Raw genomic sequence first — 144,179 nt, forward strand, 5'->3', positions numbered from 1 at the left:
ACAAGCATGGTGCAAAAGGTAGCTACTACGATCCTGGCAGAGGGCAGAATTCAGAACTAGATGGCTTTATTGGACACTCCTCAGCTCCCGGAGTCCCTGTTCTGTACCTTTTCCTGAGAAATGAATTCCTTCCACTGTGTGCTGTTTCTCTTGGACGGATGCATTCCCCAGAGCTGGGACTGAGAAGTCACCTGCAGGATAGAGTCTCACTCTCTTTCCATCTTCATTGCAAGGAAAAAAAAAAAAAAAAAAAGAAAGAAAATTTTGGTGGTAAAATTTCATGCACCTTTTAACTCCCCAGCCACCATTTGGTCTCTGCTGTTTCTGTTTTGTGGATGCCTTTCTTTTATGAGTTATTTCCCCTTAAATTTTAAGGACATGTATCTTCGTGAAAAGAACAAAAGAAGAAAAACAACTTGTAAATTATCACAAGAAAAACCCCTGCTAAAAACAATAAGTTTGCTGACAGATGGCAGAATCAGTTGAAAAGCGAGTACCATATTTACTAAGTCTAACCCATTTAGTAAGCCAAAAAAGTGTTATCTAATTCTATCCCCTGTGTCTGTGTGTGTTTTGGAATAAACAGATGCCTAATGAGGAATGCGTCTAGTGCAGTTTTGAAGGAACCTGGATAAACCCAGGTTCTGATTCAGGGTTTGATTTTGACAAATATAAAAGTGTACAAAGTCAAATCTATTGTAAATAAAGTCGTCAGAGCAAAAACAGCATTAAAATGCTGTCAAAGCAACATTATTTTTCAAAAACAACACACCCCAGAATTATTGTGCCACATAAATTTGCTTTTAGAAATCCCTCTATTCTTTATACAGTTTTATAACAACGCGAAAGTACTTAAAAGGAGGACACAAGCCCTGTCATCATTAGGAAACCTGGACGTGTGCCTGGCCAGTGTAACAAGTTTGAATATGATGAAGCTTTTTATAAAAAACTATTTTACAGAAAATAGAAATAATCCATCGAGGCTTACATTTGTTTATATTGTATAGGGCATGGCTGAGACTCGGAGGGCGTGCCTTCCCACCCTCACTTTCTTCCCCCAAAAGCCTAGTTTTCTAAAAGCGAGAAATGCTAATCTTATGACTATTTTATTTTGAATTATGAGTTTTGAGACTGTGTATTCAGATGAAGATGTTTCAGGATGCAGTCTAAACCATGAAGAATAAATAAAGTCTGGGATACTGTATACATAAAAAGAACTTAGAACAGACTCAAATTCTAAGTGAGCACATGTACCGTGGTTTCTAGAAAGTGGACTGATGGGTTCTTATTTAATGCCTCTGTGAGTTTCTTCAGGTGAAATGTTGAGATCGGTGGTTTGTACAAGGTCAGCATGGTATAGATAATCCTCTGTAGGTAGCCAACACACATGGAGAAAAAGCCAAAGAATTTCTTTTCTTTTTGGCCTTTCTCTCTTTTAGTAAAATTGTGGAAACATGATTAAATGATGAACCAATTAATATCACACAAAGTAAACTTTCTTTATGCTGGAGATAAAGAAAAATATGTCACAATGATCAAAAGGTCTATTCACTGAGAACATACAGGCCTGAATGTGTGTGTCTCACAACTTCAAGGTACAGGAAGCCAAAATGACAGAGACAACAAGCCAAATAGAAAAAGCATCCAATCATAACTGATGGTGTTAATGATCTTCTCTTGGTAATTGATAGAACAAGGAAAAAGCAAAGCAGAAAAGATAGATACGAACAATTATCGACTGGATCTATAGAAAATCAGATCTATAGATCTGATTTATAGAACCTTACACCTATTGATTGCAGAATATGCATTGGTTTCGCTTGTATATGGAACATGTGACCTCACTGGGCTTTAATTTTCATTTTTGTGAGTAATGAACATAAACATACTTTATGATTACTGGCTATTTGACTCTTGGTATAGGTGCTATTGATGTCCTGAATAGACTTTCTTCACTAGGACAGGGCAACTATGTTTCAGCTGCTAATAACAGCTTACGGTTGCCTCTTAGAGGATTGCCATTGGCTTATGGGAGCCACCCCACCCAGTAGAAGCCACCTTGCTTGGCATTTCTAGAAGGATATGCCGCCCTACCAGCGGTAGCCCATAGCTGGTGACCAGCTGATGTAGGAGTCAGCTACCTTGTGTTTGAGCAGGACAAGCGGTGCGGTACAATTCATGTTCCAGAGCTCTTTATAAAATCAGGCTGAGGTTAGATTAAAAAAAAAGCACAGTGTTTGGCTTTTCCTCTTTCCCATGCCTGCCAGGGATGGGGGGATGGGAGCTGTGTGCGTGGAGGGAGGCAGTGAGGCTGTGGCCATTGCCAATACTGCCAGTTCAGTTCACCCAAGAGAAGTACGGAAACAGACTCAAGTCTTCTTTGTTTCTTTAAGACAGAAATTGCCGATAGTAAAAGGAGAGAATCTGTTGGCTGCTTCTTATCAAATTGATGACACACGGAATTATAAGAACAGGATAGCTTTTATTTCCTTGATTTGAGTCCTAAAAGCTTTTTAAGTACAACATTACCAACAGGGGGGTTGAGTAACCTTCAAGTAGGTAGAGCTAATCCTGTAAAGCTAGTCAATAACACACATTTTCTAGGTGGTAGCTGGTGTTTTTCCCTTTCCTTCTAAAATACAAAGGGTTCTAGTTCATGGAAAGGTCCCAGAGAAAATTCTTGACCCTTTTCTGGGTGGGTTCAACAAAGATTCAAGCACTGAGTTCCCTCTTTTTCTTTCCAGTAATTTGCTGAGCTGTGCTGTGCTGCTTGGCAAGCTACTTAACCTTTCTGAACCTGAATTTAGAAAACTCCAAAATACCTGACACATTTCTCCAGAGGCGCCAGTGGAATTGGCGAATGAGTCAGCAAATGTGTTTTATGATTCCTGGAAAAGGAAGCTCATATCTTTTTATAAGTACTGCGTAATGTAAACTAAGTCTTATCACACACTTTGCCCATCTATCCTAATGTATTAATTTAAACGAATATTCTAGTTTTTCCTTATTTATGTTTATTTTATTTATGCATTCCCTCTTTTTAGAAAGTCAACCTGTATCCTTCATTTGGAAGCAAAGTCGGGAAAAGCTAGTCATTGAGCATACCATACTAATTAGTTCTTTCTGATTTTTATTCTTCTGACTGAAAAACTAAAATATATTGGATTAAAAAAAAACTTCAAATATACAAATGTATGACTTAGGTCAGTGGCCAGATTTGGCTTCACTGTGGTTGCCAACCTGTGATTTAGCTAGTGGAAGAATTCCATATTCACTCCACCCCAAATACAAACTCTCTCTCATCCATTATGTATTTGTGGTTTGGTTTATATGCTTCAGTAGATTTTTTCCTATACTTATTAATTAATAACCAGAATAACCTCATAGAGAAATTAGCTATATATAACATTCAGCTGTAGGATGATAATAATAGTATAAGAGGCAATTTTCTCCATCTGACCCCTCTAACTCACTATTGCCTCCAACCCCAAAACAATGGAGTCTTCCTATCTTTATTTCCAAAATTTAGAATTTTAGCTTTAGTTTTTGTCTTACATTTACCATCTCTTTAAAACTATTTTTTCAAAATTTTTATTTTCAACAATTTTCAATGTTTATTTATTTTTGAGAGAAAGAGAGCACAGCAGGGGAGGGGCAGAGAGAGGAGGGCAGACACAAATCCAAAGCAGACTCCAGGCTCTGAGCTGTCAGCCCAGAACCCAGGTGGGGCTTGAACCCACCAACCATGAGATCATGACCTGAGCAAAAGTAGGACGCTTAACTGACTGAGCCACCCAGGCACCTCTTCAAAAATTTTAAGCCCGAAGAAAAGTACAATGCATACCCATATAACACTCACCTGAATTCACCAATTGTTAACTTTTTGCCACATTTGCTTTATCTTTTTCAAACACAATTACTTTGCTGAAATATTTGAAAGTAAGTTGCAGACCGGCAGACATTATGGCTCTTAACCTCTTTATACCTCAACATAAATCCCCCGAAGCAAGGACATTCTTTTACATAAACACAAAACCACCGTCACACTTCCAAACTAGCAGTGATAGACTAATATTATTTAGTACACAACTATCTGCAAACATCTTTCCGCTGACCCTTCTCCACTCCCCAGCCTGAAATCAGAATCCAATTAAGGATCACATGTGGCATTTGTTTGTCATGTGTTTTTACTCTTTTTAATATAACACGGCCCCCTTGCCTTTTGTCTTTTATGACATACTATTTTTGAGGAATTAATTGATATGTCGAATGTCTTCAAATCTGGATGAGCAAAATAGCTTCCTCATTCCTAGATTCAAGTTAGATATTTGGGCAAGAATATTATAGAGGTGCTTTCTTGGACTTTACATTCTATCACATCAGAGGTGTAAAGTCTGTCTGTCTCGTTGTTGATAATGTTAACTGGGATTATTAGGTTAAAGGCATATCTCCCAGCTCTCTCTTTGCAACCAAGAAGTACTCGGTAGTATACGACTTTGAAATTATGTGAATAGCCTGTCTCTCAATAATGTCCCAATCTTGGAGTGTGAGCAAAAGCACTATTTTCTAATTTTTAAATTCCTTCTAAGTTTATTACTTGTCATTCTTATATAAATAAAAGCTTTACCTTCTCTCTCACCCTTTTTCTTTGAGTATTATTATGGTCTCATGGATTTTTTTTTCCTCAGTGTATTACAGCCTAACACATCATTATTCTTTTTTTTTTAAATTTTTTTTAACGTTTATTTATTTTTGAGACAGAAAGAGACAGAGCATGAATGGGGGAGGGTCAGAGAGAGGGAGACACACAGAATCTGAAACAGGCTCTAGGCTCTGAGCTGTCAGCACAGAGCCCGATGCGGGGACTCGAACTCACGGACCGTGAGATCATGACCTGAGCTGAAGTCGGCCGCTTAACCAACTGAGCCACCCAGGCGCCCCATCATTATTCTTTTTTGATGCTCAAATTGTATGTAGTTTGGCCAGCCAAGCCCATCAAGCTGGCTTTTGTCTTTTAGACATGTCTCCATTATTGTTTGGACAGTTCAGGGCAGAATTTTCCAGGCTTACCTTGTATTTTCTCTTCCTATACTTAGCATCAATCTTCTCTCCAAGGAATTTTGTTTTCTTCTAGAGATAGTATTTAGAAATCAAGATTTTGGTACTAGATGTCCTCAATGCTACTGGGATGCCATTTCTTCTAGATTGTTTGAAGGACAGCTGGCATATATATCTTTAAAAACATCATGTGGTTCATATGGGTGCCTCCAATTTAAATTTATCACCACAGAGTTCTTTATCTTCTCCCCACTCCATATTTACATCTTTTTTCCCTTAGTAAGAACCTTGATTCCAAAATACATCGTTCTATTTACGCATGTGTTCTTTAGTAATGAAAAAAGGTTAGGTTATTACTTTAACAATAATACCAGCAGCAAACCCACTATGTAAAGTTTAAATTTCTTTGCAGTTATTTAGTTTTTAGACTACATCTGCTAAAATTTTACAGTGAAGGTGCTATGTTTACAAGTGATTTGATTACTTTTTCCGTGTGGTTAAACTACCGATGTGATTAAATTTTGGTTTTACTTCCACTTGTATTCAATTTTAGGATTAGAATTTTACAGCCTTTTTGATTTAATCATTTTAATTTAAACATGTATGGCTCAAGTCTTATAACTATATTTAAAAATATAACAGAAACATCTTATTCCTATTTCATACCATCTAGCATCTTCTTAACTACTTCTATTGTAATAATTATCATTGTTGTATGGTTTAAACTGTCTAGTTTTAGGGGGTGTTTCCTTGGTAAAAATTAGCAGCATCTACCCATTCGCAATACATATTTCTATTTCTTCATGTTTCTATGTGTGCTCATATTCATCTTTCTTTCTTCACTTGATAGTATGTCCTTGAAATCACTTCCTATCACTTCACAAGATCAGCTTTTAGTTTTGTATAGCTTATTCCATTGTGCGAGTTTTTCCAGTTTATTTAATCCATTTTCCATTAAGAATTTAGGGTATTTGCAATATTTTGCCGTTATACATATTTCTGCAGTGAATAATCATGTGTATGTCTGAGTGTATGTGTTGCCTTGTATTTAAGAGGGATATTCTTATCTTCAAGACCTAGATTTCATTGTTTCCTAGGAGATAATAAAGCTCTTTTACGGGGGTGAAGGGAGAGGAAGGGCTCAGTGGGATTGGGTAAGAAGTGAATGGTAAGGCCCTAAAAAGAAGGGTTGATCCCACAAAACTGAAGAAGGGAAAAGGTGCTAGATTAAGTAGTTGCTAGAGTCCTGTACCCAGTTCCACACAGTGCTTCAGAGATGGCAGAAATCATGTAGGATAGACTTGTGGAGGTAATGGAAAGGAGCTGGAAGGGCCCAGGTGTTGAGGGCCTATTGGATTTCCTGATGGCTGAGTAGACTTGGAAGAAGTGGATTCTATGCACAACAAAGCCACCCTCACTTTCCAAAATGCCATCCAGGTTTGGGCAAGGTTCATTTCATTCGTGGTCATGATAGAAGCAAAGACAGGTTATTCCTAAAATTTCATGACTTTTAAGCATCCAGGACTCTAGTATAATCTTAGGAAAGAAGAGAAACACTCAAAAGCATTTTTGAGATTAAACTTTCTACCAGGCAGGAGAGATGGAAAAATAAAGATACAGGATGTTTCTTTCTGCCTCTGTTGTTGTGAAATAAATCCATTCCTATTCCCTAAATGATTTAGCATGTGTGTGTGTGTGTGTGTGTTTACAGAAATGGTATTGTGAATATTTACTGAATGGTATAACATTTTCTTCTATGACTCACTCATTTTTCTTATTTAACAAAGTAGAGTGGACATCCTCATTTTTTCAACACCTGCTTGATACTTCACTTTATGGATGTATGCTCTTTTTTCTTGATAAGGTGCTATTGGGATAAATGAGTACTAAGATATTCAGAGAGTGTTAGATAGATATTTGAGAAGCAGAGTTTGCAGCTGATTATCCTGCTCTAAAAAAGTTTTAGCTCTGAGAAAGTTTGCATTCATGTTTTTCATAAGGAAAATAATTATACAGTGTTCTTTGTATTTTTTCAACATTGACAGATGGTAAGTGAACAGCCTGGGAGGAGGAGAAATGACCCAACTTGCTTCTGCAGCATTAGAAAAGATATCAAAGCAAGAGGCAGACACTCCCAGTGCCAAAGACTTTGTTTTCTTTCTCACTCATCTTATTCGAACTGATCACAAATTGCTTTATTGCATTCCACTGTGTCAAAGTAATTCCTTTTTACTTTTACATTGAAAAAAAATGTCTTAGCCTACAATAAAATGATTTCCTCAGATCACTTGAGGTTCAGAGTAATCGGTAATGAAAATTGTTCAGAAATCTGTCACAGTCATAACAACACTATATGGAAACACATGATGTATCAATGTACTGTTCAATATGAAAAGGCAAAAGAAAATTTCCCAATGAGCATTGTCCTGCGGACTGCAGAAAACACATCAGCATAAGTCAGGACAATTTTTGATGTGATTCCCCCTGACCCGCCCAAATGTGTACCAGGATTGTGATGCTTTACATAATGCCAGATTTAAGTTGCCCGTTGATTAAACAATAATATTGAGAACGTTCTGCATTGCCGATGGAAATTGTTTTGTCCATTTTTTCTTCTTGTTTAGCACGTTTGTGGAACCAGTTAACCTAACAGCCTCGAAGGTAGAAACTCTCCGGCACCCAATTTGCATATGTTCTTGACAAAAATAGGTTTTCTAAAGTGTAGAAAATGGCTTATAAATCATGCAGGGGTGGGCGCAGTGGAGATATACAAAGACGGCATATGGATGATAAATAAACTCATATACTTCACTTCTGTTTTCAAATATCTCAGATATCAAAACGAGAAAGTAAACGTGGGCAATGACAATGATTAAAATGTGTTGTGTAATAGAGGGCACAAACTAAAGTCAGACATTTGAGCTTCGGTTCTCATTTTGGCATTAACTATGAGACTATGGGCAAGTCACTTTCAGCAATGTTATTTGACAAAAAGTATAGGTGCGTGGGAGTATTAGACTAGATGACTAAGTCCTAATGATTATTTTTGCTTCTTCTGGAAACAAGCTTAGCACAAAAGTAACGTGTGTTTAAAATAACGTAGCATGATTTAGCATTCCAAAATTTCTGCAATATTATGGAGTTGTTTTTTATTTGTTGATGGCATGTTCTGGGTAACAGAATATATTTAATTCCATAGTAGAGGTGATTAAACCAATAATATTCATAAACTTTAATTTTTCCTCAAAGAACAGTATGTATACTATACATAGATAACTATAATCCAGACCCTCTGAATATTTATTTTACTCACAAATATTTACTTAGTGCATACTAGAAATGGACTAATATGTAGTGAGTATTTACTATGATAGGAAGTTTGAAAGCAAGGATTCTGGAATCAGAAATGTCTGAGTTTTAATCCTGACTGCAATTTCTTAGCTGTGACTTTGGACAACTTTTACGACATTTGGGTGGCAGAGAGAAGTTTGTGAGGAAAGCCTCAATTTTCTGAAGGTGAAACATATCTACTTAAACACTTTCAGTGATCCCATTTCTGGATCCACTGTGCTATAAAATATTTATGAATCTGGAGTATAATGAAAATTATTAAGTAAAATGTCATTTATAATAGTAAGAATGTATATTAAGCTTATCTTATAAATTATATACGACGATGGCAGAAAAGGGCATTAGCCAGTGTGATGAGTATACACTGTGGACTAAGATGGTCCTTAGAAAGAAAAGATGTTTGAAATACTAAGTAAAAACCACTTCTCAAGGTAGGAAATCTTAAGCACTGAGTGAGGGATTTGGAGGCTCTGTTAATAGTTGACGGACAGACAGCCCATTCAACCCAAGATTCTATTGATACAAGAGTCCAACATATATTACACTCATTTTAGCAAATGGAAACCCTGAACAGCCACCTAAAGAGATAGCAGCTTCTAAGAGGCTCCGCTCCTGGAGATGTTACAGGAAGCATTCTGACTTCACAGTTCTGCCTAGGAATCCTGGATAGCTGCTCAGATTGTTTTCATTGAATGTGTGATCTATGAGGGTCCCTGTCCTTCAAGCCAAAGATCAGCAGAAAAGCCAGGCACCCCTTCCCTCCAGTTCTCTTTTTGTTTTCTCTGGATAAATAAAAATGGGACAAATAATCTTTTAAAACTAAACCTGTGATTTTTTTTTTAAGTTCCTGGATAGTTTTGAGGTAAAAAAAAAAAAAAATCTCTTGAGTATAGCAAATTAAAATCCAACAAATGATTTAATTTTATGTTGATGTGTGAAATGGATCTCCTGCATGGGGTTGTTGCATGAATTAAATGAAATAATAGATGAGCAACTAAGATATAACTTAGTTACCTTGAGACCAGTCTCTATTTTGTCATATGTTCAAGAGGAAAATAAATATGAATCCACACAAAATCTCTGAAAAATCATGAATATATTCTCTGAGAATCTCTTGAAAGCACTTTGGAGGAGTTTAGACAGAAAAAAAAAATCATCTTTCTTTTTCTTCCCAATGTCAAAAACCCCATAGGGCAGCTGCCCTAATCTTTCATAATTCTCCTTAAACACCCTTCTTTAAACTAACTCTTTCTTTCCTTCACCTTGGTTCTTTTCTCTTTTTCCCCACACCTGCTGTGGTCCACTTATTATCATATAAAGCAATCTGATCTTGGTTCCCTCCAACTGAGCTCCAATTGAATTGTCTTTTTCAAGTGAACTCCTCCAATAATGTAATAATAACATATATAATCTTATATAACATATATATGCTAATGACCACCAAATGACCATATTCAACAAGCATCTACAGCATGTGGTAATCACTACAGACTCATATCCAACTACCAACTTAGGTGGTCTCTCCAAATAACATGCCAAAAATGTAACCCTTGATTCCTGTCATCCCAAATGTTTTTTCTCTTCCATTTTCCCCTGTATCAACAAATTGCATCATCATCCATCCACTTTCTTGAAGGGAAAAGTTGACTTTTCCTTTCTCTTAACCTATACATTGAGTCTCTCAGGAAAGTCTTTCATTTTTAACTTAAAACATGTCACAAATGTACTCACTTCCAACATCCTAATCCAGACATAATCACCTCTCAGATGGTCTACTGTAACAAACCACAAACTGAACTCATGATTATTGGCACTCGACCGTGGCCTTTTAAAACAGAGGTCAGAGATTTTTTTTTTTTATTTACATCATGAAGTTCTTCTGCCTGAAACTCTCTAATGGTTTCCATTGCAATTTGGAGCAAACCCCAAATTCCTGCAGCCCATAAAGCCTTACAACACCTGGTTCCTACCTCCTACCCTTCCAACCTCATTGCATAGCAATCCTCCACCTGTCACTACCCCTCAGACATTTTAGCTTTCCTTTTGTTCTGGACTCTTCTTACTAGTTCCAAATGACTGTCTTCTTCTTTCATCCAGGGTTAAGCTCAAATAGCACTTCCAATAAGAGCTCTCTCTTACCACATTATCTGCAGTACCTTCCTTCAAGTCAGATTACCCTGATTTATTAATGTTAGTCATAATTCTCAGGAATTCAAATATATTCAAATATATATATATATGTATACATATATATATATACATATACATATATATGTATATGTATATATATATATATTTGTTCACTTTCTCTCTTTGTTTGGTCTTGCATATGTCTTGTTTGAGGGTAAATGCTAGGAGGACAGGGACCATATTTTTCATATCTATAGCTATAATTCCACAGCCGAGAACACTTTGTGGCAAAATAGACATTTAATAGTTGACAGTTGAGTGACTGACTGGATGAAGGACTTTAGTTTTTCTTTCTTTCTTTTTTTTTTTTTGTTTTAAGTACACTTCACGCCCAGTGTGAAGCCCAAAACAGGGCTTGAACTCGTGACCCTGAGTCAAGACCTGAGCTGAGATCAAAATGCAGATGCTTAACCAACTGAGCCACCCAGGTACCCCTGATTTTTTTTTATTATTGTCACTCACTTCCACGGTGAATTGTTACAGGGCCTCTAAGGATACCCAGGGTTTCCTCTAGAAAACCTTTCTTCCCTATCTCCTGCTGCAATGAGAGAGATATTTGGATACGCTTAAGCACAATGTGGTCTCAACTGCATTGTGTTTATCAAAGTTTCTTCTACAGCGTCTTGAAGCCAAGGAATTATAAAATGTTTTGGGGAGCAAATCCAGAAGCTTCAGTCTTAATATTCCCAGCATTCTTCATGGTCTATGTCTACAATGAGAGAAGGAAAATGGGTGCCCCCTGAATTATTTCCCTTATGTGTGCACCGTTTGCCAGAAGTGAACTAATCATTGAGCGTCACCAACCCCCAAGCACCCGAACATTCTGAATTTGTTAGTGAATTGCATAATGCATCCTGGGACCTCTAAAGCACCAAATAATCAATGCCTGTATTTGTACGGGAATTCCATTTGGGACCAAATCTGGGACAATGAAAGCAAAAAAAGGTATCAGGTCATTCTCTTTCGCATTACCTTCTTCATATTACTGCCATCCTTTCCCCAACTCCTGCAACAGCCTCTTAACCTGGACTCCCTGTATCCCTTCTTGCCCACATCAACTTCTTGTACACCTTATGCAATGATCTTTTCAGGCCTGAAATGTAATCACGTCTCTTACTTGCTTAAACATTTTAAATATTTCCCCAGTGTTAGGAGTTAAGATAAAGACCAAAATCCCTAATAAGGCCTTTGAGCAGGATGATCGTGTCCCTTCCTTGGCACACTGGACTGCATTTAGGATGGAAAGGGTATGTTATTATTAATTACACTGGGCAGCAGGCATCAGCGGGACTGTCTTAGACTCACGGGAGCATATGTCATTCTACTCTAAGCCTCTGCATTTGTTTGTGCCCGCCTCTCCCTCCAGCTTCATGTCTCACCTTACTTGCTCTTGCTTTTTACCCTTAGCCACCCTCACCTTGTCCAAATTTAAAATACTGTGCCATTTCAGCTGCAAAAACACTTTTCTCTCTGCTTGGATTATTCTTGCATCTTCAGCCGTGCCCTTCTCTTTGCATAGTTAATTACTTCTCTCAAGTGAAACCCTACTCTAATATCATGTGTCAGCTAATGATCGTTTCCTCAGCAAACCTCACCCTGCCTGCCTCATTTATCTCCTTCCTCCATTCCGCACTCACGGTGCCAGACACCTCACTGAAAATGTACTTACGCTCCTCTAAAGTTTACACTTACTGATGTGGTTGTTTTATCAAGTTTGCCCCCCTACCCCCACCCCACCAGACTATGGGAGCAACAGAAGGCATGGCGTTATTGTATTGCTGCCTCTCGAAAAGTGCCTGAATCTCTGTATGCAGAAAGTGCCTGACACATCATGATGCCTGCTTAATTATGAGTTGAGTAAATGAATTAATACTGTCCTTACATTCACAGAATTTACACAGGGGCTTGAAGGTATATCTCTATAGTTCGTCAATAGGAATGATCATTACATGTTGTGATTTTTTAGAGTATATTTTTCTTTCCCTTCTAAAAAATGCTGAAGAAATCTCAGGTGCTTACCTGTATCTCTGATGAAACCACTTACATTTCTCCTTCTCTTAGAAGCAAAAATGGAGGAAAATGAATGTCTTCGTCGTATAAGATGAGGTGACCAGCATGGGAATTAAAGACTCATGGTTCACTGCCTGTATTCCACGTTCACAAAATGAATAGTCTATAGTGTATCCAATATTTTAATTTCAGACACATTCACAATCAATTCTGATCATCACAGTCTAGTCAATTGTTCAGTGATCCGTGTCGATCGCGATGACAGCTGAAATTCATTGATTGGGTATGTCCAACACCAGCAGAGTTGCCGCTGGGAAAAGTATTCTCTGGGAAGCAAGGCCGGGCCTCCACCAACCTGTAAGGTAACCGACTGTTGTCACACAAGCACCGGCTGTTCTTGTACCCTCAGACAATTCCTCCAGTTCAAGTGCCAAATTCTCTAGATGCCCCCCAACACTTACCAAAACTTACTCTCTGAAAATTATTGGTTATATGTATTTGTAGGGAGAATTTTAACTTCAGTTACAGAAACTTCAGAATTTTAAGCATCATCTCTTAATATGTTAAAGGAATATTATGGGATTTGACATGGGACTTAGGGGCCATCCTAAGCACCTTAAAAATAAAACCTATTGAGGGCTGTGATAAAGAATTAGTCTCACTCTCCAGGAAAGGTTACTCTACGTTAGTAATTTCACAGTCAAATTTAGAATACCGCTTCCATTCCTTCTTAAGATTTCAAGAATCTCTTAGTTTAAAGTTTTGTTTTCTCTGTAAGGAAGAATGGGTAAGTGTAATGTGAAACTTAGCATCAAATAGTGGCCAACTAATATTGTTTTCAGCGCAAGATCTTACAAAAGAGAATTTCAAGAAAATCTTCAATTGACACAGAAATAGTTCGTTAATAGTTTAATGATTATCATGCCTAAATTGTTCCCTCTTGGAATTGGTTACACTCAAACTCTGTGGAGTCAATCTTAGTATAAGAGTATAAGAGAGAGAGGGAAGGAGGGAGAGAAAGAGAGAGAGAGAGAGAGAGAGAGAGAGAGAGAGAATGAGAGACCAGATAAACATTTTATCACCCCCTTCCTTCATCTTACAGTGTGCATATGCACACACACACTAACACACACTGCCGGGTCTATCACATTAACTTTAAGTCTTGTCCTCCCTTGTAACTCAGAGGAAAAGATAATTAGCTAGGTAGAGATTGATAGGAAAGAAAACATGAAGGTTCTATCATACTTTATCATAGCAAATAGCAGCTATCAAAAATGCCTGCAAACAGGGAAGTTTTATTGAGAAAACATAATTTGTATTTTTTAGACTTTTGAGATCCCTATCAAAGCCCTACAGAGAGTCTTTAATTTTATGGTCAGTACGTTTTCTCATGTTAAGTGTGGAAAGAACATAATATATATAGCATGAAGACCCTGCAATATTAGGATATTCGTTATGAAGAAAAGGAAAAGGAAGATAATATGCTTCATCCTATGAAATACAATGAGAGTTCAAAGACAAAATCAGTAAAACATTGCAATGAAATGAGAAGGACATGGAAGAGGCAAGAAAGCAAATTGAAAGCCAATTTATGAAATGAAAGAGAAAAGCAAAGACATGAAAGAAAGAGAGAAAGAGAAAGAAATAAAGAAAGGAAAAAGAAAGAAAGAAAGAAAGAAAGAAAGAAAGAAAGACAAATTGATTCATTTTACAAAAAACTTCAATTTACTAGCTAACTTTTAGGATCATGACAGTGACTACAAAGGAAAAAGGCAAAGGGAACAAAGCAATAACAGTAGATTTGAAAGATATGATGAGAAAAGAGACTTCAATATAATCTATCATTGATAACCTCGGAATTAATAGCCCAGCAGAACATAAAAATTATACAAAGTTAGAATGAAAGACAATTCCCTGAGATGAAGAGATGCATTGAATCTACACAGTGAGAACTCCTCTGCATCTCAGGAACTCTGAAAAATCACACAGAACTACATCCTGGTTAATTAAAATGAATGACAAATATAGGGAAATAATGTTGTAAGTATCCATAAAAAATCATGAACTAAGTTGGGGGGGTGGGTGGGGAGATCAGACTGATTTTGAATTTCCCCACAACAGTCAGTGTTAGACTGTGAGGGAGCAATGTTTAAACAGTTTGAGGAAAAATAAAGTATGACCAAAGAATACTAGCCAAGACATAATTTAAGTATAAAGGCAATAGGTAGAGATTCTGTAATGAACATGGCCTCAGCAAAAGAGAAACAGTGATCTCCTCTTGAAAAAAAAATAGGAAGAAACCTACATATATTTAAATCACACAAAAGAAAACAATTTTAAAAAGAATCCATAAATGTCAAAACTGGCTAAAGAACTGTAACTTTAGGGGAACCTGGGTGGCTCATTCGGTTAAGCATCTGACTTAGGCTCAGGTCATGGTCCCACAGTTTGTGGGTTCAAGCCCTGCGTCGGGCTCTGTGCTGACAACTCAGAGCCTGGAGCCTGCTTGAGATTCTGTGTCTCCCTCTCTCTCTGCCTCTCTCCTGCTCATGCTCTGTCTCTCTCTCCCAAAAAGTAAACATTAAAAAGAAAAGAGCTGTAACTTCATAATTATTAGAGACTAAAGTATAAATTATTAAAATAATTCCTAATAATTACCTATAACAATATATAATATATAATTATTAAAGTTATTAAAAGTGTAAAATTATTAGTATCAAAATAATACTCCAACTATCCCAAATCAGGAAGTGGTGAAGGGGGGAGAAAGTCTAAGACTGTTAGCTTCACATATGTCATAGGAAGCAGCTAAAATGTGATGTGCAAGTAAAAAGAATTATCCTCATAGCTTGATGATTTTCATAATCTTCTTTTTTGAAAGCATATAAGGACTTCTGAAAAGTAGTTTTCCTTGTGATTAACATTTTTATTTAAATTTAAGCATTACTTTAATAGTCACTTTAGCTTCACTTTTTCAATTTAATCATGTAAAATTAATTTTAATAATTTTTTTTAATTTGAGAGACAGAGAGAGCACATATGCAAGTAGGGGAGGGACAGAGTGACAGAGAGAGAATCTTAAGCAGGCTCCATGCTCAGTGTGGACAACGTGGGGGTCCATCTCGTGACCCTGGAATCACGACCTGAGCTGAAATCAAGAGTCGGATGCTCAACAGACTGAGCCACCCAGACTCCCCTAATTTTAATAATTAACAAAAAAAATTTTAATGTTTATTTTTGAGAGAGAGAGAGAGAAAGAGGGAGAAAGAAAGAGAGAGAGAAAGAGAGAGAGCATGAATAGTGGAGGGGCAGAGAGAGGGAGACCCAGAATCTGAGGCAGGCTCCAGGCTCTGAGCTGTCTGCACAGAGCCCGACGCAGGGCTGGAACTCACAAACTGTGAGATCATGACCTGAGCTGAAGTGAGACACTTAACTGACTGAGCCACCCAGGTGCCCCAGGCATCCCTAATTTTAATAATTTTTTTTTTAATTTTTTTTTTCAACGTTTATTTATTTTTGGGACAGAGAGAGACAGAGCATGAACGGGGGAGGGGCAGAGAGAGAGGGAGACACAGAATCGGAAACAGGCTCCAGGCTCTGAGCCATCAGCCCAGAGCCCGACGCGGGGCTCGAACTCACGGACCGCGAGATCGTGACCTGGCTGAAGTCGGACGCTCAACCGACTGCGCCACCCAGGCGCGCCAATAATTTTTTAATTTAAAAGTAGCATATATAATTTCATCGCATGTAACAAAAATATTTTTTTCTAATTTTCCATTCTTCCTTTGGTCCATATGATCATCCAATGTTAACAATCATTATTTCAGGGTAGTGATATTGTTTTGTGTAATTGTCTACAATTCGTGGTTAACAAATTTGTGATTTAGAGTACTGATTTGAATTATTAATAGTAAACATGTATTTGTTTTTAAATTGCAATCAAGTTATTAATCTAGAATAATAAAAAATCAAGTAAAATGTCTCAGTAATTTATTAGTTGGCCTACTTTCATTTTTAGGAGATCAGAGTACATTTTTCTACTTCTCTTATTTCTTCATTTTTTTTTTTTTTTACTTCTGGCATAATGTTCATGGATAGAGAAGTCTGTTGAAATTTTTCTCTGCCAAAGATTAGTGTAATAATTGGTAATTCTTACATTCACACTGTTTCTCATATTTATATGGATTTCATTCTCTCATAATTCTTATTTCCATTTCTTTTTTGTTGCTCTATGGGTACAAAATTGGGCCATCCATGGGCTGAGAACCAGGAGCAACAGTATCCACATGGACAGGAGTCAACTGCCCACCTTGGACAGCTCTAAGACTTCTCTCTAGTCTGCACCCAACATTGTAAATAACACACATATTCATCAACAGTGTATTGAATAAAACAATTATGGTCTACTTGTACAATGGGTCTTATACATCACGTAGAATAAGCTATTATTAGTTGCTATAGCACAAATAAATCTTTCAAACAAAATATTGAAATAAAGAAGCCAGTCACTATATGTATACATGTATGTGTGTGTGTGTGTGTATACAAAATGTGATTCCGGGGCACCTGGGTGGCTCAGTCGGTTAAGTGGCCGACTTCGGCTCAGGTCATGATCTCGCGGTCAGTGAGTTCAAGACCCGCGTTAGGCTCTGTGCTGACGGCTCAGAGCCTGGAGCCTGTTTCAGATTCTGTGTCTCCCTCTCTCTGACCCTCCCCCGTTCATGCTCTGTCTCTCTCTGTCTCAAAAATAAATAAACGTTAAAAAAAAAAACCCAAAAAACAAAATGTGATTCCATTTTTATGAAGTTCAAAAATGGGCAAAACTAATTTATAGTTTTGGGAGTTAGGTTAGTGGTCACACTTTAAGAGAATTAGTGACTGGAGATGAGGGGGGCTACTAGAGGCCAGTAAGACTTTGTTTCTCTGTGACAAAGGTTATATGTTACGTAGGTGTGGTTACACAGGTGTGTATTCACTTTGTGAAAAACTCATTGAACTAAATACCCATGATTTGGTTGCTTTTCTGTGTGTATGTTATACTGGAGTAAAAAGTTTGCTAAAAAATGTTTTTGTTCCAAAATTATTTATTGCATAGCCCATCATTTCCCCATTACTATGTATTGCCAACTCAAGAGAGAGAGGGAGAGTCAACCAGCATGGCTGGCTGCAAATAACAACTGAGGAACGGCTAGCTTGGGAGCCACCCTCTGAGCAGAACCAGGCTCATCCTGACTAGTGGCTCCTGCCACCCTATCACGCCAGTAGCATCAGGAGCACAGGTTCATGTCTGATCTTTTCATGAATTGCAGGTGCTCTTTTTCTCCTTCTGCTTCCTGACACGTGATGACTACATCTGCAAGCGTTGGAGTCGGACATCCTGAGCCTGAGCCCAGACTTTGCCACTTGCCAGTGTGTTGGAGCTAGATTAACCTTCTTTAACCCTCAGCTCTCTCATCGGTAATTTGAGAAATAGTAGTTTCTTAATGAAATAATTATTGTGAGAATGAATTAGATAATGTGCATCAAGCACTTAGCACTGTGCCTATGCACAGCAAACTCTGATAAAGATTAGAGATGATGATGATGATGATGATGGTGATGAATCTTCCACTTCCCTTGATGTCTTCTTACATTCTCTTTCTCCCTGGACTGGAACATCATCTATCTAGATTCTCATCTATCCACTTTCCTTGTTTTCACACTCCTTCCACCATGCTATAGACCAAAGTAGATGGTGGCAGAGTGCCTAGATACTTTTATGATCTCCAAGAGTGTTCTCAAAAGCTATCATGCACATTGAATACAGGCAATAGCTTGATCCAAAATGAGACAGTCTTGTGTTCTCACACAATTGAGCTAAGCCTTAAAACCTCCATAGTACCTAGCACAGCATTCTGTAATTAGACCAGGTGTTTAATAAAATGTTTTTGACAAAGATGGAGAGAAGAGTCCACCCACTTCACATGTGTGCCTGGGGGGGGGGGCTGGGATACAATGTGTTTACAAATGCCCCCCCACAGGTGCTCATAGAGATGGCTCTATGAGACTGGTGGTATGGTGTGTGCTATTTATCACCTGTGTTGTTTACTCTTTAGTCTTTAGTTTGCGAACCTCCTTTAGTTATGAAGCTTCATGACTAAATAGACCTTTTTTCGTGTGTGCGTGGTGGGGATACCCATTAAAAAGCTGCTTTCTCTTTGTAAGTGATGTTTATCTGTTGATTGAATATAACCTATTTATTGAGTTATTTTACATAGAATCTCACCTATCAATGCATAGACTAACATGTCATTAAGTCATTCAAAGATTCAAAAAATTATATAAATTTCCTGGTACGAAGTAGTTGCTCAGAAATGGTGGATTTCTGGGGCGCCTGGGTGGCGCAGTCGGTTAAGCGTCCGACTTCAGCCAGGTCACGATCTCGCGGTCCGTGAGTTCGAGCCCCGCGTCAGGCTCTGGGCTGATGGCTCAGAGCCTGGAGCCTGTTTCCGATTCTGTGTCTCCCTCTCTCTCTGCCCCTCCCCCGTTCATGCTCTGTCTCTCTCTGTCCCAAAAATAAATAAACGTTGAAAAAAAAAATTTAAAATAAAAAAAAAAGAAATGGTGGATTTCTGTCAGGGCAGATTAGAGTGTTTACCTGTAGGTGCGTACTGTGTGCTGAGAAAAGAAAGGAAGGAACGCTGAACATATTCTATCTTCTTTCTCTTTCAGAGCTAGAGAATGGCCTCAGGTTGGAGGTGGAAAAGAGTGGAACGTGGTTTTATGCCAGGCTGTGAGGTATACAAGCCACTTCACCAAGAAACCATTTCCAAGCCACATACCGCTAGTAATTAATGCTGTAGTCGTGACACTTCCGTAAGTGGGTTACAGATTGTTGCTGTGGTGTGTACAAAGCTTATTGGATAAATGTCTTTAGGAAAGGGGAAGGCATTAGTCTCTTGGTGATCAATAGGATAATAAATTGTGTTTTGTTTCTGTACCTGGATTTAATGTTTACCTTTCAAATAAACGCTAGCTTTCTCATTGCTTCTCTGGTTTTCAAGGCGCATAGTCTCTTGAAACACTTACAGTCACTGTCTCCACAGTCAGCAAATCCCTCGCTTCTCTTCTGGGTAGACAGTCACACAAGTGAACAGGACAGAAGATTAAAGCAACTAAAAGTGAAACAGATGATGTAGGGGGTAAGTACGGAGCAGAGCTTTGATAATCTACTCATCAGGCAGCACGTGAATCCCAAATAGAACCAGATTTTCTAATAGGAGCGCCTTCTTCCCCCCATCAAAAACACACTGCGTGCTTCCCTCTAATGTGCGAAGGCCTTTGTGACATTCTTTTGGAGACATTTTCCCTTTATCACACTGTCAATAATTTATGAAATGTTTCTGACTAACCAGTACTTACGAGTGAATACAAATAATGTTTCGAGTTAATAGCAACTTAACTACTTTCTATTCTATTCAGCTTTCCCCAATTCAAATATGATCAGGACTTAAGATTCTGCAAGAGCCATAGCAACAGGATGAAAGGAAAGGGGGAGAGCGTTGCTGGTGTAGTTTCTCTTCCTGTTTCCTTCTTTTATCTGAGTTGCTCTTATTGAGGTAGTTTCCTAATGTCCAAAAAGATCAAGATTCAGCCACAAAAGAATGGGAATAGAAAGAATGTGAAACAAAGAGCCATCATTTCTTTCCTTCAATTCCTTCCCAGATAACTCATTCTGCAAAAGTAATGTGTTATATTTCTTATCCCAGTTCAGTATGGGCAGCTGGCAATGACAGAGGACATGATCTCCTCTCCCCCTAGCAAATAACTTCTGTCCAGTATTGGTTGCATACATAGCTAATCAATGACAGATTCTCTGTAATCATCATTGAAATTAAGCACCCAAGTGTAACCAGTAGTCCTGCCAGACGAATCTGTACCATGGAAACTCAGAAATTATTCAACAAAGGTTAATGGTCTTCCTACTATGCGTGCTGGGCATTGCGCTAGCATCTTGAATCAGAATGTAGCTATTGAGAAGGGATGAACAAGTTAAAACCAGGGAGGAAGCCAAACTGTAGAATGGTTTTATTTTTCTCACCAATGCTATAAAGAATAAGTCATTTTTAGTAACCTCCCATACCGTTGGGCGTGCTGATGCATGAGTGTAGATAAAACGTGCGTGGTTTGCAATGGGTCGCATTTATATGCCTTGTTATTCCTACATAAATATGCCCAGCCCAGCTTTTGTTAATTGCTATTTAGAGTGATGGTGATTAAAGTAAATACAGGAGTACAAATAGGAATGCTTTAAAATGATGGTGTAATCATTACTAATTCATTTTACATTTATTGTGGTATTAATTCTAATGAACCTTCTTGATATTAATGTGGGTGTTATAAGTACTCAGATTGAATTTTTCACTCTGAGTCAGTATTAATTAAATGAATGGTTATTATTACCTGTGTAATGGGCCTGGAAGGGGTATTATTTTGGTGTTTATAAAAATCAATAGTAATGCTTTAATAGTAAAAGCTTGTTTTTATTCTTTCATGTTGATTATGGGTGCTGCCTGATTAATGCACGCTTATTGTACAATAATACAGTTAAGTAGATTCCAAGCCCATGACCCTAAGTTCCTGTAACATCTTCCTTACCCATCAAAGAAAGAGGAAATCCTATGAAATGTTTTGTTTTTTTCTAACTCCTTGAAATTGGGAGTCCGTGTATGGATTGTATGGAATGTTCCCAATTAATCAGATTGTTAGAATAATCAACATAATTTTCTAACAGTAAGTTAAATGAGGTGATATGAAAGGGCTTGAGAACCATAAATTATTATTTTCACAACCCTGCACTGGTGGAACATTTTTACAGTATTCAAAGAACTTTCATGACCTTTTCCCTACTCTATTATTATCATCCACAACACATTTAATAAGAAAATGTATTTAGTTGACCGCAGTGAATAGTTAAGAAAATAATTTAGCAGAACAGAGAAAATCTTGCTTCCGGGCTTAAATCCCATCTCTAGTGCTCACTAACCATATGCCCTTCTAAGGCTTAATGTTATTTATAAAAGAGGAGTAACAAATGCACCTACCTCCTAGATTTAGGAAGCACTGCCCTCAGTCATTGGCACAGCACAAGCTCCCCATTTGTGCTAACTGCTACAATAATAATAGACAATTGTGCAGGGGATGAATGAAGCTAGAGCAGGTTTGGAGCCATTGAAATAAGAGGCATTTAGGTAACATTTTGTTAGCACCAGGGAAGGGACAAGAAGACAGAAATATGGTGCAGGGGGAAAGGGGCAGGGAGCAGAGAACTGAGTAAGAGGGGGTGATAAGGCTGAGTGCTGAAACAGCTTGTCCATGGGCAGGAAGGAACCAGCTGCAGAAGGACCGACCCTGTCATTTTCACAAGACTTCACTTGGAATGAGAACAGCAGGAAAGGAGCACGCCATAGAATGGGTCGAAGGAGTCAGAAACAAGGCTGGAACATGAAGAAACTTGACCACGCAGTGTACACATTGTGAGGAGGAAGTATCAAAAATGAACCAAACTTTCCAAAGTGTAGGTCACCCTTGGGAATTTACTGCCGAAATTTACTGGGTTGATTTACTTCATGAGTTGGTATGAAATACCAGAAGCAAAAAAGTAGTAATTCTTTCCATTGTGCCTCTCAAATTGTGTCTTGCATGAGAAAGGATTAAGATAGTTGTCAAAATGTATAAGATACATTATTTCAATGATGTGTTAGGAATAAAAATTACAATATACATGTGGTATATGTATGTTTACATTTTTACCAAAAGAAGGACTATCGTAAAATATTAGAGATTAGTTTTCACTTAATGTGAAATGACATTTCTGTTATACAGAGGATTTCAATGTAGAAAATATTTCTATTAAAAAGCAAACCACAAATTTTAATAATTATTTAATAGCACACAAACACATTTATAATCTCATTAGTTGTGTCATGATTGCTTTTGTATTAAAACATAAATTCAAAATTTACCATATTTTGAAAAATAACCTTAATGCATACAATATTGTTAAATCTCAATACTTGTGTTAAATAATGACAGTTAATTTATGTTCCCAGAGGTTTTGGTACATAGTGGCTTATAGTATAATTTGAATCTTGGTATAAACTGAACTACTCTTAATAACTAAGCACAGAATCAAAAGAAAATGTGGAAAATTTCAAATGGAGAGAAAATTGGTGAGAATATATAGGTTAGGCCACCATCAGTCACAAAACAGTAACTAGAAAGCTAAACACCCCAAATATGCCAAAATCTAGCATGTATTTTTATTATTTTATTTTAAACAGCATATATATTTTTAAATACCTCTGTATGATGTGAATGATACTCTGCTGAGTTCAAATATTTCTCTCTCTCTCTCTCTCTCTCTCTCTCACTTCTCCACCTGCTTACCCTCCTCTCTCCTTGGGGAAAAATAATTCAGGGGGAAAAAGTCATTAGGTTCCTTCTCTCACCAGAAAGCTTCTTTCATAAATAATGTCAGTATTTTAAATATAGATAAATTATGTGTAATGGTCTGCTCATTACAGGGAAGGGTGAATGGCGGGAAAATAAAAGGAAGGGGGAAAAGGCAAAAAGGAGAAGAATGGAAATATATAAAATAAATTGAGACAGAAAGAAAGTGTGAGGAACAATGTGTATTCCAGGGGAAAGAAGGAAAGGAAAGGAGAAATGTAGAGAAAGAGTGGTTCAATAAATGATATGGGGGGGGGGATGATGTGGGGAGTTCATGGGGGGCAAAACCTGTTTCAGAGTGCTGTCATAAAAATTAGCTGTGTGATCTAATCTGTATAGTTTTCTCAACCATTCATCATGCCCTACTGATTGGAATAGTGCAAGAAAGGCACTAGGATTGCTGATCACAGAACACTGTGGAACTGAAAAAACTGGGAGAGAGCGAAGTTTTCTGACTAGTACAAGACCCCGCAGTGTTTAAGTACACTTCAGGTATGGATACCATTTGCAAATTTTAATAGCATTTTCTCATGGCAAAGGAAAAAAGAAAAATGAAAGAATAACACAAAAACACCAGGGTCTCCCTTCAATTATGAAAAACAGCAGTGGCATCTTTACATATCTTTCAGGTAAGACTAAGATCCTAACGTGATTCTGGTTTCACTTTATATCCTGAATTGTTAAAAATCTCTCTTCTACTGTCACGAAACCAGTACTGCATTTTTCTTTTGATCCTGCCATCTTTCTTTTGAGACCAAACATGTCAAAGAGGGAACCTAAATGTCCGTGTAATCAAAACAGCTATGGCTGTTTAAAAATAATTGCTTCCCAGGGATATATGATTCAGTCATTATCTGCATTAAGTTTTGGATTAGATATTTGCTTCTTGGATATAGTGGATATTTGATATTTAAGAAGCATGGATATTGCTATTGATAAACAAAATGAGGTCTGATAGGATTACTTAAGGGAACATGGTCCTGACTCTGCAGCTATGGACTGGAGCAGTGCTATTCACTCTGGGCAACAATGACCATGGTGCCTTGGGATGTTCCTTTTGTTTTACCTGTCCATCTTCAGGGTTGAATGATATACAGTCAATACCAAAAATATCAATAAACTAAAAACTAGAAATAAATCTGTGTATACTCTCCAGGTTCCAGATCGCTGAGTTTCTAAGTTAAATCTATCCTAATCATACTCTAAGCCATGCTTGTTCTGGGTTTCTTTTGTTTTCTTCTAATTCTCATATTTCATTTTCCACTTGTCAGACATACAATACCTCTTCCCATCATTCTTGCTATTTACCATGCTATTTATGGCAAATTAATGATGCAGTCGGAGGTTTTAAGTCTTTCCCTTACAATATAGGTAAAATGATTCTGCCCTCAATTTTTTTGATGACTGCAAAATGAGCATTTATGTGTATTCTTTTGGCCGGTGCCTGACACGTGGTGGGCGTTCATAGTCCGTAAGTGTTATTATGCCTCCACAGTTTGCATTACAAGTGTACTTTTGTGTAACTTAAAAACAAAAAAGATACCTCCGGCTCTGTTTCTTTCTTCCACCTCGAGAGAATTAAAAGAGCCCAGTTTCCTTCATTAATCAGGTGGAACAGTTGTGTACAATAATACCAGATTATAGAGAGAGACTTATGGTTTGCAAGGTGATTCCACATTGCTCCTCATCCAGATCTGACATTTGAATCCAGTGTCTCCAGCCTCATTCACCATTGCTGCATATCCTGAGTCCCTCTATTATTGTCAAACGGCAAGATTCTGTATTCCACAAAGCATATCACAGACATTGGGTCTTTGGTACCTCCTGTTAAGCAGTTGCATAGACTTGAAATTTGACTTCACACCATCTACCTTTGGAGGAGTTGTCTCTGTTTTAATAAATGGACCTGCTTGCGTGGAATCCTTCACAAAAAATTGGTCATTGCTTTCACCTGCAGAAAGTTTATAGAGTCTGCTTTTTATTCTTTGCACAGTAATTTCACTTGTAACCATTAAGAGATAAACTGAGTCGCACTGAAATTTTCAAGAGTTTATTTGACCAAAGATGGGTTGGAATTGGCCAGTGCCAAACTAAGAAAGGTTAAGGGAAAGGCTATATGCAGAGGAGGAGGAAGTGAAGCAAGGAAATTATGTGATTGGCTACAGTTTAATCAGTTGCCTTATTTGGAAAAGCCTAATTGGCCTTTTGAGGCTGGTTGTTCTTAAATTTGTTCTTTTTTGGATATCAGTACATTTACAGAAATTAACCCTGGCTTAGGTTTTGCTTATGTGGGCTGCCAAGGCATTAGAGCCACTTCAGTGTAATGGCCTCCTTGTTTACTTACTTTAACATATTATTTTGTTTTGTAAATAATCCATTCTTTCTCTCTTCTCACCAAGTAAGTGGCAAACTGGAGAGAGCATGTCATGTACAAGGCGCGTCAAGCAATTTATCCACAGGTGGAATTCAGTGGCTATTGTTTTACTAATTCTCTTAAATATAGAGTAATGGAGATACAGAATTTTAGGGTAAGAGGGGCATTGAAAGCCTAAATCTACTCTGTTGATCCAATGATTAACTCTCCTTCTATCAACCCATGCCAAATAGTAGTCTGGCCAGCATTATACTATTCCAGAAGAAAGCAACACTTGACTCCCCTCCAACACCCCCCCACTCCAGTTGAACACAAAGAGTTGACTAATTCTCGAATATATCTCATATGATCATCAGAGATAAATTAATATCAGGCAATTTCATTCATCCCCTAAAAAAGTCTCCCATAGCTCTCAATTTAAAAATTCATGATGGCTCAAAAAAGATGAAACCTCATAACACTAGAAGCTGAAGTCAGCAATTTATTAGACTCTGAGAGGAATTTTCTTTAGTTACAGAATTAATTAGTTCTTTCACTTTTTTAAAAAGCTGGTTGGAGCTGATTTGCTGAATAAAATCCATGTCCCATGGACATTTTACTCTCTAAAAATAAAACCATGTAGCTGAATAGGCACCATGAAAGGAAAATTTCTCCTCACTCTTTGATCCTCTCTTGGACACATAATTTACACAAATTGCAAAACACTGTGCTTGCCTAGGGGTGTTCAGACATAGACTGGAACTTCCATTTCTACAACCACTCAAAGATCACAACTCTTACAGAATATACACTATGGGTACTGAAGGCAAGAGAGGCTTCAAAATAGTAAGGAGGAAAACGAAGACGGACGCTGTTCTTAGTTGTTCTCCATGTGCTGTTCCCTTTGCATGAAGTGTTAGGTAGCAAACATGGTAGAAAGTTAATATGGAGCTGCTCTTTGTCTTTCTGTGAATTCTGGAGACCTTTGGAGAATTAATCAACACAGAGGATAGCAGAGTCAGATAATGGAGAGGTGGATTATCTGCCAGAAGCCTGATCTGGCCTGGACTTCTCAATGCCTTGAATCAATCACCGCCCTTTTATTGAGGTCTGTTCGCTAGAAACCTGATGACAAATAAAATAGTCTGATTGATACATCATCTCTCTCAGCTCAGCTTAAGCACTACTTCCTCAGGTAAGCCTTCTGTGACACAGCTGCAGCCATAACCACTTCCTTCCTCTGCCTGTTGCCTGGCTGGTCTAGTTGCTTTGTTGTCGTTGTTGTTGTTGTTTGTTTATTTGTTTTTTAATGCTGTCATATATGCTATTTATTTATTTATAATTTACATCCAAGTTAGTTAACATATAGTGCAATAATGATTTAAGAAATAGAATTTTGTGACTCATCACTTACATATAACACCCAGTGCTCATCCCAACAAGTGTCCTCCTTAATGCCCCTCACCCATTTCGCCCATTCCACCACCCAAACCCCCTCCAGCAACCCTCAGTTTGTTCTCTGTATTTAAGATTATCTTATGGTTTGTCTCTCTCTCTCTCTCTCTCTGTTCTTATATTATTTTTGCTTCCCTTCCCTTATGTTCATCTGTTATGTATCTTTTTTTAAAATATTGAATCACAATGAATTTATTTACATTTGGAGTAAAGTTTTAAATCATTCTCAAAATTCATTTAGCATAATTAATTTCAATCCATGGTCAAAGAAAATAACTATTATAATCACAAATTTAACAGTTTTAGTGCTTACTATACATTTTATTTCATGTACTTTACTTCAAATAGATACCTCAATTATAAAGCTGACTGCACCGTAGAAATACACTAGTAATACCTATTATGTTCATAAACACACATATATATAAATCTGTTCAATATATTTTGTTTTATTTATTTATTTATTTATTTATTTATTTTTATTTTTTATTTTTTTTAAATTTACATCCAAGTTAGCATATAGTGCAATAATGATTTCGGGAGTAGAATCCATTGATTCATCCCCTATAACACCCAGTGCTCATTCCAACAAGTGTCCTTTTTAATGCCCCTCACCCATTTGTCCCATCCCTCAATCCAAAACCCCCTCAGCAACCCTCATTTTGTTGTCTGTATTTAAGTCTCTTATGTTTTGTCCCCTTCCCTGCTTTTATATTATTTTTGCTTCCCTTCCCTTATATTCATGTTTTGTATCTTAAATTCCACATATGGGTGAAGTCATGTGATATTTGTCTTTGACTGACTAATTTTGCTTAGCATAATACCCTCTAGTTCCATTCACATTGTTGCAAATGGCAAGATTTCATTCTTTTTGTTGCTGAGTATGTATATATACACATAATATATATATACATATACACATAAAGACACACACACACACACACACACACACACACACACACCATATCTTCTTTATCCATTCATCAGCCAATGGAAATATGGGCTCTTTCTATACTTTGGCTATTGTTGATAGAGCTGCTATAAACATTGGGGTGCATGTGCCCCTTCAAATCTGCACGCCTGTATCCTTTGGATAAATACCTAGTAGTGCAATTTCTGGGTTATAGGGTAGTTCTATTTTTAACTTTTTGAGGAACCTCCATACTATGTTCCAGAATGGTTGCACCAGTTTGCATTCCCACCAGCAGTGCAAAAGAGATCCTCTTTCTCTGTATCCTCGCCAACATCTGCTATTGCCCGAGCTGTTAATTTTAGCCATTCTTACAGGTGTGAGGTGATATCTTGTTGTGGTTTTGATTTTTATTTCCCTGATGATGAGTGATGTTGAGCATTTTTTCATGTGTCTGATGGCCATCTGGAGGCCTTCTTTGGAAAAGTGTCTATTCATGTCTTTTGCCCATTTCTTCACTGAATTATTTGTTTTTTGGGTGTTGAGTTTGGTAAGATTTTTATAGATTTTGGATACTAACCCATTATCTGATATGTCATTTGCAAAAAATCTTCTCCCATTCCATCGGTTGCCTTTTAGTTTTGCTGATTGTTTCCTTCGCTGTTCAGAAGTTTTTTATCTTGATGAAGTCCCAATAGTTCATTTTTGCTTTTGTTTCCCTTGCCTCTGGAGACATGTCAGGTAAGAAGTTGCTGCCACCAAGGTCGAAGAGGCTGTTGCCTGTTTTCTCCTGTAGGGTTTTGATGGCTCCGTCTTACATTTAGGTTCTTTCATCCATTTTGAGTTTACTTTTTTGTATGGTGTAAGAAAGTGGTTCAGGTTCATTCTTCTGCATGTTGCTGTCCAGTTTTTCCAACACCATTTGCTGAAGAGACTGTATTTTTTCCACTAGATATTCTTTCTTGCTTTGTCAAAGATTAGTTGGCCATACATTTGTGGGTCCATTTCTGGGTTCTCTATTCTGCTCCATGGATCTATGTGTCTGTTTTTGTGCCAGTACCATACTGTCTTGATGATTACAGCTTTGTAATACATCTTGAAGTCTGGGATTGTGATGCCTCTAGCTTTGGATTTCTTTTCAGGATTGTTTTGGCTTTTTGGAGTCTTTTCTGGTTCCATACAGATTTTAGGATTGTTTGTTCTAGTTCTGTGAAGAATACTGGTGTTATTTTGATTGGGATTGCATTGAATATGTAGATTGTTTTGGGTACTATTGACATTTTAACAATATTTGTTCTTCCAATCCATGAACATGGAATGTTTTCCATTTCTTTGTGTCTTCTTCAATTTCCTTCATAAGTTGTTTTTTTTTTTTTTTTTTTTTTGTTTTCAGTGTATAGATTGTTTACCTCTTTGGTTAGGTTTATTCCTAGGTATTTTATGGTTGTTGGTGCAACTGTAAATGGGATCGATTCCTTGATTTCTCTTTCTGCTGCCTCATTATTGATATATAGAAATGGAACCCATTTCTGTACATTGACTTTATATCCTGTGACTTTGCTAAATTCATGTATCAGTTCTAGAAGTTTTTTGGCAGAGTCTTTTGGGTTTTCCACGTACATGTATCATGTCATCTGTAAAGAGTGTAAGTTTAACTTCTTCCTTACTGACTTGGATGCCTTTTATTTCTTTGTGTTGTCTGATTGTTGAGGCTAAGATGTCCAATACTATGTTGAATAACAGTGGTGAGAGTGGACATCCTTATTGTATTCCTGACCTTAGGGGGAAAACTCAGTTTTTCCCCATTGAGGATGATATTAGTGGTGGATCTTTCACATATGGCCTTTGATTTTGAAGTACGATCCTTCTATCCCTACTTTCTTGAGAGTTTTTATCAAGAAAACATGCTGTATTTTGCCAAATGCTTTCTCTGCCTCTATTGAGAGGATCATGTGGTTCTTATCCTTTCTTTTTTTGATGTGATGTGTCACATTGATTTGCAGACATTGAATCAGCCCTGCATCTCAGGAATAAATCCCACTTGATCGTGGGGAATAATTCTTTAATGTATTGTTGGATCTGGTTTGCTAGTATCTTGTTGTGAATTTTTGCATCCATGTTCATCAGGGAAATTGGTCTGTTGTTCTCCTTTTTAGTGAAGTCTTTGTCAGGTTTAGAATCAAGATAATGCTGGCCTCGTAGAATGAGTTTGGAAGTTTTCCTTCCATTTCTATTTTTTGAAACAGCTTCAAAAGAATAGATGTTAACCTTTATTTAAATGTTTGGTAAATTCCTCTGGGAAGCCATCTGGCCTTGGATTCTTGCTTGTTGGGAGGTTTTTGATTATTGATTCAATTTCTTTGCTGGTTATGGATTCTAGTTCCTTTGTTCTATGCTCTCATGAAATGGTTTATCTCAGTGTTGGATTTTACATTTGTAAAATGTGATGATGATTAACATGAGTCTTTCCTCTAATAGTGATGATGGTGATGATGGTGGTGGTGATATTATATATAATGAGATCTAACTGTGTGTCACACTTTGCTATAATTGTGCTGAACATAAATTCTCACATTTGAAAACTGTGGGGCAGTTTTCCTCAGACCAATAGATAAATGCTATTGGATAGTGGAAATTGGATTGGGGGATGGGGAAATCAATCATTAATTCATCAATCATTAATTCACCAATTCATCCATAACATGAAATCTGAGAACAAGACTAGGAGTCTGCAAGCACTGAAGTGGACATTAGGAGCAGGGGCAAAGGAAAATAAGAGGTATATGTGAGTTTTATATATTTAGTTCATTCTTATGCAAGAGTAAATTAAAAAAATATACAATTGAATAGATGGGGCCTTTGGGGGAAAAAGTCCTTGGCATAAGAAAAATAGAGTATTGTATGAAAGACTCCAAGGAAATTACACCACTATAAATGCTTATTACAGGAAATTAAAAAAAATAAACTTATTGTTTTCAGTAAGAGAGGCAAAATGATGGTCGGCATAGAAAAATAACAACAAAAAATCATAAAGAGAGGGCAGAATAAGGTTGTAAAAGTTAGGTTGACATACAGAAGGAAATAAAAAAAGCAGATGCTTAAAATGCCAAAAAAGTGATAGTAATAAAATGAGAATTAAAAATCATGGAAACCAAAAACAAAAATCACAGAATTAAAATCTGCATTGGAAACATAAAGTAATAGAATTAGTTCTGGAAAAATGGCTTAACTACATAAAGGACCAATTTGAATGCCTCTGCCGTGACAAAGAGAGAGAGCATGAAGACACTTGAAGCAGGTACTCCTGGGGGCTAGCCAACCCCATCCACACCCCTTTCCCAGCCACTTACCAGCAAGGGAAGCATGTGACCAGGTCTAGCCAATAGGCAAAGAGTTAGTCCTGGACTATCTCCATCCAAATAAAAAGACAGAATGTCACTGGGAGAAAGCCTTCTTTGCCTTTTTGTTCTTGCCTCCATTTCCTTTTTGGAACACAGTTATGATGACTGCCATTGCAGCAACCATTTTAAAACTAAGAGGCAATAAGCCCACATGCTAAGGCTGGAGGAACACAGAGACAGAATGAGCCTAATATACTGATATTGTTTTAATCATTGTTTAAACCATTGCACTAGCCATGTCCTGCCTAACTCTGACCCTCTTGTGATATAAAACAAACCATCCTGCTTGTTTAATCCACAGTTTGCTGTTTTGTTGTTTGCATCTGAACATACTGCTAACCAATGAAGACTAAAAATTACAACATGGAAAGGTGAATATGGAAAACAGAAAAAGGGTCAACTTAAAAACACCAGAAGTTTCCTGATTAAAAACCAGAGAAAATGAAATAAGAGTGACAAACAAAAGACATTTTCCTGACAAAAGAAATCCAAGCCAGCTGGTCTAAACGTGTCATCATGTTTCAGTCCAAAATCAATAAAGGTTGACTCACTTTAAGACATAGATGAGGAATTTCTTTTTAATTAAAAGGATATTTTTAAAAAGCTCTACATGAATCAAATAAGAAAAGCACATCATCTAAGAGATAATAAACATTAGGACCAATCTCCAGCTTTTCATCCCTCCAGATCCAAATTCCACCAAAAAAAAAAAAAAAAAAAAAAAAAAAAAAAAAAACCAAAGGAAAGAAAAAAAGAGGAGACATATTAAGAGTTCTAATTCAAATTCAAAACCGAAGCAAAATTTTGTGTGTGAAGCCTACAGAAAGATAGTCAAATACATAAGGGCCTATGAAAAAAGAAGCCATCCTTTATCATTATTGAAAGGGAAAAATTATTGCAAGACATATGTTATATAAGAGATGAAGAAAACTAAAATGAAAAGAAAACAATATTGGGAAACTGGGATAACTTCAAATAAATAAATATGTAAAGGCTGGAAAGTTGTGAGAACACCTCTGATTTAAAAAACAAACAAACAGGGGCGCCTGGGTGGCTCAGTCAGTTAAGCTTCTGACTTTGGCTCAGGTCATGATCTCACGGTCCATGAGTTGGAGCCCCACATTGAGCTCTGTGCTGACAGCTCAGAGCCTGGAGCCTGCTTCGGATTCTGTGTCTCCCTCTCTCTCTGCCCCTCCCCCGCTCATGCTCTGTCTCTCTCTGTCTGTCCAAAATAAACAAATGTTAAAAAAAAAAATTAAAACAAACAAAAAACAGCCTCAGTGATTTTGAAAATTACTGTTCAAAATGCAGCTTATAGAGCAGATTTCCCCATAGCCCTTAAGAGTGGTTGGCCACATATCTCACTCCAGTTGTTTTTCCTCCATCTGGGGAGAAGGACAAAAGTTTATGCCCCTGGTACTGCCGCAGTTCTTTCTGATTAACACGGGCTCACCATCAAGCTTCCCAACAGGGTGGCATAATAGTAGCTTCTTCTTGAAGCTCAGACACGGGCATCTGCGGTGGTGCTCTATCTTTTATTTTCTGTTATCTGGAGACTTTGACACTTGGGCCTTTGTTGATCCTGGAGAGATCAGCCAGTTTCTTGAAACAGAAAACGACTTACTCAGAAGCACACCTTTAAGTACAAACTAACCAGTCTAGAGCCCACAATCCTGCCCCCTCTTTTATTGCTCCAGGACCAGGTACCAATCAACTAAGGACAACTCCTATGCCCCACAAACTGCTGAAATTATTCAAACTAGTCAATCATAAAGCTGCTCACCCTGCTTGACACGTTCTTTCCCAGGGTAACCACAATAAAGGCTCTTGCTCACATTTGCCCCTCACTCACTCTGCCTTCTGACCGACCCTGGTGCTAACCTATGTGTCTCCCTACAGGGCATGCGTCCTGTTTCCAGGGATCTGTGAGTCTAATAAACATCTTTCTTCATAACAGTCCTGTCTGTGTCTGTGTGCCTTACCATACCTATTTAAAACAGATCCTGATACCCTTAAAACACACAGGGACCTCCTCATATAATTCCCTGATGTGAATGGCACACACTCTGGCTGACCTTTGGAGTCCCCCACTTCTCAGCCTCTTACTGCTGGCATCTGCTAATCTCTACTGGCCTCCCTTTTGGGCAGGGTCCAATCATGAGGGCTTGAGCCAATGTGACAGACACACTCCATCAAGCCAACTGGCACAAGCACAGGATTCTCCCCAGAGCAGCCCTTGCTTCCATGCGTAGTTCAGGCAATCTCAGGCCTTGTGTGTGAGCTCACCAGGTAGAACGCAAACACCAGTCTCTGTCCTCTAGGGACACGTGTCACTCACAATACTTATTTCCTGGCTCATGGTGGCAACTACAGGGTCTAGCCAGGCGAGGTTCCCCGCGTTGCCTCATGTAGCTCTTCCTGAGGCAGTTCTCCTTAACCCTTTCTCCTCTGGCCAAGATAAAAGGGAAATGCCTCGGCTGTGAGGTCCATAATGCTCAAACACAGGGGCTCTTTTCATTCTTTTTTTAAAAATGGAGGTGGGTAATGGGAATGATGGGCACTGATTATTTAACGTGAGTTAGTAAACATATGATGGGGCTCCCTGCTACTTCTATTTAGAATACAGAAGCACTTCTGCCTGATTTCCTCAGTTTTGGGGGCCTACGCTACAATGCCAACGCATCGGAAAAAACCTCACTGTGTATCTTGCATTCTGGAGCTGTAAGAAGGCTCTCCATTGTGGGGAATTTAATGTAGTGAACTTTAGAGCTACTGAAATCTTAAGCAAGTAGTTTCTGCTTTAATCAGTTCCCCAGTACCAGTGAAATTTGAGGGAATTTTCATTTAAAGGTCCCAGGGCATTTTATTCTAAAGTGGGAGAACATAGCAATACCAAATAATTTACTTCTCTATGATCACATTAAAATGCACTGCACAATTCTTTAATTACCATCTCAATCTAATTCTCTAAGAAGTTTGCCTTAATTGCATTGTTGCTATGCATGGATGCAAATAAGATGTTGGCTGTTTCCCTTGTAGCAAACGACTGTTTCCAATACCTACCGGTCTATTCTCTTGTTAGAAAGGCTGGCGTGGTTCCGCTGAACTCCTAAGAATTGTTGCCCTATCACAAATGGCGATAGCTAAACCCAGCAACCAAAGAGCACATTGCTCCCCACCCAGCTTACCCCTCTCCCCACCACATACACCCACACACAGCAAAAAAAATGTCCCCGAATAAAGCAACGAAAAGCAGAAAATTCCCTGTAGACTGGCAAGATGGAAGTGCGAATTGGACATTTGTGGAGTGGCACTAGCCAGAAGGTATGTGAAACAAACAACCCCCAGCTGCTCTGCTTTGCTTTTGCAAAAGATTTTAAGGTTGGTTCACAAACACAGGTGTGAGAAGGAAAAGAAAGAGAAGAGGGAGAGGATGATATATGGGCAACTGGCAACCACAAATAGCATCGTTGTTCTTTTAGGGATGGAAAATAGATGCCTTGGTATCACGTGGGGTATCCATCCGCCTCGCTCCTCTTAGCCATTCCCGTTCATTCCTGGAAGGCACACGGAAGTTTGAATAGATGTAAGTGGATGCTGAGGGAGGGTCCAGGGGTGGCTCAGGTGACGGGTCTGAAGCCTGGTTAAAAATGCCTTTTTTTTTTTTTTTGAATTAGCGAAATGGAAGATTTATAATTTGTAAAATTACCTCCCCTTAAAATCACATTTATATTCCTATAGGAAATAAGTAAGAATAAATATTTCTCTATATGAATTTTTTACATATGCGCACATATGGGCACTTATTTTAGTTTATTTCACTTGGCATATTTTGTCCCTCTGCAAAGAGCCTTTGTTATGGAACACCTTATGCAAGTGTGCTATAGTCGTAAAACTCGGAAACCTGTATTTTTCCAGTCATGATGTGGACTTGGAATTTAATTTTGTAGAGTGTATTATGTAAATGGCCTCAATGAAATTTTAAGGTTTGTAGATCAGGGATGAGATCTGGATTCAAGAGATCATAATGATCAAATTCTCCTCCGACTTCTGCTTGAGGGAGCTTTGGGTGGTGACATTTACATTTACTCATGATTCTTTGTATGTCACTGATTTCTTTAGTTAAATGGGTATGTGGGGACTGATGCACTTAATTTCACTGAAACTTCCTCAGACATTCAGGTTTATGAAAACAAAGTCCTTTATTTTCGCGTTCGTGAAAGAAGCAAGTGACTTTGTAGGTGAATGAATTTCTTTGGCTTATTTTGGAATGAGTCATGGTCTCTCCAAATGCTTTAATTAGGATTGCAAATTTGGCATATTTTCAGCCTGACATTAGTTTATCCCTTGACTGTAATGAAGAGGTTTCTTAATACTTTGGGTGGTAGTTTCAGAAGGACAAAGAGATATACTGGCCTCTTCTCTAGCCTACTCTTCACAGATATTTCAATTTTCCCTATTGAGCACCAATTCCCCTTTCTGTAATAGCATTCTAATTTTCCTTTATAGAAGTACCCACTTTAGGATTGCCAGTTACAATACAGGACTTCCAGTGAAATCTGAGAATCAACAAATTTCTAAGAAACAACAAATAACATGTTAAAGTAAATATGTACAAAATATTGCATAGGATATACTTACACCAACACAATATTCATCATTTGTCTGAAATTCAAATTTAACCTGGCATCTTGTATTTTCATTTGTTAAATCTGGCAACTGTACCCTGCTTCTACTCTCGGTGAGTTTGGTTCACATGTGGTTGACTCCACCACTCAGCTTCAGAGGCAAGCATGTGACCCAGACCTGCCAATCAGAGACTCTGTCATCATGCCAGGCTAATAAGAATACTTCTTGGCCCTTATACTGGAACTTTTGGAGGAGAGAAGCCTTCTTTTCCATTGAGATTATTTAGGAAGCAAACGTAGAATTGCCAGAGAACAATATGTACGAAGAGCCTGAGTAAGAATGAAGTTAATAAAGAGAACAAAGGACACAGAGTCAAGAGACGTAGAAAGAGACTGAATCTTGACATGATTTGAGCTCCTTGATGAGGCTGTGCCTGAAGCCCAAAACCTTACTTGAACCAATAATTTCCTTTTTTATTTAAGCCCATTTGAATTTTGTAGCCTTTTTGAAGTCTTCGTTCTTATACTCTGCTTTTAATTTGTGCATTCTTGTTCCCATTCCATGAGTTGAAAATGAGACAAATTACTTTATGACAATTTGGGCACTGTTAATGACATTTCTTTATTTACGAAATTAGTTCTGGATCAAAACCTCTTCTCAAATTCTTGGGAAATATCACACCTTTGAGACTTTTCTTATCCTTCCTTGAACAGCAAGAGATCTAGGAAGGATTAGGAATAACATTTCATTATATGGGTATACCACATTTTGTTGACCCATTTATCAGGTGATGGACATTTGGTCTGTTTCTACTTTTTGGCTATCTTCTACAAATATTCATGTTCAAGTTTTTGTGTGGACATGTGTTTTCATTTATCTGACATTGTTTTTTGCTGTCGCTTGGTGCCACTATTAGACATGGTCTTCCCCTAGGCCTGGAGCTCTAACCTGTGATAAGGAAAGTCTTTCCTGCCCATTTTTTTCCCCTCATTTCTTCCATCTCAAATCCATCAGGAAGACCTCTGTAATTATTATGTCAATCAGTGGTTCAAACCTTCTTATTGCCTGCCATTGTTCTCAAGATAGAGCCCTAAACTTTAAGATTTTCATTACTAGGGGATTTCAACTCCAAAAAATATTTACCTGTTTCCCCTGGACATGGCAAAATCTCTGGATGACCCTCCTAGATTGTCAGGATCTTCCTGAGTCCAGTAGCCAGCCATGTTCATTTCTCTTATTGGCCTTAGTTTTATATTCACTTTCATCTGGCCATCATCACTTAGAGGCTTTTTCCCTCTTGTGCATTTTTCTGTAGTCCTCTCTGTAATGTAAATCTATCACAGAGTACTTTACCTTTTCTTGGTTTCCAAAGCACTTAATGTCTATACCACTCAAGTTTGTATTTAATAAGTAATTGTCTTATATTGTTCTGTAACTGCTTAAGAGGCATGTGCCATATCTCTTTGGTCATATGAAAGGTCCAGAATGGCAGGCATTATGTCTAAAAGGAGACAGATGTAAAAAGATGAAAAGTCCAAGGATGGCTGATTTCTGATTCTAGTAAGAGATGGCTGGGTAATTCAGAGCAACCTCTCCAATAAGGATTACTTGAAATGCTGGGCAAAAATATTTTAGAAGTCTGATTTAGTTACTGAACTAAGACACCTGAGTTTTTGTTTGTTTGTTTGTTTGTTTGTTTGTTTTTGAAAAGTAGCACTGCAGTATTTTAATATGTCCTGAGACATTTGGGAATTTGTTGGAATCCATACCTCACATGATAGGCAACAAAATAAAATTTCTAGATGGATTTTAGATCTAACTGTGAAAGACTAAAAAGTAATACTTCTAAGAGATAATTAACATAATATCTAAGTGGCCTCTATCTAAGGATAGAGAAGTATTTCTTAAATAGTATATAGAACACACTTAGCACAACGGAAAAGATTAATAAAACTAAGAATTTCTGTTTGTCACCATTAGAAGAGTAAAAAGGGAATTATGGAATAAGATACTTATCATACATAACCAAGAGCTTATAACCGAAACATTTTTTTAAAAACTCTTATAAATCAATAAGAAAAAGACAACCAAATAGAAAAATGGACAAGCACTTCACAGAAGAGGTATACATATGGATTGGCATTTTCCACCAAATCAAGATGTGCCATTTCTAGGTATATATTTGGTAGAAATGTGACACACATTCAAGTATGTTCATAGCAGCATTATTGGAAATAGATGAAAACTAGAAACAATCCAAGTATCCATCAGTAATGAAATGCTTACATAAATTGTGATATCTTCATATACTATACCCACCACCATGTAGCATACAACAAGGAAAATGTACAAAGTTTAGCTGCACCTAAACATAGATAAAGCATAGTTTGAGTGAAAAATGTCAGACTCTCACTATATATATATGTATGTGTTTATATACATGGTGTATACGTGTGTTTATACACACATGTATGCAGATTCTATTTATATAAAGTACAAACATTCATAGTTTTCAGAGATGAATGCTTGGGTGATAAAATGGAAAGTAAAGGAGGCACTGTCATAGCTGTAAAAATAGTAGTTACTTTTTGGGGAGAGTGAAGGGATAACAATTGAGAGGTGACACCAAAGGGCTCTGGGACTCTGGTAATGTTGTATTTCTCGACTTGAGTGGTGGTTATACTGTATCCTTCTTAAACTTTACCCTAAAAATATTTTAAAAGAAGAAGGATGAAAAGGAGGAGACGGAGAAGAAAGTGAGTGATCCCCCCATTCACTCTTTTGGTGGCCTTAGGTAAATTGCAATATCCCTTTGAACCTTATTTTGTTCATCCGTAAAATGGGAACCATGTTACCTTCCTCACAGAACTTTCATGATGATTATGAGATACTGCATATAACAACAATTGATAAAGATATAAAGCGCTTTATACATTTTGAGGAAAATAATAGTGTTATATTAATATCTAATGCCATTCTGGAATTGTAATAGTCATAGCAATAGTCAGGTTTAAATAGGTCTTCAAGGATAATTTGGTATAGCCATCTGAAACCTCAGAATAAGATTGAGTTAGGAGGAAACACTAAAATGAAATTATTTGTAAAAAGTTGATTGCTTCCAACTTATAAATATCTTATTTATTCTGTACCCTGAGAAACGGTGGTGCTTCCAGAAAGAAACTGAGAGAATTCCTGAACTGAACAGGGCACAACACTGCCTGCTCTCCTCAGATCCTTGAATTGTTGCAAGTCTTTGACTAATCTCCAGAGTTGTTAAAAAATTGACTCTGGCAATTTTTATCCATGTTCCCACTGCTTTTATGGAGAAGTGGATTTTCAGAGGCCCTTAGTCTGCCATTCCTATGATGCCCTTCTGATATGCCCAATCCTGACATGGCTGCCTTTTCCCTTACCCCCATCCTGATAACTTGCCACTTACAGACCTCCCACACAAAATCCGACACAAGTTCTGCCAGAGAGGCCCCATTAAAATAAATAGCTGGTAGCCACTTTCTGTCAGCACCACGCACTGCTTTGGAGACAACAGTTCTCACCTACGTTTTTTTTCTGCTTCCCTGCTCATATCCTTTGTGTCTTTGACATCAGACTCCAAATGATCAGACTGTTGTGGTAAGATTGCATTTCTTGGTTGCTCCTATTAACCCTATTTTGTTTAAATTTCTACCCACCCAATGACAGTGCTTCTTACCATTTCATTCCGGAATATCTAATGTCAACATCTGTATGCTCCAGGTCTTGGTTTAGATAACTATGTTTCTTTAGGCTGTGGCCCCGGTGCCTTTCACCTCAATGCTACATTCCTCAAAGAGTTCTTTCCTTCCCCCGTGTCAGCTGCCACAGCCATGCTAATGATTTGTAAATCTCTCCAAGCCTTCCCTGATCTAAACTCAAGTCATATATCTCTCAATGTCTTTAGGACATTTCCACTTTGATATAGCTCCATTAACCCCAACACAACAGCCTAAATGGAACTCCTACAAACTGCCACATCTACTGTCACATTCAAAAATAATTTTGACATCTAAAAGAATTTTAAAGGTAAAATAGCAGTCACTCTAAAAAAAAAAAAAAAAAAAAAAAGAGAGTTTCCTTAATAACAAACAGAAAAAAAATTAATCCCTTCTTCAACATTATCTTCTGAATCTTTTGAAATCATATCATGGCAGCTAGCCAGATAACTTTCCCTCTTATTCCTGAAACTCCCCTAAACTCTCCCTCAAGCATAGCATATGCTGGATATTGCTTGTCTTGTTACCATTCCCCCCACCTTCTGGCCCACGGTCTTATCTATAAATAACTCCCTGTCCTTTCCAGTATGAATCAATCAGATCAGGTTTCTTTATTCTCCCTCTCATGCATTACCCCAATTCTACACAGTAAAGCCTTAGAAATTAACCTGGCAAAGATGGAATTCTTCTTAGAGTTTAAGAGAGGAAAAAGATAATGTGAATAATCACATATTAATATTATTTTTCTATTATATCATGATATTCCAAACTAAATAAGCCTTTCTATTTCCTTCGTCAAATGACACTCAGGCACTGGTCTCCTTGGTGATTATCATGATGTAATCTTCAGGTTTTAAGTGGCTCCTTAAAACTTCATGCATAAACTTAGAAGCAATTTTGAAGAAAAAGTCCTTTTATGACTTGTACTAATGCTTTGATTTAAAAAAAAAAAAAGTTGTATTATTATAATGAGACAGAGTATCCAAAATAACCAGCCATAGAGAAAAATATTTTCATTAGTATGACCAAACCGGAGAAAAATGATGCCTACTTGTATTCAGATTATTCAATAAATTACTGAAATATTTACCATGCATTTAATATTTGCAAAGATGATTCTTTGAATAGGCAGTTAAGGGAAACTCAGAAAAAGCTTTTGAAGAGAAAATGGGCTTTGAAAAATAAAGGGGGGAGGGGCGCCTGGATGGCGCAGGTCATGATCTCACGGTTTGTGAGTTCAAGCCCCGCGTCGGACTCTGTGTTGACAGCTCAGAGACTGGAGCCTGCTTCGGATTCTGTGTCTCCCTCTCTCTCTGCTCCTCCCCTGCTCACGCTCTCTCTCTCTCAAAAATAAATAAACACCAAAAAATTTTTTTAAAAAATGGGCTTTGAAATGGTCTAGGAACTTACAGAAAGCTACTAGAGTAACTAACATCTACATATGCCCAGGATCAGGTATGTGCATTGAACACAGTGAATACTATTTGCTATCGGCTTGGACACCTGAGGAGGACAATGTCTAGTACACATTTATTCATCAGGAAGTGTTTCAAAAATTTAATGGGATAAAAAAAAGAATTAATGGGCTACTATAAAATACATACGGAATAAGAAATTAAGGCTTCCAGCTGACCATTCTGGGAAGCTTAAACATTTTTGGGAAGCTATAGATAGTAAATATTTTTTAAAGAAAATGTCTCCATTTTATATGACGTGAACATTTTCATAAGTGAAAATCTAAAGAATAGTGGGATATGGTGAGGACAAGCACTCTTACTGTGTATGGTTTTTTATAATTACTTATGTCTTCAGCTTCTTTTTAGGCAAAATATTAATCACGTTAAGACGGATTCACATACAAAAGAATAAGTGAGGGGAAAATGCCTATTTATCATTTCAAAGAATTAAAAATGAATTAGTGTGAACAAAATAAAATGTGAACAAAATGATTACTGCTCTTAGTTAATACTAACTCAATATGGCTCCTATCTTTCTCACCTTTATGTTTCTTTCTCCCCTTTCATTGATAAATCCTGAACATCTTTCTTTTGAAATAGCTTTTGTAGAATTTCTATGATGTGCATGGCTACAGAATTCAGCATCTTCTCCGTTAAATATCTAGAAATCAAGCAGGGACCATAACTGGAAGTCAACAACAACAACAAAACCAAATATCACAAGCAAAGGAACCCGTATCAATAATCTGGAACTAGAGCTAATCTAGGCACCAATATGCATGTCTAGCCTGCCAAAAACAGCTAGGATGGAATGGGACCCATGTGAGTGTGGGCAGCAAAGAAATGTGGAAGGTGGAGAACAGACTCAGTGCATCTGATCTCAGTATACATCTTTAAAAACATACTTCCAGAGTCACTACTCTAAAATGAAAAATTATATTTATTTTCAAGAATGAGTCCAGAATGGGGGGAAGCTTCTCTTTTACTTCTCTTTTACTCTAGCTAATTTCCTTTTTTTTTTTTTTTCCTATCTGAATTGTATCTATCTTTCCAAAATTTACTCTTATGCAATCTCTTCCAGGAAGACTTACCTGAATTCTTTACTCAAATCTTCTCCTTGTTGTAGTTAATACTCTATCAGTTACATGCATAGAAGTATCATCTGCTCCAAAATGTAGGCTTCCAGGGAAAAACATACATTCTTTCTCTGTTGCCTATGCTTCTTGGTCAAATATTAAACATATTTGTGTTGGGAAATCAAGAAATAACTAATAGATTGACTTTATCATATTTATGTGCATTGTATTATATACATAATCTGCATATATAGATTATGAATCTCATTAATCTACATGACATGTAGATTAATACATTTAATTAATTTCTGCATCAAACCAAACCAGCTATCTTCCTGACTGACACTTTTGCAGTTTTATCGGTCTTGGAATTGTTTATTAAATTATAAAACACCACTTTCCAAAAGCAACAATATAACATACTGTTATAATTGTTGGCATTGAGTGCCTTTTGGAGAAAAGATCTTTCAGGCATCTGAACAGATTAATGTTATTTTTCCAATATCAGTTTCCATTGTGCTCTCTGAGTTGGAGATTATCATTTAGGAAATTTATCAGGAATGCTTTTGGGACCAATCAGCACCCTTTAAAGGAATAGGATGAAGCAGGATTGGCCCAGGGAGGAGTCAGTCACTAGTATGGGAGGTGGAGACTTCTGAGGCCTTTCAAGCAAATCTTCAGTTGGCTGTAGGCGCCAGACTTGATTTCTGGTATAAAGTCATCAGTCACTGAATGCAGACTGCTTCCAGAAGCAGGCATGCCCTTAGGTGAGGCTGGTTTATTTAAAAAAAGGTCTCACTCCTACTAACTGGAAAAAGGTGCCTTTCATTCTTTGAGGTGGAATCTGGGTGGCTCACCCCACCATCCATTACAGTTACCATTTATCATTGTTATTTCTTGTTATTTATTTGTTCACAAAGATTCCTCCTCCCTCGTTAGGTTACTGTGGGTTCAAACCAGGTCTTCTATATTTCTCTCTAAAACCTCCCACAGTGCCTATTCATTAGAGGTATTTAGTAACTGTTTGTGGCTGATAGTCATATAGTAAAAGCAAATTTTATCTTAAATTCTGGTATTTGTATAAAACCATTGTATTTGACCTTAAAATGAATACAGGCTTTTAAATCAGCTGCCTGACAAAACTTCATTCAGAGAAGTGTTTGGGTCTGAATTAGACAGAAAGAGGAAGGATGGTGTAGGTGTGGAGCTACTCAGTGTGGATTTGATATGAGGCAATTATAGGCCATGATGGCAGCTGTCAGGTTTCCAGGAAGAACTTCAGGAGGGTCCTGAACACTGCTGTGTGATCACTCACAGAAGAGTGGTTTCATGGGTGGCTTTTTCAGATTCAATGAGTTCCAAGTCAAGTGCTTCCAGCAACACTGAGAAAGGTCAAAGCTGCAAACCACCTGCTTATTACATTAGCTGAAGCATTTCTCATTCATTTGGACCCATAGTTTATTCATCCAGTATAATAACCTGGCAACTGGAACTGTATTTTTTTAAAGTAAGCTCTACACCCAATGTGGAGCTTGAACTTATGGTCCCTGAGATCAAGAGTCACATGATGTACTGACTGTACCAGCCAGGAGCCTAGAATTGTATTTTTTGGTGACCAAAATACGAAGCAAAATTAGCAGAAGAAAAGGATCTGAATGTAATTCCTCATGGATATGTAGCTTCAAGGTGGTTAAGAAGAAGGCATGGTGTAGCTGTGGAGTCACAAAGATCTGGATTACACAGGGCAGGGCATCAAGGTTATCCTTTATTATTATTTTTTAAATGTTTACTTATTTGAGAAAGAGAGAGAGAGAGAGAGAGAGAAAGAGAGAGACAGAGCACAAGTGAGGGAAGGGCAGAGGGAGGGAGACACAGAATCCAAAGCAGGCTCCAGGCTCTGAGCTGTCAGCACAGAGCCTGACGAAGTGCTCAAACTCATAAGCTGTGAGATCATGACCTGAGCCGAAGTTGGACACTCGACCCTCTGAGCCACCCAGGTGCCCCCACAAGGTTATCCTTTAATTGTGATGCTGGGTTCCTGTGTGACCTGCCTTTGGAACCTGGCTTCTACCTCTCTATTTATCTGGCACCTGTTCTGGTAGGAGTCATTTTGGCTCTCAGCTCTGATGCCTGATCTGAACAACCAGCTGGACCTCTCAGATGCTAAAATTTTGATCCACTTTAAAGTATTAGCTGCTCTAAATACAAACTTTTCTTTCCATATCCAAGCCCAAAATGAAATAAGATTATAGAAACTCTAAAGAGTGTAATGTGGCTATTACACCATCAACCACATGGTATGATGTGTTAAGGTTTAGGTCAACCACCTCCACCTCCCAAAACGCCATAAATGCATATAAAACACACCTTAAATTAAACAAGCATCTTCCTAAGACTCAAATCTTAAAGAAAGCCTCCCACTAGAAATCGTTTGTTTAATTTCACTTTAGGAGGGAAAAAAAAAGATCCCAGGGCAGTTAAATTCAGGGGTAATATAAAATGCAGAAGGAAGAATTTGTATATTCCACCTCTGATGTTAAAGATGGGAGAAGGCATCACAAAAAAACATGAACCACGTTCTGACCTTGATTTGAGAATAAAGAACTTCGAAACATGTTACAGTGAAACACCAAACTAAAGATTGTGAGGGCGGGCAAAGATCACCCATCCATCTGTGAGCCAGAACAGGGCTGTGTCCCAAAATCATCTCTGGTGGCAAGATCTTGAAAGTCCAATGTAGGGGTAGGATGGGTGCCTGGATCCAGCGGACTGTCTTCTGTAATCCCAGGGGGATTCTGGGTCATTTAAGCACTTGGTACAGAAACCCCTTCCCACACTCAGCACACTGGTTGTAGAACATCACAGGATCCTCCCTGGTCAGCAGTTGTGAAAGCTCCAAACTCAAAGGGAGAATTCTCTTCCTCTTACAGGGAATGCACCTACTTGATAGCAAGAGGGAGGAATAGGCAATCCTCTTTTGTACTGCCCTCTTGGGTTCTCCCCTCAGGCTTTCCCAAGTGTCTCAACACCCTTCCTAACAGTGGGCATCGAGCACATCTGACTGCATTCGTCACTAGCTATATAATGTGTGAAACAGATCTTACACTTTCAGTGCCTTTTATTTAAAAAAAAAATAAGAATGGGATTTACATATGATAGAAAATCCACTAGCAAGGGGAGCATAGAGAAACAAGCAGGTGTTAATAAATTTCCAAGAAACATTAATCTGTTTCTGCAAATATATCCTGCTGTTCATTTAAATGAAATGATACTCTATAAATTTACCATTTCAGTCACTCTCTGAGCTATCAAACTGTAATATATAACACCTTCGGTGATCAAAGTGAAAGTAAGTTTAGAAATCCAATTTGTTTTTTTCACCATTTACGCTCTTTATTTAACTTGTGTATTCCAGCCCTCATTTTAATCAAGCTTCAATTCTGTTTACTCACACTTTAGGTATACTTGGAAGGTTGTCATGAAGTGTCGCAGTTGCCAAAAATAAAATTCCATTCTAAACCAAATATACCTATAAGTGAGAAAAAAATCTGGTTCCTATCACACTTAAAGATTTAAAATAACTTAACCTTTGAGTTAGCCATAATCGGTAGTCATTGAGGGAACCAGAGGTCACTACTGGAGGAATTGTGAACAGGTTTGTATCTTTCCATGAAAGATACCAATGGTTCCCCTTTGCCTGTGGGGGAAAGTCTAAGCCTGTCCGAATGGCATAGCAAGCCTGTCACGATATGATTCTTCTCACGTCCAATTTCATCTCTGAGCACTTCTCCCCCTGCACTTACATCCTGACATTCACAACTGCTGGCAGTTCACAGTTAGCATCATAGGGATTAATGGACACAAAAAGAGATGAATTTGATGTGAGGATTGTATTGCTAAGGTCAAGTCAGGGGGAAGAAATGGTGGAGCAAAGACAGGTGTTATAATCATCCTCGTGATATGAGATGTAGCCCCATGGACAGATCAGAGATCCATGTATTTGTTCCACGGGCACTCAGTTGGGAATTGTGTGTGTGCAGAGGTCACAGGTATTTTCACTGCTGGTCAGAGAAAGTCCTTGAGAAAGAAATAGGATCTTTAGTCCAAAATTATCTGGTTCGGAGAATTCCAACATATCTGAAAATTTCTAAAACATGTTTTGGTTGCATTGCTTTTGTGAGCAGGCCCATGAGCCAGATGCACAGCCCTGAGATCATGGCAAGCTGTGACAAAATAAATTCAGACATTCTTCTAGGGACAATTGTAGGGTTAAGATAAAAGAAAAAATAGATTTGAGCTTTTTATAGGGGTTCTTATTTCTCACAAAGGCATTACAAATAATCTCTCCTGTTATCTTGGGAGAGGATTTGGGTTCGGTGGGATGATCAGTGGAGAATCAATTCACAAATGATTGCTTTCACGTGGGTGGCAGATATACCTAAAGGGCCAGAACTTGACTCATGCAAGTCTTTGAAAACAGAAGAATATGGATAACTAATCATAGATCCTGCAATCTTCATCCACAATTCTGAGAACCAATCTGTAGACATGTGACCTTTCCTAAGAGGAAAAATCAAGATGTGATCTCCCTGGTTTACACTGGGTATTATGGCCCTCCCACATATGCCCATTTGGTAACACAATCTTCTGCAAATTGTCCATCCTGGCCATAATAGAGTATACCTATTTCCTCACCAACTGGATTAATTACATTTGGAGATAAACTTCAAGGATTGAAACCCTACTTCTATAGGATACAATGATAGTGCTGGTCTTAGGGGTTGGTCCTCTAGTTCAGTCTGAGAAACTGTCCAACGCAATGCTGGATGTCAGTTTGTCCCCGATGGGGACATCCAAGTCCTCCTGACATAGATGTCAGAGCATGAGGTCTTAGATGAGAAGGAAGGAATTTATAGATTAGTAATATGTGTTTCACCTTGGAATGATAGGTGAATACTATGAAAGGCCAGCAACTTCTTATTTTAAATTAACAAATGCCTACTGGAATGCCTGAAGAATGTTCAAATTCACCCAAAAGTAGAGTCTACCTGCTGCAACTACCCAGCCTTTCACTGGTCTTATCACGTGTCTGGGTATGAGTACAACCGCCATATAGGATCATTTCAGTAATGAACCGCATGACTTCAGTAGACACCAATTATGCTGTAGCACAAGGACCTGCTGCCTTTTGAAGCTGTACATTAAGCAGCCTGCAGGGCTACATGTAGTGACCTTATAAACTTTCTTTGACTCCTTTCTGTGGACTTCTGAACCCCCTGGGCCTTCACGAAGGCCGTTAACAGAAAATGGAAACAAAGGTTTTTCACCAAACTGTTTCAGGTGCACCTAGGGGGCAGAATTACATTCTCCCTAATACTCACTATCCTTCTGTCCAAAAGGAGAAGCTGTCTGTTTGCTATGAGAAGAGATGACTTGTTTAGATAATGGAAGCAAAAGGCCAAGTCCATTTAAAGGGTTCTGGGAAGAAACTAAAATTAGAGTCATGTTAAATTAGAAATGAGAATACAAAAGCAGTTAATAAACTCAACTGAGAGGTGTATCAGGGCACCTTGGGTGAGGGTCAGTTCCAAGGGCTAAAAAGAATGAAGGGAGGGTTCAAGTTGGAAACAGCAAAATCAGCAGATATCCCGGAAGGCGAAAATCAGGACTCAAATACCGGATGAAGTTTCAGGAGAATGGGACTTCTGATGGGCCAGTAAGTCACTAAGATAAATCATTTATTTCTCTAGGTTTCTTTTTTGTCTTCTATTTCAAAAGCATTCTCAGGTAGCTGACATTCCCATTTTCTGCCTTTTCCTACCCCGTTTGAATATGCTGCCTAGTTTGCGATCCATGTGACTGTCCACTCTGCTCTGTGTGTAAGGACCTGACACGAAGGCATTTGTGCATTCCTGTCCCCAGGCATTTTCATTTTCGTGACTCAATTTGCAAATGGAGCCATTGTTCATACGGGACAGAAGAGAAGGGCAGTCTTGGGATGGTCAAAGGTCTCAGTGGCTCCTAATCCAGTTCTAATGCTTGGTGTTTGATGCAGTTTCCAAGGAGAGCTGTGACACAGGGCATTAATCTGCCTCGTGACAGCATGGGGTTTTAATGCATTTTTTGTATCTGAAGAAAGAGCCTCCTATGGAGGCGGTGAAAGGAGTTATGGCGAAATCAATATCTTCATTTCACTGGGGCACTGACAATTTGTAGCAATGATACGAGGGATCACTGCACAGGGAGAGCTTGTTGGACAGAATCTAATGTACAATACATATACTTTGAAAATGGGCACAAAGACTTGCTTCATGCGTTAAAGTAAGAAAGGTGAGTGAGCTTCACAGACATTATCTTTCTAGAAATATGTAGATAACTTGTAACACCAACGACATGATTTTGGCACGATGAGGTTTTCATTATAGTCCTTTTTTGCAGAAGGCATGCTATCTCAGAAGATCAATTCCATAAAGCGTGTTTAGGAGACAGTGGAAAATATCCTTACTATACGCTGAAATGTCCAAATAAAAAATATTATGGCCAGGGCACCTGGGTGGCTCAGTCGGTTGGGCGTACGACTTGGGCTCAGGTCATGATCCCCCAGTTCGTGGGTTTGAGCCCCAACTCGGGCTGTTGGGCTGACAGCTCGGAGCCTGGAACCTGCTTCCGATTCTGTCTCCCTTTTTCTCTGCCCCTACCCCGCTCGCGCTCTGTGTCTCTCTCTCAAAAATAAATAAACATTAAAAAATTTTTTTTTAATATTATGGCTGATAGTTTACTAAAGGTACAGACCAACCTAGAAACCATACAGTAAAATGCCAAGAATAAGGCCATTTGGTGTTGTCACTGATTTTGAAGGAGGAGGAATATTAGGCCACCTTCAAAGCTATTCTGGGATGAGAGATGAGTCAGAGTACTAACTAGACCAGACTCTTTAATCCTTCTCAACCACAGATATTCGATTTGATCTCAATACCAGTGCTACTAGAAAATGAAATTTAATGACCAACCATTAATGTACTTTGGTTCTTTTATCTTTCTCTGGGTACCGTTGTTCAACTTACCCTGATTTCTATGATATTCCAGTGTTATATGTATACTGCTATAATTATTACTGATACTTAAGTATACATCCCTATATATCTATGTGATATCTTCCAAATCAACAGATAAGGAGGATGGATGGATGCATAGTTTTAAACATAATTATTCATTGTTTTGGTATTTTCATGGCTTCTACAAGATTTAAATATATACAGGGAAAAGCTTCTTTATACCTTACATGGGTGTATAATCTTATTATCCATAGGAATCATTTGTCTTATTCTATATGCACATAAAGACAAAATAGAAGTGGTTAATTTTTGTATACTTCCCACAAGATTTATTATTTCTTCTTTTTAATTTTTTCTGACAACCAATGTTAAGGAGTAAGGAGGTCCTTATATTAGGATGTTTTTAAGATTCTTTTTATCCTGAGTCATAATTTTTATTTTACTATGTCTTTCAGATATGGTGGCTATTTCTAAAGTAGGGTAAAGACAGAATACTTTAAGATGCAGATATTCAAGAAAATACAGTCTGCTGCAAAATTTCCCAAACTTGTATTCTGTGGAAAACTAGTCTCAAAAGAGTTCCATCATCAAATAAGTTTGGAAGATGCTGCATCGTATCTCCCTTCTTGGAGATTTATAACAGACTTGAGAATATTTAAAGCTTTGGTGAATTCTGCAGAAAAGAAACTGGTTTAACAAAGCCCAGCATTTCTAAAACTTACTTGATAATGAAACTCATCTTTAAAAATGCATGAAATATCCATTAACATCTTGTTTAATTGTGAGGAAATTGCAGAGTTATCTGTTACCCATGGGCAGGAGATCCTGTACATAGGCTCTTGAACTTTAACATACATGGTCATTACTGTGTAATGTCCTTGGCAGACAAAGGTAAAAGCAACAATGTGAATCCTTCCATCCTCCACCTTCTTTAATGACTTCATCCCTTTTCATTACCCTCTCCATTATTTCATAAAATTGCTGTGAAAAATAACCAACTAAATGGTCATTTGGCTTGTCAAATTAAATGCTATATGAATGTTATAATAATGGCGACCATTAATTGAGCACCCACTGCATGTCGGGCAACGAAGCACTAATTCAGGCACCTACTATAAACCTTCTCTGTTCCACGCAACCACTGGCAGAGGAGACATTGCATACTCACGTAGAGTGTGAGGAAACCATCTTGGAGAGGTCATACATCTTGCCCAAATTCACTTGCTGCTACAGGATGATGCCAGCATTATGTAACGATCTCTTTTGTCTCCTACATCCCTGCACTTTCACTATATTATACTGTCTCTCTGGATAACATGAATTCAGCCAGTCCCAACGAGATAATAAAATATGAAGTGATAAGAATAATGATGCCAATAATGGTAATTAATAACAATCAGAAAGGTATTAAAACTCTACATGTTGTCATTGTGTAAAATTTATGGCGGTGCAATGTTTTAATAGTATAGAGCCTACTCTCCTTTTTCCCACCCCCACATCCAATTAATCACCAACTCTGCTTGATTCTTTTATCTCTACCATCCGTCCACCGCCACCAACTGCTGCTTAAGTCACTGTCTTATGTGCTCTGGATTTTTACTACAGCCAACGCCTCCTGGTATCCTTGCCTTCCTCCAGTTCACTCTGTGCATTGCAATCACAATGCTCTTTCTAAAATGCAGATCCGATTTTCTGACTATTCACTATTCAGTTTGCAACCTCTGAGACTTCTTACTGATAATAGGTTAAAGGCTGAATTTGCAGGTTTCCGGGATCCATCATCTTCTGGCTCCTGTTCACCCTCCAGCTTCAAACTTCACACTCTTCTGCCTCATTCCAGGCCTTCTCAATATCAAAATAACAATTTCACTGGTTCCAAAATGCATTTATTTCATTTTATAACTTTACACCTCTGAAATAAAGATGTGTCTCACAGGGGTGCCTGGGTGGCTCAGTAGGTTAAGCGTCCAGCTTTGGCTCAGGTCATGATCTTTTCATGATCTTTTCATGAGTTTGAGTCCCGTGTTGGACTCTGTGTTGACAGCTCAGAGCCTGGAGCCTGCTTCGGACTCTGTGTCTCCCTCTCTCTGCTCCTTCCCTGCTTACTCTCTCTCTCCCCCCAAATTAAATAAAACATTAAAAAAATGTGTCTTTCAATCAGTGGTTCATCCTATTTAAGCGGCAGCATTCTCCCTTTCTTGGTGGCATATAGAATGTAGGGCCACTTGCTAACTTCATAGATTCAGTGAGATGCTACACTTCTGTTTCCCTAATGCTCCACACCTTCTTATTTGAAGGGTCAGTTCCTTGGTTCTTCCTTCTGCCTGGAATACTATTTGAACTCCTCTTCACCATCCACTCCCTGTCTCAACGTTCCTGCTGAAAGACGTTTAGGATTCTCCAAGCTTGGTTTAAGGATGCCATATGTTGCTGCCACAGCATTACTTTACCACATGGATGGGTGGGGTTTGAAAAGATGTCCATAATTCTTTAAGGCTCCTTTTTTTTCTATGGGAAGCTTAATTGCCTCCGCCTTGAGGGTGGGCTCTATTTAGGGACTGGCTTCTACAGAAGGTACTGGGTGTCATTTCCCAGATTAGGCCATAAAAAGACATTGTGTTTTCCTCCTTGGTCTCTCTTGGATTGCTCTCTTTGGGGAGGCTAGCCGCCATGTCATGAAGAAACTCCAGCATTTCTATGGAGAGGCCCCATGACAAGGAGCTGAGGCTTCCAGCCAAGAGCCGTACAAAGGTGCCACCCTGGAAGCGGCTTCTCAAACTAACTCCAAATAAGCGTTCCCATAACTGCAGCCCTGGCCGACGTCTTGCCTGCAGTCTGATGACAGACCCTGAGCCAGAACCACCTACCTAAGCCCCTGCCAAATTCCTGACCCATGGAAATTGTGAGATGATAAATGTTGGTTGATTTTAGCTTCGATGTTGGGAGTGATTTGTAACACAGCATTAGGTAACTAATATAACACTGGATTGGAATTGTTTCTTTTCTTGTCTGGATTTCCCCCGGGACTGAAGGGTCCTGGAGCACAGGGCCTGCACTGTGTTTGTGTTACCTCTCCAGTGCCTAACGTAGTACTCTGGCCTCTATTATAAGCTCAAAAAATTGTGTTGAAGGAGTGTTTACATGTAAAAGAAGTCTGTCTTGGCCAGTGCTTCGTTTTAGGCAACAAATCTTTCCCTTTGTCGCCAGCAAATATTTGCAAAACTTGATATACATGAAGATGTATTTGTTTATTTAGTTATGGTGCAAGGAAGGAAGGAGTAAGTAATTTAAATATTTTTTCCCCTTTTTTGATGCTTATGCTTTATTTCCCCTATTGTAGCCAGAGTGATCATTTAAAACTTCTGTTCTCTGCTCAAAAACATTCAGTGGTTCCCCACTGCATAAAATTCAACTCTCTTCTTATAGACTACAAAACTCTCCCTGACTCAGTCCCTGCCTCTGACCTCACCTCTCACCATTCACCTCCGGTCTTCCTGTTCCTCAAGGACACCAAGCTATTTCCTCTTCAAAACCTGTATGCACACCCTTCCTTTGCCTAAAGTTCTTTGCCTCTGTATTTTGCAAGGATGGATCTGTTTTATATAAATCAGATTTATAAATCATGCCAGGTCTTCAAAAAATCACCCCATCTAAATTTGCTCTCCACTTAACAAGTGACTATTTACCCCAATTCTCTGGTGTAGTTTTCCTTCTCTGCCAGAAATTATTCGATTTGTGCACTTGTTTTCCATTCCTTTTCCTTAACCAGAAGTAAGCCCAATGAGGGGAAAGACTTTGACTCTCTTGGTGACTGCTGTGTCTCTGAACACCCAACACACCTTCTTACGTGTAGTACATAATAAACAAATACCTGTTGGATGAAGGGATAGGTGGAAGGGTGGATGAATAAATAACCGAGAAGTAGTCCATGGGAGAGACAGAGAAGTGCAAGGGATGTCCAGAATATGTCACCTGCCTGTATGCCCCCTTCAACTTTACTGGGGCTGCTATGAAGAGACAGGTGAGGATTCGGAGGGGAAATTTGTTTGGGACACATGTTAAGGGACTTGGCTCCAGCAGAGCTGCCTCGTGGCCTAGGTGACTCAGAGTGATGAGAGACCGGGAAGGCCATTGCATCACTCACAGGGACCTCAGCATGGCCTCACAATTTCAGGGAGGGGAAGCTTTGGAAACATCAGAGAGCTGCTTTGGAGAGAACACCAGCCTTCTGAGGATGGGGCCCTGCCAACAGAGTCAGCGGTGAGAGTGTTCAGGCTCCTTGGAGGGAGGTGGAAATTAATGGGAAATTGATGGGGATGATGGGGATTAACAGCAGGGAAAATGGAATACAGCAGATAAGTCATGGCAAGTCTGGTTAGTAAACTGTTTTGTGAATACCTGTGAGCCAGTCTTTTGAGTATCCTTAGGTATATTCCGTAAGGGTGTGGGGAAGGACACTTCCTAGGGAAGAGAGCAGAGGTTCTGTTTTAAGAAAAAAAAAAAAAGAACAGAAACGTGTCTTTGAGTTTATTCACAGGCTGTCAGAAAATCTGAGTTTTAGTTCTAGCTCTTTCACATTCTAGCTGTGTAATTTGGGGCAAGCTCCATAGACTTTCCAACTCCTATTTCTTCACGGGAATACAGGAATAATGATATGTACCAGAGAGCATTACGAGTATCAAAAGAGGTAAAATTTAAAAATAGATATGGAAACATTTTACAAAATATAAAGTTATTAATTATTAATTATTTGTCACAGTCACCTTTGGAAAGGTCTGCCTGTCTTACAATGATGTCCTCCAACCCTTAAATGCTCTTCTCATTTACATAACCGGACACCTCAGGAGTCATATATACATTTCTGGATCCCACCCCCTTGGCCAGGGTTTGTTGGTTTCAGAGTGGACAACTGATCTAAGCTTGCCCAGTCAGATTTCTCTTCTAGGAACTTTAGAATTGGGACCAGATAACTCTAGTTCAGTCTAAGTTGGTCTTTTGAATGACAAAGACCTAAACTCAGAAGCTATGGCATGCCATCGTAAGTCCACATGTTACTGCAAAGGGAAGAGAGACAATCAACAGAGAGACACAATGAGTCAGGTTTGTAGAGAGAAGCTGCCTGGACTCAGGTTGGATTTTCAATGCCTGAGTCCAGTCTGACTGGATACCTCTGTCTTAACTACAAATTCTGTCTTAATTATAAATGGCCCCTTTAAGTTAAATATGGCTAGCTTCTGTTCCAACAGAAGAATCCTAATGCGTTTATATATATATACATAAATGGAGGTGGCTAGCTCTCAACTGAGTGATAGTTCTGGTTAAAGAAAAAGGCTGCGTTGCAACCCTCAACACATGGAGCTCATTTCATAAGCATGTGGTGTATCTGCTTTGTGGAGTTGTTGTGGAGATTAATATCTGTATGGTGACTTAAAGTTTGCCAAAAGAAGCATTGTATGAAGTAAGGTGATAACTATAATAATACCAATAATAGTAATAACAGTACTTAATAAAAATCAAAAAGGTTTAAAAACTCTACACGTGGCTGGTGTGAAATGTGCAGCGGCAGATTATTATAATATGGGTCATCATGGCAGACTTAGTTGGCTGTTAGTCATATGATCTAGACAGTACTTTCATATGGTAATATCAGGAGCCATGGTTCCTCTGTCGGCACTCCTCTTACCTTTCTTATTTAAATGAATTCCATCTGTTTGGAAACACATTTCCTTTCAGAAGCTTGCAAGATCCATGTTAGGAATCACACAAAAGAAATCTTTTAGTAAAAGAAAATAATAATGTTTACTTCTAATATTTTGTCCAGTCATCTTCTGGAATGTTTACAAATGTCCACGCTGATCTTTGGCTACTATAAAAACTTTCAAACAGGTTATTGTTTTAATATTTTAAAAATCCATGTGTTGATGAATCTAGGAACACATGTTACCAATGCTCTATCTAATTTCCATCTTTCTCCACATAAACCTACTGCACAATAACTGCCCATAAAATTGAAGCTCCTCTCTTAGAATGCCTATTGTTTTAGTAATGATAATTGAAAACCAATAACATTTTGTAAAACGAATATGTGCATATGAAACTCCAAATATAGACATATTTGGTTCTGAGTCTGACAATGGGAAAAGAATATGTGAAGTCAAGACTGTGTTGAAGGATCTGAGACCTATGTTGATGTAGCATGTATATAAAACTGAGCTTTATGATTTATAGGGTCAGCACGAATATACATATATATTATACATATATGTTTACGAAAACAGATAAAGGGGCTTACATTTCATAAGGGCCATAAGTGTACAATTCAATTGTCCCCAAATTATTTTGCAGTGGTATAATTACCTTCTAAAGCTTATTTTTATTAAGAACTTCTTTGATTAAAATGTCTGCACACCTGAGTAGGCTGAGCCTAGATCACCGATGCCTGAATTAAGAAATCAAGTATGTATTACAACCTCACTAATTTGTAGGACAATACATACGAATTAATGGAAAAGTATGAATCATATCATTTTATGTGATAAATTACAGTAATTTATTATATTAGTATTCTTTTCAAGTTTGCGCCAACGAGTTATAAATTTAACTGTTAAAGAGTCAATTCATTGCCAACAAGAATATGCTAAGATACTTTAAAGTACTTCTTCTCTGAAGTAGATGTTTTACAGAAAGGTTATATTCGTTTTTGAAATGAAAGCCTTGGTTATGTGGTGTAAAGGCAACTAACTCAGTCCACAGTGCCCTCCCCATCCCCCCCCCCCCAAAAAAAACACCAAACAAAATGAAAGGTATTTCTCACAAGCCACTGGGTCTATTTCCATCATCTCATGTAACTTATTTTACTTATCATTTTGTGTGTCCTTTTCTCCCTATTGGACTATAGACCTTCTTGAGGTTTGGAACGGGTCTTATTCTTTGAGTCACCATGATGCTTTGCATGGAATGTCTGCAACAATAGTTAATTGAATGAAAGACTGAATGAATCAATGCGTTTGGCTTTCAAATGACAACGTTCATGGATTTTTTTTTTTCACAGTGGGGTGAAGGATTATTATTATACACTTTAGAGAGCTCAGAGGGATTAAGATTCTGCTGTATAACGAATTATCGAAAACAGTTGTCAACATACATTCTTTAACATTTGCCCTTGAACAATTGGTTTTCTATCAATTTGTATTTATTGGTCTAGAAAACAGAAAGGATCAGTCCCATGAAGAATGGTAGAGAAACTTAATCAGAAACCAGGAAGAAAGATCCATTTCGGAAGTGGAAGCAAGACCTCATAACCATTCTGTGCTCTCAGGATTTTCACTCCAAAGGGCCCTCACAGCATCCTTGAGTTGAGTTTTCTGGTTGGGTTTTTAACAACAGTAGTATTTTGTTGGGCAACACATTGCCAGGATGGTTCCTTGGTGAGCCTGAGAAGCCCCATGTTGCTGCTTTTTGCTGTTCAGAGGGTTGGGGGTATGTGACAGAACTTACAAACTTCATTGCTCATTTTGTAAGCATGGATTCCTTTTCCTCCTGAGAACACTTGCATTCATTAATATCTTTAAGGGCAACCGCTAGTGGTTTCCTACAGTGACTTCGTACAACCACTTTTTCCCATGCTTTTTTTGGTGCTGTAAGTATCTGGAATTAGAAAAGACTGGGTCAGTGTGAACAAACCACGAATTTGCAGCATTTGTTTGACTTCCAAAAGCCCATATTCATCCCTAGTTTTGCCTGCACAACGTTAACTTCCCATTAGATTTGGTGACTTCGCCTCTTACCATCGGTACAAGCTGAGATCAATGGGAGCAAATGATCGATTCCAGGGGTGGTCTAACAATATGTCGAATCTGTATGCTGCAGTCTCTCTTCCGACACGCAGCATCCAATCTCTCATAGGCCTAGTAACATCCCAAATGTTGATCAGTCACTATTGTCAGTCTGTATTCCCTGAACTAAGAGACAGAAGGTTCCAGACCTTTATCCCGAAAGTCCAGGTTTTCACTTGGCATTTCAAAAAAGTGACCTGTGTGTTCCAGGTCAAGCTTGATTCTCCAGATCACTTTATGTGTTCACAAAAACAGCTCTTGAGTTTCAGCTTGAGTCTCTCCACAAGATGACCCAAGTTTCTTTATTGTAGGTTCCTTGGGGATTTTGCTTTTGTAGCTCTTTTAGAGCACTTATCTGCTAGCAGTGAATAAGATAGCAGATCTCCTCAATTCCTCTCTGCCCTTCTAAGGCAGCTAATGAGATCAGAGCTGCTCCTGTCTTTATCTACCCTTTAACGTATCACAGGAGATAAGATATCAGGGTTTCCCCCCAAAGCAAACCAAAAGGAAGCACAAAGAAACACTGAAGGATGAGAAGACCACACAAGACAGGATAACCTGTGCCTGTAGCCTACCTGTTAATTAATCGGAGCCACGATCCAATCATATGTCATGAACAGGAGCAGGAAGCAAATGAATTATAGTCACTTTAAATTAGCTCACTCAACAGGCCAGGAGCAAGTTAATTCTTAAGCATTGAATTCAGTCCATTGTCACTCAAACAAGGAAAGGCAGAAACAAATGGTGTCGTCTTTGTAAGGTTGTTAACCTGACCCAGGCTTGTAAGAATAAATTAAAATTTTCAGTCTTCCCCAATTCTTCCCCAAATCTTCAGGAATAGATACACATTTTCAGCACTGTCTTACTATATGGGCTAGTCTCACATCTGCCACCACTTACTTGGACCATTTACATTAACTTTCTGTGCCTCGGAGTTTTCTTTTCTATAAGATGAGGCTAATGATAGTGCAATCTTTATAAGGATCAAGTGTAATAATACATTTAATGCATTTATTAAATATTCAGTTGATATTGGCTATCATTATTTCTGTATATTCACGTTTGAGACACTGAAAAAGAGGAACTTATCATTTTTCTACATCGTTCTATGAAGAGGTTGGTCTTCAGTGAGGAATGGGCACCGTCCTGTCCATGTTTCACACACAGCAATAAAGTTTCACGTGTCAACATCAATGTCAACCTAAATAGCATTTATTTTTTTCTACTCTATTAAAATTAGATGTTTGTTATTATTTTACAATCTTTTCCTCCTTTTCCTTTGGATAATTGCTGCTGGTATTTTACACTCTTGGTAAGGAACAAAAATGTCGATCCTTGCATTTCTGCACTTCGGTAATGCCTCTGAGAGCTGTGGCCCTGATTTGCCTTCTGCAAAGTGCCATCTGTGTGCAGGAGATCTTTTGTCGGCTCCTTCTGTGATTCACTGTGACTCCTTATTATTGCAACTGGGATGGTCTTTCCCTCTCTCTCTCTCTCTCTCTTTCCTAATAAGGAACAGAACCAACATGACTGGGATCACTTTGAACACTGGCATTTCTTCTGAATACAGCTCTAACTAGATTTGTATTTTTATGCTGTGGGTGGAAATGCCAGATAAGAAGAAACAGATGAAGATAGATGAAAGGAAGAGATGGAATGAGGGGGTCAATTATTTGGATTTCCTTAGGTGGGACATTTGTTGCAGAAATGGCAACCAGCTCTAAAAAAAAAAAAAAAAATACATTGGAGTTCAGTACCATTAACAATAGATAAAGAAAGGAGGCAAGTAGCTCCATGGCGTTAATCTCACCCCTCACAAATAATGGCACCAGTGACATTTGACCATGTGACAGATGAGTGAGTGGAGAGCCCTGGGACTGTGATAGTGACAGTTTTCTTTTTCTACCCTTGTAAATTATTCAGCATTGGCACAGCACTGGGAAAACACAAACCTGAGAAAGGGTAAGGGAGAAAAGGAATTCTATTGCAAATGAGAATGGCTGCTGACAAGTCCATTAAAAAACAACAACCCAACATTCAAGCTGCGTCTGCTGCCTTCCAAATGTCCTTCAAAGGTTCGGTTCACTAACCTCTTTTAGACATCTAAGAAGGAGGCAGAGAGGAGAGGACAGCCCCTGTTAAAAGCATCCCATATTGGTCTCTCTCCATGTCTGTGTCATTATCAAAGATCGGATGGTACATCTCCTAAAATCACGTGGGTTATTAAAGCCCAATGTCCAAGCCACACATTTCCATCCCAGTAATTGCATTCTGTTCACTGGATGCTCCCTGTTGTTTTTGGTTAGATGTGATTACCTTCTATCCCTTTCTCTCTACTGTGTTAAAGCTGCCATCCCAGGAGAGGCTGTTTTTCTGAATGTGGTTATAAAATTTCACAGACAAGTTGTAAAAATGCCATGGGAAAAAAAATGCCATGGCACACTTAAAAAAAAAAAAAGTTGAAATATATTATTGGTTTTCAAGGAGCTTAATTATTTCTCTTTTCTCCATTTGGGAGGGAGGCAGGCAGCCTTCCCATCTAAATATCCCCAGCCAAAATGGGGACGCAGTGAGAGCTCTTGATGTGAGGCTGTGAACGAGAATTCTAACACTGAGCCAGACCAGTTGCTCTGCCTCAACCTTCTCTCCCACGAACATCTGCTGTGCAGCTGGAAGGCTGGGGAACTGATGTTTTTACATTGACTGTCCAGCAAGGGGGGCTAGAAACTACAATTCCATTCCCGTTGGAGGCTATGCCCCTCTGATATATCCTGCCAGAGAAAAATCACTGGTAACATCTTGTATTTCTATAATAGATTTTATGTGACATTTTCAAAATATTTTACATTAATGTATGAAGCTTCTCTTGGTAAGGTATAATAAGCGAACACTTCATCTCCATTTTCTGGAAGGGTAAAATGATACAACAGCAGGCTCAGTGAGGAATAAATCTGCTGCAGTATCGTGGATGGCCCCCAGATGTTCTTTCCTCGGCCCCCTCCTCCCCACAGCTCTAACATTTCTTGTCCACAGTTTTCTGTCTACAACAATGGTATGATTTTCAAAGCATGTCCTTTATCAGCCCTTTCCTGCCAGGAAATAACACTGGAGTGGAGTAGGAACATCACAGGAGGTCACATGGTTTCATTTATGCAGTCGTGGTGATTAAATGGTGGCCTTTCCACCCTTCCTGAGTGGCCCACATCTTATTTTAGGCTAATGTGTCTCTCCTGAATCCCACTAGAGGTACATATCACTAATCTGGTGTAGCATGGGTCTGAAATGTAAACCCCCTGAGGTTTCAATCTTTTAAATTTCATTTGCACTACCTACTTCCCACTTCCTGCCCACTCACCCGCCCCCCCTCCCCCCCACACACACTCACACTCTCCAACTTTGCCCCTTAACACACTAAACAGATTCCACTTAGACCTACGTAAAAACTTTATTATTATTTCCTTAATGCTGGAACAGGTTAAGCAAGCAGATGTAAAATCTCTTTTCTGATAAGCTGGGTCTATCCAAAGGCAAGCTACTAGACCAAATAATCTGGAAATAGAGGCAATGCATCCTCGAATCTTAATCTACATGTTTGTGATCACAATCGGAGCCCTCTGAGTGAGGCGCTTTCTCTAAGTCTAAACGAGAAAATATCTCTGTCTAGATCATCTTCGAAAAAGCTGATCCTGTGATTTCTATCCTTTTACCCTAGATTTCTTTTAGGTTCCTATATGATTTTCATTTGCCAAACTCATTACTCAGTGAGCTTGGAAGACAAAGTATGGTTATTGGAGAACTGTGTCTGCTTTTTGTAGCATGCTGGGTATGACTTAGGAATATCAGTAGCTGATATGCCTGTAGTCATTACCAATTAAGTCAAAAGTTTTGTTCATTAAGGGTTTACATCTCAGTTGAAAATTAAATGCTCTAGGTGATAACAAGGGTTAGTTGCAATTTCTATGTCAGAAACGGTGTTGAACTTGGGAAATCTCTCAGTGACTATGCATGGGCTTAATCTAGATCCCTTCTTCCACTTTGGAAACCTACCTGTTTACTTTGCTGTCTACTGCTCAGGAAAGTGGAGGATCTTACTTTAATTGATTAGCATATAAGTACTAAACTATGGTGATAAAAAGTAAATAAGTACATAAATAGGTAGAAATAATGAGGCCACAATGGCAATTTGCCTGTCCATTCTTACATTGCTTATTCTATTTTACCAAACCATTATAGACCAGATGATGAGACTGGTCTATAAAGACAAAGAAAGTATTTTAGAGAATATCAATTATATAACTTCTTTATAAAGAAAAAAAAAAGGTGTAATCTCATTTGACAGATTATATGCCTCTGGCATTTATCCTTTAAATGAGCAAACTGAATTTGAAATTTTCATTACCTAGAAGCTGCTGAACCAATCAAAATAAAAAAAAATTTTTTTCTCCAATTCTGCAAACACAGTTGACTATTTTCCAAATTGAACAGCAAACCCTTCATGTGGCTGTCAGTCCTCCTGAGTGCCCTCACCTTTGTTCTTCCTTCAGTGACTACATAAATCAGGAAGGAACTTGGTTGCCTGGGAGAGTGACACGGGTGACATACTACCAAAAATATTACTCAAACCAACTTCAGAAAATACTTTTCCCTAAATTATATATGAAAAAAAGTTTTATAGGCATACACATCCAAAATGCACTTCATTTTTCATTTTAGATTATATCTGTGGGGGTGGGGGGTGGGGGTGGAAAGCAGTTCTTTTTTTAGTATCTGTGCTGCCGAAGCCAGCAGGGAAAGCAGTTCTTTAAGGTGATTCATGGCAATGGAACTTAAAGAGAAATACGGACTAGAGGTTTGGTTAAAGCTTCAGAAACCAGCTGCAGGAAGAGTTCAGTATCTGATCTGCCTGGGCTGGTTCACATTTTCCAGCAGCTTTATACTTTTATGAGGTTTGAGAACTCGGATCCTGTCCCTGGGCTAAATGGGTGGTGTCCCTAGTCAGAGGTATGTTCAAGAGAAGACAGTCAAAATGGCCATGGCAGTTGTGTTTCTGCTCCCTGATGTGTAGGGCAGAGTTTAGGTGGAAATGAGGAAATAATATGTGTGTAGGCATGTGTGTTGGGGGTTGGGATTAAGACTGAGAAAGGGAAAGAGAAAAATTCTGAAAATTATATTATTGGTAATTTTGTCATCATTTTTTGGGGAGGATATATTTTTAGAATGACTTTATAGCTCCATAAAATACCCTACTTTAACCCAAAGTCACTCTTTTAAAAGTTAGCCTAAAGATATGCCTTGGATGGTATGGAATACCCAAGTTTTAATGTAATTTCTTGATTTGCACAAGGATCTCTATGCTATATAGAATTGGGGGCTTAACCAGGGCCCCAGGTTACCAGGACTTTAAGGAAGAAATGGACTTAGAACCTCTCAGGGTGGCTTAGGGCCTGGGAGTAGGATGGGTAGTTGAAGGCTAGATGCTGTTCTGAGGTGTCTGAGATACCAAAGAGTGAGAGGCACTGCTAACAGGAGAAGGTCTTGTCTGCTGAGGATTCTGGGACAGAAGGTTGTTTCCATTGCCAGGAGGGCAATGTCCAAGAATCATTGACAGATTAACTCCCTCAAGAACATTTCAGAGGCCACAGAGGAAGTGTTCACTTACTGAAGCTTATCTAGTATCTGCCTGGAACTAGGCCTCTGCATTTCTCTGACATGCCAATAGGTCACCCTTGCCCTTCTGGTACAGATATTTGCTTCTAATTGTACTCTATTGACAAGAAAGAGTAATCGTTTCACCAGAAAAAAAATATCATACATTCAGACTTAGACTTAGAAATCTGTGTCTCACAAATCACAAAGACCCAGACATCTGATTCCTAATTAAAACTATAAGGTCAAGAAAAACAAGATTCAGAGTTATAGAAGAAATAATGTGTTTTGAATTTTATTTTTAATTTCATTAGATGTGAATCAAATCAACCTGCAAAATGCATCTGTCAGCTACATGTCATTTGAGCCCTTTTAATGACTCCAGAATGATCTTGACCTTTTCCTATAGGAGTTCAGGAGATCTAACTTCACCCCTTGATTCTCAGCCTCTCATCTGACTCTCATCTATGTCAGTGTTAATGCAGCGCTCCAATTTGGATATTTAGGCTACCTCTCAGAACCTGCCTCACTGGCACTCTGGTTCAGGTAACTGGATCCCTAATTTGGGCTTGCCTTAGTGACCTGATTCAGATGCCTGAACTGACACCCTCTGTCCTTAATTTATATCTGCTCTTTTGTCTGTAAGTTTTGTGTTGTATGCTTCTAAAAACTTCGTGTGAATTTTGGGATATTAACTATTCCCAGTTCTCTTTTTATGAGTTTTGCTCAATTATACAAATGCTTCATATGTTTTTCTGCTTTTTAGAAATATGAACATAGATAACCCACTTTGGTATATATATAATCAAAGTTCTTGTAGTTGACATCTGTGGTATTTCTGGGTTTTTTTGTTTGTTTGTTTTTGCTTTTTTGCTTTTTTTTTTTTTTTTTTTTTTTTTTGCCACCCAGAAAACATTTCCCTTTCTTCTAAATATGGTAGTTTCATCTTCTTCTGGGCGATGGCTTCATTCCAGCTATTCATTCTGTGTGGGTTTGGGTGATGTTGAGACCATCTTTGCTTCCACATTGAGCATGTGAACCGATCCAATGAATGTATCCAATTTCCTGGCCAAAATGATTGGTTCAGGTTTGGGAATGTGGCCCAATTTTGGCCAATAAGAGAAGAGTCAGAACTTTTGTTCAAGGTATGAACTTCTGGTTAGGGTATTGCTGAAGGTAGATGGGGGAGAATTCTTTTTCTCTGGACTTTGTGCTGGGTGGATGGAGGGCGGGAGCTGTTGGCAGCCATCTTGCCTCAAGTGATTTAGGGAGTTTGTCCAAGAATGGAGTAAACAAAGGAATGTCAGACAAGAAATACAGAGATTCTGAGGCCTGTTTACATCATTTGGGTTCCTGCATCCCAATCATGACAGAACTATACTACCTCTGTTGTGTAACTATTTTTGTCCTTGTCAATTTCAGTTGAGTTTACAGACACCTGAAGATCATTGACCATTTCAGGTTATATTTTCCTCATGACTGATGATATAGTGAGAGTCTCTTCTTACAGTTGTTATCTGGGGCTTGTCCTTACTACTCAGTCACATCACAGTTATAGACATAGGATGGAAATGCAAGTCACAGACTGGCCATTGCAAAATAAATTATCGCAGGGAGTAATTTTCCAGACAGTCTGCTGGAATAAAACTAGGCAGAGAATCTTTTTTTCCTTTGTATGTTGAGAAACCAGAGACACTCCTTAGCTTACTTCCACTTCCCATAAATGGTATGTCTGGGATAATGGATAGAGGATGGTAGAAAATGTAAGACACAGGCCTGCTTTCTCCATTAGACCATAAAAGCTCCTTTAGGAAAAGTGCTCTATCTAGTTTCTTATTGTATTCCTAGAAATTAGACTAGTACCTGGCACAGGGCTGATATTCAATAAATGTTGGCTGACTGAATAAGTAGAAAATGTATAAAATAGTGCTGCTTATAGACATAAATCATTCCTTTTTTTTTTTTTTTTAATCCTGTAGAAAGAGCCTTACTACAATTGGAATTGCCCCGGGACCTGGGTGGCATTTGTGTGACACGCTCATCAGTCAAACTCACAATTGCAAGCTAGTTCAGAGGACCCAGGACAGCAAGAATCAAACAAGATCCAGCATCCACAGAAATGAACTTTCTAAGCCACTCCTATCCACAGGGTCTGAGATACTGTTGATTTGGGAGGCACTGTCTCTCACTGTATCACACACTGATATAATGAACAAATTTCAGAGGCATGGCCTGAAGTTAAATGACGTTTAACTCTCTGTTGTCTAGCTGGCAATGGGGGTCTAAAGGTTTCTTTCTTTTCGCTCTCAGAACACTCTCAGATATGGTGCTTGTTCCAAATTTAGCCAGCTGCAGGCCATGGGAGCTTAGCATAAAGGAAAAAAGATGAGGACTGCTTATATTTTGTGGAGCAAAGAAGCTCAAGGCTTCTGCAAGAGGGATTACCCTGCAGGCACAAGAAGTGTGAGATGAAGTGCAGAAAGACTGGAGCTGGGACTCAGCCTCCAGCTGGAGCTGTGGCCGGCTCCTCGGTGATCAAGCTTTCATGGCAGATCATCCATTAACTTTGTCAAACCAATCATGATGCTCCCTGGGTCATCCACACTGAGAGTGAGGCAGAACTAATTAGGCAAACACAATCTCCAGGCATCCTGAAGACCACAGACCCGGTAGGGCCCATTAGTTCCTTCTTATCCCAGCCACTCACTCCAGTTTGGATGGTTATATTTAAATGAAGGAGAGCAGAAATCAGGACATGTGCAGCTAAGAGATGTGCCAGGGCTGGGACCGGGCCCGGAACTGCTGGGGCGGGGTGCAGGTGTTCAACAAGAAGCCTTTCTTGATGGGAGGTCAGATGAAATGAAAAGCCAGTCTGAGTTAGTTGTTCAGTACGAAATACTGGGTCTTTTTGTGATTGGAGGTCAAAATAAATGAAGGCAAGATCTTCCCCCTTAGTTCTCTCTCCTCCTCCTGTGTTCTGGCAGTGAGTATCTAACTAGGGAAAACTTCAGATTATTAGTAACAACCTAAACAATGGCATTCCTCCAAATCATGATGAAACCCTAGGGAATCTTCAAAATATGCATCTTTTCCAGGACTCAAGTAGTTCCTAGGGCTGGAAAAAGTGCACTTCTCCAGCAGCCTTGTTCTTTCTAACTCACAGAAACTCTCCTTGAAAGTGAGGGTGATCACAGAAGTTTTGCTGAAAGCTTGCTATGCAAATACACATGATGAAAGGGTCTGCTTGGGATGTTGCAGAGGCTGTGCGGGACCCACTTGGCATACAGCTGAGACAGGCTGCAAGCCAATCATGTGACTAGTAGAGGCAGGCAGGGGCAAGGCAGGCAGGGCTGCAGTTACCTTGTCTGGGCAGCTTCGTTTGCCACCACGTTACTTGCCATAGAATTTAAAACACTAATAATAAAAATAAAATAAAATAAAATAAAATAAAATAAAATGTTAACATTGAGTGTTCAAACAGAATGTAAAAATTAAAGAGAGAAAGAGACTGAACAAAAGAAAGAGACTGAGAGAGAGAGAGAGAGAGAGACAGACAGACAGAGAGAATACTTTTTAAGAACAGATCTAGTCACCCTAATGCCATGGCTAAAATATTTTCGATGCGCTCTTTACCTCACATGAGCAAATAAACGAACACAAATTAATTGTGAAGGTAAGAGGGTAAGAATCAAGGGGGGGCATCCTTGACCTTGAACTACATTATTCAAATCACCTGGATTCTCTACAGAAATTGTGTTATGAACCATTGTTTCAATGGCCGACAGGACACATGGCTTCTCTTGGTTCTTGGCATACTCTTTCTTAATCTCATTCTCGGAGTTCCTCTTCTGGCCCATCAGGTTTCAGTCCTTGGTTTCTGTTCTTCTCTTAGATTCTTTCCCTTGGTGAACATATCCACGCATTCATATTTAACTACCCGTACCTTTATCTATTGGCTTTATTTCTGGCTCTAATCTTGTTTTCAAATGATTACCCTTTATCTCTCTAACTGCCTAATGGACATTTCTACCTGAATAGTTTACTATCATCTTAAAATCAACATGTCTATCATTAACTTATCCTCCTCATCCCCGTCCTGGCTTCCTCTCTACCAGTGAATATTCCTAGATGCCCAGGTTCAAAACAAAGAAAAACTTTGATTTAGTTCTTTTTATCTCTCACTGTAAATCATTATTTCCTATCAGTCCCTCTGTGTGTCTTTTCTTACTTCTGCTTCTTGGTACCCCTGTCTAACTGCCATCCCACAATTTCTCTGACAACTGAGTTATTAAGTTGAACCAGATGAAATTGCCATTGCCCTCAGTCAATACAGTCAAATAGTGGCAATTTCAAATGGTTCGTTCGAATAGAGTAGCCATTCAGAGCTGTCTCCCCGTATTTAAGGGAAATTAATGAAGTTTAAAAGACTCTCGTCCTTTAGGAAACATCTCAACCTTGTCTTAACTCTCAATATTTGGAGCATTTTCTGGTGCTTTGGAGCACAAAGAAAAATCTTGGCTTTCTAGTTGTGCTTACATAGTTTAGGGATTCCTGTAGTCATATATCTTACCCACCTTCCCAAGCCCACCCCCATATTTGGGGCAGGAGGCCCTGAGAATATATTTCTGTCACACTGCTTCAAACCCTCTTTGGAAGTAGCAATGGAATAAATTTTTAATTAGTCAACCAGGGCTTTAATGCCTGTACTTCAAGTATTTGCTTCTGCCAGAAAGGGAAGATCTTTTAGGGAGGGCGTATGACTCTGTTTGTTTTGCCCTTTGCTTTGACACAGTCGGCTGACCTTCAGGGGACAGCTTAAGGCCCATCTGTTCAATCAAGCTCTTGGCTGATTGACATGGGAGAATCATCTAGGTGAGGGGGTCCCTTAGATTCTCTTCTCTTTGTACATGCAGCCAGAGACCCCTGCTTCAGCCTCCTCCAAGTGACCTAAATGAACGAATGCATACGCAATGCTTTCTGTAGCAATTGTATCTGTTCCAGAAACTTCTTTCTCAAATCCTCTGTGGAACAAGTCAGCATATAAATATATACATAAATAATAAATTTAAAATATTCCAATTAGTACCTTAAAAAAATTCTCTCTGCTTTGAAAGCAAAACATTTTCTGTTGAAAACAAACATTTCTAATCTCATTCCTTCTGAAAAGATGAGTGTGAAGTATTTTTCTGCCTAAGTAGTTTTTAAGTTTTTATTAGCCAACAACACGATAGTAGAGACACTGGTATAATGAACCCCCATGTACCCACCATCTAGCTTTCTACAGTTATCAACACTTGGACAATCATGTTTCATCTCTCCCCCCCCGCCCCCCATATTTTTTCTTGGAATGCTTTAAAGCACACTGGTTCACTTAGCCTGTAAATATTTCAGCATGCATATCGAACTGATAAAAGCATATAAAAATATAGCCACCATACCATTTTCACACCTAAAAGTTTAACAGCAATTACTCATTTCACTGAAATGCCCTGTCCACATTTGATGCAAATAATATGTCCCTGAAGCCCTTTCTATTTGTTAACAGAGCCCCCTCCCCCTCTCTTTTTTCTACGCCATTGATTTGTTGTTTGTCCACCAGCCATTCCACTCTCTGAATTTGACTGATGACTTTGGATGGTGGTGTTGACCTTATTACTCCATCCCTCATATATTCTGTAAACTAGTAGTTAGATCTAGAGACTGTTTTAGACTCAGGTTCAATTTTTTAAGCAAGAATATTTTGTAGGTAATGCTGTAGATTTCTTATTTCCTCATATTAGGAGGCATATAATATCTGGTTGTCTTGCCTAGTGTTGTTAAGATTAATCAGAGGAAACATCAAGACCTCCATTACTCATATTTTGCAAAGAAAATTTGAAGTGTGTACATGATAATATCCACAGACATTTCCAGAAAATGAATTTCAGAGCCTTGTGTTTAGTACTCAAGGACAAATGAGAAGTCCGAGAAGTCTAACATAGAGCATTTGCCTTTAAGAGATTTTTATCCCCATGAAAGAGAGGTGGAGACAAAGATATGCTTGAGATGTTAGCGAGCAAGTAATAATGTAAGCTTTAAAAAAAAAACCAAAACACTAAAAACTGGGCGCCTGGGTGACTCAGTCGGTTAAGTTTCTGACTTTGGCTCAGGTCATGATCTCATGGTTCGTGAGTTTGAGCCCCATGTTGGGCTCTGTGCTGACAGCTCAGAGCCTGGAGCCTGCTTCAGATTGTGTATCTCCCTCTCTCTCTGCCCCTCTCCTGCTCGCACTCTGTCTCTGTCTCTCAAAAATAAATAAACATTAAAAAAAAAAAAAACATTACAAACAAGGTACCACATGATTAATAGAAGACTTTTACAGATGCTATTTGATGTAGGAATACAAAAATGGAGAAAGCAATGTGGTCAGGCACTTTCCAGGCAGTTTTCCCTGAAGAAGTGCCTCTGAGCTAGATTTGAAGGATTTGCAGGATTTACCAGAAGAAAGAAGGAAAGAGATGCAGTACATAAAACGACCTAGCTAAAGACCAGTGGGAGAGAAATGCACAGGGGGTTCAGACACAGTACTTTAGTAGAGTTTGTTCCATTAACACCACTTCCTCATTAACTCTGCACCTGAATAAGTAACTGTGTAAAAGGGGACTCAGCAGGTATCCAAAATGAGTGTAGCTGTCTGAGTCAAGTGCAGTTGGTGTCAGGGTCACATGCTTTGGAGGATGGGTTGAGAGGTGATCTCATTTAGGGCCAGTGGTTTCAAATTTAGTAAGCTTATTAAACGTAGAGACTCCCAGACTGACACCCAGGGATTCTGGTGTCTGGGGTTGGAATCTAGGAATGTGCACTTTTTATAAGCACCCTCAGAGAATCTAATGCAGGTAGTCCAAGAGCTACATTTGAGAAGCACTATCTGGGGAACGAATGCCTGGGGTAATAGCAGACAGTGTGCCTCAGGGCATCACGAAAATTTTCTAAGCCTGCTTTACTAATGATGGTGATACTGAGCGTTTATGTGCCAGGAGCCGTGCTAAGCTTCTCGTGCTTTTTCATATTGAATTCCCACAAAACCACCCCAAAAGATAGGAACGTGTTTATATCCCCATTTTAGCAGTGAGGAAACTGAGGCTTAAAGCAGCTGAGATCACACAGCAACAGGGGCAATGAAATCTAAATCTAGGTGTGTTTGATTTTGCAAGGGAGCTCTTGACTACAATTCTAGCTTGACGTTAAAACATGCAAATAGTGACAATGTTTCTCCTGTCCAATACCCACATATATTCTATGCCACCACTTAAAATTTTTAAGTTTATTTATTTTGAGAGAGAGAGAGAGAGCAGACAAGCAGAGGAGGGGCAGAGAGAGAGAGAGAGATGTTTCAGCTGACTTTTTTGCAAATTAAAAAAAAAAAAAGAAGACTCTCTTCTATGACAAACATGTAAATTCTCAGGTAAGGGGTGTAAAATGAAACAAAATGTGAATCTGCTGTTTGTGTATAGGCCAAGAACTCCCCCAAGTGCTGCATTTACTGCTCCTTCCTGGTAGAGGTGCGTTCTGTTCTCCCATCTATTTGCAACGGGACAGATGCCATGCTTTCTGCAGGGGTGCAGTTGACAGCCCAAAATAGAGTGTTGCCAAAGATTTAGCTTTGCTTTTCTCACACGTGGCTTTAGTTAAAGAGATGGAGCTGAGGTTGAGAACTGCAACTATTTCAGGAAATGAAATACAATTTTATATTTTCATGGTGTCTGTAAAATACTTTATCACATCCTAATATTTTATGTGTGTGTGGGGGGGTATCTGTATATTTATATAAATATTTAAATTCCTTTGAAATTCGTGCTATACTTGCATTGGATAGAAGCTACAAAGAGGAGAGGAAGCCTGAACCTTTGCAAACGTCTCTGTTTCAAATAACTGTTTGATAACACTCTGTGAGACGTGAAAATCTGGGAGGTTGTGGGGTACGGGGTGGGGGTGGTGTTGGATCACTCGTGACAACTTGGGCCCATAATTGGTTTTAAAACATCTATAAAATGGGGAGAAAAGAACCATATCGACTTGCGGGGTCGCTTGTCTTGAATAAAATATTACCAGGTTTACTTAAGGCAAGTCATTATATATTTACTATTTATTCCTTGTATCTAGTGAAGTGAATAAGAGTTTGGGGGAAGTCATTGATTTCACAAGATGGGTTGGATTAGCTCTTTATATAAAATAGGAAGATGCCTTGAACTGCCCGGTTCTGGCATCCCCATGCAGAGAAATACACTTTAACTACAAAACAGCATGTTCTGAGTCTGTGTTTTCTCTGGATAGTAGTAGCAGGAACACAGTGTTCATTTAAATTAAACCAGTTCCTTGGATAATAACAAAGTAATTAAAGAAACCACCAAGGAAAAAGAGCCAATTTATTTGAATCCTGTTCATAAAAACTACATCAAGAGCCTGAAGGTACAAAATAATGTGGATAAGATGGCAGATTGATGATTTTTTAAAATTCTGCGTGGGATGCATCTTGATATTAATTCAAATGAGTATCTCTCATCTGAAAATAATACAAGAGGCAAAATTTTTTATCCTTCTTAAGAAAAATGAAATTCTATTAAAATATTCAGATAAGAAATTGCTCCATAGCTTGAAGTCCACTTGACCTCTAGTAATACCTTAACATCAGAACTTTATGATTTATTCATATTTTGTACATTCCCATTGGAATAGAGGGGCCTTTGTCCTTAACGCATTCAAGAGTTTGAAATTCATACTGATTTATCCTAGATGATATTACCTGAATCATAAGGAGATACTTTCGGGCATCAATGAGTTGCTTATTTTGGTCAGTAACAAAAATCTAAATGGAGTTGAAAATGTGTATTTACCATTAGACAATGAAAGTTATTTTAAAGGGAAAATGCACCAGTAAAATACCTCTCACTTTTATACTCCATCAGTGCAACAGTGAGGAATTAAACCTAGGTCTCCAAGCAAAATTTCACAATTGCTCTTTGTGCATTTTAGCAAAATGACTGCTCCTTTTGGCCAAAAGAGTTCTTGGCCACGTTTTGCTTCTCTCTCTGGAATATGGATCCACTTGGATTGCTTCTAGGTCAATGAAGGAAGTGAAGAAAAATGGATACATTAGAGGGTCTGTTGGTTAATCGGTGGCAACCCTGTCTTTGAAGACCAACCTACAAAAAATTGTCAATTTTGAAGAACTTAAAATGAACTAATTCTATTAGAAAGGAAAGATCTACATAATATATCTAAGAAGGGTCGCTGGACCCAATTCCGCCTTTAAGGGTGTGTTCACCCCACACTAACAAACAATTCTGACACTATCTACTCCACCCCACTTAAGACAGGCACCAGTTGCAAGGCCAGGGTGTTACCTGTACTTGTAACCAACTGTCTATAAATCAGTTGTTTCCATGACCCTTTCCTTGGGTTCTATTAATTTGTTAGAGCAGCTTAGAGAACTCAGAACACTTTACTTACTATATCCTTGGTTTATTATAAAAGGACATAACTGGAGAACAGCCAGATGGAAGAGATGTATAGGGCAAGGTATGGGGAAAGGATGCGGAGTTTCAATGTCCTTTCCAGGCACATCACTCTTCAAATCTCTGCATGGTCGTCCCACCCAGAAGCAATCTGAACCCAAACCTTTCAGATTTTAATGGAGGCTTCATTTACATAGACATGACTGATCAAATCATTGATTTGATCTCCAGCCCTCTCTCCTCTCCCTGGAAGTCAAGGGGTGGAAATAAAATTTCTAAACCCCTTATCACTAGGTTCAAGGTTCTTACCATTGGCAACCAGCCTCCACCCTTAGGTACTTTCCAAAAGTCACCTCATTAACAAAACAAAGGACACCTTTATCACTGTCAATGCTCAGGAAATTACAAGGGTTTGGAGAACTGTGAGTCAGGAATTGTTGATGAAGACAAAATATGTATTTTTATATCCGAATGACCAAATGTATATTGTTTATAAATCAGAGTATCACAATATCCAATTTGACCATTAATTAACAGAATGAGAAACAAAGAACTTAAAACTTTATTCCATCAACATGAAGTAACAAACATAGTTCAGCTTCTTATTACAGCCAGTTCAATAGAAAGGAGCAAATGGAAAAAAAGAATTGTACATGGAGGGGTGTCTGGGTGGCTCAGTTGGTTAAGCATCTGACTCTAGATTTCAGGTCAGTTCATGATCTCATGGTTGGAGAGTTCAAGCCCCTCATCAGGCTCCATGCTGACAGGGGGGAACCTGCTTGGGATTCTCTCTCTCCCCCCTCTCTGCCCCTCCTCTGCTTGTGCTCTCTCTCTCAAAATAAATAAATAAATAAATAAATAAATAAATAAATAAATAAATAAATAAATTTTAAAAAATTGTACATGGAAATAAAGGAGAGAAAGAAAAGGCGAAAAGAAGGAGTGGATTAGAAGGATAGAACAAAAAGAGAAAAACAGTAAGACTTAAATTGGGCGAGAAAATCTAGGAGGAAAAGGGGAGTATCATGGAATAGGAAGAATTCGGTGGGCCTTCACCATTTTTATCCTGCTCTGAGCCACTCCATCATTTGAATCCAGTTTGCCATCCCTTTACACAATTGATGGATCCCCTTTGAGACATCAAACTCTCCATCTTCAGAGTCTTCAATGTCCACTGGTTTGCTCAGTTGGGAGGGATTCCTTTAAGCAAAGCAAATGGGAGGAAGACTTTGCAGAAATTTGCCCTAAGCTCTGTTTTACTTATGGAGCTTTTTCCTTCCTAGCTGGTCATGCAGGCTGTTTTTGTTGATCTTAAATCAGGAATAGTGAAGACATTTACTTTTAGAAAATAGCCCTGGTTGACACAAAATTCAGTTAAGTGCAGGATTTACTATGGTTGCCTACTCATTCTCTTGCACTTTCTATACATTTGAGGGTTTCAATATTATACCTCTTTTACCAAAAATAAGTTTTATGTTAGACATCTCTGTTAGTTTTTGTAAGTAATTTTTGTTGATTTCCACTTATTTCCAAAAAAGTACTTTAGAGGACCATTCCTGTGGTCATTTCTGGTTCAATATCTTCGGGTTTCTTTGTTTTTCTGAATGCTGGGACAGTGGCTAATCTATCATGGATCATATTTTTTCTTAGTTTGCTTATTATTCTTTTCTTTTTTCTTTTTTTCTTTTCTTTTATTTTAGAGATGGTGTGTGTGTGAGCAGGGGAGGGGCAGAGAGAGAGAGAGAGAGAGAGAGAGAATTTTAAGCAGGCTGCACGCTGAGCAGGGCTTGATCCCACAACCCTGGGATCTTGACCTGAGCCCAAATCAATAATTGGAGGCTTGACTGAGCCATCCAGGTGCCTTTGTTTATTGCTCTTGTAAAAACAAAGTGAACACTCTGCTATGTCCTAGAAGATTCTGATGAAACATTAAGCTAGGCAGACATGCTAATATTCTCTTTTTGGTAAGAGAGAAAAATTTTCAGAGTAGATTTGTCAGTTGAGAGAGTCACAAAGCTGTATTTTAAAGACTAATGGGGGTGGGGGTGCCTGGGTGGCTCAGTCAGTTATGCATCCCACTTTGGCTCAGGTCATGGTCTTGTGGTTTGTTAGTTCAGGCTCTGCATCGGGCTCTGTGCTGACAGCTCAAAGCCTGGATCCCATTTCAGATTCTGTGTCTCCCTCTCTCTGTGTTCCTCCCCCACTCTCACTGTGTCTTGCTGTCTCTCTCTCAAAAATAAATAAAGAATAAAAAACAAATTGAAAATAAATAAATAAAGACTAATAGGAAAAAATCTCAGAGCCTCAAAAAAAGGCTTCTCAGAAATGAAACAGTGTCTGTGAGATATTTTTCTGGTTTATATAGTCAGTCAGTGAACATTTAATCAACTTCTACTAAGTTGCATTAGATTCTGGGGACTTAAATTTAGACATAATCCTTACCATGAAGATTCTTAAAATCAAGTGAAGGATTCATTGAAAACTCATTCTAATTCCTCTAACCTATTGTTTACTATTCTTTTTTAATGTTCATTATGTTCTTAAAAAAATTTTTTTTTAATGTTTATTTTTTGAGAGAGAGAGAGAGAGAGAGAGACAGAGTGTGAGCAAGGGAGGGCAGAGAGAGAGGGAGACCCAGAATCCAAAGCAGGCTCCAGGCTCTGAGCTGTCAGCACAGAGCCCAATGTGGGGCTTGAACCCAGAACTGTGAGACCATGACTTGAGCTGAAGTCAGACACTTAACCGACTGAGCCACCCAGACGGCCCAATGTTATGTTCTAACTCTGATTTGTATCTGCAACCTAATTTTGTCCATGCTAACTTTTGCTTCAATAGCTGGGCATCTAGCCCTCCACTCAGCTTGAATTAGAACTTTGCTAAGTCATTGTTTATGTGACAGTTTGCAGCAAACATTCTGCAGGATATGGCTAAGATAGAATCATGATTGTGTCCCTTAATTTTCTTCATAGTTATGGGCATACCATTTCTGGCACAGTGACTAAGGACAAGAGTGATTGTCAGCAGTGAGACAGTTTCAGAGAGATGATTGTGACAGAATGTAGGGAACCTTAATAAGAGGAAGCAATCTCTATGCCATGCAAATAGGTTGCGGTGATTGACCATTCCTGATTAAAAAAATGTTAGCAAACTGGCTCATATATCATATATTAAAGGTTAATATATAACAGGTCACTTCTAGGGCTCTGCCACCTATTACTCATATAATCCAGAGCAAGTCAGTTAATCCAATGTGGTTTATATAATGGGAATGTTATTTAGTACCAAGTGGGCAAATGCCAGTAAAGTATTTATTATGTACCACAGAGTAGGCACTATGACTATTGTTTTCTCCCATTCTCCAATTCTTATTTTACATAACTGCTCTGCCCCTAGGGTAAGTAATGTTCAATTGCATTACCCCTGATATGGATAATTGAGATTATTATATGTACATCGTATTAGTTTCCTATTGCTGTTGTAACAAATCACCACAAATTTAGTAACTTAAAACAATACACCTGTATTATTTTACAGTTGTAGAGGTCAGAAATCTGAAATGGATCTTACCGAGCTAAAATCGAGGTGTTGACAAGCCTGTGTTCCTTTTAAAGGCTCTAGGGAAGAATCAATTTCTTTGCCTGTTCTAGTTTCTTGAGGCTACCCACATCCCTTGACTGTGGCCCCTTCTTCGATTCTCAAAGCTGGCAGTATAGCATCTTTAAATTTCTCTCTGACTCTGGCTCTCTGGCCTCCCTCTTTCACTTATAAGGACACTTGTGATTAGTTGGGTAATTTGGGATAATCTCCTCACCTCAAAATCTTTAACTTAATCACATTTGGAAAATCTGTATTACCTTGGGAACATATTTGTAGTTTCCAGGGATTAGGGTTCAGACATCTTTGAGGGACCATTATTCTGCCTGCTATATATATCAGAAAATGTCTGGAATAATGCTTACATACCCAAAAAACCCGATGCATGTTACAACAACTGCTTCCATAGCATGGAAGGAGAGAATTAGTCAGAACAGTATTTATTTGAATTTGTGTGAACATTTATTATGTGCATACATTACTGTTATTCATTCATTCACTCGTTCATTCAATAAACACTTGCCTAGCAACTTGACCTCTTTAATTAATAAAATCAGTTTCTTTTCAATTATACTGCAGAATCTATAAAGTAAAAATCTACATTAGACTATTACAATGACTCAGACTTAGTTTCTTGTCAAAGGAACCTTAAGGGCTTGAGTATGGTCCTGGTATGCTTTGCAGGTCTATTGCTAATATTTGAGCTCAAGCTAAAGAAATTTGAGCCAATCATCAGACCCTCTGATTAGAAAAAAAAAAAAAATAGACACAGTTTTCTTGAGATGTAGAGGTAGAAGTAAAAGAAATTCAACCTTATTTGTTTAATAGGTGAGAAGGTCTTCACTTTGGTGTTTCTAAACTAAGCAAGTATTACGACCTCAGGGAAAGAATAGCAGGGCTACCTTACGTGCTTGGGTTTGGTGGAAATTAGGGTGGCATTAACGTTGTTGAGAGAATGAGGCTGGGAAACCAGCCATCGTTATACAAGTCTCAGGAGGTTGAGGGGTTGGATGTGGTTTGTATCATGTTAATCTTTAAGCACCAGCTAAATAATTTTTGTCTCCGGGAAAAGGCAGTGGTCCTTTCTACCAGGTTGGCACCTCAGATTGCATGGTGCTTTAAGAATTTAGATGATCTGCAATATAATTTCAATATCTGAATTAATTTGAATAGGAAGAACAGTTAAATATGGATTGTTCACAGATTATTTCAAAAGGCAAGACCTTATTATTGCCAGCCCACATGTCACTAGCTGCTGAGTGACACCACACATCACATTTCATGGAAATAAAAGGAGAGCTCCTTTGTTGTAAATTCATTCATACACTCTTGGGAAATTAGGACACACAACAGATGTAAATCAGCTTTAATCCAAGTCCCAGTGTGGACAGTGCAGAAGAGAGAGGTGGCAGGAGTCAGGGGGAAAAGAGAACTGTAATGGTGTAAGGAATAGAAGAGAATATCGTGTTTCTGTGGTCAGGTTGGACCATTTATTTATATGTGTGCACAGAGACTAGTTTCTCTCTACATTGTTGAATCCTCTCCTCTTTTCCTACCGGAGTTGGAGTGGAGGCTGACCCCCGTTAGAGAAATCCCCAGCAGGACCTTCCTGCTTTAAAACACTACGGCTTCATCTCACAGAGGGCACTTCTTTCCAAGCTGTTCCTCTTAGAGGCTGTGTCTAATAGGCACAGGATTCCTGTAGCACAAGACACTTGTCAGTTTGCAGAAGAATTATTCATAGATTCCCTTAAAAGTTCCTCTGGGTATTGCACATCCAAAGGCACACGATTCCCAACAGACGAAGGGTCTTGAAGGCTGCACCCTCTTCCTGTACACCTTGGGAATCCTCTATCCCCCTCCTTCAGCCAGCTCCCCACCAGCTTGTTTCCGCATGAACCTCTCATGGGCCAGGTAAGGTGGAGATAGTGATGCTTTACTGCTTCTGTTCAGCTGCTTGCAAGATAGTGAGTCTCCAAAGCAGTGCCTACAGATTTCCAATGCCATTCTATTAGCCTAATCACAGTATAATTCTACTTGGATACAAAATTAGCTGCAGAATCATATTTTACTTCGAGTTGCTAATTGGCAACAGTCACATGCTTTTATTAAACTATTCCAATCAAGTCTTCCCAGCATCATACATTCTGCTTATCACCGGACCCACCTGCAGCTAGCTCTCTTCTTTGCCTCTTATCAGCAAAGCCAATTACTTTCTCCTGTGCTTGCTTTGTGGTTTTTGCTTATAGACTCCACCACACCTCCACAACTAAGCCCGCAAGGGTATTAGGTAAATTCTATTCCTGAGCCTCCCTCCCCACCCAACATGAGTTACTACCTTGAGGTGGTCTGTGAGTTCTGGTCTGTCTTCTTTTCTACAAAGAAGGGTTCACAGCATTGCTTTTATTTAAATGTTTTCTTGCTTTTCTGGGTCTATTTGGGGTTTCCCCTCTTTTCCTTTCTTGCTGCCTCCTTTTACTCTTTCTTCCCTTCTCCTTAGTCACGTTGCCAGTCTTTTCTAACTCTCAATGAAGAATGATTTTTTTTTTTAAACGCAATAATTACTGGGGTGCCTGGGTTGCTCAGTCGGTTAACCATCCGAGTTGGGCTCAGGTCATGATCTCGCAGTTCATGAGTTCGAGCCCTGCATCGGGCTCTGTGTTGACAGCTCAGAGCCTGGAGCCTGCTTCGGATTCTGTGTCTCCCTCTCTCTCTACCTCTCCCCTGTCTTGCTCTCTCTCAAAAATAAACACTAAAAAATGCAATAATTACTTATGAATTCTTGTCTCAAACAACTCTACTTTTTGATTAATTGATGTGTTTGTCTACAAGGATGGTATTGATGAGAAAAGGCAGGCACTTTGGCACTGAATAGAGTTGGGCCCCTCATTCATTATGTGGATAAGTTTATGTTCTCTTTAACCACTATGGTCTCCGTTTCTTTATCTCCCCAGTGGGATGGTTATATCTCCTTGCAAAGATGTGAGCACTGCCTGAGCAATGAGGTAGGGCCACTGAGACTTGTGAGCCTTCACTGTGTTAGCTTTCTTTCTCTTGAAGGGTTAGCAAGTTTTGTGTTGTTTGGTTTTTAAAGCAGTCAAGTAGATTGGACTAAGAAACTTTGAAGGAATGCAGAGATGAATAAAATGATGTGTGACTTAGAGGAGTTTGTAATCAAGTGAATAAGACCACAAGAAGCCAAGTCAAAACCAGATCTAAGTGAAAACAGAACCTTGCAAACCAGGCACTTAATCGACTTAAATCTCAAGTATACTGTAACTAGAAGAATATTGCCTTCTAGTAATAAAATCATACAACTAATTTATTTGCCCCAATTTGTCCTCTCCTCTTTACCTGGGATCTACCCCTCAAGAAACCATACAATTAATGGCAATAATATCAACAGTAACATAATTAATATCAGTGGAGCACTCTGAGGCAATAAAGTGGCATAGGAAATCAAAATGGTGTCTATGTAATATTCATATTAAATTTAATAACTATTTAAATATTTATAAATTATCTGGCATTTTATATTTGCAAAATGCTTCACAACCACTTTTTATTAATTATTAGATACCACTTATCCCTTGGCACTCAAGTTTCCAGATGCAGCAGTGCTGATTTTTTTATTATTATTAATCTTAAAGAAACATTTAGCTTTATCAGCCATTTTTCTAAGTTCTCATAGCTACAGCATTGGGTCACATGGAAAAATGAAAGAAATCACAAATGACATAGACATTTTCTTTGCAGCATCTAATGCCATCATTTTAGAGCTTCAAAAAGTGGAATGATTCCCTGCTTTGTGGATTCTGTCTCCCTCTCTGCCCCTGCCCAGCTCATACTCTGTCCCTGTCTCTCTCAAAAATAAATAAAACATTAAAAAAAAAATTAAAAAAAAAAAAGTGGAATGACTCCTCCAGAGTCACATGGCTAGTTGTGCTAATGGCTGGCCATGTGGAAATCCTGGACGAGCCTACTCCCCGGAGTTTCATTCCTATACTTAAGCAAGTCAGAAAGCTGTGGCTGTGCTAACTGGATTAGTGAGAAGTGTAATTTGGTAACCAAGCCTGAGTGTCATGCTTGCATTTTCCCATGGTCTGTATAAATCTGTCTGGTGTAACTAGAATGGTGCCTGGAACTGCTGAAGTTCAGGTTCACCTAAAGCCGTGAACGTTTTCATGCTAAAGGTGCTTCCCAACATAGGCTGTGATGCCTCAAAGTCAGTCTCATTCATGACTTTTCTCCCTATTGTCTCTGATCTTTAATGTCTTTGTTCCTGCTCTGTTAGAATATATGTTCCATGATAGAAATTTATTTCATGTTTGTCTCCCTACGCTAGATTCTAAACTTACCAAAAAAACCCAGAGACTCTGTCTTACCACCTGGGCAATGCCTGGCATCCAGAAGGCACTCAACCCTTTTCTCACTTCTCTATTGACAGATGACAAATCCCAGGAGGGTAGGGGTATTGTTTGACTCATCTTTGCCTTCAGAGCAGTGCCTAGTACAGTGTCTTATCTACAGTAAGGGTTTAATGAATATTTACTTTATGAATGAAAAGAAATATTTGCAGACATTTATTTGTTATGATACTGAGAAATATCAGTTTTATAATATCATCTGGTGAAAATCAAGAGAACAATGATGAATAGCTAGCTAAGTAACCTTTCCAGCATGCAGAGGTCAAGGTGAAAGCCATCAGAAGCTATGAGAAACAGTTTCCAATTTGCCTTCAATGCATCTGAATGTAACAATGTTTTTTTTTTTTTTAATTATTTCTTTATTGTGGTAAAATTTACCAATTTATCCTTTTTTTTTTTTTTTTTTTTTTTTTAAGTGGGTTCCATGACCAGTGTGGAACCCAGTGCAGGGCTTGAACAACCTTGAGGTCAAGACCTGAGCTGAGATCAAGAGTTGGACGCTTAACCAACTGAGCCACCCAGGGTCCCCCCACCCCCCAATTTATCCATTTTAAAGTACATGATTCAGTGGCATTAATTACATTCACAATGTTCTACAACCATCACCACTTTGTAGCTTCAGAAAAGCACAATATTTTTGTGGTTTATAACACAGCTGTTTTATTACGTTTGGGGGATGGGGAATCAAATGTATAATAAATACAGTTCAGATATCAGGAAAGAAATAGGAACTAATCCAATCAAAAAATTCATCACTAAATTTCACTCTATACTTATATTAAATTGCAGCCTGATGACATCTGTTGCCACAAAAGAGAATAATATAGGGAGAAATAACACGAGTTAGAGCACCATTATTTTGGGATGCTGGTGACTTACCCTGTCTGCTTGAACCTCAGGTCCTGGAATACAGCTGTTAATTGGGATCTAACCAGCCCACTTATCTTCACCAGGAACATTAAAGGGGTCTCTAACTATGGACTTTAGGAAGGTGAGAAAAAGGATTATGGATTCCCATACCCCACGCTAGAAAACGAACTCTATGCAATTTAGTAAACATTTAGCCTCAGCATAATTACATATACACAGCAAATACAAAAAGTACAGTGTGGCTCTGAAATCAACTGCCAAGCCTCATCATTATGAACAGGTGGAAATTTTACCCAGGTGTGCTCAAAGGAACTAACTAAACATTATAATTGTCTGTGTCCTATACAGGTGATGAAAGACTGATAGTTTCATACCTCTTTAACATTAGACTAAGAGCAGCCAGTATTTTCTCAAAGACCTGATTTCAATGGGAAGTATCTTCCTCCATTAACTATTCCTAAGAAAGTTGTATTTTAACACACTGAACAAAAATCAAGTTCCAGTCTCTCTGAGTAGTGAGTTAACTCTGTCTCTGTATTTCTTTGATTTTCTCCTGAAAACTGATGCATCAATGGGAATAAGCTTTGGAACAGAAAAAAGTCTTTTAGACTGAATCTGGTATTAAACACAATAACCGTCTTCCATTGTTCCAGTGACAGAAGTTATAATGGTTTCTGTGAAGCAATATTAATCTTCCCTTCTTTACAGCGGCTGTTCAGGATTTTACTGTTTAACTTAATTTCATTGCCACTTTTGGGCAGACCAATAGTTATCAAAATTTGCTTTGCATATGAATCACCCAAGAAACTCAGTGAAAAATGCAGATTTTTAGGCATTACTCCTAAAGCCTCTGCTTTAGCCAATCTGAGATAGAACCTTAGAACTTGCATGTTCCTAGTTCCCCCAGATAATCCTAATGCAAGGGGTCTAAGAACCACACTTTGAAGAGCAACCTCTGGATTTGTTGCCAAAAGTGCTGGCAATTTCAATGCTACCTCAAGCTTAGGTAACAGAGTTCTATGAAAGCTTATTTGAAAGCTCACCTGTGAATGTTTGTTTCTTTATTCCTGGAATCTTAGAAGTTTTCCACATTAATAGCCTAGGGTAGTTAAACCTTTATCCTATAAAAAGGGGATATAAAACCCACTTCACAGGGTTCTTATAAAGACACAATTAGATAACTTGGGTAAATGGATCAGTAAAGTGTCTAGCATTCTGTACGCACCCAATAAATAGTTTTAAATTGTTTTTACTTAAAAATATCTTATCATCATCATCATTAACAGCAACAGCATATCAGCATGAAGTCACTAAAATGGGTTTAGAGACTGATTGTCCACATCCAGACTTTCCATTCTCTTTACCTTCATGGGGAGTTAAGGTTAACGGAGTTCAAATTAAAGGTCATTAATCCTGGCTTCCACCCCATAAATGACATGCCATTTGATTCTGTGAAAATTACTCAGGGACCTCTGAAGTCTTACAGCCAAGATGGAGAGATGTGACCTAAATATTTAAGAAGGATGAGTAAGAAATGTGACGTTAGTTGGAGGACAGTCTGGTTAGATTGCTGAGTGTGACCTTTGGGAATAGAAAAAAATTGTTCTCAGATATTATTGAACCTACAAACCCTAAAGTCTTATTATAGCTTTGCCTATTAATTTTTATTACGTTATACAGTTATTGATTACTTCTCAATGACTTTTTCCCCCTTACTATAATGTGTGGTATTTCGTAGAGAGTATCTGAGCACAAAGGTAGAGGTTAACCTTCCATGATCGTGCTCACCCTTCCTGTGATGTCACTTTGGAAACGACTTGATATATCTCTTGTAGAGGCTACTTGTTATCAGTGATTAGAAGACAGTAACTATAGAGAGACAAAGATATTGATGGGAATAATCGCTTCTATTTGTATGTTTTTAAACTTTGTGGGTATTATCACATATAATAATCTTTTACAAAGGGAACTGAATTTAACAGTCTGATGTTTGATGCTGCTTTGATCCCACCTTGCTGCCATTGAACTGTCATGGATAGGGCGAGGCCACAGATTTTTCCACGAGTGGTTTTATAAAAAGTTAAAATTATTTGGACCTAAGTGTTGAACGTGATGATATTGCGATGACCCCAAATAACTCCTCCCTTCTCACTTGGACAAATGTACAGAACACAAATGTTCAGCTCTAAGATTTATGTCAACGGAAACACCCAGTAAAAGAACATCTTAGGAAAATAAACAGAACATTTCCGGCACTTCGAGCCCCCACTCCACAATTAAGGCAGCTCTTCCCCATCACCATCCTCTTGTTTCCTCCCTGCCACAGGTGACCACTGTCCTGACTGTTGGGGTAACTAGTTTTTGCTTTTCTTTATGGTTTTAACACCTAAGCAGACATTCTTCCCACTCCCCCAATGAAAAGATTAGTTTTCCTGATTTTTGAATTTTGCACAAACGTAATCATAAATATATGATATCTTGTGTCTGGCTTTTTTCATTCAACATTAAGTTTTTGAGATGTATCCATAGTGTTTTTTGAAGCTGCTATTGATTCATGTTTATTGCTTTACAGAATTTTGTTATTTGAATATACCACAATTTATATCTCAATTCTACTCTTGACGGACATTGCCTTTCTGTGTTTTTTCATGTTCATTTATTGTTTGGATATCCTCTTTAGTGAAGCGTCTGTATTAAGATTAAAAGAAAAAAAAATCTTGGTTTCCCTATACACTTTATCACTAAGTTACTTGTGGTTGGCCACTGTTTCTATTAACCACGTAAGGGGGACTGCTATCATTAGTTCTAGTTATCTAGACATCTAAGATGTCATTTAAAAAATTCCTGCAACTAATGGGCACCTCAAAAGTCTAATCCCTTAAAATGCTCAAAGGAAGAAAGTTCATGCCCAACATCCTTGGGAAATATACAAAGTACTCACTTCTTGGATGTTTACAATGAGCATTTATAATAATGAAAATTCTACAGAGTAATGGAATAAAGGAACCTAGTCAACATTACTTAATCCAACTTTTCTGGAATGTATTTGAATTCAGAACACCTAATAAAATCTTGTGGAACAAATGGTCTATCAAGCACATTTTGGGAAAGTCTGGTTTATAAGAGTCCCCTCTTGTTGGATTTTAAAATCATAGGTCAGCAAGTGGAGAATTATGATAAAAAAGCTTCAAAGAGGATATAATTATCTCAGAAATAAATTTACAAAGGATTGAAAATGGAAAAATGGTTCATTTAGATTGGTTTTCTGTAGTTTCTTTAAATATTTGAGTGATTAAAAAACTAATAACTAATACTAAAGAATTTGATATAGAAATGATTATAAAGGTCAGATTTGCACATCATAAAGCAGACAAATGCAATTATATTTCCAAAATCTATTAATGACTCATTTAGTTCATAGATCAGATAATTAGATGTTGTTCATTAATATTTAAAGGCAATGACTTAGGATGAAGTTGAGTTGAGTGTACATTTTGTTTAACATTTCTTTTGTAGATTTTTCAGTTTGGATATGTATAGTAATTTGGTTTTCCCAGATTTCTCACGTATAAATAACAGCATTTCCTGAAGTGCAAAGGTTAACATTCAACTCAAAAATCCTCAGCTTCCTCTTTACTCTTAAGAAAAAAAAAAATGGTTGGGAAGATTAATTGCCTAGAAATATTAATGAAGCAAATTGTCCAAAAAAAAAAAAAAAAAAGGTGCAAGGAGATCTTCTCTTCATAATCACTAATCTGCTCTTATGAAGAAACTAGCCACTCTATTAATGAAGACGATTATTTATTACTGTCAGGTTATTTGTTGCTAGTTTGATAAAACTGCAAAATAAATGGGGTCACTAAATTTGCCATCACCTTATAGCTACTATATCCCTGTAATGTATCTACAGTGTTGTGATTAGGAGTCTGTGTAAATTACACACATGGACTGGCCCCTAATAGAGAAAACATTAAAATGAACCTAGAAGAAATCCTTTTTGGCTGAGAGTGTGACTGGAGATCACATTCTTTTATCTCTTTTAGCCTCCAGGCTCTTGGCTTTCTTTGCCCATCACTCAGGGCAATGGTTAGTCGCTGTCAGAACACAGCTATAATTGGGAAAGGCGCTCGCTAAACACAGAAGTTTGAAGGAGGTGAGAATTCATATCCAGCCTGGAAGTCTGGGAAGTTTTCCAATCCTCTGATGCTGTACTAAAGCACAAAAGTAAATTGAATTTTATTACTTAGGTGACATCAAACCATATTTATACATAGCAGCTCATTGACAACATCCTTCTTAAGAAACTCAGAGCTATGAAACTTTTTCCCCCCAAGCTGGTCTTAAAGTTTGTATCCGTTTTGGAATCTTTCCCATTTAAATTCCTTACTTTTTTTTTTAAATAGAAAATTATAACAAAATAATAAGAATCCCATATTATTATTAAAAGGGAAACTTTTGTGATATAAATATTCTACAACCATCTGGAAAAATAAATGCAAAATTAGAAAGTGTAACTAAACTAAACATTGTTAATGATGTCAGTTACTAAAATTAGTGAGCCTATACTCTCAGATTTGAAAACTTTACTTTTCTTGCTAAAATGGGGGGATATTTTGAACTTTTCAGGCTAGGCTTTCTGATTAAAAGTTAATCACACACTATTATCAACAGCATTCTCCGAGCCACTGACTAATTTATACAGGATGGTTCTAGGCAATTCTTTTTTTTTTTTTTCTTTAGTCGTATAGAAAATGAAATCAAGAAGTCCTCTACTTCATTTAACAAGGATATTTATTATTTCCCGATAGAAGACTTATAAAAGTTTAGATCCAATTGTTTTTCTCTTCAACATATTTTGCATTAGGAGTTGTTGCAGTTTGGGGGGCATGAATTGTGTGTGCACCTCTTCCTTCTTCAGGCAATTTACCTCCTCTCTTCCTTTCTGTGGTATATTTTTATCTGATTATTTCCTGTAATCCCCATCACGTATTTAATTGGAATTTCCTTATTATTTTTAACATAAGACCCCACTTTTCCTATACATTTTGGTATTTTTCTCTTCTTCCTCCTTTCATCTTCTTTAAGAAAAATTGTTTTATAATGATTTTATTATTTTTGAGGGAGAGACAGAGCACAAGCCAGGGAGGGGCAGAAAGAGAGGGAGACACAGAATCCAATGCAGGCTCGATGCGGGGCTTGAACTCATGAACTGAGAGATCATGACCTGAGCCAAAGTCGGACGCTCAACCAACTGAGCCACCCCTCCTTTCATCTTCTTGTAATTATATAGCTTCTTATGTAAATGACCCAGCCTCAAATTCTCCTGTTGTTGCTGCTGTTGTCACTTGAGGTGGGCTGAATGAAGGACCCTAAGTAGATGTAAGTGCTAATCCCCAGAACCTGTGAATATTGCCTTATACTGGCACATTACAAATGTGATAAAATTAAAGACTCTGAGGGGCACCCGGGTGGCTCAGTCGTTAAGCATCTGACTCTTGGTTTCAGCTCAGGTCATGATCTCACGGTTCGTGAGTTCAAGCCCCACATCAGGCTCCACTCTGACAGCATGGAGCCTGCCTGGGATTCTCTCTCTCTCCCTCTCTCTCTCTGCCCCTCCTCTGCTCTCTATGTCTCTCAAAATAAATAAACTTAAAAAAAAATTTAAAAAAAAATTAAAGACTTTGAGATAAGGAGACCATCCTAGACTATCTGGGTGGGGTCCTAAGTGTAACCACAAGTGTCCTTGTAAGAGTGAGGCAGAGGGCAACTGGACGCAGAAGAAAGCAATGTGACCAGTGAAACAAGACACTGTGCTGCTGGCTTTGAGGATGATAAGCCAAGAAATGTAAAGAATGCAGACCTAGAAAGTGGAAAAGTCATGGAAATGGATTCTACCCCAGAGCTTGTGGAAGGAGCAGAGCCCCCATCAACACCTTGATTATGGCCCAGTGAAACTTAACTTCAGACTTCTGACTTCAGAACTGTAACAGAATAATGTGTGTTGTTGCCCTTAAGTCTGTGATCATTTATTGCGGTACCCGCAGAAAACTAATGCACAAGTCAAGAATTTATTGAATACCGTCTTTGCTCAAAAACGATTTTAGCACTATAGAATAGGAAGAAATGCAAACCAGGACTCTGCTCTTAAGACTGCCTTTATCGACTAATTGAAGACATAATACTAGCAGATTATTACTATTTTAGGGTAGAATGCACACTAAATACCACTAACCATGTCATAAAGTCAAAGAAGAGAAACGCTACCGTGGTTGGACATGAAAGATGCGTTAGAGGGACAACAACCTGGTTCTCAGAGGCGGAGGCAGAGTGCAGACGGAATGAAGGAAAAGCAGTCTGCATGCTGGTCTGCCTGGGGTAGATGTGAGGGAGCAGTGCTAAATGTGATTGATTAGAGAAAACAGAATCACAGTGTGAAAGCCTACAAAGCCAAGCAAAGGCACGGCACTTGATACAGTGGGTAAAGCAGTAATTTATTGTAGGTTCCTCCAGAGTAGGACTAATTGAGCATCAGCTGTTCCAAAGCTGCTTGTGCTGGGGTGTCTGGTTTGTGGAAAGTTTAGCATGATATTTGTTACCTAATTCATACGAGAATAATGTTCATCCTCTTACCTCAAATAGAAATTTATTCTGAGTAATATAGCAAAGGCAGATTTCTAGAGAAAAATTCAGAAATTTGTGTACTATGAACATATATGTCTTTTTGATTAATATTTGTGCTTCTCTGGTGCAGGTATTATTGACAGAACTACAATGGCATATCAACAGCTATTGAAACTCATTCTATAAATGATCTCTGCCTACTTTTTGTTAAAGTTTCAAATATATATAGCTATAGATCATGTCTTGGAGCAACTTCATTATGCCAGTGTTAAAATATGAAGGACTTCCAATATAAGGAAATGATTCCTTTCATGTTTCAGAAAACATATATAGTTAAGTCTGACTTAAAAATGAAAGTTTCAGGGGTGCCTAGGTGGTTCACTTGATTTTGGCTCGGGTCATGAACTCACAGTTTGTCTGATTGAGCCCCAAATCAGACTCTGCGTTCACACCATGGCGCCTGCTTGGCATTTTCTCGCTCTCCTCTCTTTGCCGACCCCTCTCTCTCAAAATAAATAAATAAACTTCAAAAACTGAAAATTTCACATTTCTGAAGCAGGTAATAATTATAATCTCTAACCTCAAGAGTTACATGATTTGTTTTTATTTGCGTAAAACTCAACTGAAAGAATGTGTTTATTCAATGACCGTAAGATACGCTCAAGTTAGTCTCTTGGTAACATGGATCTCATTGTTGTGGTTTAATTTTTTTGAATTGCATATTGATAAAATCATAATATATAAAAACCATATACATAGATACATAAAATCATCTCATAATTTTTATTATAAATCATGGGTCATAACTATGAACGTGATTTCTTCAAAAGGCTTCTGGTGAGAGATGAAAGCAGATATAATTAGAAACCTCCTCAAATATTTTCACTAAATTACCCTAACAGAATTATCCTAATAGAACTAGTACTTCAAGAATGGTTATTATCCTACAGAAGGTAAAGTTGGTATAAACTGACAACACTGCCTTGGGTTAGAAAATGTGTTATCATTGTCATCATAGAGAAGGGGACATCCTTCCAGCCAAGGGAAAGACCAAAGACTCTTCTCTTCTAACAATTTCCTAATTGCAGTCCCTGCAGTCTTGCCTCAGTCCCTTGCTAGCTGAAGGATAACTGCTATCTTTTGATCGGCACCCTCCCTCTCAGTGCATCGAAGTTGTACAGAGAAATCCAAGTGAGGAAGAGTATAGCCACATGAAAAATAAAGCAGAAGAAAATGTTCAGGTTTCACATGAGATCAGAAAACAAATGTTTAAGGGTGTAAAGATAGATCCATGGCATGCAGCCATGATGGTGTTGCATATGGCCCATTACGAGAGGAATCTTGTGTTCTTGGTCAAGCATATGTATCCAGTTCTTGTGAACTTTCAGGAAGACAACACTATGATAGAAAATTGGGTAGGGCAAAGACTTGGCTCATCAAATCACAGTCTTAAATCTCTGTGATGACATTTCCAGTATCTGTGATTCTCTGAATGCATAATTCATTTGTGTAAATACTCAATAAACTTGCTGGTAGAGATTCGAATTTCTTAAGTTACTGAAGTTCTTTTCTTGGTCTATTAGAACTACTGCGTTCTTTTCACATCATTTCTTCACACCAAATCTTTTCTTTATTTTAATGTATGTCCTGTTGCACTGGGACTTGGGAGTTGTAAATGGTTTTGATGGTACCAGAATTTGCAGTGCATTTTTAACAGTGGTACACTGGGTTTGGAGGAAAAGTATATTTTCCCTTCTGCATAGCAGAAATGGAGACCGATTTAGGGTCACAGGTATGTATTTAACAAACGTGGAGTGGGAGGGTGGAGTGGGAGATGGGAGTGGCTCTGTGGAGGAGGGGTGAATGTGAAAGAGGGAAAGAGAGATTTTTTGAGCATATGAAACACTAAATATGAAATTCAATATAGATAACTGGAATTTGTCTTTAAAATTTATTGGGAAAAATGATGCAACTTTTTTTATTTTTAATTTTAAATTCATATCAGTCTGATATACAGCATTTCCTGAAACTTCTATTTGTGGTTATCCTTTTTGGCCTGCAATTTTCTTAAACTTAATGAATATCTCAAAAAGGAATATTAGTTAAAAAAAATCCATTCAATGACGTGACATCTAAATTTTCTGGGAAATCTCATTGTCAAGAAGAGAGCTAAACTCAGAACGTGCCTCCCAAGCCAGCACAGGGGACACTGACCTTTCAGCCTCTCGCCACCAGGAACTACCCAAACCAACACACGTGGCCACACACCCTTCCCTTTACTCCTATCTGCACAGGACACAACACATTTAAATAGCTGGAACTTGGGAATTCATGACAACATCATCATATCTGTTCCTGGAAATTTCATAAATATATGATTTAATTGCAATATCTGTTTTCTAAAAACAAAAAGCAAAACAAAAAAACTACTCATGATAACAAGTGAAATAGGACATTAATTAAAAAGTCAGAGAGAGAAAATGAAAATTGTTCATTCTCATTGCTAATCCACAGACCCAAGCAGCAGGGAATGTGTAGACTGAAACGTAAAGACTAAAGAAAGGAAAGACGTAAGAGTCCAGCAGTGTTCCCAGCTGGCCACAGCATGTTTCAGTGCCAGCAGGTTTGAACCAACAATTATTTGGAAAGAATGGGAATTATTAACAGGAAGAAATCAACTCTCTTAGGTCTTCCAGAATGGATGTAATAATAATAAAAAATAATTATCAGCTCCCTGAAACATCTTTCATCAATGGATCTCATGGTATGTTATCTAATATTACTTAATTAAAATTCTTACTACTTCTATATTTGAGGGAGAGAGTTGCTATATTTTATAGATTAAAAAACTACTTTTCCTGGGGCGCCTGGGTGGCGCAGTCGGTTAAGCGTCCGACTTCAGCCAGGTCACGATCTCGCGGTCCGTGAGTTCGAGCCCCGCGTCGGGCTCTGGGCTGATGGCTCAGAGCCTGGAGCCTGTTTCCGATTCTGTGTCTCCCTCTCTCTCTGCCCCTCCCCCGTTCATGCTCTGTCTCTCTCTGTCCCAAAAATAAATAAACGTTGAAAAAAAAAAAAATTAAAAAAAAAAAACTACTTTTCCAAAAGATTGAGCATCTTGACCACATTTAAGTTACCATTAGAAATTGAAATACACACCATTGTCTTCTTTCTATTTCTAATTAGGGTTTACCAAACTATGAAATTAAAATATAAAATGAAAAAAGTAATTTTTTTCGATCTAAACAACACAACATTACTAATGCTACATTTGGGAAAGAAATTATGTCTCCCTCTTCACTTAATTGACTGGGTACCTTAGTAATCTTTTTATATAGCACATACTTTCCATTTTTTTCAGTCCTTCTGAAGGCCAGAAAATACCAGAAACCTGTCTCACATTTCTGGGTTTGCTGCATATATATCCAATTTTTGCTATATCTTGATCACTTTATAATTCACTCCTTGCCTACTCTGAGTCTCTCTAGTTTTTGTTTTCCTTTGTTTTTTAAATTATGGAGTGCTATTATAGTAAAATGCCTCCAAATGGAGAGATGCAGTGGGGTTGATAGAAAAAAAAAATTCAAAGAAAGAAAATCAACCTTTGAAACAGTGTGTATTTGTCATAATTTCTAGAAATTAATGACACTATTTCATAAAATAATGTTCAGTGAAGTCAATTGTATTATTATGTAACCTATCCCACATACTTTTCTCCCATGTACGAGAGTGGACTGTTGGTGATAATAATTGTGGTAATAACAATAACAGAAACAACAGGGATGATATTGGTAAAGACAGGGCAACTTACAGTGTTTACTTTGTGCCAAGCTCTGTGCCAAGCTCTGTGCTATGGAGGTCTCATCTTTGTTTATCCTCATCCAAGGGTCAGGGACTACTGCCCCACGTAATGGTAATTCTACCGTTAACTGGCTTTCATACCTGGGGTGAGTTACTTTAACTTCAGATGCTTTTGGTTCTGCATCCACAAAATCAGGGTAACAAAAGGTTATTGTGAAGATTAAATTGATTAGTACACAGGAGATCCTTAACAGAGTGCCTGACACATGGTAAAGGGCTCAGTGCACATTAACTCTGATACAAATAAGGGCACAGATTCAGGGATGTTAAGTCAGTTGCCACTGGCCATTGATGTAGTAAATAGAAGACCCAAGATTGAAAACCACTCCTTTCCAACTCCAAATTCTTAGCTGCTATTGTAAGAGCACATTTAATTCTAATTGTTGGTGGCCGCTGATAAATTTTGCGTTTCTTAAGACCAAGGAATGTAACTATGTATCTATGTCCCCAGGTCTTAACACAGTACATAGCTCCTATGGTGTACTACTTAGTTGAGATTTAAAAGTAAGACTGTATTTATCGTTTCAATGAGGAAGGCCATGTTTTACCAATAGAGCACAGATTGTATTTCTTGGCTATTCTTTCCATTTTCTGTTCTTCTGTCAATAAAGGACATGGCTATTTACCTGGCGACTGCTATATTAAATGCAAGTAGAGAGATAGGAAGAGTTAATTTACTTCCAAGCCATTAGTTGTACACCATTTATCTTAATTCAGTACAGGAAAGGTTACACTGATAATTATTAGCTAATTCTTCCACACAGAGACCAATGTTATTTTCATATGATCCTGAAATCCTTTATCTTTTGCGTGGATTATCTGAAAATAATATTGCCTATTCAATCTTGATAGCAATCTCGACATCTTTCTTCTCTCATCTATAAAGTCTCTTAGTGCTGGCCAAAGAAAATGAAGGTGGTAGGAGTTCATGATAATATTGAAACATCATTATTGAAAATATTGAAATATCTGAAATATAATTCCATCTGAGAGAAACCTCAAGAGATCAAGCTCTTATCTTCTACAAGACAAGATTGCATATAAATCATCCTGGAGAGATGAGTATGCAATTGATTAACAGAAAAACTTCCAAAAACTCCCTGAGGCATTTGGTTCATCTCCAACTCTCAGAGTTTTATTTGGGTTGAAGTTACAATGTCCATTTTTATGTTCCATGGAAGGAAAATGAAGGTTGCCTGAACTGTCTTTTGGATTTGAACATCCATTGAAAGCATATCATTAACAACAACCCATAATTTCTGTTTGTGTGCATCCCATAACATATGTTGTTTGAGAACTGTGATTTTTTTTATGAAATGTCAACTTTTTGAGATTTAAGAAAGAATCTGGCAAAAACAATAATAATAACAACAACAACAAACAGTAGGAGGTAATTTGAAAAGAAAGGAAGTATATAACTGGCCGATATATATATTTTTTTCTATGGAGTGTGATAATAATCCTTTAGTGCAATTCAAATGAGCAAATTATTGTTAATGCAGAACATCCTATAGGAAACATGAAAATGGCTTCATTCTCCATAGAGAAACCAGTAATGCTCCAAAAGAATTGCTTCTAAAATTTGTGGTAATAATTGACCTGAAATCACTTCTCCATGTTATGTGTGTTGAGTTGCCATTGCCATTTTGCTAGGGCTAGAAATCAAGATTTTGGGATACTTTACAGCTGTATTACTCATCTTAAATGAGTATTCAAAAATTATTTTCTGACTAGATATGCATTTATTTTTAGCATGCTTGTTTGGCCTGACACAGAAATAGGTAGCTTTGGTAGCCAACCTCGGATTTCTGAGATTGGGTATTAGAGTGGAAAAACAAAGGGCACCTAGGTTTTGCGTCTGGTTCTGACATCAACTAATGTTCTCAAAATTTCTTTCTTTCTTTTATCATTACTTTTTGGCTTTGTTTTTATTTACAAAATCATGGCATTAGACTAGATTACCTCTTTGATCTTTCTAAGGATAGTTTAATATGTCCAGAGAGCAATTAAAACTTGTTCAACTTGTCCAACAAGACAAAACTTTTTTTCCTCTAGTTCCCAGTTTGTTAATGTTCTTAAGTTAAGCCATTAAGCCACATTACCACAAATGGATGATTCTTCATTCCTTGAATTTGTCTTCTACTTTCCTTCTAAACATTTTTGTTCATGCTGTGTCTTCAACATTAAAGGAGCTTTTCTCCATACTTGTGGAATTCGTACTTATTACTCAAGATACAGGTCAAATGTTGTCACTTTTAAAGGCTAACGTCTGAATGTTTTTCATTTAACAGACTATGAATGATTCATTTCAAAATGATTTTTGGGATGTGCCTTGGTATTCCAAACAAAAATCCAGAGGACATTAGGACCCAGAGACTCAAACCATACGGTTGTGTGTGTTAACACACAACTAAAGCTTTCATAGTCTCACTAAAGAAAAGTAAGATCATTTTGGTTTCCAACAATTGATTTATTTTGGTATCACAGTAGCACCCAGAGTGGAAATCTGGGTATAGCCATGGAAAATGATTCATAAACACTCAGGATCTGTACGCTTCCATTGGTCCTTTTATATATGGAATATACCTTTACAATGGGTGATGTCATTTGTGAGTAATTCAGTCTTCTCACCCTTGCTTCTGTCTATTTCTGGCTCTTAAACTCTACTCTTGTCACACTGCTGTATACAGAAGTCTTCCTCATTGTAGTAACCATCATTTCATAGAAATGAGATTTTCATGGAGAGATTCAGAAGCACATTTGCATTGTAGAGATGTGGCTGAACTTGCTATTGGGTAAAAAGGGGATCTCCAAGTCTTGAAAAAAAATTATTAACCTATCGTTGTGATTACTGTCTTGACTTGACGTGAAAAGATGCAGGAGTGAGCAGCGACTTGCATGGAGTCATGTAAGTCAAGGGGACAGTGTTTGTTTCTCCTTATTTTACTTAGCTGAAATCATGGATCTTACTAACCTTAGCCATGCAAAACTCTGAGATTCTGAAATCTGCAAGGTGACCTTATGTTATGGATAGATATGTCTATGTCCATGTCTCCTGCTAAATTCTATGCTTCAAAACAAGAACCATCTTTTTCATCGCTCTCTTGCATATGGAAGGATCTCGATAAATCCTAAACAAATACATATTGGGGCCTTCTCCCTATGTAATTTTAGAAGCTAAGGGACTCAAATTTTCCCACTCCTTGTTGTCACAATTATTTCTAATAATATGTATAAATGTCTATCACTAGGTAAGTCTTACAGTTCTATGAGGTAGCGCACTACCTTGACAACATGTGAGAATTACCTGGAAAGTTTCAAAAGCCACTGGTGCCTGGATCTGAGCCCCAGAGATTTTGATGTAGCTGATCAGAGATTCTCACTTAGTTCAGACTGAGCAGCAGTTTTTTGTATGTTTTTAAAAATCTTCCCAGATGAGTCTAATGTTCAGCCAAGGTTGAGAACCAATATCAAAGGGCAACAGTGGCAAATAGTTCCAGAATCAATGAACAACAGAATTCAATACTTTAAACTATTTATGGACAAAACTCTGTGAAGAACACACAGGTCAGTAATGACTCAAAAGACTCAAAAAAAATTATAATCTGGCACATATATTGGTACCATATACATATACAAACACATATCTGGTACACCATCATTATATAGAATGAAATATATAAAGAATATATTAAGTGTCTACTTATCACTGTGTTAGGTCTTGAGTTAGATACAAAGACTTGGTCATTTTGCTTCTTTTAGTTATTATTTAAGGCATTGGTTATTGTCCACCATGACATAAGACATACAAAGTTTCTTCAAATAAATAGAGGTGGGAAAACCAAAGTATTCACTGAATCCCCCACCAGTAAATGTATGTAAAAAGAGCCAGACAGCCACCTCTCAGACCTGAAATGTCAAGCTTGTAAAAATAGTATTCTTGGGAGTTATACTTGATCATTTGTTAAATATGGGGATATAAAATGTAGAAATCCATGTGTAATGCTTCAAATCCCTAATCTGGTTTAAAAGGTCAGTTGAAGCCTAAAAGGACTTGACATTTTACCTTTAAAAGTCTGACTTTTGGACTTAAGACTTAACAACATTTCAGCCTGAATGACCCCGAAGGATAAATACAAAGCTGGTTTCAATTGAACTATTTAGAAAGCAGGGGATCTTCTAATTTGTAAGATAGCATTCAGAGAGCTTTTTCCATTAAGAACTCAATCGACTGAAAAATGATTTCCTTGGGTATTCCACAATCTTTCAATGCTTGTGTAAATTTTACGCAGGAGGTGGGCGGTGTGTGAGGCTCAAGATATAAAACACCATGGTACAAAGGAAGAAAACCACCTTATGAGCCACAAAAAACTGGTGATCACCTGTAAGCAATGCACATTGCCTCTGTTTACCAGTTTCTCCCTCAGGTGAAACATAATTCACATACCAGATATTCATTATAGTTTCATTTCTTGGAGCAAGTTCAATGGCTTTTTCAAACGATCATTATCATTAATTAATATTTATTGAGCACCCACTGGGTACATATTATAGAATGGCTGGTAGGCTATTATACAACAAATGTCTTACTATAAATTATACTTTATGTACTTTTATTATATTTTCATAGGACCAAGTGAATGTCTCTCCCATTTGTATAGTTAGCGCTAAAATGTCACTCATTCATGTGAAAGCAACCAAGGATTACAGTTGGAATTCTAGAAATACTTTTATGTGTTGTTTGTGTGTGTGTGTGTGTGTGTGTGTGTGTGTGTGTGTGTGTAAAGCGTAAAACAAAACTTAGGTTAACATTTATTGGGATAATGTTAACTTTGTTATATCATTTAAAAATAAACTCTCTACATTACCTCATTGATAAAGTCAGTGAGTATATTTTTTAAGTGAAAATGGGGGTGCCTGGGTGGCTCAGTTGGCTAAGTGTCTGACTTTGGCTCAGGTCATGATCTCATGGTTTATGAGTACAAGCCCCGTGTAGGGCTTTGTGCTGACAGCTCAGAGCCTGGAGCCTGCTTTGGATTCTGTGTTTCCCTCTCTCTCTGCCCCTCCCCTACTTGTGCTCTGTCTCTCTCTGTCTCTCAAAAATAAATAAAAACATTTTTTAAAAAGTGAAAATGTAGGGAGAATGAGCCAAAATATAATGATGAACTATCTCATATGTTCAGAAAATTGCCTTTTACAACATAAAAATGAAGTTCTCTGTAGAGTTGGAATTTCTCTTCTCTACAAAGACTGTTTCTTTTTTTTTTTTTTTTAATTTTTTTTCAACGTTTATTTATTTTTGGGACAGAGAGAGACAGAGCATGAATGGGGGAGGGGCAGAGAGAGAGGGAGACACAGAATCGGAAACAGGCTCCAGGCTCTGAGCCATCAGCCCAGAGCCTGACGCGGGGCTCGAACTCCCGGACCGCGAGATCGTGACCTGGCTGAAGTCGGACGCTTAACCGACTGCGCCACCCAGGCGCCCCTACAAAGACTATTTCAAGTTGAGACTTCCTCGAGTATTTCCAAGGCTTATCCAAATACAGACCAAAGTTTTTTACATATTTCTGTCTTATTCTGATACTGCTAGGTGAAATTCCCAACATGAAGAAACATTTCGTTCTTCTCAGTTAGCATCGTGTCCCTGGTGGAAGGAGAGTCTGAAGTGATCAGGATCCTAGGCAGCTTGCTCAGATCTAACATAAAATAATAGAATTTTCGTATTTGGTGAACACGATTCTTTTTTTTTTTTTAGCAATTCATTGAATGACTAATTTTTGAAAATATACTCAGGCAAGTCCCTAACTCTTTGGGAATGCAAAGACGATTCAATACCTATACTACCTTTAATGTGATTTCCTAAATTACCATGCTTTATAATTTCCACATTGTTTTTTAATTTTTAAACTCTGTTAAGCTGGCAGCCCTTTATATAAAAGTACTTACAGACATCTACAATCTTCCAAGGGTGGAAACTGCTATTCATTTGTAGCAAAGACAAATTATGGAGAACTGAGCCAGCCAATGTGAGGCTGTCCTAACTTTTATGTTTAAATGTTAAATTTTTAGCTGTATACTACAGTAAGGGTAAAAGTGAAACTTCAGAATATTGTGCTTCCTTTAGACTTCAGAGAGACAACCGTGACAGGTGTAGTGGGACTCATGATGCTTTCTACAGCCTCATTCAGTAGAATTGAGCCAGTCATCCACCAGTGAAGGAAACACACCGGCTGGTGTCCTTAATGGAAAGCAACACTATTCTGGCTCTCCTCGGAGTAACTCACTAGAGGGAGAATAAGGTTCAGATACTGGGATGGGGGGAAGAGTAACAGATCCATACAGGTGCTGTGTTCTTATTTCATGCAAATCTTTGAAGGTGTGTGTCAAAGTGCTAAAGGGTAGCACAGGTTTGTAAATAAATCACTGAGAAATGAATTGGACCATAGTGCATCAAATTCCATTTTAAAAAGAATTATGTCAAAATCAGTCAATTGGTGGAACAAAAATAATGTCGTTTTCATATCACAGGATCAATGTCTCTCGCTTCGAAAAAATAACCGTTTCCCCTTCACTTCGACACTTATTTTTGATAACTGCTTCAGCTTTGCCTCAGTATTAATTTCTCAGCCAGGTACTATTATGCTGTGACAACCTTCTATTCCATTGTCATCGTGTCAGGTTATTGAAAAGGATAATGAGTAGATATGTTTGCTTTTAAAATGTTAAGAAATAAATGGCATTCTTATTCCTTATTTATCTATGGTACTTCTTAATTTTAGAGAATGGTTCTACTGATAATTACAGGATTTTCACATTGGTAGAAAAATTGAAGTATATGTTAATAGTGGTATAATTTGATATTTGTGAATTGTTTTCTTCCACAAATATAGAAATTTAGCAATCATCATTAAGATTACTCTATTAAAATCTGAAAATAACACATCATCGCTTTGAGTAATCTGATCCATTATGTCTTAAGCAATACAGACAGATGTTAGGAGCTTGTCTTAGAGCCATACAGCTAACAGTCCATTTTTTAAAAAATCTGTGGTGTATAGTTTCCACATGATAAAGTTCTCTCATTCTGTTGCTAACAGTTTCATAGACAACAGTATCAAGACGGCATAAAACAACCCTCAAGTTACTATCTAGTATCTGAAAGTTGTAAAATCAAGGAAACTGAATAATTCAGAGATGTGACACTTTTATGATCCACAAGTAGTTTTGGGGGTATTTTTCTGTTTTGTAGTTGAGAAAAATAAGCAAGTGTGGCACTGAACTATGCTGTCAAAATCTACCCACCTTGTGAAACAACTTCAGCCACAAAGGGAAAAAAAAAACATTTCACGCTTATTAGATTTGCAAAATTTTTAGTTTAACAATAATAAATGCAGATGAAGATGGGGAAATATAAACTCAAACATATCATCCTTTGGAATTTAAATTTGAGAAACATTTTGGACAGTAATCTGGCAATGAATAATATAGCTACAGATATACAAGCTATTGAATATCCTGGAGAGGTTAAAATAACTAGATTTACACATGTCACCACTCATAGATTTAAAAATAACACGTATAAAATGCATTGCAGAAGGATGACAATAAAAATACTACTTAGTTAACTTTTAAAACCATGCAACCTAGTACTTTATATTATTTGTGGATCCTTATTTTTAAAAATAGCTCACAGTGATGCATATCTGGAATGATACGTCCTAATTTCAGAATAATGGCTAATTCTCAGGAAGAAGAAAATAATGCGATTGGTGAGGATAAAGGAATTTCAACATCATTTTAGTGTTTATTCCTTAAAGAAAAACAGTTCTCAAGGAAATGAGACAGGATATTAATATTTGCAATTCTTTATTGTAAATACATGGATGTTTGGTAAATTACTGTCTGCTTCTCCTTTATGTGTTAAATATTTTTAATACTAAAAAGTACCTTACTAGTGAAATGTACAAGTTGCATCTTTTTCTATACATCCACAACCAGTATACTCACTAGGTTAAGTATTTTCCAGGGTTCACTCTTTCATTAAACAAGTATTCACTGGACAATTGCAGTTCTCCAAGCACGGGGCTACATTCTAGATATTCAAAATCAAATCAGATGCCTTCAGTGGGCTTACAGTTTAGTTAATGACTACATAAAAACTCTTCAGCATTCCCTATGCTATCAGTAGTTGCTTCACTTAGAAAATGCTTCTCCTACTAAAAATACTTTCCTTATCTTCGTGTAACTCTGCTAGTTTAATTTGTTGAACTAGAACTTTGCTAATGGGCAGAAGTTAACACACAAATTAGCTCCTTTGTGTCAATAGGGTGCGTTTAAGATATTGTAGCCATAAAACCCTGAATCAGTGGTTCTTTCTGAGGTTCATACATCAGAAAAAGCTTCAGAGAATGTGAGCCACTTAAAAGAAAGTGATTAACATATATTTTGCTCTAATAACATTACCATCTACACTGTCATTTCACAGAAACAAATATTATAATCTAAAAACCATAGTGGTGTGGTCCTTTAAATGTGCTTAATTTTTTTTTTTTTTGGTTTTTTTTTGATAAATCTGCTACCTTCTCCTTATTTGTTACATTTTACTATGAGCCAGTTAAAGTTTTATCATGGACCAGCCTTTGAAAACTGCTGCCCTAAACAATCCTCATGCTTTTGACCTTGTGTAACCACACTGAATGTGCGAAATATTGGGAAATGTGTACATTTTTGTAAATCTTCTAGCTGGCTTGAAAGGGACTTCCTCTCTTAACTACTAATAAAATTGCTATATTGCTTGCATGTATGCTTATCAGTGAAGGGAGATGGGTTTAAGGTTGACAATTATTGCAAAAGAATGTATGCTTCACTCACAAATTCACATGGAGGCTGATAATAACACTTAGAGTTTTTGCCAGGCTTTTATTGTTTTTAAGACACCTGTACATTATCTCTCTAATGCATAATGCTGACAATAAAGCCAAAAAAGAAATGAGAACAAGTGGGATCCTCATTAGGTATGGGATTCTATGTGCCTTTGTATATGTGTTGAGCTGTATTCAGAGTGTAGGAACCAGAAGACACTATTTTTTCTAAAAAAATTTAATGTCTATTTAGTTTTGACAAAGAGAAGGGGGGCGGAGAGCAGAGAGAGTGGATGACATAGACTCTGAGCAGGCTCCAGGCTCTGAGCTGTCAGCACAGAGCCCGGTGTGGGGCTCAAACTCACGAACCACAAGATCATGACCTGAGCCAAAGTCAGAGCCATCCAGGCACCCTTCAGAAGAAACTTTCTTAAAGATGATTCCCATTTTTACTCACATCTGCGTAAAATCATTATATATTATTAACATTATTAACATTATATACTAACACGTCAAAGTCATAGCAACCTAAATCTCCTCCTATAGCTGCTCGTCAGTCTCACCAGGGAATCTCTAGTCAGTTTCTCCCCAGCACCTTGCTGAAATTCTGTCTTACCTCACCGTAGTCCTTTCATGTGTATGGAATTTTAACCACCCAGAATTCTTTAAAGTCTCTTTAAAGTCTCTTCTCCACTTTCCAATGATCCAGGTCCTCCTCAGTAGAAGGAGGTCTGCACCAGACCCAGCAATCTGTGATCCTTACCCCTTTTTTCTCTCTGTCTCTCTATCTTTCTTTCTCCCCATTCTCATGATTCACCATTACAAAATGTCTGAGAAACAGAAAACTCTCCTTAGAGGAAGAGGCAAGTGGGGATTTTGAGTGGCAGAAGATAAAATTTTCTGTAGCTATGATTGGGAATGGGAAAGTCGGGGAAGGCTGAGAGCAGGTGGTAAAAGTTGCCCAGATTATGAAAAAGATGAGAGCAATAAAACGAAACAAAGTGAAAAAGGCACTGGTCGTTGAGGGCCTATTGTTATCAAGGCAAAATGTCACCCTGCCTATCAGGGAGGTGATCCTGCGGCTTCTGGATGGATATTCCTCTGACACATATGTGCATAAAGACCTTCAGAGCCATAGCCCAGTAGATAAGCTTGTTCCCAGCAGAAACATTTGTCTCATTGTGTTTAAAGGATGGAAACACCCTCCTCTTCCCCTATTTAACTCAGACTTTCAGTTAGGAAAGTGACAGTGTTCTCTTTGACACGTCCTTTCTTATTCCACAGGTGATGGAAACACTACATGTTTCCCATGGAAAGCTACAGGATGTGAATAATTAATACCCAGAGCAACAGCGCAAGTAGGCTCTTATTTATTCTCAAGATTACTGGGGTCATGGGTCCGTTTAGGAATCTGATGGAAAGCTGTGGAATTTCAGGGGCACAGCAGACCATGGATAGAGGATAATGACTTTCTAGCCTCATTTATTTTCCCATCTGCCAGAAATGCACACACTGCCAAGACTTTTATCCCTTCTAGGCTTCTGTGGCCTCAGACACAATGAGAAGTAGAGCTGTTCTCTCAGACATCAGTGCTTAATGACTAGGAGCTTAACAGCTCTTTTTTTATTCTCTAAAATTAATAATTGTTTTTCACCACAGAGATATGCATAAATGGATATGCTTTAAAGCTAGTCATAATCCTAAGTGTAAATGATGCAAACCACGTTAAAAGCAGAAGGGAAACACATTCCAAAACCTTCATCAAAAAAGTAATAGAGGGGCTCCTGGGTGGCTCAGTCAATTGGGTGTCCGACTCAGGTCATGATCTCGAGGTTCTTAAGTTCAAGCCCTGTGTTGGGCTCTGTGCTGACAGCTCAGAGCCTGGAGCCTGCTTCAGATTCTGTGTCTCCCTCTCTCTGCCCCACCCCTGCTCCCACTGTCTCTCAAAAATGAATAAATGTTTAAAAAAAACTTACGGTTTTTAAAAAAGATGATAGAAGTATAATATGTAAGGGTTTTGTTTTGTTTTTGCTAAACATCTTTGAAAAAGGTCCTGCACTCACATAGCCACCTGCGTCTTATCCTCTGTTCCTCCTAGACGTGGTAGGTCTGGACGCTCTAAAGCTCTTCATCCAGATGCATTGCATTTTAAAACACTTACTCTCAAAAACTTTTTGAAGTTCGCCTGGTACTACTTTACTCTTTGACTCGTGTTTAGATTAGAGTAACAAATGATCAAGCTGAAGCTCATTCTGAAACAAAATTCCTTTCCCCCCACAATATAGTGCATAAACTGAGCTGCAGCCTTTGCATTTTTTGCCATCTGGCCCACAGTGTGAGATGATATTAGTAGCATGTCAGGGAATTGTCTACCCACCCCCCCCTCTTTTCAGGGGAAAAAAAAAAAGAGAAAATGAAAAAAAAATAATCCTAATCTATAGTATGAAGAGTATTAAATGAAACATCTGCCTCGCTGAATGAGTAGATGAACTTTGCAGTCTGCAAGCTGCTGGCGTTTGTCAAGTACATGTTTACATTGCTGACTGCTGTAAATTTTCAAGATGGTGACATGAAATTGACTTACCAAAATATCTTATTCAAATCTCTTAAAACACATGTTTCATTTTATGTTTTTTTTCTTTTTTTCTCCTTTAATGTCCTTATTCTTGATGAAAGGCATTGCCGATTGAGACAGCGAGAGGTTGCTGAGATTGTAGTCAAGCTGAAGCCACTGAGTACTTAAAGAAAAATTACATAATAAAATCTGCCAAGAGTTAGCATGTATCTCTTGTTAACATGGAACTGGAATCCTAGCTGCTAAAAGATACCAATAAAAGAGTCATAGAATTTAGGCAAATGCTGTGAAAAAAAGAGTGAAGATGCTTCAAATATTTAAAAAACATTTTAATGTTCATTTGTTTTTTAGAGAGAGAGCGCATGGCGGGGGGGGGGGGGGGTGGGCAGAGAGAGAGGGAGACACAGAATCCGAAGCAGGCTCCAGGCTCTGAGCTGTCAACACAGACCCCGATGTGGGGCTTGAACTCACAAACCACAAGATCGTGACCTGAGCTGAAGTCGGATGCTTAACCTATTGAGCCACCCAGGCGCCCCAATGCTTCAAATATTTTAAAGGAAAGATACTTAACAAACAATATCTGCTTAAAGATTATCATAAACTCTACTAAATTGAGTCCTAGTTGGTGAATAAACATCAAAGGAAAAATAATTCTCAAAATCTGCCTAAATTTAATCACTTTGGATAAAAATCCCTTACCTCAATTAGAGATTTGAGCTTCAACGAGGAGAGATCTTACGCTAAGTTTCAAGTTTCTTTCTTTTTTGAGTGTAAATACCCCATTTTCTCTATCAACTCTAATGTCAACACACACACCAGAAACAAAGACTTTTCCCCCAACTTGTACAATGTGCAGAAAACAGAAATGTTTATCCAATTATCCCTCTATAAGTGATAGTAAATTTTATTACTCTTGAAAAAAAAGTACTATGTTGCAATATAAGGCCTAGAGAATAAATTTAAAGCAAAATTTTAATATCGTAAATAGATATACCACTCTCTACCCTGAAAGTAGAGAAGGCTGACCTGTCAACTGAGCTCCAAAGAAATACAATTCTCTGTAGAATAGTGTTTTTTATCAGATATGCATTCATCCAGGGTCTACTGCTGCCATATTATTCCAGGATTGCTTTCTGGAGAAGTAGGGATGGGTCCAATTTCCACTGCCTTAATCCCTTTCCTCCCTTCCTCCCTTCCTCCCTTCCTCCCTTCTTCCCTTCCTCCCTTCCTTCCTTCCTTCCTTCCTTCCTTCCCAAAACACAATTATTTGTCTAATACAGATAAATAAACAAATATAATGCAGAGCAAATGGGCTGCAATGGGGATAATTATAGGGGGCTGTGGGAGTCCATAGAAAGGGAATTGAATCTAGATTTGGGGGTCGGAGAAAGACTCTAGGAAAAAACAACCTCTATCTAAATAGAGGTCTAGGAGATAAATTAGCCAGGAAAGGAGTGGAGGGGAAGACCAAAGGTTCTAGGAAAAAGTTTGATTCAAAGGAACAGAGTCCAGAAACAGCATGAATCATTAGATCTGCAAGAGGTTCAGCACAATTTTAGTGTAAGAAGACAAATTGCAAGTGATGTTTAGAAATCCACCTAAGGACAGGGTAAGTGACAAGGCCAACTGTGTCATCCAGAGTTTGGGTTTTTTCCTGAGGGCAATTAAAAGCCATTGAAAGTTAATCTGGAGGATGACATAATCAGACTTTCACTTTTGCAAATGCTCTTAAGTGGCTCTTCCCTGGGGAGAGTGTATTAGGAAATGAGCAGCAAGACCTAGAAGTGATGAGAACATCTAAGATGCCATTATAGTAATTTACATGGGAAAGGGATGTGAACATAAACTTGGAAGTGGTATACAGGAAGAGGGGGCAGATTTAAGCCATCTGAAGGGACAATATATAGAAATAGTTGGATTAGTAGATGAGGAAAAGGGAGGAAACAAATATTCTGAGACAACTTGATCTGGTTGATAGCCCCATGTCACTGCTGTTTACTTCTCCCTTGAGTGTTAAATGACCTCTGGTAGCTTTTGAGAGGCACATTGGAAGCAAGATGTCATTGCACTGCAGTGAAAACCAAAACAGTGTCCAAACTCGCTCGGACCAAAAAGCCTAAGAAACACCAACCCCTAGATACCTTTCCCACATTCACTTGTCCTTTAGGTCCAGTGCTAAAGCCAGACAGGATCCAACCATTCAGAGCTGGTCACCCTACCAACTTCACATCTATAATTTTTGGCATGCATTTTGATTATATATTTATATTTAATTTGGCTGTGGTGGTACGCCTGCATTCCCCACAGACTGAGAAACCCTCAAGAGCAGAGACTCTGTGTTTATATCTCTTGTCCTCAGCCAGCTCCCAGCACACAGTAGGTGCTCAGCACATGTTTGCTGAATTGAATGTCCCCTTAGACCACATGTTTCTACAGCTGTTTTTAGACACAGCTTGCTCTTTGCTTTGTTTTTCCATCCAGGAGGCTAACGAGCAGAGAACTGAAACTCAGGACTGTGACAGATGTGATATTGCCTAAGACAATGGCAGGATCAAGATAAATTAAGAGATTTCACCCACTCACTTAGGTTTAATTTCTTATATTCTTGAAAAGTGATGCTAACAGCAAACATGAACCTAAGTCAAGCAATGAAAGTATTCGGAGGTACGAATTATTTACCAATGATCAAAAATTCATATTTTCCTTTTAAGCTTCCTTTAAGACACAGGTTTGGTATTAATGTTTTTTTTTTTCTGCTCTAAGAAAGAGGAATAGGAAGTTGCTATTTAAAATAATGGCTTAGTCTCTTCATCTGTGTGTAAATGCATTAAAAAACTGCATCCCCTCAACCAAGGAAATCTGAAAGAGGCAGGGTAGCCAACCAGTCTGCTTCTTCTTTAAGTTAGCCTGTTGTCTAGTAAAAAATGTGTGTGTTCTTTCACATAACAGTAACTTGTAGAAGCAGAAAATGCTTTGAAGACAGCCCAGAGTAGCCAGTGTTTTCCAGGAGTGTACCATGGAGCCCTAAGCGTTTAGGAGAGTGGGGTCTCGGGTGGTCAGGAGAAGGGTGAACTGTGATTGACAGGGAAGACATTGGGACTCCCACCATTGTTTCAACCAGATGACTCACATTTTATCCCATGTTTGTGTTCTTTCAAAAAAGAGAATCTTGAGGCTTAACGAAAACCAGACCTGGATGGAAACCAACCTTCTCATTTATACATGAGATACGGAGGTCCAGAAAGGATAATACAGCTAAGTAGCATGTTAAGAGTCTATAGCAGAAAGACTTGAATTCTAATTCCAGCACTGCTTGCCAGGGAAGTGACTCCAGAAAAGCTATTTCTTGAAATTTCAGGTTCATTATCTATAAAATGGGTTTCTGAAAGGATCTGATGAAGGGATTGAAAGAAAGCATTTACTACAGTTACTGGCATAAGACAAATGTTCAGGAGATATAGATAGCAATAGCAGCAGAACCTTAGCTAGAACATATATCTTTCTACTCCACACTCAGTGTTTTTTCCTATGTGCTTCAACAAACACAACTGTTTGCATTATAGCCTATCCAAAAGGAAAAATAAAATTTGTTTCAGTAAAAAGGGATGCTTTTCATTTTCTTCTCAGGATATATATATATGCATTTTCACCTCAGGAAAGAAAGAGACTTGGCATTAAGGATGTAAAATATAGAACTTAATATTCTTTTTTTTTTATATGAAATTTATTGTCAAATTGGTTTCCATACAACACCCAGTGCTCATCCCAAAAGGTGCCCTCCTCAATACCCATCACCCACCCTCTCCTCCCTCCCACCCCCCATCAACCCTCATAGAACTTAATATTCTAAGAAACACAAATGTCTTGAGGTAGCGTGTAGTGATTTGGGTCACAGATATTAATGCATTGCTTGGAAAAAACTACTAGGTTATATCATAGAGTGAAACAATGTTAGTTTGTCTTTTAACAAGAACATATATTTTGGTCTCAAGGAAAATAATTTTTACAACATTAAACAAAACTTGTAAAAAATGATTAAGAAAATACAGAGGGCTCTTGTTTGTCTTTAGCTTGTTTTTTAAGTAATGCCATACAATTAGTTCATCACCACACATTCTTCCCACAGGATTACAACGTTACTTAACATTTTGGTTAAAAGGAATCAAGATTTCTGGGAGAATTTGGTTTGGGGAAGAGTAATTTTGAAAGATTTAGAAACCCAAAGTTTATGCTTAATTCTTTTCTGGATCATATAACTTCTCTTCATTGTACTGAATATCTAGTGTTATTTGCATAAGTGGATTAATTTTGTCATCTAGGCATAGACCTCACTAGCAATCTGACGGGACAAATATTTCTTTTACCCCATCTTTTCAAGGCTTAGTAATATGTTTCATATGTCATATTTAAAAAGACCAAAAAAGACAATAGTTTAAAGAAACTACTTTGATACACTGAATGAAGTATATGTAATTTCTCATCCTCCCGAAGAGCAAAAAAAGTCCTCAAATCTGTTGAGTTTATGTACGTTATAAATAAAAGTGGTATAATTAAGCTTTAATCATATAATTAAGTTTTAATTGGTATAATTAAGTTATTTTTACACAAAATTTGAAAAATCTTCCATGAGGCACCAAAAATATATTTTAAAAAGAGTGTTGTTTTCAAAGACTGTAATGGGGTAACAGTTGGCATATAAAATGCATTACTCTCACTGGAAGGTGAAAAGTAAAAGTAAGAGGCCTATGTTTTTTTCACAAGATCATTTGTTTTCTGATATTCTTTTGTCAATTCTGTAAATGATGGAAATTTTCGGATAAAATCAAGGCCTGTTTCAATGTTAACTGCAAGTTCAAGTGTGACTGGTGGGCTCTCATTTCCCAGCTTGGTCACCTCTTCTACAAAATGGGGTTATTATCAGTTCTGATAATTTGAGCCATACTAATGAAAAATTACTTTCAAAATCTTGGTCAAGTTCAACTATAATAACCATACATGATGAAATTTTGTTTTCAGTGAAAGTTTCAGAGAAAATAAGCTATTTTCACAAAATAATTATTAAAAAATTTTTAATGCTTATTTATTTTTGAGAGAGACAGAGTGTGAGTGGAGGAAGGGCAGAGAAAGAGGGAGACACAGAATGTGAAGCAGGCTTCAGGTTCTGAGCTGTCAGCATAGAGCCCAATGCACGGCTTGAACTCACGAACTGAGAGATCAGGATCTGAGCTGAAGTAAGACACTTAACTGACTGAGCCACCCAGGCCCCCCTCACAAAACAATCATTTATACAATATCCACCCATTCAATAAATATTTATCCAGGACCAAGTATGTGATTAAGCACTGTTCCAGTCACGATAGATACAACAGTGGACAAAATAGGCAAAGATTTCCATCTCCAGAATAAAACATTTTGGTGGCAGTAAGAAATAATGAATAATATAATAGCAGCCAGTGATAAGATTCTGAGGAAAAATAAATCAAGGCAAAGAGATAGAGAAGTGGTAGATCTTTAACTAATGGGCCAAAATTAATTCCAGATGAATTAAGCAATTTAATTTTACTAATAGAAAAGTGTAAAAGAAATACTATAAAATACAAGTGATTTTTTTTAAATCTTAGAATGTACAATGTCCTTACAAGTATAAAAAAGCAAATCAAAAGCCCAGAAATGAATGGGATGCCTGGGTGGCTCGGTCAGTTAAGCCTCTGACTCTTGGTTTTGGGTCAAGTTGAGATCAAGCCCCGTGCTGGGCTCTGTGCTGACAGTGCGGAGCCTGCTTGGGATTGTCTGTCTCTCCCTCTCTCTCTGCCCTTTCCCCACTTGCTCTCTCTGTCTCTCTCTCAAAATAAATAAACTTAAGAAAATTAAAAAAAAAATCCTACAAATGAAAAGATCAACTCATTAGACTATATAAACATTAACAACTTCTATCCACTAAACAAATTAATAAAACTAAAAGAAATGGGAATATTTGCCATGATTATGAAAATGGAGAGGTAGTATTAAAATAAAAAAACACAAGCATTAATGAGACAAATCTTCAATAAAGCATATAAATAACTCTTGACCTAAACAGATGACAAAAACTAACTTCCTAGAAATCAAGATATACAAGTAAAAATAACTTCAACTGCAGAAAAAGATTAAAATGTACACACCATTGGCAAGGCTACAATGAGATGCTTATTTATATACAGAATGGAAGTGTGAGTCAGTGACTCTGAAAAATAAAAGTGGTATCTGTTAAGAACTCCAAGCAAACTCATTCTCTCTGGCCCACCAAGGCTACTTAAGTAATAATGGGGATGTAAAAAAAAAATCATCATGAAAATACAGGGAGACATACACCCAAATTGAGAAGTATTCATCTAGAGGATTATAGGATTCTTGGGGATTTTAATTATCTTCTTTATATATTTTTGTATTTTTAAAATAAAATATTTATTTATTTTGAGACAGAGCATGTGTGTGTAAGCAGGAGAGGGGAAGAGAAAGAGAGAGAGATAATCCCAAGCAGGGTCCACACCATTTGTGCTGAGCCCTACATGGGGCTCAATCCCACAAACTGCGAGATTAAGACCTAAACCAAAATCAAGAGTTGGTCACTTAACTGACTGAGCCACCCAGGCACCCCTATTTTTGTATTTTTAAAATACATTTTTACAAAGAGTAATTTATTACCAGGAAAAACAATAAAAAAAGGAATAAGAAGGAAAAGGAAAAGAAGTAGAAGGAAGAAGGTAGAATGAGGATTTTCTTGACTGGTCTTTGCTTCTACACTGAAATCTCATCCATTTTCATCACAAATCACAGATATACTCATTATGGGGAAAATAATAAAATTTCTAAGAAAAAGTAAGACCCAGCCAAGAAATCACACTTTGAAAAGTAATTAACAGTACCAAGATCATAGCACATCCCCCTTGAGCTAATTTTGTGGATTACTCCTGAGAGTGTAGCTATACATCATAGAAGAGTCATTTGAAAACGGGTAATGAGGGAAATCTCTTTGTAGGATTTTAGCTCTGTTTTTCTCATTGTTTAAACTTAAAAGTTTCTGGAAACATATTCAAGCAGCTTCTCTTATGTCCAGGTTCTAGAGACCTAGGAAAATCAGGCATGTGTGTGTGTGTGTGTGTGTGTGTGTGTGTTGTTGCTGTTGTTGTTGTTGATACGATGATTTATTACTGTGATTTTAAAAATCCTACCTGCATTCCCATATTAGCTAGCCTCAGGACACAACTAGTATGTGTTGGATATTTTGTAGAGTCGGTAAGTATTCTGGATTTCCTGACTGCTTCATTTAAGCAGGTCAGTTAGCAGCATAACCCTTTGAATTGGCTCCTCCCAGGATTTTAAGGTATGGCACCAAATGAAGAACTTCCTGTCTGTTTATTCTCTTTCACCATACTGAAGAGGACTTTTTTGTTGTTGTTGAGGATTAGCTGGGACCACTCTGATGACACAAAACACTCTGAATGTGCCCAAGCATACATATAAAATTCCACTGAAGTATTATGTGTAGAGCTTTAGCTACAATGCAAAAATGAATAAATAGAAATTTCAGTCTAATGTTGTATTTAGATCAAGACTTATGTTCTAAATAGCTAAAAATGTTTTTTAAAAGGTTTAAATAAAGTGTTGTCTTAATATTTATTATAATGTACTCAATAATACATATTTTTGCTATTAAATAATGAAATATTTATAGGAATGTACTCTACACCACAATGCATTTCAGCACGCTAACACCTTTACTTGTATTGCAGAGAATCTGGATCACTCCTGTCTCATGTGTTTGAGATTTTTGAGGCTACGCTTGTGGTATTATATTAGAAAGAATCCTCAGTCACAGTAGAAGTCATTCTATTCCAATGTGGCTTCTGGTTAGAAGTCTCAGAGAAGGTAAAGAATGCAGATTTGGATGCTATTTATTTAAGAACTCTTCCTATAACTAGTTTAACCATTGAGATTATTCTTATGATTGTCTTAGTTTAGGGAAAATTGAGATTTTAATTACTGGATCCCTTTCAAGTTAATCATGGATAATTAGTGATGAGGAATAAAAAGTGATCTACCACGTGCAAACTTTCTAAACTAAGGAGTTTGGGTCAAACTTTCCTTTTGTCACTGACACTCTATCCCCCAATCATTTCTTTAGATCATTCACATTTCTGATTCAACTTTACTAATTTTCACAGGGTTCACAGTAACAACTTCTAATATTCTTCTGAAACACATTTGTTCTTCAGGGAAAAACTTTTGCTTATTTTGTTCACTATTGTATTTTCAGGCCTAGAACAGTGAATCTCTAGAACATAGTTAAAGCTATTGAGTGAATGGATAAAATTTAACAGAAACATTGGAATGTTTCCTCCAAACTCTCTCAAAATAATTATTTTCTGAAGAACGAACTGCACAATGCATAAATTATATTGGTTTTTTAATTTTTTCAATGTTTATTTATTTTTGAGAGAGACAGAGACAGAGTGAGAACAGGGGAGGGGCAGAGAGAGAGGGAGACACAGGATCTGAAACAGGTTCCAGGCTCTGAGCTGTCAGCACAGAGCCAGATGCGGTGCTCAAACTCATGAACCATGAGATCATGACCTGAGCTGGACGCTTAACCGAGTGAGCCACCCAGGTGCCCCTATATTGTTTTTTTTTAAAGAAAATAAATCAAAATTAATATACCTAAGTGTAATTTTTTTTTCTTGTGACGAGAACTTTTAAGATTTACTCTCTGGGTAACCTTCAAATATGCACTACAATTTTATTGACTATAGTCACCATACTGTACGTTGCATCCCCATGACATATTTATCTTACTACTGCAAGTTTTATTTCTCGACCCCCTTCACTCATTTGGCCCACCCCTTAACCTTCCTCCCCTCTGGCAACCACCATTCTGTTCTCTGTATCTATGAGTATTGTTTTGTTCCATTTATTCGTTTTAGATTCCATGTATAAGTGAAATCATAGGGTATTTGTCTTTGTCTGGTTTATTTCACTTAGCATAATATCATCTAGGTCCATCCATTTGTTGTCACAAATGGCAATATTTCATTTTTCTTTTTATGGCTGAGTAGTGTTCTATCACATCTTTATCCATCCATCTGTTGATGAACACGCAGGTTGTTTCTATATCTTGGCTATTGTAAATAACGCTGCAACGAACATAGGGGTTCAAATATACCTCTGAATCAGTGGTTTTGTTTTCTTTGGATAAATACCCAGAAGTGAAATTGCTGGATTGTATGGTTGTTCTATTTTTAATTTTTTGAAGACACCTGTATACTGTTTTTCAGAGTGGATACATCAATTTACACTCCCACCAACAGTATATGAGAGTTCCCTTTTCTCCACATCCTCCACAACACTTACTTTTTGTCTTTTTGATAATAACCGCTCTAACATATGTAGCTGACATCTTATTATGGTTTTGATTTGCATTTCTCTGATGATTAGTGATGTTGAGCATCTTCACATGTACCTGTTGGCCATCTGTATATCTTCTTTGGATAAATGTCTATTCAGACCCTTTACCCATTTATTTTTTTATTAAAACTTTTTTAATGTTTATTCATTTAATGTTTATTTATTCTGACAGAGACAGAGCATGAGCAGGGAAGGAGCAGAGAGAGAGGGAGACACAGATTCTGTAGCAGACTCCAGGCTCTGAGCTGTCAGCACAGAGCCCAATGAGGGGCTCGAACTCACAAGCTGTGAGATCATGACCTGAGCTGAAGTCAGATGCTTAACCAACTGAGCCACCCAGGTGCCCCTGCCCATTTATAAATTGAATTAATTGTTTTTTTGGCCATTGATTTGTATGAGTTCTTTATGTATTTGGGGTATTAACGTCTTATCAGATACATGATTTGCAAATGCCTTCTCCCATTCAGTAGATTGCCTTTTCATTTTGTTGATGGTTTCCTTTGCCGGGCAGACACTCTTTAGTTAGATGTAGTCCCATTTGTTTGTTTTTTTCTTTTGTAGCCTTGTTTTTGGAGTCAGATCCAAAACATCATTGTCAGGACTGGTGTGAAGGAGCTTACCGCCTATATTTTCTTCCAGGGGTTTTTATGGTTTCAGATCTTTCATTCAAGTCTTTAATCTATTTTCAGTTATTTTTTTATATAGTATAAGATAGTGGTCTAGTCCCATTCTTTTGCATGTGGCCCAACATCATTTACTGAAGAGACTGTCCTGTCCCCATTGAATATTCTTACTTCCTCTGTAATAAATTAATTGATAATATATGTGTGGGCTTATTTCTGGGCTCTCTATTCTGTTCCACTGATCTATGTGTCTGCTTTTATGTCATACCATACTGTTTTGATTACAATAACTTTGTAATATAGTTTAAAATCACGGCGTATGATGCCAGTTTTGTTCTTCTTTTTCAAGATTGCTTTGGCTATTCAGGGTCTTTCATGGTTCTATACAAATTTTGAAATTGTTTTATTCCTGTGAAAAATACCGTTGGAATTTCCATAGGGTTTGCATTGGATTTGTAGATTGATTTGGGGAATGTGGGCACTTCAAAAATATTAATTCTTCCAATCCATGAGTATGGAATATCTTTCCATTTATTTGTGTCTTCTTCAATTTCTTTCATCAATGTCTTACAATTTTTAGTGTGCAGGTCTTTCGTTTCCTTGGTTAAATTTATTTCTAGGTATTTTATTCATTTCGATGCAATTATAAATAAAATTCTTTCTTTAATTCCTCTTTCCGATAGTTTGCTTGTTTTGTACAGAAACACGATAGATCTTTGTATATGGATTTTCTACCCTGCAACTTTACTACATTCATGTTTTAGTTCTCACAGAGATGGAGTTTTTAGGGTTTTCTCTATATAAAATCATGTCATCCACAATGTGACAGTTTTACTTCTTCCTTCTCTACCTAAGTATAATTTTATAAATATATGTGACTTTTCAAATATAATATTCTTAATGAATTCTTAATAGTGCAGGGAAGGAAAACTTTTCCTTTCTTCCCATCTAAGTTCTTCCTTTGGCTGGTCTAATAATGAAATCGACTGAAGACAGATTAACAGGAGAAAAACAAATTTAAGTTTGTACATTTAAGAATAGCTCATAGAAACATGAGACTCAAAGAAGTGACCGAAGCAGGCAGGTTTTATACCTTTTAGACAAAGAAACAATACATTTGTGAAGAATTGACAAGACAAAGAAGTTTGAGGTTGGGGTAGTAAATTAATGAAGAAGGAACAAGGTTTATTTATATAGCCTTCCAGGTTCTACAATCCCTATCTCTGATGGCAAGGATGTCTCTCTTTCTCCTGGTACAGGGAGGGTACCTTTCACATGGGAAATTTATTTTCTGCTTTCATGGGGACAAAGGAGGGTCAGTGTGTCCTTCTTGCACTGGCTGCTTAAGTAACTTTAATTCAACATAATCAATATACCAAAGTGGCAAATTTTCAGGCTGCCTACCCTGAATCCTGTAAGTTATAACACAATAAAAAAAAAAAAACCCATATATTTTACAATTAGGTATTTTGAGAATAACCTATACAATGGGACTAAAATTGGAAGAGAATACTAGGTTAAGGAAAAATGTCCAGTTTTTTAAAAGTATCTCTGCTAGTCCCTTCAAATTAAAAATATCTTTGTTAGTCCCGTCAAATTACTGGAGTTAGATAAAGCCCCTGATAATTTTCCCCTGCAAATTTAATGCTTCTCCAGCCGCTTATACATATCATATTAGATAGTAAATATTTCACTAAGGGCATAGCTTTCTCAGTAGACTCCATTCGAGTGGCTGCCGCTTTAAAAGTTTATCTAAAAGATACATTATGAGAAACCTCTTCCTTGTACAGGAATTTTTCTGTATTGTTTACATAGGTATCACAGAGCGACGTGCTTGATACAAATTGTTTCAGTTTGAAGGAGCTCTGCCAAAGAAAACAGACAGGCAGCTGTTTGCACAGCGCATAATTTTTTTTTGTTAAATATGGCTGCACCTGTGTAAACACAAACTTTATTTCCAAGAAGTACCCCTGCAGCTGCAAAGACTTTTCAGACGTAGCCAGAGCAGCTATTTTTACTGTACTGTGTAATGTATGTAATAGGTTTTGGTCAGTTGTCAGTCTCAAAAATCATAATGAGAAGGTTCATTTATTTTAATATAGACATTTTATTGCATTTTTCGAAAACCTTAATATGAAGTTGACTTTATTTCCTATTTATGCTTCATATTGACTTATTACAAACATTGAAATTAGTCCGGGAACAATGTTCCAGTCATGCAGAGTACTTCAGAAAGAGCAGTTTTCTTCATCCATTCATTCATTCTTCATTCACTGTACCTTCTTTTATTTCCCCAGAGTATAGTCAAGAAATACAGTAATCGTACAAATGACTGGTTGACACAGACCTTATTTCTCTTTCAAAAAATGTTTCTTATTATGGGTGGAGGTAACCCTAATTACATAACAGAATTATAATCATGAGATAGCCCAACAGAAGAGAGAACATTCCTTCCCCACAGCACTGCTGACGGACTCCCCACAATTTTCTAAAACTTCACTTACATATAATGAGTTTTGCATCAATACTAAATGATATTAAAATATTAGCAAATAACTAATGTTCAGTAAACCAAGTTTACTGTATTATTACAACCCACTTAAGTGCTCTTCTTAATGTATACGTAGTTTCATCCTTTATATACTTTTAAACTTCCCATAGTCACATTCAAAGAAATTGCAAGTTTATCTTTCGGATCTCTGTTTAAGAATAGCTATTTTTGTACATACTTACAATAAACTTTTGTTATGGAAAGAGTCAAAGTATTTTTTAAGGACTATAAACATTCTGTGGGAAGCACATCCTTTGCCTACGAAACCAGGGCAGACATATAGTCCCTGTGAGCATTCAAGGAGATCTCCAATCTGCTTCTTGGGAAACAAACTGCTTCCCCCTCCCACAGAGTAGAGTGTGGATTGATGTGTATAGCAATTTCATTAACAAGGTACCTGTAAGTCAGTGGTTCTCAAAGTGTGGTCCAGGTATCCTCAGAGGGTTTTCAAGGTCAACACTATGTTCACAATAATATGAAGGTACCATTTGCCTTTTTCACTCATTCTCTCATGGGACTACACTGGAGTTTCCTAAAGGCTACATGATGTGTAATGGCATTTTAAAATAAAACGTGTTAATATTTGGAAGCTAGTGAACCAATATTTTTCTTTTTTAAAAAAAAATTTTTAATGGTTATTTATTTTTGAGAAAGAGAGACAGAGTGCGAGTGGGAGAGGGACAGAGAGATAGGGAGACACAGAATCCGAAGCAGGCTCCAGGCTCTGAGCTGTCAGCACAGAGCCTGATGCGGGGCTTAAACCCATGAACCATGAGGCCATGACACGAGCCGAAGTCAGATGCTTATCCAACTGAGCCACCCAGGCGCCCTCCAATATTTTTCAAATTAGCAATGTAGGATGTCATAAAATCATCTGTGTTTTTTTCTTTCCTTTAAAAAGGGCCAAAGTACTGGAAAGACCAAAGAGTTCTGAGGTAACAGGATACAAAATATCCATTGACATGGTTTCATATTCCACATTACAATTAACCTTTAAGAAATTACTGCTTATTGAGTTTCAGTAGAGTACCAAGAATAATATCCACAATTTCCTGAAGGGACTATTAAAAAGATTAGGGAATAATGACATTTTAAAACATTATTTGTATTTTCCTTAATGTCTGACTCAATAGAAGACAAGTGGGTTCTTCTATCTGTGTCTGCATTCCATCTGTTGTGCTATGTTATTTAGTTGATACATATGAAGAAAATTCTGCCTCCTCCAGATTTTAGAAAAGGGAATATTTTTATTTGTTTGCTTGCTTGTTTAGAAAAATGACATTTTAACACATCTTGGGCTTATTATTGTTCTTTTGAAATAAATTAATAATTAATAAATTATTAATAAATATTTTAAGAATTTAGCAGTAATTATCAATGAACACATCCACATAGGAAAAAATCTCATTGTTGTCTATGATAATTGTTTACAAATGTAAAGGATAATTGAGACTAAAGGAGCTTGAGAAGTGGTTTATGGATCATGCTTTGATACCCTAAAGAAATATGAAATGAATGCATGGAAAATATAGAATACTCAGTTGACTTTTTTTTAATGAAAAATTAGCATAGAAACCATGAACACATGCTAAAAGCTGAACTGTAACACATGGTTTTATTTACATATCCACAGCTCTTCCCATCCACTCTAGGTGTTTCTTTTATGATGTTGTCTAAGAGCGTGGTCACATGTCCATGACTCTAGTTCCCTTGTGGATGCCTATATATTCAAGGGACATAAGGAAGTTAGATATTGTGCCACTTCCTGTCACACTGCTTTTTAGATACGGCTTGACTAAGCAATCAAAATAGATAACTATCTTTATGATACAAACACAACAGTTTCTAATATTACCAAAATAAAGTCATAGAGGAAGTGCCTAATTCACATTGATCCCTGCTTATCTTAACTTTTGAGTCACTCCAACATTCATGGATCCAAGCTCTGTATTAACTTCAAGGACCATGTTATGAGTTAATCACCCAAGCTTGGAGACACATTTCCTTCTACCAACAAAGGCAGCTGAGAATCCTTGACATAAAGACTTGGATGATCTTTTGCTAATCCTGCTAAAACAAATGTGTTTTAGTAGACTTGGAGGATATTAATAACATTTTAACATGTTATATGTATTTACTCATATGTTTCTTTGTAAGAACAATTAACAACCTTGTTCTCAGGTATAGAGTACAACAAGCAGGCCCCAGAGAGGACAATGCATAGTTGTCCATAAATGATTACAGGTGGAAATGTACTCTTGGCTCCTGTGGGAGGGAAGACCAGGGCTGGTTCTGGAGGATGCATTCTCTGTAATTTGTTGGCTTCAGTGGTTTACTCTAAAATCATGTTTCCCAATAGGGAAGCTGTCTCAGCCTGTGTAAGGGTCAATAAAAACCTTTCTATGATGAGAGCATCCTCCATATGTTTAAGTGTTATACCCAACATCTTGTCTTGCGATGCTCACATTATTTCCTATGTTAGTCTTTTCCATGTTGACTATACTTTACCACTTACTCAGACCCAGTAGTTTTTCATATTTTCATTATCCTCTCTGTGATTACCTTTTCCTTCCATTTCCAAATGTTCTTTTCCTCCTTCAGTGTTTTCTGCTGGTTTTCATTTTCATGAACGTTCATTTCATTCTGGTAGAATATTTTAGTGACTTCCAAAATGGAGTGATTGCATTTCAGGAGAGTGTGCAAGGGAATTCATTAAGGTTCAGAAATAAAATACCAGAGGTGCCTGGGTGACTCAGTCAGTTAAGCATCTGACGCTTGATTTCGACTCAGGTCATGATCTCATGCTTCATGAGTTCCAGCCCCATGTGGGGCTTTGAGCTGACAGTGCAGAGCCGGCTTGGGATTCTCTCTCTCTCCTCTCTTACTGCCCCTCCTCCACTTGCACTGTCTCTCTCTCTCTCTCTCTCTCTCAAAATAAATAAATAAATAAATAAATAAATAAATAAATAAATAACAATGCAGTGCTACTATTCAGATTTATTTTGACTTCTTTCTTGAAAAATTTATTTTAATGTATGTATTAAAATGTTCATAGTATCCTAGTTCAGAAGCCCATGTATGTAATTTATAAATAAATATCCATATATGTGGATGTATGCCAACATTTATTTTCAGTACTGTATACCATCAAAAATATTTTTATATCACCGATTATATTTCACCTATTTTTCTTAAATCTCCATCCCATGGTTTCTTGGAATCCTCACACAAACTTCATTTTTATTCTTCCCACAAACTAGAAATCTTTGATTAAGTAAACAAACACTCTAAACACCTAACACTTCTAATTGTTTTTTATTCAAGCCTTTAAACACTTTGATGCATTCCTCATATTCAAAATAGATGACACATATTTAGCATAAAAGGTGGTTGGAATTCAGATGAATTTCAAAAACGTTAAGAAAATAATCAGAAATGCCCCAATTTTTACATATGGTCAATCTTTGCTTTTCCCCCACATCATCATTGATAATTTACGGGTGTAGTTTTTGTGTGGCTTCCAATGACTACCCATTCCTTGTCTTTAGCAATCACGTAGAAACTGCTTACCAGCCCTCCTCACCTGAAACATAAATAAGATAAATAATCACATGTCTAGTACTATTTTATTTTGTACCATGAGTAAGAAATGCCCTAAAACTTGTGCTCTTCTGAAGGGGATAAAATCTTCAGAAGCATGACTTTTACTCAAAATAACTGAGTGAAATGATAATATCAAAGTGCTGATCATAACCTAGTCCTGATTTATTTTTTTATTAATTTTTTTAATGTTTATTTATTCTTGAGAGATAGAGACAGTGTGAGCAGGGGAAGGACAGAGAGAGAGACAGACACAGAATCTGAAGCAGGCTCCAGGCTCCGAGCTGTCAGCACGGAGCCTGTCGCGGGGCTCGAACCCATGAACCGCGAGACCATGACCTGAGCCGAAGTCAGACACTCAACCAACTGAGCCACCCAGGCGCCCTCCCCCACCAGTCCTGATTTATTATAAATAAAATAGTAGAGTGAAATGGAACCTCAAAGACGACCTAATGTCAACTCCTGGCTTTACCAGTGGAGCAAATGGGCCTCCAGTAGGTTAACAAACTTGGTAAAGTTACATAGCTGAACTTGTATAGCTACCTAGTAGCAAGGCTAGAACTTGAACCCAACTCCTCATTCCTGATAGGGTACTCATCCCCTAGTCCAGGACTGGAATCTAGAACATTTTAAGACCAATGTTTGAATATTACTTAGAAAATATATTTCATTTCTGGTTTATTGATTTATTCTCTGAGTGAATTATTTACACTTACAATCAAATTAGGACATTATCACATTTTTGAAGGAAGGAATGAGACAGTATAATCATAAAATTTTCAGGATGTTTTGTATATTTTTGCTGCAAGTGAATCCTTTTATTTATTACTGGAAAATTGAATTAAATTTGAGGATACAGATCTTTTCAAATTCACTGTAGTCTCTGTACCCTGACATAAATCCAGAAAAAGAGAACACTGGAGTGGAATAGACATGTGTCTGTTCTTCCCTCCAAAGGCTGTCTACAAACATCCTCAGCCCCGAGAGAAGGATGTGGATTGTTATTTATTGAATATCACATCTCCTACAATAGGCATTTTACAATACCAAGCTCTGTAATAGTATTAAGGACTAATAATGGTCTCATTGAGTAGGGCTGCTTGTGGAATAAAATGGCTTTTAATGGGTTCCTAGTCTTTTTTTTTTTTTTTTTAAATAAATTTACTGGAAATTCAACTTATAGTAAATGCAGATTCATTTCTTTTTCTAGTTAAAAAAAATACAAAGGTGTGTCCCTGGGCTCACATTTCAGAAGTTTTAAATGACTCTCTGTATCTGATTTTTATTGCCCTGTGAATGTTACAGCAATTTTGGTTTCAATATATAAACTGGAGCCTGTTTTATGCATAAAATCATGTAGCTCAATCTCCAAATACATTGCCCACCCATGCATGATAATTAATTTTTTATTGAACAAAGCCCTAAAATATAAAGCATTAGTTGATTATGTGTAACCAAATGATGTTAGATGTCCAAGGGCAATTATGATAAAATATTAAAGCAATTTTATATCAAGAAAAAGATAAAAATATACAGCCACATACTCTTGATTCAGTTACTTCAATTTTTTTTTTTTGCACATTAAAAATGTATTTAAGACCTGCCAACTCAATCGCTTCAAATATGAAGTTACTTTCATTTTGAGAAACTCCAAAATTATTGAGGTGCATTTGAGACACTAGGAGTCCCAAAAAGTTACTGACACTAAGCCTCCTATAAGCCAAGGCAAGCTCATGATCCTCTCTTTAATAATAAATTTGGAATCCTTATTAGAAAATGTGCCACAGTGTAGCACTCAGAGATAAACTATGTTGCAGTAGCCTCTCTTGAAAAAAGCTAGAAATAAGTCGCTTAATAAAGTCTAAATCATTCCTTAGGTTAGCTAATAGAAGCACCCGTGGTTATAAAATTAATCAGTCCCCGCTATTACAGCAAATTGGTGAAGATTGTATTGACACATCTTCATCTGTATGTCTCATCAGAGGTGTCCGTGCCATTTAGCTACGAAACCCTGGAGGCTTTCCTCCACACAGAATCTTATAACACTTCAATTAAGGGACACCAAGCTGCCAACCAGACAGCGGCACATTTATTTCTTGATGACTCCTTAAGTTGTGCCACAGGCCTATCATTAAGAGAATATTTTTCACAGCAGGTTGCAAAGATCCTCGTGCCATTAAAAGGAATTGAAAAAGCATCAATTTGTTGTTTCCACCTAACACAGATATTTTTCATTGCTGGAACAGCCATTAAAAACAATCTGTTTTATTGCATTCTGAAAAGATCACATGAAGTACACATAATGATTTATTTTAAGGATGACATTCGGATTAAAACCACTGTGAAAATGTAGTATTTGAAATAAATATTTAGGAAAACAAAGTCCCAGATATGCTTTTCTTTTTTATACCAAGTTATTAGAAGAAATTTATTGATACCTTGAATCATAGTTTGAAAAGGAAAAAGAATGTCTTTTACAAGAGGATGAGGAAGAGGGTTTCTGGGGAGGTTATGTCTCAGGGCAACGCATGCCTTAAAATTTTAAGTGGAAATTCTTTGAAAATTAGTAAACTGGAACAGAATGCTTTAAAAACAGGATGGATCAGACCCGGCTTTGGGGCAATTGTATGGGGGTTTTTTTCTTGCCAGGCAGAGTAGGAGTTTAATGCCATTGCTACATTGTAGAGTTCTGACGTAAAATACTGTTTCTTGGTCACCAGAGTGGGAGGAATCACTCAATTCTTCTTATTTATTTATGTTACAACATTTGTTGACTATGGGTACCTACCAGAAATTGCAGTCTGACATTGTGACTTATTTTAAAATTTATTTTCTTAGTACCAGCGCTGGTCACTCATTATTTGACAGTCTGCATCAGCAGTAACTTAAAACAAGGGGACGTTTCTGTCAAGGAGTCTTCTTAACGCTACCGCTTAAAATTTCAGAAGTTTTTCATAAGTTATTTAAAAAAAATTTTTTTAAGTGTTTTTTGAGAGAGACAGAGACAGCAGGAGTGGGGGAAAGGGCAGAGAGAGAGGGAGAGAGAGAATTCCAAGCAGAATCCATGCTGCCAGCGCAGAGCCCGACATGGGGCTCAAACTCACAAAACTGTGAGATCATGACCTGCCTGAGTTGAAACCAAGAGTCAGATGCTTGACTGACTGAGCCACCCAGGCACCACCCATAAGTTATTTTTAACACCACCAACTGGTTTCTGACAAAACGAAAGAATAAAAAATTAAAATAAATCATGGGTTCCAGTAATGATTATACAGTATTTTGAATTCATCTTCTCAAGAAAAACAGCAACAATAAAACGACCTCATAGAGGAGGACTTTATTCTGTCTTTCTGCTTTAAAATGTTGATCACGCTCTGGTGTTACCAACGTTGGAGCACCTTACGTTAAAACGGACCTTGTTGAACCTTCTGGGATCTCACCACGATAAGTGGGACAGGGTATAAGAGAAGGGATGTAGTGGACGTTGTGGGGTACGGTCAGATCCGCCCTTCAGGGTGACGCACTTCTCTTGTGGCAGGAGAGTGTTGGCAGCTGGCAGGTCTCGGCCGAATTTTTTTCTGGGGATTGCCTGGAGCAGAAGATAGACTATGCCCGAGGCCACTGCTCCTACCTAGAGATAGTTCACATCCAATGAGTGGCCTACAAGGAGCATTGTAAAGGCCCTGTCTCCTTGCTGCAGAGCCATAGGACTCTGAAGGACCATCTCAGCTCTGGAGTTCTCCCTGTAGGGATGCTAGAGGCGTCTGTTGTAAGTGCATGGTGGTTCAAATCTTCCCTCTGCCCAACCCTACCTTCCTCACTGCTCCATGGGTATCAGTCAACTCCCTACATGCAAATCTTCATCTCAAATTTGGTTCCAAAGAATCAGTGCAAGACAACAGTGTCCCATGTTTAACATACATATAATTTGATTTGGCTGAATAGGTTACGCATAAAGGAGCAAAAAACAGGGAATTATGGAGGTATTAGGGCAACCGTTTAAAAAAAACAACCATAGATACACTTGGAATGCCTTTAGATATTCAGGGGTCAGTTTTGGTAAAGTATATGTCTTGAATCCTCTCTTTCCCCCCATTCTCACTGACACCACCTTCATGATGTCTCCCTGCCTCATTTTCCCCACTTCTGGATCATTCATTCTCTTTGAGAGTAACAGAATTATCTTTCAAAAACTCAGATTTGGTGTAACTTCCTTGTTTAAAAGCTTTGGATGCATACACATTGTTTCAGTATAAAATAAGGGGTTTTATCCCTTAGAGTTCTTATTCTGATATTTATGTCACTTCACTGCCTGTAACATCCCTCCTCTGCTGACCAATCCCACAGTACTTAGTACAGCCCTAGTACCTCTGTTACAGATTCTTTGAATGTTTTACTATTTCCAGCATATGTCATGTCCTTCTGTGATTCACTGTGTGCTTTTGAACCTGTTGATCCTAAATGCCTTTTCTCTAACCCCTTGTCTTGTTAATACACTTCTATCGATCTTGCAAGACTCCTCAAATCTTCATTATCTTTTCAATTGTTCCCTGATCCCTCCACCAAAATAACAGCTCCATATTTTATTCCCAACTTCATTTGTGTGTTTATCTATCAAAGCTTCTTTTGTATTATAATTTATCATGTTTACACTTTTTTGTATCCCATTATTAAAATTTTAAAGGACAAGGGCATTCCATTTAATCTGAAACTCCAGTGCCCAGGATTGCCCATATTAAATACCTAAATAAATAAATAAGGATGTCTTAATTTAGGTTTCACCCAAATGAGAGCCTAAAACAGCACTTGGGTACAGGTAGTTTACTTGAGAAGTGAATTTAAAAAGGAAGAGGGAGTGAGTAGGGGGAACAAGACAAGGAAGGAGGGAAATTCAATAATGGATTCATTGGTTATTGGGTGGTCATCATTGTGGATAGTGGGTCAGAACCTCTGGGAACTTTCTAAGGCTAGGGTGGAAAGCATTTCCAAATTGTCCCCATGAAAGACAAGAAGATTGAGGCATTTATCTGCTCACTCTATTACCCATTGGTTGATGGTTTATCCAGAGATATTAACTCCCCCTCCCCTCCAGACTACTTGCACTGGGGCTGGTTTGTAAACAGTCTTGAGGAAAGAACTGGAGAGAGGGCACTGGAAGTGTGTGTGGAAGTGTCTACCGTAGCTGCAGTTGAAATCACAAGTAGGTTTGGCAGATGTGGCCCAAGGTACAGGAACATAGCTCTAGGGGATTATTTGACTAAAGTTATGAGATTATTCATTTTGAGAGAGCAGCATCGGACCTCATCAAGCATTCTGATTTAAAGTGGAAAATGTAACTAAATGTACTTTCACTGCAACTAAAAATAAACTGAAGCTTATATTTATGACATGAATTCTTATTCCCTTAGTTGTACCTGGCTCTTTTTCTTTGTTATTTTCTTTTTTGTTTCTTCTATGACTAACAAAGTATGTATTAATTTGGCAATATGTTCTCTGACCCTCAATTTTCTCCTGTGTAATGAGAGGATAAGACTCTATTTTAACGAATCATTTGTCATTTTTCCATTCGTTCACTCATTCATTAAACAAATACCTATTGAACACCTACTATGTGCCAGTCTCCATATACTTAGGACTATGGGTATAATGAAGAGTAAAACAAAACAAAACAAAACAAAACAAAACAAAACTTCAAACTAACAAAAATTACTTACCAGTCCTTTACATAAAGGATCTGGTGAAGGAGAGACACCGAACAAATACATCATACAAATAAATATAATACAAAAAAATTTGGTCAGCGACAGAAAGAAAAGGTACAATTTACAGTTTTCACAAGGGTTTATAACAGGAGTGTATAATTTAGTTTGCTGTTTACTCAATGGTCTCAAACTGTCTGACTGTCAAACTAAGACCTGCCTGAAAGATGATGGCAGTTGGTGAAGTGAGGCGAAGGAGAAGCAGGGACAGCACTACAAGTGAAAGCTGTGAGACAGAGGGAAAAACCACGATGTATTCCAAAGAAGGTGAGGTTTCTCAGAACAAGTGAAGGAAGTGGGGAAGGTCAGTGCAAAGTAAGGCTGGGGAGGTAAACAGGGACAAGAACATATGGGAACATGAAGATCCTGGTAGTCATCAGGAATGGGAAGCAAAGGGAAATCTTTGAAAGAGGTATATGATGTGACATACCTGTGGAAGGTTGGTCTTACTTCTACATATGGATTGAATGAGTATCAGAATGCAGAAGGGGCGCCTGGGTGGCGCAGTCGGTTAAGCGTCCGACTTCAGCCAGGTCACGATCTCACGGTCCGGGAGTTCGAGCCCCGCGTCAGGCTCTGGGCTGATGGCTCAGAGCCTGGAGCCTGTTTCCGATTCTGTGTCTCCCTCTCTCTCTGCCCCTACCCCGTTCATGCTCTGTCTCTCTCTGTCCCAAAAATAAATAAACATTGAAAAAAAAAATTTTTTAAAAAAAAAAGAATGCAGAAAAGTGGAAACAGGACCGTAACTCTGTGGAAAGATACTGATTTCAAAAAGCAACTCATGTACCCACACAGAGTTGATACAATCTGGTTGCGTTCTTTTCTTGTCTTCTCCTATTTCCTTTTATTCATTTTTTTTATTCCCTTAAGTTTTCCCTCTATCTTATAAACTTACTCTTCGCATCTCGTAAGAGACCTTCATTAGGAGAAAGAAGTTATGTTATTCATCATCAATGGCCTGTCACACATTCTCTGTCACGTTTCCATGTGATCTTTGCTGCTGAAAAAGGCAAAAGAGGATGGCAAGCCAGCCTGCTCAGGATTTCTGGGGCAAGGAGATGGAATCGTGGTCTTCATGGTGTTAGAAGTGAAGGAGCACAGGTTAGGAATCATTTGGCAGATGAAACTTTATGTAAAGAGAGTTCAAGGGTGTTGGGTAAACTAAAAGGTGAGTTAGAGAGAAGAGTAAGTGATTTGTGGTAGAGATTTCTAGATATCCGAGCAGCAAGGGGAGGAACTGAAGACACTCAATTTTAAAAAAATTAAGTTTTTTAATTTATCTTGAGAGAGAGAGAAACAGAGCACCCAAGTGGGGGAGTGGCAGAGAGACAGGGAGAGAGAGAATCCCAAGCAAGCTCCATGCTATCAGTTCAGAGCTTTATGTGGGGCTTGAACCAACGAACCATGAGATCAACACCTGAGCTGAAGTCAAGAGCCGGATGCTTAACCGAAGGAGCCAAACAGGTGCCCCTGACCATACTCAATTTTAAACAAGAGCATTTCCTTTTTGATATTAAAACATTATTAATAATAATGATACCACTTTGTATTTTGTTTCTTTCAACTTTATTGAGGCATACTAAGGTGCACATATCTGAATGTGTATTTTGATGACTTTGACATATGTACGCCTGTGGAATACTTCTATAATCGAGGTAACATACAATTCCATCAGCCCCAAAAGTTTACTTTTGCCCCCTTTGTACTACTTTCCTCCCTCCATTCCTATCCCAGGCAAGCACTGATGAGCTTTCTGTCATTATACAGTAAGTTGCATTTCTTAGCATTTTATATAAAGTGAATTATACAGTATGATTCTGGGTTCTTCTGTCCAGCATAATTATCTTGAGATTCACCATATTGTTGCATGTATCATTAGTTAATTCTGTTTCGTTGCTTAGTAATAATACATTGTATGAATATACCACAAAATTTTCATCAATTTGCTTATCAATGGACATTCAGGTTATTTCCATGTTTTATCTTTTACAGGTAAAGCTCCTATGAACAGTGGTGTACAAGGCTTAGTATGGACACATAGTTTTATTTCTTTTGGCTCAATACTTCAAAATGGAATGGCCAGGTAATATGGTGGTATATATTTAAACTTAAATAAACTGCTACAATGTTTCCAAAGTGACTATATTATTTTACATTCCCACCTGTAGTTTAACATAAAAATTATATAGGTTGGCATTGCCTTACACAAACTTACAATACACCTGTAAGCTCAGTATTATTTACCCCATCACATAAAAGGAAACCAAAGTTCAGGAATGTTAAATAAACTACTTGTGGACACTAAACAAGTAAATGAAAGAATTGGAATTCAAACTTGTATTTGACAGTGTTAGAATGATTTTTAAGAATGCCCAGGGAAAGTTTTTATAAACCAAAGACTAGCTCTTGCTTTAAATAAACGTGATTCTCATCTGCTGCATTGCTAGCTCCTGCTTGACTTGGATAAATGGACAGAATGGGAAATTATTGTAGTCTAAGCGATGGCTCATTGGCCAGACAAGGTCGAGGTATAACTTTATATGGTTGACTGGAATTTAAACTTGTGACCTGCCATCAGTTGAAGAAGATATATATATATGTTTATATATATATGTTTTATATGTTATATATATATGTATGTTTATATATAGCTCCTTCCGATAAAACAACAATTTTCTTAATTTAAAAGAACAGTTCCAATTTAGATGAAGTGCTACTTAAATCAGTAACCATAGGCATGCTTCCATTGGTTTAATGGCTTTTTGTTTTTTACTGCTGACTTTGTTTCAAAGAGCAAATAAAGACGCAAGAACTGGAAAGCAAAAAACAAAAACAAAAAACAAAAACAAAAAACAAAAACAAACAAAAAGCAAACAAACAAACAAAATAACAAAAAACAAAAAAACAAAAAACAAAAAACAAATGAGAAATACAAAACCAGCTGGGAAACAAAGAGAAGAGGATAAAGCACCTGGAAGAAATTAATGGACGGAAGTACATTCTCTTTGTTTCCATTTTTAATAAGACAAACGCATTATGTAAAATTTAAGATGTGAGAACTGTACATAGATGTATGAAACACAACCTACAAGAGGCTCTTGTGGTTTTTGATGCTGCTGTTGGCAGTGTTTCCTCTACTACTGAGGGGCACTTTGGTTTGTACGATGTTACTCTCAATGCAAGCCTCTACCGTAACCTAATATCCAGGAGACACAAGGATGAACTAACTGCTTTTGCCTCGGAGATGTAGCAACTGAGATGCTAGTTTTGCAACGGAGATGTAGTACTGAGACTAAAACCACTAAACACTCTTAACTCTTTTCTTTTTAGAGAAGAATTGGGTGTAAGGATGGTCTGTATTTAGGAGTTAGTAACTGATGGTCCAAAAAGTCAATATTAGAATCACTGCTTCTCAAAGCCTTTCATTTTTTTCCGTCTCTACTGTCATCAACTGCAATAGTTTCCTAATCATATTTAGCAAATAAAAAAATATAGGACTCAGAGGTAAATTTAATTTTTAGAGAAAAAATAATTTTTTAGTATAAGAATATCCCATGGAATATTTGGGACATACACTAAAAAAAAAGAGTATTTGGGGCGCCTGGGTGGCTCAGTCGGTTGAGCGTCCGACTTGAGCTCAGGTCATGATCTCGCAGTCGTGAGTTCGAGCGCTTTGTTAGGCTTTGTGCTGACAGCTCAGAGCCTGGACCCTGCTTCGGATTCTGTGTCTCCCTCTCTCCCTCTGCCCCTCCCCCGCTCATGCTCTGTCTCTCTCACTCTCAAAAATGAATAAATGTTAAAAAAAATTTTTTTAAAGTATTCATTGTTTATCCGAAATTCAAATTTAATTGAGTATCCTGTATTTTTATCTGTCAACCCTAATGCCAAGACTTAGCCTCCTTTTTCCCTCTATCTTCTCTCCTTTCCGTGTCAGCAAAATGGAGTATCGAAATTTACTGAAGAAGTGGAACACTTAAATTTAACAGGAGCTGTTGAAGATGGAAACACTTCAGTGCACTCTTTCAAACATTCAAAGCCAGCCAAATCCAGTGTTATCTATTCATACATACATAGCACCAATAGTTTGAGTGATAATTTCAGTAATAAAGTCATTTTGTAAAACTCAATACACCTATTTTTTTTTAATGTTTATTTACTTATTTTGGGAGAGAGATAGAGCATGAGTGAGGGAGGGGCAGAGAGAAGAGAGTCAGAGAATCCCAAGTTGGTTTTGTGCTGTCAGTCACAAACCATGAAATCATGACCTGAGCCAAAATCAAGAGTCAGACGTTCAACAAACTGAGCCACCCAGACATCCCTCAATACACTTATTCTCAATAAATACACTGAAAAAATACAAATGAAAGGACAATACTCAACATGATAAATAACCTAATACTTAGTTAACTAATACTTTTGGTTTCTATCTATGTGTCCACTGCAGTAACAAGGAAAAGCAAAATATTAAGAGAGAGGGAAATAATAATTATCATCCCCATTTCCATTCTACAGGCAAGGAAACTAAAGAATAGAGAAGTTAAGTCATTTGCCACAAAGCTGGTAATTTATGGAGCCAGGCAGTCCAACTTCAAACCTCATACTCTAAGCAACTACACTAAACTGCCATTTTATATAGCAACAGTGATAAACATGAATTGCCTAGGAATAATGCAAATAAAAGATATTCAGGACTTCTATGGAAAACAGTTAAATGGCTAGATATCTGTTTCATGCTTTGAATGAAAGACAATGTTGATAACTTTCTCAGTTCCTCCCCAATTCATATATAGCTAGAATGAATAATCAGTCAAACCTCAAATCGTATTACTGAAGAAGTTGGAAAAAATTATTCTTTTTTTGGAAAAATTATTCTAAAATTAATCTGAAAAGATGCATTAGAAAAAATATTTGGGTAAGTTAAGGAAGTTTTGATCTACAAAAAGGACAGGAAGAGTAAATATTGTAAAGATACACTTTTTCCCAAACTGATCTTGAAATTATAATTCTAGTAAAATCCAGACAGGTCTGTGTGCATGTGTATAACTTTTAAGCCTATTGTAAAATTGTATGACTGAGATTAGTTAATATGGTTTTTTTTAATTTCATTCAACAATACTTTGCATGTCTAAAAGATAATGGCTCTTTCTTTTTTTTAAACATAATTGACCACCCTTTGGGTAAATACCTAACAGTGCAATTGCTGGATTGTAGGGTAGTTTATTTTTAATTTCTTGAGGAACCTCCATACTGCTCTCCAGAGTGGCTGCACCAGCTGGCATTCCCATCAGCAGTGCAAGAGGGTTCTCAACATCCTTTCCAACACCTGTTGCTCGTGTGTTGTTAATTTTAGCCATTCTGACAAGTGTGAGGTGATATATCATCATGGTTTTGATCTCTTGTTCCCTGATGATGAATGATGTTGAGCACCTTTTCACGCGTTTGTTAGTCATCTGTATGTCTTCTTTGAGTATCCTGTCTATTCATGTCTTCGGCCCATTTCTTAACTGGGTTGTTTGTTTTTTGGGTGTTTAGTTTGATAAATTATTTATAGATTTGGATACTAACCCCTCACCAGATAGGTCATTTGCAAATATCTTCTCCCATCCCATAGGCTGCCTTTTAGTTTTGTTGATTATTTCCTATGCTGTGCAGGAGATTTTTTATCTGGAAGGCTTAATAATTCATGTTTGCTTTCACTTCCCTTGCCTTCTGCAATGTTTCTAGTAAGAAGTTGCTCCAGCCAAGGTCAAAGGGGTTGCTTCCCGTGTTTTCCAGGATTTTGATGGTTTCCTGTCTCACATTTAGGTCTTTCATCCCTGTTGAATTTATTTCTGTGTATGGTGTAAGAAAGTGGTCTGGTTTCATTTCTCTGCATGTCGCTATCCAGTTTTCCCAACACCATTTGTTGAAGACACTGTCTTTTTTCCACTGGATATTTACCCAAAAGACATAATACAGATTTGAAAGGGTACTTGCACCCCAATGTTTATAGCAGCATTCTCAACAATAGCCAAACTATGGAGAAAGCTCAAATGTCTATCAACTGATGAATGGATAAAGAAGATGCAGTATATATATATATATATATATATATATATATATATATATATATACATTTATAATGGAATATTACTCAGCCATCAAAAAATGAAATCTTGCCATTTGCAAGAATGTGGGTGGAGCTAGAATGTATTATGCTAAGAGAAATAAGTCAATCAGAGAAAGATAAATATATGATTTCACTCATATGTGGAATTTAAGAAACAAAACAGATGAATATATGGGAGGGGAGCAGAGGGGGAGAGAAGAAAGGGAAACAAACCACACAAGATTCTTAACAATAGAGAACAAACCCAGGGTTGATAGAGGGAGATAGGTGGTATATAGGCTAGATGGGTGATGGGTAATAAGAAGGGCATTTGTGATGAGCACTGGGTGTTGTCTGTAGGTGATGAACCACTGAATTCCACTTCTGAAACCAATATTGCATTGTATATTAACTAACTAAAATATCAATGAAAACAAAACAAAACAAAAATAAAGGGTATTAGCTATTTTTAATATGCATTGTAAAGTTTTACATACAAGATAAATAAATCAAGCTTGTTAATTGGGATAAAAAATAAACAGAACCAACCACCATTATATTGTCATACCTAAATACCTCAATATTGTCAAAATACTCAGTGTCCAAATTTCCAATTGTTTCATAAAATGTAATAAGTATTTTACAGTTCATTTTATTGACTCAGGATTCAAACCAGGCCCATGCATTGCAACTGGTGGAAAGTCTATATATCTGCCCTCCCCCCTTCCTCCGCATCTTGTTTTATTTTCTTGTAATTTATTCTTTGAAGAAACCGGGTTTGTTCTGTAGTTTCTTATATTCTGGTTTTGCCGATTGCATCCTGTGTTGCAATGTAACATCTTCTTCTGCCTTCTGTATTTCTTATGAATTGCTAGTTGTATATGGAGACTTAAAACAGTCCAGGTACAATTTTATTTATTCTGTGTTTTAGGCAACACTATTTCTCAGGTGGTGTTCTTCCAGTCACAAGTACATAATGCCTCTCTTTTGGAAATGTCAGCAGTGGTTGGTCATCAACTACTAGCTCCATTAATACAGAAGAGATTGCAAAATCATGATACTCTAATGCTACAGCAATAATTTTTCCACATGATTAGCTAGAACGCTTCTATAAAAAGAACCCATTTCTTCATCCGCTATTTAATTACCAAGAGTTTAGTGTGAATAAAAAAAAAGCAGGATAAATGCTCAATTACTTTAGCTAATATACATTTGATAAATAATAACAAAATGGAAAACTCATTTTCTTGGGTGTGAGACTCATTTTAAAGTTTAGTAACTGATGTCTTCTGGAATCCATGTAGACACATAGGGACAAGCAAAGGAATGAAGCAAGAGGCCCCAAATAAATATTTACTAAGCCTTTGAAATTTTTTATTGAATTAACCAGCAACCAGATAAAGATCCAAACATTATCAGCCACCCAGAGACCTCCCTCTTGTGCCCTTTTGGTCACCACTCTTTCCCAAGTATGACCACATTCTGATGTCTAAAATTATATATTAGTTTTGTCTGTATTGTGCTTTATATAAATGGATTCACATGGTGAGGACTCTTAGTATTTTTCTTTTTTTGTTCAATATTTGTGAAATTCATTCACACTGCTGCATGTGGTTATAAATCATTTGTTCTCATTTCTGTATAATATTCCATTTTTATAAGCACTGCTCTACGTACTGAGGCTAAAACAGATAAAGAGAGTCTCTACTTTAGTGGAGTTTATCTTCTAATATATGTAATATATATGAAAACAGATGTATTTAGGGAAGCTGCACATATACTTGAGTTGTTGGGCAATTGCATAAATGGTGCTGGGGCAATTTGTTTTCCATTTGGAAACATCGAAAAGTGGAACTCTGTGCCACACACACAGAGAAATAATTCCAAGAAATTTAAAGATGGAAATGTAAAAGATAAAGTTTTAAAATAAATATGAATTTATTAATTATCAATATTTATTTAACATCTACTTGTAGCAAGCACTCATCTAGGTTTCAGGGACACATCATTAAAAAATAGTATATGGGGCACTTAGGTGGCTCAGTCAGTTAACTGTCTGACTTTGGATCTCAGCTCAGGTTGTGATCTCATAGTTCATGGGATGGAGCCCCGCATTGTGCTCTACACTGAGCATGCAGCCTGCTTGGGACTCTCACTCTCCCTCTCTGCCCTTTCCCCACCTCAAAATAAATAAAATTAAAAAAAGAATAGTAGACCAATCTCTGATCTCATGAAGCACACATTTAATGTAGTGAAACAGACAATAAAAAACATAGACAAATAAATTATATAGTGTATATTAAAAAAATTTTTTTAACGTTTATTTATTTTTGAGAAGAGAGAGACAGAGTATGAGTGAGGGAGGAGAGAGAAAGAGGGAGACACAGAATCCGAAACAGGCTCCAGGCTCTGGGCTGTCAGCACAGAGCCCGACACGGGGCTCGAACTCACAGACCCTGAGATCATGACTTGAGCCGAAGTCGGACGCTTAACCAGGCCACCCAGGCGCCCCTAAATTATATAGTATATTAGAAAACTATAAGTGTTTTGGAGAAAAATAAAGCCAGTGGAAGTAAAGGTGTAAAGAGTATCTGGAGGAAAGGATAGGGTTGCAATTCTAGGTAGGATGATCAAGGAATACAGAAGAAAATTCTTTATCACTTTAGAGTAGGAAAGGGTTTATGAAATAAGTTTTATTTATTTATTTATTTATTTATTTATTTATCTATTGAAATGTTTTAAAAAACAAAAACATAAGAAATGCTTGATTAATTCTACTGCATTAAAGAAAAAGCTTTTCTGCATAAAAAGACACTAGGAAAGTAAAAAAGACGGGAGAAAATAATTGCAACCCATATAATCCTCCAAGGATTAGTAACCAGAATATACAACTTCTATAAATTAATAAGAAAAATACAAACAACCAATAGAAAAAATATAGACAATGGATGTAAATACGCAGCCCACAGAAGAGGAAGCCTACATTATGATTAAACCTATGTGGGAAAAAATGCTTAATAGCAAGAAAAATGTTGCTGGGATCAGAGTGGTAGCACTCTTCTGACTTTGGCTGACTGCTTTCCTACCTGCTTTCAGCATCACGACATGTGCTTTGGGTTACTATCAAGATGAGAAGCACAGATCTAGGAAGCAACTAAATCCTTTTTCTATTTTGCCCCTTTGAGCATGCATACTATTAACCACATCTCCCTAACTTCTATAGTAAATATAAACCTTCCCCTCAGAGCTGTGAGATCTTTGAAGCTGAAAAAGAGGAGGGAATTGTGTTCATGAACCAAGGGAGCTTGAAATGCCACCCAGCCAAGGTGATGTCTAATTACTTAAGAAAAAAAAACTCAATTTATGAATGGCCCAAGACCCTTGTTTGCTATTTTTCATCCTGATGCTCAGTTAATGTACATTTCAATTCAATGCTTATTGAAATCCTATCAGAAGTGATATAATTCAAATTTGTCAAAAAATGTTGCTTATCAAAACTGATGTAAAGAGGAGCTATCTTGTGTGCCAAATTGAGCTTTCTAAAATGCAAATCCAGGGGCGCCTGGGTGGCTCAGTTGGTTAAGTGTCTGATTTCGGCTCAGGTCATGATCTCACAGTTTGTGGGTTTGAGCCCCACATCTGGCTCTGTGTTGACATCTCAGAGCCTGGAGACTGCTTCAGCTTCTGTGTCTCTTTCTCTCTCTGCCCCTCCCATGCTCATGCTCTGTCTCTGTCTCTCAATAATAAATAAAAGTTAAAAAAGAAATAAAAAAAATAAAATGCAAATCTGGTACACTTATCTATGAACTCTGTAACCCAACCATAATAGATTACTTACTCTTCTAAAAACAGAAGATACTTTTGTAACTAATCCATTCTGTTCCCTCTATTTTTTTGTTCAACAAATATTTCTTGAGCACCTATGGTGTGCCAGAAGGGGTTATAGGCACTGGAGTTTTATCTATGAATAAAAAATAAACTTTCTATTTTCATGGAGCTTACATTTAAGTGGGAGAAAGCAGACAATAACATGAAAAAATATGTACTATGTTAATATGTCTGGTATTCTGAAAGCAACTTTTTAAAAAGGATATAGGGATAGGGTGATGGAGAAGTGCTGTTTTGGTATTTTGGTTTTTAAAAAAAGGCTCTCCTATGAGAAGATATTTGAATAAAGACAAGAGAAATGATAGAGAGAGCCATATAGGCACCAATGCTCTGTATTTGCCCACAGTGTAGCCAATATAGGTTAGTATTATGTTAGTTTAAGGTCTGAAATATGAGGGGCAAGTTCTAGCACCTGAAAAAAAAATATGACGTTTTAAAGACTCATACCCTACAAAAGGATTTTTTCTCTGAAGCAAAGAGAAAATGATATAACTTTATAAAAGTCTGCACAGTCTCCTTCTAATTGAATTATCAAATCTGTAAGCCTTTGACCACAGAAACATTTAATTTTTGATATTCAATACAGATACATTTATTTTTTTAATTAATTAATCTATTTTGAGAGAGAGAGAGAGGCAGAAAGGGAAAGAGAGAGAGAATCCCAAGCAGGCTCCACACTGTCAGCACAGAGCCCACTGTGGGGGGTGAGGGGGAAGGGGCTCGAACTCACAAATTGTGAGACCATGACCTGAGCTGATACCAAGAGTTGGATGCTTAACAACTGAGCCACCCAGGTGCCCCTTACATTTCTTATTCTTATAAAATTTTTTCTATAGGAAATAAAAGACTTAGATATTTGATGTAATGCCTACATGCGATTTACCTATTTTTACCTAAGATGATTCTTTGCTTTCTTTTTGTATGCAAGGGTTGGGTCCTGTTCTATGTACTATGTTTCCCTACTATCCCTTCCTCAAGTCAAGACACTGAGGTCTGTAGGATTACCAAGAGGTATCTAGACACACTCACAAAATTCTTTTCCAACTATGAATTGAGTAAGAGAAATGTAATAACTATATCTTAATTTTCCTTGGTACATTTATTTTCTTTTTTAAATGTTTATTTATTTATTTTTGAGAGAGACGGTGGGGGGCATGCACAAATGGGGGAGGGAGAGAGAGAGAGGGAGACACAGAATCCAAAGCAGGCTCCAGGCTCTGAGCTGTCTGCACAGCTGAAGTGAGATGCTCAACCATTTAAAATACAAAGGTACATTTTAAAACCCAAGTGGTGGGGCACCTGGATGGCTCAGTCGGCTAAGAGTCCAACTTCCTTCAGCTCAGGTCATGATCTCATGGTTTGTGAGTTCGAGTCCCACATCAGGCTCTGTGCCTGGAGCCTGCTTAAGATTCTGTGTCTCCCTTTCTCTCTGCCCCTCCCCTGCTCATGCTCTGTCTCTCTCTCAAAAGTAAATCAAAATTAAAAAACAATTAAAATACAAGTGGTGATTTGGGGATTGGTTGTCACAATTTTCCAGGTGGTCTACCTAACCTTTCCAATAACCTGCTTTCTCATGGGCTCATCACAGGCCCTCTAAGCTACAAGTGTAACCATTACTCCCAAAACTGATGGTTATCTCTATGCCCTCTACCCAGCCACCTAGACACATAGTTTACTCTAGAACCACTCTGCCTTATGAGTTTCTAAAATATACTAGATGTCCTAACACCAACTGTTGTTCATTTCACCAAATCTTTCCTTGGGAGACATGTGAGCAAATGAAAGAGAAAGAATACCAAAAGAATCATTTCTGGTAAAATAAAAAATATGGGATAGAAGGAATTTTTAAAGACATCCTGATCATAAATTAAACGTGTGAAATAGCCATGCAGTAATGGGGATATAAAATGGCAAATTTGGTACTTGGAGATTGATTTATGTGTCTATCTATCCTATCTACCCATCAATCCATCCACTCACTCATTCACTCATTCATTATTCATTCAGTAAGTATTTCTTGAAAATGTACTGTACATCAACTTCATGATAGTATCCGGGATTAAACAGTTGTCTCAAAATATAATTACTGTCCTTGAAGAGCTAGCAGGTCACATAAACACATAAATTATTACAATTTGGTGAATGTTCTGCTAAAGGTTTACGCAGTCAACTTAGAATGTGAAAAGGAAGGACTAAAAGACATTCTGAATCAGGGAGAAGAGACAGTCAAAGAAAGCTGCTCAGAAACATTCTTTCTTTAAATTTGAGTGATAATTCTAGTAATTTAGAGTGTCAAAGCCTACAATATTCCCTTGCCACAAACACTGCATACATTAACAATTTCCCATTATTTGCACATGCTTATGTGCCTTTCCTTTAACCATGTCATCAGTTACATGAAAACAATGGGGGTCACCACCTTTTCAGGCCATTCCCAGAAATGTTCACCTCCTCCTTCCCTCTCTTGGCCAGTGGTTTTTCCAGGAATGAGTGACGACATGATCTTAACTGCTTAACAATATATGAAACCGTGGGACCATTCCTGGAAATACTGCATTCAGGGATTGACATATGATCAGAAACCCGAACAGGCAAAGATTTCAAAGATTTCACTTGTTCTTGGATCCCTGAAAATTATCTTCCAAAGCAGAGACATTAGTCTCTGGAGGGAACTTGACCAGACTTCCAGAGTAAGGGAATATTTCAACTAGTTTAGAGGCTGCAGTTGATTTCTGCACTGATTTCCTCCTAAAGAGTAGAGCATCAATAAAGGCTCATTCACGCTGAACTTTCAGTAATCGGCGCATAAAGAACTTTAATGTAATTTGTTTTTACATAATGCAGGCTCATAAAATGCATCATTTTTCTTACCCAATTCATAGCTGGAAGATTTATCATTAAGAGGTTTTATTCAAGGCCAGGCCAGACTCTTTAAAAAAAAATCTGAACGTTTTTTTCTCATTCTAGCAAAATCCTCCCTTTAAAGAACTGAAGTGCTTCAGACACCCTAGTAATGGTACAGTAAATTACATTTTCTCATTTGGAACATTGTAATAGATTTCTCTACAGAGTGATTTATCATGCAACAATTAGGAACCCAAGGGAATTAGATGACCATTTTAAATTTTATCAGCTTGTTTCAATAAACTGTTAATGTGACCCTAATGTTTGGGAAGCACTTTAATATAATCAGATTTTGGTTGTTCAATCTACTGACATTAATGGCTACCTCATTAATCATAGCATTCTCGCCAAGACCTTGGAGGCTGAGCTAAGTTCAGTGGACCAATTCTTACAATAATAAAAACAGGCAATTTTCGACAGGGAAATATTCTCACTTTAACTACAAAGTGTGTTTTGTTATTTCTTAGGAATTGACAGGGGTAACTAGAAACTCTAAAAGCTTACAAAATAACAATTAAAAACCCTTTAGACTTAATTCCCAAATTGGTCAATTAAATCAAGACCTCCTCTAATCATTACCTGTAATGATTTTCTATTATTTAAAAGTATAGAGCTATACGGCAAGACCTAAAATAGGCCAGACGACAAATACATAATAAATGTCTGTCTCCCAAACCTGGGTAGCATCTGATGGCTTGCACAAATCCAGCAGAGCTGAAACATGCCTTCAACTTTTAAAACCCTATGGTTAATTCCTCAGTGGTCTTTCAGGAGGGATATGAAAAAAAGTACTACAGGGTGATTTATAAGATTTCAGGAAATTGTGTGTAAATGTAGAGGTCGATTTTAGTACTTCTGACTTTCTGTTCATTGTGATAACAGACATTCTCTCAGTCTCTTTAAATGTCTATAGAACTGAAAGAAACAAGATATTTTTTAAAACCACAATATCACTGTAGTTTCCTACTTGGGTTACTGTTATAAAACGCCTTTGTATTATATGTCATGACTGGAGAAAAGAACATAGAACCATCTGTTTCTAAAGTTATGGTTTTGTTTTATTAATTTTTCTTGTTAAACTTAATAGAATGTGATTGTATTGGAAACAGAGTTTATAAAGACATACAGTTAGCTGGAAACAGAAAAATCAGATGTTTTTAAGTCAGGCTAAAATGCCCTGCTTTAAAAAAATTTTCATTTTTGGTTTCAAGGAAATGGCATCATTAAGTGCGTGGTTTGTATTCTGGGTTTTATATTATCCTCAAAGATTAAACAATAGAAAACACAGACTTAAAAAAAAATCAAATATAAACAATCATAAAAATGCAACCAAATACATCTTCCCAAAGAAGGAACTTTTTGCTAACATGACTGAATCACTATTGATAACTTTTCTAGTGGTTCACTTTTTATTTACTTAAAATACATTATTTTGAGTGAAGATTCTAGGGTAGAAATGTTTAAGTTTTTTTTTTGTTTTTTTTTATTTTTTATTTTTTTAACGTTTATTTATTTTTGAGACAGAGAGAGACAGAGCATGAATGGGGGAGGGGCAGAGAGAGGGAGACACAGAATCCGAAACAGGCTCCAGGCTCCGAGCCATTGGCCCAGAGCCGACGCGGGGCTCGAACTCACAGACCGCGAGATCGTGACCTGAGCTGAAGTCGGATGCTTAACCGACGGAGCCACCCAGGCGCCCCAAATGTTTAAGTTTTTTTTTGTATTGGAGTAGAGCCCTCTAAAAATGTTCTAGTGCCATATGCCTTCCTAAGGTGTCTGAGTTTCATTGCAAAGAAAGGTGCCAGTTCACCCATTCAGTCACCACATAGTGTTAAGCACCTTCTATTTTGTAGGTGCTATGTCTCCTTGGCTCTGGATCCTGACAATAACTTGCTGGATTAAGTGCATGTCGTGTGCATAATAATACGTCAAATATTGGAGACAGATGACATCTACTTTGCCTGTCATTCAGTAGGCACTTGCTTCATTCCCTCACGCTTGTGAAATGGATAAACGCATACTTAAAGTTACAAATCCTAGAAACTGTCAACTACATAATTCTCCATGTCGCCAGAAGTCCTTCATTGGAAGAACTCCCTGTTTTAGGACCGATTACTTGTAGTGAGGGATTATGAGTGAGGGATTATGTCGTGAAAGCAAAGGTAAAGCTGATTTGGTTTTTAGATCAGTTAAAAGACTTGGCTGAACGTATTGTCTGCTGGGATAGAATCTTTAAGCATTCTTCGAAAACAAAGACTTTCTCTATCTGGAAGACACGGAGACCATGGAAATGCATTTCTCAGATCTGCTGAAAGAGCAGAGTTGAGTGACAGGCCCCACTATTGTCCCTGTCTATGATCAGTAACCGGTGCTCATCCGAGGCCACACTTCCTCAGGCTGCTTCCTGTTGGGATAAGGTGCAAGTGTTCATGGGAAACAGGAGTCCACTGGAGGGCGGCTGTGGCTTGGGCCCGCACTGGCCGGGCGAAAGATTTCTTAGGACAGTGTTGCAGTCTGAGACTCTTTGTGGCCAAGCCTCCTTCCTTCCCCCTCTTTCTTCACAGGTGTCAGACCAGTCTTGTGGTCTACCGGCTCTCCCTGCCTGCTCCCGCTGTCTCCCTTTTATCTTTCACACATGTTTCCCCCAGTAAATCTCTTGCATATCAAATCCTACCTTGTTCCTCTGCTTCTCAGAAGACCCAAATACAGAAAATGTGTTCAGCAATGCTTGTAAGCTCTTTTAACATGTAGGGTAGATTAGTTAGGAACCCCTTTTGTTTGAAAGAGCATTAACTGTTATTGGAAGGTGATAATCATAGTTATTGCTCTCTTCCTAAACATGTAGAATAAAAAGCCCTATCATTCACCATATGCTCTTGTGTCCCATTCTCACTAGTGTGAGACATATTTTCACTAGAGGCAATTTGACAGTGCTTAGACTAAGCAGTGGCAGCTCTTAGACAAAAAGAGGAATACCATTTTGTGTCGTGTCACAAACTTTGACAGAGTTGCTTGGTTTCGAGTTATGAATGGGTGATACACATAGATGACACGTTGCAAATACACATACACTTGCCCAGTATAATCCAAGGCCCCAGATTATGCCTTGGATTATATCATCTTGAAGAATACTGTATAAATAGATGAGATCTTCTCATTCGGCACTGCGTTATATTCTACTAACGTTTTATGTCATAGAACTTTTACTGGGCAACATTTTTCTGATATTCCTGCAGCTTATTTAGTCCAGTGATTTTCAAACTTTTCTTTTCTTTAAACATGGATTTTTCCCCAAGCAAATAGTTATTGATTGAACAAATTAAACTGTTAGTATTCAAGGGCCCAGAGACTCGAGCATCAACCACTCTTTCTCCAGAGACTCCTAAAATTCCACCTTGCAGTTTGAAAACCACCATTTAGATTATTGTAATCTTTGGGATCACAAACTAAATTTATACCCTCACATGCTGTAGGAAGGTATTTACGGACCTTGTTCCATATGGTGTCTTTTTTCAGCTGTGACAGAACTTTCTATGAATGACAGTGGAAATTACATATCTGAAGCGGGTGAAAAATTAATCTCGCTGGCACCAAAATTTTTCTTGGGAGATAATTGTCTTTGTTTAGGAAAATACTTTGATATGTCTTTTAGAGTGGCATCTGAGATCCTCAAGTGATAAGCTTTGAAGACAAATTTAAAAACGATAAGTACACTTTTCTGCCAAACAAATGTGTAGGAAATAGAGGGCTGGGAAGGAATAAAGAAGGACTGGGGAAGAGAGGAGGCAGTGAGAGTGAGGCAAGACGGAGAGGGACAGAAGCCCGAGTTATATTTGTAAACGCCAAACTGTATAATATACTCCATTGAAATTTCAATTATATATCATAATTATATATGGCTCCCACTTTAATGATCATCCGTTGTTGCTACAGATGCTTCGATGCTTTATCTAATTTACTTCTAATCCACACAACAGTCCCATAATGTATGGTATATTCCCACTTTACTGATAAAGATAAGTAAGACCAGGGCTCTCCATTTACATATTCATTCTGTCAGACACATACTTATTGACAACTTACTAGATGACACACAGCATGGCAGAGGCTGGGGGCGTAGCAGAGAATAAAGGAGGTTGAAGTTCCTGGTGTCAGGATGTTGACATTTATTGGCTTCATGTTGGTGATGAAAGATTCGATTCTAAGTGTGTGTGTGTGTGTGTGTGTGTGTGTGTGTGTGTGTGTGTGTATGCAATACATTGTAATAAGTCAAACTCTTTAAACAGGGCCACTCTTTAAGAAGTTAACAGTCTTGGCTTTTCTGCTTCTTCATGTCTTATAATAGACCCAGGGTGGGTGGATAGCGTACTACAACTGCACACCTTACCATGTGTTACTGATTACTTCAGGCCCCTCTCACAGCTACTCACAGGACTTGGAACAGCGCTTTGAATTTAAAATGTCTTCTTCTGTGCTTGATGTGCCTAATTATGTCAGCACCAGCTGGAAGGAGATATTGACAAGAGAGTACAACACGGCTATGTTCCCTACATAATTCAAATTCAGTGGCAGCCTTCCACCTCCGTCTCCCCTTCCACCTCCGTCAGCATAAAGTAGCATGAGCCTGGTGCTCCATATTTGAATGCACAAAAGAAAGGGCAGGAGCAGAGGTTTTGCTATCCTTTCAGTACTTCAGTATCAAAGGTCTCTAATGCCAAAATTATCTTCAATAATTGAATTACATCACAGCCACAAGAAGTGCATACCCTGTTAGGTTTCAAATGATGTTTCCATGCCTTATTAATCTGTACTTCTGATGACAAATTTTGATCATGTTCCTCCCCATTCCTGAGTAAAGAAGTGAAATATCCCATCTGCTTTCATTCTATTTGGAGCAGAATGGCCTTAAGTCTAATAATAATGCCTTAAGTAGACATTCAATAGAAGCATTTAGTTGCTGCCATAAGCATATGAGTAAATGTATCATTTACAGTCCTTTAAAAGGTGGTTTTATATGCTTGCTTATTTTTTACTTCTGTGATTTAACAAATATTTATTAAATGCCTACTATGTTCCTAATGATGGGGATATATGTCGCAGGAGATACAGCTCTTCTCCTCTAGAAGTTTATAAGCTAATGACAGACACTGACAAGCAGGCAAATAAGTTAATTGAATAGGCAGAAACCACAAATTGTTTATGGGAGCATTTGGGAGGACAACCTTGACTTTGTAAGCCTTTTTTTCTGGCTAGTTAAAAATTATCATTTAAAAATAAAATGTTTGCATACATTTCATATAGGAAAATAACAACATCATCTATTCAAATAGAATAATATCTAGAGACTAATTTTAAGTCAATGAACAAAAACTCACACTGTGAATACTTAATGCAATTTGTTAAATATATATTATGTAATAGTGGAGAAGACTTATCAATGTTCTCCTACATAAGTTACAGCACTAGGGACATTTAAGAAATTCTATATCCTTAACTTCTATAATATGAACAATGCTTAAATATGAATATTGTTTTAAAATAAGGCTACAATAATAATTATAATATAGCTATCTGAAATTAGTATGAAATGGTAATATGTTATATCCATTAAGTGTTTAATATATGCACTATTTATGAAAGTGTACTCAAAGATCCCTCCATAGATTAGTTGTGGAAAACAAACAAAAAATCTCACCATCAAATATAAGATTTCCCCGTATTAAAATACTCTAAATGCAATTTTTTTCATTATTTAAATAGGTACACTAATAAACTACATTAATGTGGTGCATATTTTAAGTCCCAAAGTTAACGATTTTTTGGTGTTATTTTGGTTCTAATACAGGTACTTTTGTTTGCAAAAAACAGAGATTTATTCAGGTCACCTCATAAAGGGAATCCAATAAAAATAAGGAAAACAGGAATTTTAGCCAATCCTCAAGGAAAGCCAAAAAAAAAAAAAAAAAAAGAAAAGAAAGAAAAGCTGCTTTAAGCAAGAATAAGAAACACTGAACAGTCAAGCCTTGTGGCAGCTGGAACGCACACTTTGAGAGACAATGCAACTATTAAGTTACCTCAGTGCTTCCTCACCTGCCTGGCTCCAACCACCTCAGTCAGCATCCAGTTTCTACCTGCTTGGGTTTCCTTTGGTATGTTTTTACTTCTGCCTCCACCACCAATGAGCTTCCTCTCTGCATGTCTCCCAGTCTAATCCCACCCTGGAGGAAGAACTGATTGGTTTAGGTATCAGTGTCATTGTGAGGTAAGACTCTCATGACATGTCGTCTCAGAAGCCTCTGAAGGCCCTGGAGTTAGGTACCCACGCCAGTGAAATCAGTGTGGCCAAAATGGCAGAATCA

General features: G+C 37.7%; 1 long non-coding RNA gene across 1 annotated transcript; it reads left to right on the plus strand.

Annotated features, from left to right (window-relative positions):
• The first annotated feature begins 17,822 nt into the window (after positions 1 to 17,822).
• Positions 17,823 to 19,637, plus strand: LOC123587027. The gene is made up of 2 exons (XR_006707098.1): positions 17,823 to 18,066; positions 19,321 to 19,637. It is a non-coding gene; the product is annotated as an uncharacterized LOC123587027 (long non-coding RNA).
• The last annotated feature ends 124,542 nt before the right edge of the window (positions 19,638 to 144,179 follow it).

Source organism: Leopardus geoffroyi, chromosome C3, assembly GCF_018350155.1.
Source record: "Leopardus geoffroyi isolate Oge1 chromosome C3, O.geoffroyi_Oge1_pat1.0, whole genome shotgun sequence".
Taxonomy (NCBI): Eukaryota; Metazoa; Chordata; class Mammalia; order Carnivora; family Felidae; genus Leopardus; species Leopardus geoffroyi.